The sequence below is a fragment of the Pleurodeles waltl genome, chromosome 4_1 (genome assembly GCF_031143425.1).
Source record: "Pleurodeles waltl isolate 20211129_DDA chromosome 4_1, aPleWal1.hap1.20221129, whole genome shotgun sequence".
NCBI classification, from domain to species: Eukaryota; Metazoa; Chordata; class Amphibia; order Caudata; family Salamandridae; genus Pleurodeles; species Pleurodeles waltl.
Genome location: NC_090442.1, coordinates 367,582,832 through 367,727,010, shown reverse-complemented (window position 1 = coordinate 367,727,010; position 144,179 = coordinate 367,582,832).

Genomic DNA, 144,179 nt, shown 5'->3' with positions numbered 1-144,179 from the left:
CCACCTTCCTAGTTGCCATTCCATCACCAACAAGTGCTCTGCTGCAAATATTCAATGGCACCAATGCTGATGGAGCGGTGGAAGAAAGTGATGTACTAACCCATCTATCTATCTATCTATGTGTACTGCCGTTTTTTGCTCAGAAACTAGTGAGGAAAAATGGAACAACCTAACACAGGTGATTAATCACAATATCACTGCCGGTGATGTCTGCAACAACCTAACATGCAACACTTACACAATTGGAAAGTGCGCGGAAATGCACCTTGAAGCAACAACGGGTTCTCCTCAAGAGATTTCATGGAAACAACTAGTACTACGTCAATGAAGAAGTGATAAAATGAGTAAAAATGTCAATAATAGCAAGTCTTGCCAAAATATAGTGTCTTCTGCCAGTCATATTAAGTACGTTAAATTACCGTTGAATGGTTATTTTCTTGTGGGAACATCACATATACTTATATCCTTGCAAATATAAGTGGAGGACTGTGTTCTTTTACGTGGCTAGGACTCATGATGTTTCCAGTAGATGCTGTATTACATACTCAAAACACAAGGGTAACAGTTCAACTAAGTGAAGACAATGACTCTGAAGTTCAGTTATTATCTAGATCAGCATGTGTTAGTTTAGGTCTTACTGTGGTAGGAGTTCCAGGATTAGCTGTTTATAATAAAAGAGTTATCAACATACTAGCATGTTTGATGGTTAAGAATATTAATCATACATCTATTGCTTTGGCAGAATAGTTACTAGATATACAAGGTGCTAAAAAAGCTACTTTGTACAACAGAGCAGCTATTGACTACTTGCTTCTGAAGCACGTCCATGGCTGCACAGGATTTTGAGGAATGTGTTGTTTTAACCTATCAGATTTTGGTCAACTTCATCCTATTTTAGGTGGAATACTTATAGTAATCTGTATTATAATAATACTATGTTGCTGTGTACAATGCATCCCCAATCGAATGATGATGTTTAGACCACAAAGGGTTACTTTCAGACCAGTATGCTAATATTCTAAGAGAGTCACTGGTTAAAGGGTGGAGTGTAATGCTATGCTTATTTCACTACCGATATCATCTTGACCATTGACTCTATTTTGTGCTCTGCTTCAGTTGCCGTCATGGCAGTGCAGGGTTTTTCCACACAAAACTTGTTTTCCACACAGAATATGTTTTTTCTCTTCTCATCTTAACAGGGTTATACTGTGCTGGAACATATTATGGAGGATGCAGATGAGATATGAGTGCAGAAGGCTGAGAATGTTTTCATTAGAGGAAAGTACAGCTCTGTCTCAGGAATGCGTAATGGATCCTGGCCATTTCTTTTTCGTGTTTTTGAAACAGACCAAGTACAGCCAGCGTTTGATTTTATAACAGAGGGGAGGGTGTTCTAGAATGCTCTCCTAGTTTGTTTAAGGTATAAAAGATGGGGAGACTAGGTGCTAAGACAGTAACTCACCTGTGGAGTGGACGCGCTACTCGGATATTTTGAGTCCATTCGGGGGTTCTCCTGCCTTGGCCATTTGAGGGTTCCTTGGTCGGTGGCGCTGGCAAGGATGATGGGTTTTTTAACCCCCATGATGATGCATTTAAACCTTTGAGTATTTAGCATATATATATATATATGTATATATATATATATATATATATATATATATATATATATATATATATATATATATTCAATATTGATGCATTGCACATTTCTATCTGTGATTTTTTAACTGCTATGATTATTCTTGTATATACACATGTTTTACTTCATTTGAGCTAAATGCTTATTTTTATATATTTGTGTGCTTTTATTTGATATATAAATTAATTACTAAGACTAAGGGGGTCATTATGACCCTGGCGGAAGGCGGAGAAGCGGCGGTAAGACCGCCAACAGGCTGGCGTTTTTTTTTTGTTTTGCATTATGACCATGGCGGTTACCGCCATGGTCATCCGCCGGTTCTCTGTTCCGCCCGCCAGGGTGGAGACGACCGCCAGGCTGGAGACCAGGGTCTCCAGCCCAGCGGACATCACTATTTCGACCCGGCTGACCGCCATGGATTTCATGGGGTTTGAAACCGCCATGAAATCCATGGCGGTAAGCACTATCAGTGCCAGGGAATTCCTATCCCTGGCACTGATAGGGGTCTCCCCCACCCCCCACCCCGACACCCTCCCCTACCCCACCACCACCCCTGCCACCCCCCAAAGGTGGCAGGACTCCCCTCCCCACGCGACCCTCAACATAACATCACTCATGCACACACGACACGCATGCACGCAGGCACCACCAACACACATACACGCACCGGCATACATGCAAACATCTAACATACACAGTCAGACACGCACATCCACATTCAAACATACACGCACACATCCATGCAGACATACCTACAGACATACACACACTCATTACCAAACACACAACACCCCCAGCAAGCATACACGCACTCACACACCCCCTCTACATACACACACGCACACCCCCATGCATGCACACAACACACAACACCCCCCCATCCCCCTCCCCTCACAGACGATCGACTTACCTGGTCCGACAATCCTCCAGGAGGGAACGGGAGTCATGGGGGCTGCTCCGCCGACACCACCCCGCCAACAGAACACCGCCACGCCGAATCACAGGACGTGATTCGCTGGGCGGGGTTCTGTTGGCGTGGCGGTGGAGCAACCTCCACTTTCCCGCCGCCCGCCAGTATGGCTGTTGGCGGCTCTCTGTCCGTAAAAGGACGGAGAGCTGCCAACGGTCATAATAGGCTGAGCGGCAAACCGCCATTACTGGCGGTCTTCCGCACAGCGGTCCCTCTGCAGTCTTGTTTAAAGACCGCCGAGGTTGTAATGACCACCTAAGGGCCTGATTACAACTTTGGAGGAGGTGTTAATCCGTCCCAAATGGGATGGAAATACCACCAGCCGTATTACGAGTTCCATCGGATATAATGGACTCGTATTACGGCTGGTGGTATATCCGTCACTTTACCGTCACTTTTGGGACGGATTAACACCTCCTCCAAAGTTGTAATCAGGCCCTAAGAGTGCTGCATTATTTGGCATTGTTTCCTCTTAGTTCAGGCAAAAGCAATAATCTAATTAATTAGTACTTTACCTGAGTGTAAGAATGTAATGTGATGTAATTCCTGTGACAGTATGAGGCACTGTAGTTGTCAGGATGTGTGGAGTAGGATGTTTTTCCAAAATGCTGGGGATCTAATGCTTTGCAGTATACAGCCAAAGGTTGCTTGCTAAGTCAGACATGAACATTGCACCACCTTGATTATTTGCTTTTTTTGTGTCAGTCTGATTGCACTGTAAGCTATAAGGTTATGGTCATAGGTATCATTCTCAAGTCTAAACTCCTTTTACTGTTTTTATCCAGGTACCTTGACCCTGACAGCCTCATGTGGGCATTTCCGAGTTGTGAAATTGGCTAGTGTCTGATGCTATTCTGACACAAAGTGACTTGGATGGATCCAGGTAATATTGGTCACAGATTTGGGGTGTATGAGCACTGTGCCAAAGCAACTTGGACAGTGTGTGGATGGAAGACTGAAGTGCACAATATTCTTGTCTGATGTGGTGTGTTGGACCTATTGTCTCATGTGTGTGCTCATGTGGCCTTGACATATGTTGTCATCAAGTGCAATCCATGTATTCACCCTTCACATTCTGTTGACAATGAACTTGTTTTACCTGTTTGTAGCTGTAGATGTCTTTCCTCATTGTAGGCCACAGGGCATGTGCTGCAACACTGACACAGGTTTGTGTCATACCACCAGATGCTTGTTCATTGTAATAGGATGGAACTGTGATCAGGGACTGTTGCACTGCCATTTGTCTGTGCCATGGGTTTTGTGATGTTGGCAAACCTGGTTTAGGTATGTGATAAGGCTCAAGCTGGTGACAATATCCACTATTCTGTTATCCTATTCTATGGGACGAGGCCCGACAAAGCCCTTTCTTCTGTGGTCTAGGGGACTGCACCTTGGTATATCTTCCCTAAGTCAATATCGATTAGCAATTCCTGGCTATGACAGTCCAGACGTTTTGACAGCGTATGTGCTGTACAGTGCAAGAAAATGTTTGATGTGACCAGACACTTGCAACAGTGAGTTGCTAGCTATCCTCAGCATGAAAGTACCTGTGACATATCCCTACTTCCATTACCATCTTGTGTCTTCCTCATGTGCATCGGATGTGCTTACATCTCAACATTTCAATATGTGGAACAGAAGCAAGCAGGTAATGATTTTCTGATAGTTGAGTTTATTGACATTCGTGCAGGAATTGAAAATGAGATGCAACACAAAAGGAAAGTGAAGGGATTAGTCCTGGTGGATGTAATCATTTTAGTAGATGCCACAACATTTGAAGTCCTAAGTCTAATGTCCTACTACCATAGAAAATTGAAGTTGGTTGTAAAACAGTCAACAGAGTGAATAAGTGGCACACAAAGGAGTTCCTCCAGGAAGAGGACACTTGCTGGCAGTGGTTGGTGTCTTACAATCTGATGCCCCTGGATTCTTGGCTGGACATCCCCGCTTGCGGGGGGTTCTGCTGCTACAAAGGCACATGTGTCTGAGGCGGGTCCTTCCCCTAAAATGGCTTCCCTTCCAGTGGCTGTCACCAATGTTGAAGTGAATGGTGTTGCTTGGCCAAAGGAAGTGGTTTGATTTTGCTTGTGAGCAAACGTACTACTTATCTCCCTGAACAACCCAGATAGGGAGGCCAGGATGATGTTAGAGGCCTCCCACTTTTCCAGTGACACACAATGGAAGTCCCTATGCAGCTGCTTAATTTCCCTGAGTTTGGCAAGTACCTGGCCCATCACACCTCAGGAGTCTGGATAGGCTCCCTAGACTTGGCTGATGGTGTCCTCATCAGGACCATCCCCAGTGGCCTCATGCCGCTGGCCCATAGCATCCCTCCCATGCACCCTACCCCCACGTGCCTGTGCCCTTGCCACAGATTGGCCTAGCCACTGGTTCCAGGACCATCATTGTCAGAGGCGGGTTGCTTGGACTCCAGATCCTGGAGTGGGGGCACAAGATGGTTGTCACTGTCCTAGGGTCACAGGTTGGGGGTGAATGACTGCTGGTGATGTTGATGCAATGGGCTGGGAGGACTTGATGTGGTCACGGTAAGGCTCACTGGTGTAGTCTGACCAAGTTGCCGTGATAAGCCAATACCGTCCTCAGTGTCCAGACACCCCAGAGTGTTGTCATCATTGAGGGTTTCATCCAGGGGGGTTGTGACAGTCTCTTCAGTGGGCTCGGTGTTCCCAGTGGCAGCTCGAACTGTTGATGTTAGAAATACAGTGTTACAGGTTGTGTTGTGAGATCTCCCTTCAATAGTTTACAGTGACATTTAGCAAAGGCCGTGTACACAGTGGATTTGCAGGTTTTCCTTATGTGACAGGTACACATGCTATCAATTGTATTGGCCTGACATCTGTGAAACATACCATTTCCATTTCAGTCAACCAGCTGCATAATTTAAGAGTTCATTAGCACTTTGGAGGATGGGCATAGACTTGCATCATCCCACCAGTGCATGCACAACATTGGCTGGGCGGGAGGTGGCTTTGATCATTTTCAGATCAAATTGAATGTTATGCAAGTAAATCCAGAACTTTGATGTATATGTGGTTGCAGTCATCATGTGGTCAATGCATTGTGAATGCTGCCAATACCATCCAGGTGATGCATCTTAGGGTCTTGGGTACTCTTTTTCTGTTTTTGGTGCACACAGGTTGAGCTGCTCTTCCTCTCCACAATATTTTCATCTTGGCTTAGCTGCTCGAGATGGATCTACATGTTTAGCCATATCACAGAGTGTACTATGATCTGTATCTTGGTCCCTCCCAGGTGAGTAAACTTAATTTGTGAGTTCACAGGCAGAAGCATTATGGCAAATGGACACAGGCCTGGTGATTGGAGTTACAAGGACTGGCCCTCCTGGGATTTACAGTCTTGTTACTACATGTACTACACAAAGTATACATAAGTTATCCTCCAAGGTGAGTACATTGTGAGTTACTAATAGGGGTATTTGGACAGATGCACACTGGGCTTGTGTTTGGAGTTGAAGATAGAGAGCCTAATGGCCTTAGCAACTATATCACTCCCTGCACTTCATGCCCCTGTTGCATGTCATCCCTCCAGGTGAGTACACGTCATGTGTAAATTCCCAAAGAACGGTGTTTTGTCAAGTGTACACTGGACTAGGGTTTGGGGTGACAGTAAGGGTGCCTCCTATGAGTTGTCATATGAATCCCTGTATTACACTCACTAAAGTGATGACTTCCTCCCAGGTGAGTACACGTCAATGATGTTTTGGTACACAGGGGTGTTTTGAGCGGAGAACACTGTTTTGGTGTTTGGAGTTGGGGGAACAGTGCCTACTGTGAGTTGCAGTCCTGTCACTCTCACTGCTCCCTAATACCTGACAGCTGCCAACTTCCACAGAGAGTACACATCATATGAGATTTAAAATGCTCTGGTCTTCAGAGAAGAGGACACTATTCTGGTGTTTGGAGTGACAGTTCCAGTGCCTACTGACCTTAGCAGTCCTCTCAGTGCCTGTACAACACATACTATACAAATGTCATCCTCCCAGGTGAGTACACTTCAATGGGGCGTTCAGGGGCAAAGGTCATTGAAGCAGAGAACAATGTGGTGGCTGAGTGGAGTGACAGTTTCAGTGCCTCCCGGCCTTAGCAATCCTGTCAATGCCTGTACTACACACTCCATACAAATGTCATCCTTCCAAGTGAGTACACTTCACAGGGGAGTTCAGGGACAAGGTTCATTGGATCAGAAAACTCTGTGGTGGCTGAGTGGAGTGACAGTACCAGTGCCTCCTGGCCTTAGCAGTCCAGTCAATGCCTGTACTACAAAACTATACAAATGTCATCTATCCAGGTGAGTACACTTTACTGTGGGGTGACAGTGAAGCTGGAAAATGCTGAACAGCGAGCATGCATGCCAATACATTTTGGTGTCATATTTTTGTTTTGTGACTTACCAGACTCTACTCCCCCAGATATCCATGTCAGGCCCTCAGGATGCAGGATGGCCAAGACCTTCTCCTCCCAGATGTGAGTTGTAAGGGAGAGGGGGGCACTGCCAATTTTCTGGGCCTGCAGCTTGTGCCTGAATACCATGGAATTGATTTCCCTCTGAGGTTGTTTCACCTCTTCCTGATGTCAACCCTTGTGCACAGTGTGGGGTCTAAAGAATTCAGAATAAATGTGGTTCTACTCTTATGATTTCATCCACCATGACTCTTAACTCATCTTCAGTGAAACGGGGATTCTCCGGGGGGACATGGTGGTGATAATAAAATAGTAGCAAGTTAACAGATGACAGTGACTTTCTGAACTTGTGAAGTGCAAATCAATGTTATTGAAAAATAAAGTTTGTTGACGGTGTGGGATATGTGGTTAGGGAAAGTTGGAGGGGTGTCTAGTCTATAGTTTTATTTTTTTGATGATGCACTCTGGCTTACTTTTCTTGGGGATGGAGATGCAAAGGATTGTGGTGTGTGAAGGGGTTGTGTTTTATAATGTGCTTTGCACTATATCGGGTGAGGCAATGTGTTTCAGCTGTGTTGTTTTCAAATCCATCCAATGTGCAGTAGTGTTTTACCGTGGTGACTGCAAACTGCTGTGGTTTGGACTGCCATTGCCATTAGCGGACCACCATGGCTGCCCGCCACAGCAACTTTGAACTTGTAATATGGTCGGTGGTTGGTCAACGGGCTGTCAGTGTTAGGGGTCAGACTGCCAATTTCCTGCCCTCTGTGATACTGGCGGCCTGACTTTTTTGGCTGGTAGTCGGAGGTCCTGCCTGTGTAACTTGAAATATGGCGCTCTGTAAGAGCGCCAATATGACGGTCTTTTGGGGACCACCACTATGGTGGTCTGGCGGTCTGACCACCAAATTCGCAATTAGGCCCATAGTCTATCAAACCTATACCTTGACTGTGCTTCTGTCTCACTCATCTTCTTGCTCTCGTGGTCTATGGCCTTGTTTTTCACCTCTTGGACTATCTATCCCCTTTCAGTTGTTTTATCATCCTGTCTTTCCTTCCTTCTTTCTTTCCCTTCTTTTTTCCTCTCCTCTCTATGTTTTGCTTGCCTTTCTTTCTTTATCTCTCCATTTCATACCAATTCACTTTCCAGACATGGACCCCTTGCTCACTTTGCCACTAAAAGCAAGCTACACCAGACTGAAAAGCCCCAATCAGGGCAAAACAGGTCTTGAGTCACATATAAACCAGGTAATGTAGTACTTGGCCTGAAGGTTTAGACAGAAGGGCTCCTGCACTGTTCTTATGGGAGCAGCCTTAAGACTGCTTTGCATATGGATGGGTCCACACTAATGTTGCATGGTGGACAAAAGGGCAATGGATTCGAGTGCTAGCCAGAACTGTTTCCAGTGGTTAAGGCTACTGCTAATATTCCTCCCTTCACTTTTTGTTTCTCTGATGTTAAATACACTGCAGCCAGTGCAGAGAAGGCTGGGCCCCTGGCATCTCTGGGCTGCAAAGCCTTTGCACTGGCTGCAGTAAAAATGGCCACATCTTGACTAAAATCACATGTTGACATCATAGGTGCCACTCACTATCTCCTCTGCCCGACTTATCTAACCTCTTTTAGATTCTTCACAAGGTTATGGAGTGGTGGCCTTCGATAGGATAGGTACCACCACCTTTGCTAGCACTAAGCGGCCTGGATCTATGCCTCATCACTTGTGATGGCTTTAGAGCAGGAACACTTATGTGGTTGTTTGGCCCTCTTGTATTTACATAGTAGTAATACCCCGGACAAAACTGTGATGAATTCTGATTTAAATTGTGATCCTGGGTACCCTTTTGGACTGCATGGTTGATAAGGATGTTGAAGGTAGTGTGGCCTATATAAGTGATGTTGGGTGAGGAGGATGAAGTTCAAAGACATGATGGATTAAAACATGTTTGTGTGAATATTGTTGCAGATAAGTATAAGGTGCCACAGAGACAATGAAAATTGACCTACGATTTTGATAAAAACACTAATGAGCAGTTAAGTGAATTGGCACAGTTACATTTTTATTCACCACTGAACGTTTAGGTTGTAAATTGTATGATTTAGCACTCTTAAAGAACCATAATTAAATGATAGCTGTTGGAGCAAGTTTAGACTTTTTTTTACAGTCCGGAATATATCTACAGAAATCTGGCATGCTCAATGTTAGGGTCAAATCATTCTTTTCTCATGCTTCAGTGGCCTCATCTCTTTGGCTTCTTCATTGCCTTCTGATTTTACACAGTAAAGAATCATTTCCTCTGCATTGTCATCTACTAACCACATATTAGCTTGCAGTACGAACACAAATCATCCTCATAATTTTAACAAGTACCTGTTTAGAGATTCTGATCTAGGTTTATAAACACCTTGCTTTGAGTTTGCATCACAAAAGTGACACAAACCCAGCACACAGTGTTGTGGTGGGATTTGTTTCCAATGCAAATCATGATTTGCATCAATAGGTTGTCCATAATAATCCAAAGTAGCACTCTGCCCTACACTGTGCTACTTTGCATCAAGGGGTACTATGGGTAGTACATAGGTGTTCCCATGCACCCACCTATGACTTTTGAGGAAAATCCCTGTCTAATAACATTTGTAGACAGGCATTTGAGCCCTACAATTATATCTCCTTAAGGATGATGTAACAGTGCAACAACTTTTAAAAGTCTCAATATTTTTCAAACTTTGCAAGTGTTTTCCACTATACAGCACACATAAAGTGGAAAGTCTTAAAGGATATTTTTTTATACAGGAAGGATCCTCTTCTAGTACAAAATGTATGCTTGATAAAACACTCACACCCATGCAGTAAGGTCAGGGCCACTGGAATTATACGTTTTTGCAGCTGTGGCCTTTTCCGCTTGACAGTGGATTTGCCACATCTACCATATTATCCATCAGCTTCTATATAGTCTGCAGATTGTAAGCCAAAAAAGTTCTTTCTAGCTTCAATGGATAAAAAGTTACTAATACCAGGACTGGCGGTATTGCTGCAAAGTGGAAGACCCTTCACAAAGGTTGACTGGTCAGCTTTTGGTTGTTAATTGTTGTACTTGTGTTTTAAATTGGTACTAATGTGGTGAGATATTTGTCCAGACAGTGTTAGCATGTGTGAAAATGACAAAATAATAAAGTAATACTAGCAGAAAATGTGCAGCATTATGGCACATACTTTGCCTTTTCTTTCTGAATAATTGAACCCTGCCACACAATGTGGTTGTTCCTGCTGCATAATTCCAGTGGTCTTGACTATGGTGCAAAGTGGAGGTGGGCAAGCCAACAAATGATCATGGACAGATGAGCCAAGGGTCGGCTTGGGCTCTTAATAGCCTATACATCCCCCCAGCCTTGAAAATATATGGCATATCAATCATGAAGCACAGATCACATTAGAATATTGGAAGGTGTCTTCAAATTTCAAAAAATTAAAACACAGAAACACAGAAACATCTCTTCTTGGTACATCCAATTATGTGCAAGATATTTATTAAAAGTGAGAGTGTCTAATGTCAACCATTTTAGTGAACTAAAAGGCTCTGGACAAGGAACAAGTGTCCTCTGTGTCCTCTCTAAACAGATGAATGGTGAAAGTCTCCTAGTTTCAGAATTCTAGTCACCCACTCCCTAATAAACAAATAAGCTCTTTGGCATCTACTTTTTCAGCATAACCATGAAAAAGGACACTACAGCACAAACTATATTTGGCATCCTGCAACCCCTTGTTAACATTTGAGTGACCATCACCATTTATTTTTCTTCTTCTCTGAGCTGCTTGATTTCCCCTTCATATTATTATCCCCTTTTTTATTCTCTCCCACTCTCATACATATTTTCAAAAATCATCTAATAATAACAATCACTGTATCATTTTTTTCCAAGACGTTTTTACTGATTTTAAGACCAGCCAGAGAAGGTTTTCTATCTGTAGTGTGCCCACAGCCTCTCCAGCATGTTCTCCTGTGACACTGCTATCTGTGTATCTTCAGGGGGTTTTCAGAAATACATATTGCTTAGAGACGATCCTTGATAAAATATTCGACCCCTACCTTGCCCATCATTATGGCAGTATGCATTCCAAAGGGATGCACCAGTTAGTCTAGAAAATCACTGCAGTTGCTTGCTGTGATTAGCAACCACTCATAATCTAAAAGACAGCTCAGTGGGGTGGACACCTGCCTCTGTACCAGCTCTAATACTGGCCAATGATCAGGTAGCAAATAAATCTTTCCTTTGCACCATCATCCAGAGACTTCCCCACTTTAAAGCTTGCAGAGTCAGACAGCAAACAAGGGAGGACACCCCAGGCAATGAGCCACCAGAGGTTAAAGGTTATTCTCCTTCTTCCTTCTGGTTGTTACAGAGCATGGCCCTATAGGCACTCCACAGCAAATTAGAACAAAACACGTTTGAAGATATCCAACACTTGCTGTGCCAACAATGTGAGGCAACCACTTAATTGACCACGAGTATAAACAATGAAAAATTCATCTACCAAAATGTATTGGGAGAACTGGTACAGGCAGGTATTGTGCTTCCCTCACTTGTTGTTTAAATTTCCTAAAATTCCCAATTTCCTAAAGGATATTGAATTGAGAAACCCTGGGGATTATCCTGCATCTTTGGAGTGTTACAGAGTCTTATGGGCATATTTCTACTCCGTCTGCGCCGATTGTGCGTCAAAAATTTTGACACACAATCAGCGCAAACGTTGCCCCGTATTTAAACTTTGACGCCCGAGCCTGCGGATGACAAAATTCCACCATGTGCGTAATTTTTTGGATGCGGCAACCCGCCGTGCGTTAATTATATGCAAGGTAGGCGTTCCCGTCCAAAAAATGGCTTAAACGGCCGTGCGTCGTATTTATGCTTTCTGGCAAAAATGACGCCCGGCCGGGAGGCGGAGCCAGAAAATGACGCACAGCCCGGTTAGCGTAAACAATTAACGCCTGGGTCAGGGCAGGCGTTAAAATGGGGCAAACACACCTGTATTTAATCAGAACACACAGAACAAACAGCAGAGCAGCAGAGCAGCAACAGGGAGCAATGGAGGTGATACTAATCCAGCGTGCACGCAGACGCAGAGGCCAGCAGCAACAACAGCAGCTACAACAACACCAGCAGGGACCCCAAAGGCAGCGCAGAAGGCAGGAGAGGATATTCCGCCCTAGAACCACCCTGCAGGGCCTCAGGGAACACAACATCATACAGAGGTACCGGTTGAACTTGCAGGCCATTCACCAGCTGCTGCGCAACATTGAACAGCTTTTGGCTACCCACCTTGATGACACCCCGCACCATCCCAACAGAAACAAAGCTGCTTGCCGTACTTCATATGCTGCAAGTGGCTCTTTCCAAACAACTGGTGCCCTGGTTGGCGGAATATCACAACCATCATTCTCTGCCTTTTTGCCCAAAGTACTGGATGCCATCATTCGACTGACACCCCGCCACATCTGCTTCCCTAACACACTGCAGAAGCAGCAGGAAACAAAACAGGGGTTCTACCTCATCAGTGGCTTCCCACACGTCCTTGGTGCAATTGACTGCACACATGTACACCTTGTGCCACCTGCTGCAACTGAACACCTCTACCGCAACAGGAAGCACACACATTCCATCAACCTGCAGGCCATAGTCGATCACCAGGGATTGATAACCAACATCGTGGCTAAATATCCTGGGAGTGTACATGACTCATACATCTTCCGTCACTGCACCATCAATGAACACTTCCAGGATGGATGGTATGGCAATGGACTACTTGTTGGTAAGTACACAAACCCACTTATATACACACTGCACAGCAACCCTCTAGGACACACAACACATACACCACAACAGCTACATGTCAACAGGAACACACTGAGGTTGTGACATCACTAGCCATGTTTCTTAAGTCACAATTGAACCTGTCACACATCGGAAATTACTGTACAGACGTTAATGAGTGTGGTTGCCTAAATGTCACCTTGCAAATTGTAAGTGTCCCAATGACCTTTACATTAATACATTGCATAGGTTTCAAGGTATGGGATGTCCAGGGTACTTTGATATGAACGTGTTAACAACATTTTCAATTTTAACTGTGCATGGAACTATCATCTCATACCCAGTGAAGACACACGGACACCTGTATCACAAGTCACAATGCTAGGGAGGGCACACTGTACTGCAAATCCCAAAACATACTGCTGACAAACGGTTAGCAGACAAACACTCGTTCTGCCAAGGAAACAACACAATGCAGATGGTACAGCCTACAAGCATAGGATGCCACATTAGTACACAAAAGAGTCACAGACAACACAAGACAACTACTGCCATGAAAGGTCTTTCCAATAGTGCCAGCTACATCAACATGATCCCATTAATTTTCTCTTGCAGCTGATCAGGGGTATGGCATCCAGCCATGGATTATGACACCATTTGGCAACCCAAGTACTGCTGCAGAGCATGCATACAACGATGCCCATAGGAGGACACTCAGCATTGTCGAGCGGACCTTCGGCATCCTCAAGTCAAGGTTCCGCTGCCTCGACATCACTGGTTGTAGCCTCCTATATTCCCCGAGATGGTCTGTAGGATCATCCTCACATGTGCAATATTGCACAACATTTGTTTCAAAAGAAACATTCCCCTCCTGGAACCAGAGCCACACATGCCTGAAGAGGAGGAAGAGGAGGATGCTGGCCTGCAACAGGAGGGGGAACTACAGAACACGGCCGCTGGTATACGCAGGCGGCAACAGATTGTAAATAATTTCTTCTGAATATGATCACCTTCACCACTTTAGTTAACTAATTTAAATAAACACCTATTCTAATCACCATATCATGGTCTGTCTATTCCTTTTTGCACACCTTCATCTCTACTTATCAGAATAAGAGTGTTGACTCATGGAGCATTGCTGAGATACTGAGTGGGACATGGAACATCCCAGAGCTAATGTGATGCCTAACATACAATGGTCACATACACACACACTCTTAATGACATATATCATGTACATATCTCCTTTGAAGGCCAATAGCAGAGGACCACAACTATTTCACACATACATGTTGAAAGCAAGGTCCAACGCAGCATATGGCACACAACTATGACACCATCACTCAATAAGGGGAAAACAAGCCTCATACATGAGGCAGGCAATGTGCTTTGGCATCAGTAACAGAAATGCCTGACCAGACCCTTGACAGCAGTTAGTCCAACTGCATCCAATATTTGCAAGGACTATCTGTGACCAGAGTTCCATAGAAGCAGAACATAGACAGCACAAGTGCCACACATTTGACATGCATTGCGCACATGACATTCCATGTACATGTCAGGCCATTTCCTAACTCATTACACACCCATGCACCTGGTCACAACCCACCTGTTGGAAGACGTCCCTGGAATACTAAGATGTGTACCCTGATAATACCTCCTCTACACACACAGACCAAAATTAGCAAACCAGTGTGCTACACCCTTTCCTATGGTATGCCATTGTCATAGAACATCTGACTGCAAGGACGTGAGGTCAATTTATACACTGTCTTCTAGTTTCAAAGCCCTGTTAGCACATGTAGATTGCTTCCCCTGTGAAAATGTCTGTTGGCCCTTAGAATGCAAGTCTCACCTACAGGACTGGTGAGAAACAGATGCAGCCCACACCTCTGATCACCTCCATGCGCACCACACATTTAAAAAAGCACTGCCCCTGATGATGCCTGGAACAGCATAGGAGTTGCCATTATGTCAAATACACCATCAACCATTGATACTAATTAAGCTGTGTAACACAGCCACTGGGTTCATTTGTCACCTTCAAAAACACAGGACGTACATAGTTTGACATGCCAACTGTCTACTTTGTCCTCAAAACAGTCTCAGTCAGACCACTGATTACGTAACTTGTCAAGTAACTGGATCCTGAATCACCTTGCATTCTGTCAGCCTGATTGGCAACTGTCTGTGCGTCACACTAAAGTATCCCTGTGTCTACATATGTACCACACTTGCATTAGCAAACCTGCCATTCATCAGGGGGCATTGGGCATGGGCTTCTTCCATGCATACCTAAATACATTGTATAGCATCATCTGCCTTTTAACTGTACCATTTAAGTTACATCCTCTTAGAAAAGCAAGATTCATGGCCCATCCCTTGTCTGGGTTGCATTTATGCATGAATGACAAAGTGTGACAGTGTCCCAGGGCCGTAGGCAGGGATTGGGTACGGGGCTTTCAGCACAACCAGCAACCTTTGATAATGTCCATGAATAATACACAAATGTCAGGACCATGAGAGTTCACACACAGCATCACAGTGGCAACAACATAGTGATGGGCCTTGTGTGGTGAATAGCTGCGAGAATAATCATCACAGAGGCTATGATGTTCCCAGATGCAGTGGGTAGTGCAGAGGCCAACCTGTGTACAAATGTTGTAATGACACCTGCCGGAACATGACACCTGAGACATTGGGGGTCATTCTGACCCTGGCGGCCGGTGACCGCCAGGGTCACCGACCACGGGAGCACCGCCAACAGGCTGGCGGTGCTCCCGAGGGCATTCTGACCGCGGCGGTTCAGCCGCGGTCAGAAAGGGTAAACCGGCGGTCTCCCGCCGGTTTACGCTGCCCCATTGAATCCTCCATGGCGGCGGAGCACGCTCCGCCGCCATGGGGATTCAGACACCCCCTACCGCCATCCTGTTCATGGCGGGAATCCCGCCATGAACAGGATGGCGGTAGGGGGTGCCGCGGGGCCCCTGGGGGCCCCTGCAGTGCCCATGCCAATGGCATGGGCACTGCAGGGGCCCCCGTAAGAGGGCCCCGCAAAGTATTTCAGTGTCTGCTTTGCAGACACTGAAATACGCGACGGGTGCAACTGCACCCGTCGCACCTTCCCACTCCGCCGGCTCCATTCGGAGCCGGCATCCTAGTGGGAAGGTTGATTTGCCCTGGGCTGGCGGGCGGCCTTTTGGCGGCCGCCCGCCATCCCAGGGCAAATCTCAGAATCACCGCAGCGGTCTTTCGACCGCGGTGCGGTGTTCTGACGGGGTTACTTTGGCGGGCGGCCTCCGCCGCCCGCCATAGTAAGAATCACCCCCATTATCTCACTCAGCACACCAAGGTTGCTCTGTTGACTGTCTCATTACACATGTTTAGTGACAGGGTGGGACCATCCACATGTTGGTTCACATGTCCACATCTACTTTACTCACATTGATCAACCAAGGATACTCAGTAGTTACAGGAATAGCTGCCACTGACTCATGATGAGTCCTGGACTGAACTGTGACAAATTACACCCCAAACAATCTACAGGATCATCATTGGACCACACACATGAACAAGACACATATGTGCAATTGATCACTGGAAATATGTGGACACGTGCTGTCCTGTATGCTGGTCCACCACAGCCACTTGATAGTTGGGGCTCACTTCTATGGCCTCAACTGTGGTGTCATCATACATATGAGATTCACCCTTGTCTGTCTGTGCAAACAACATGGTACCCACTTCCTCAATGCATGTGTATGACTCACTGTGGGATTCACCAACTAGTGCCTAGGAAGCTCTTACCAATACTCTAGGACATAGGATGTAGAAAATGTGGACCATTGACATGAACAAGCGTCTGACATCCATCTGGTGCATGCTATGTCACATGGGTGTCTACGTCACCCTAAAACTTGGAAGTACACTTTACGGGTGTTATAACATGTATGACTAACACATGCCCTTGCTCATTTTCAATTTGACTTGCATCTAAGGATTGGACACATGGACGTCACATTCATACAATCATATGTACAATTATGCTTCATGTGATACACACACACTTGGTCAACCAACACATTAGTTGTCAAAGCACACACTTTGAGCCAAAGGCATTTAGGTATTGTACATATGTGCGTCACATTGCAATCCTCTCCTTATGCCAAACATGCACAATTTGTGCAATACATATATGTAGGCCACACTTATGACCATCTATTGCGTCAACCAACTGTAAACATACTGTAAAGGGTGTAGTGGATGATGTTCTGCTGCAGTATGATGTCACACATGTGAACATACACCATCAACACCATACTGTCTTCAGTTAGCCAATCTCTGATGTGGTCCAAAAGTAAAATAACCAAAAAACAAGTAAAAATGCCCCAAACCAGTTAATGCACTGTAATTTTCACATCCCTAGCGGTGTGCGTAATTTTTTGTTTACCAAAACTGTATTTGCATCATTGTTTTTGATGCACAGGAGTGAAATTTAGCCCGCATCCAGATATTTGTACAGTCCATGTATAATTATGTGGATGCGGGTTAAAATTCACGTCTGTGCGTCAAAAAAAATGACGCAAATACAGTTTTGGTAAACGAAAAATTACGCATAACGTGAAAAAGGCGGGACTTTTCATACAGGAAGTGATGTAATAGGATATCCTGTTTACAGATCATGTACAGTGGGTGTACTTTCACTTTGCAGTCTATGATCCTTCTAGACTGTGTGGCTGTGTAGAGAGTGTTGTCCAGAGATTTTGTGCTGTTTTTGTCCTGTGTGCTATCTGTAAAGTCCTTTTGTGAAATAAATATTGTTTGTGTATATTGTAGTACTGTGTTTTGTCTACATTTGTCCATTTATCTTGTGTTTTTCTTGTTTGTGGGAGTCTGTTGTGGGTAGTGTTAGTTTGGGGATAGTTGGGCTCTTTTAGTGATTATGTTTAATTTTTTCTGTCTTTGTACCCCTACTTTCACCCTTTTCTCATTTCTATTTCTTTTACCCCTATTCCTTATCGTCACTTATAAGTATGTCTGGTAGGCCACGTCTTGGCAGGATGGGGGAAGAGGAGTTGGGGGGCTTCATCTGGCTGGTGACGCATTTCTTGCCGCTCATGATCCAGGCAGGGGGCAGGGTCATACAGGGGTATCCGACAGAGGCGCGCAGAATCCGGTGGGGAAAGGTGCTGCATCACCTGCAGCGTGTTTATGCCAGCCAGAGGAGTGACCACCAGCTGAAGCACCGATGGGCTGACCTCATCACCAGGAGCAGGATCTCTTGGACCACCTGGGAATCATGATTAGTGGCACTGTTGGTGAGTACGACTTATTTTTATGTGCACGATTAAATGCTCTGTAGTGACATCAGGGGATTAGTGCAATGTCTGCCAGCTAACATGATGACTGTGTGTAATGCTGGGGAAATATAAGGGGATCATTGATGGCAAGGATCACAATTGCTAGCTGTCAGGTAGCACGTGCTCAGCAAACTTACAGGTTACTTTTCCATGAAGGAAATTGGTGCGGCCTTTTTGTCAGAACAGCTAACAAAATAGGAGCCAATCATGTCTATATAGGGTAGTATTGACAGAGAAGTACAGATGTACCAACATTTAGGCCAACTATGTTGACGCAATTGCTAGACTGACTTTAGAATCACTACATGATGCAGAAAATGAGTGCTGCCTTCACGTCAATTGATAATAGCAAAGTGGCTCAGACATATGTCTCATGTGAGGCTGGTGAGTGTGGAAGGAAAGCGTTCACAGAAGTACTATGAATGTGTGGGATTATTGTGTTCCTTGATCTTTTTGGATACATGTCAGTTCTTTATTTGAAAACATCGTGAAAAGGTCCAAGGTACCCTCAGCTAACATCTTAAGTGGTTTGTTGGAATTAGTTGAGCCACAATCCAAATATGGATGGCATTCCAAGTGTATGCACATGGCTTCACATCTCCATGGTTGGTGCAAATCACCATAGCTGGGACACATCAATGGACTATACTGTAACAACAGGATGGCTTACAAAAGTCCCTGCCCCTCCCTCTGTACATTGGGCCTATGTGCAACAAATGTGTCATGGCCACAAGGCATGTTTGACTGGTAATGCAGTCCTCAAGTAACCAGGCTTTGGATGTCTCTCTTGGATGCACATGATGAGACGATTACACTCCATATTTCTTAGTGCTCACCAATTATGGGGCATGTTTGCAACCACATGATAGTTAGGGCCAATGTATGTGTGCAGATATGTGTGTAACTGTCACAGGAGACCCATGCTATGTACAAGTTGGCCGTGATATATCAGATCCAGTACCATCATGTCTGAACGGCTGCCATTTCATAATTAAGCCTACACATTGAAATTGTTTATGAAATTGTTGCACTGTGCACAGATTTTGAGCACATTTCTTCCTTCCATACCTTACAGGTGGACCGGCACCCTACACTGTGGGAGAGGTGGCAACATTTGAGGACCCCAACCACTCCAGTAAGTGTTGATATGTCTGTTATGTGTTGTGTTTGCTGGTTATGGACTCGTGTGAGTTGGACGCAGAGCAAGGTGTGATGCGTTGGGCAAGCTTTTCACTTGTTCCATGAGTGGGAATGCAGTTCTCACATGTTTTGAGTTTTCCAATGCGTATCCAATGGTATCATGTAGGGATTGTAGGACATCCCTGTGGGCCCCACTGTGAGTACAGGGGATAGTCATGTGTATGACACTTGTATCACCAAGAGTCGCAATGGAAGTCAGCCCCAATTTAGTCAGCCTGTCAGACCCACATTCTCTAAGATTGGTAGAGCTAATAGCTTTCCAATAGACATCTGCTTCCCTATTTACCTACGTAAGTTTGAAACAGTAGGTAGAACCTCCTAGCAGCATGTACTTCCACATGTAGTGCTAAAAGTATGTGGAACTTGAGTGCAATGGCCTAGGTGTGCATGCAATTCATGATCATGGGTGTTCTAGCAACTCTGTGTCTGATGTAAGTCAGGCCTCCCTGGAAGAATATGTTGTGTACTAAGTTCTGCATTTCCTGACATGTCTGACCCTATGAGTGCTCTAGGGTTTGCTGACTCCTAATTGTAGATAGACCTTACCTGTGGCGTGTCTGTAGAGACAAACATGTGTGGAGTTTCCTATACACTCCTCGGTGTACATGTTGTTGGCAAATTATAGTTGTGTATCCACCGCCCCCCCTCAAACACGGCCATGGGTTTGTGAATGGGGTACCTAGTACTGATGCTACCAGTATGTTACACATACATGTGAATAAGTGACGGTTTGGTTGCATACTTGTATACACACTCAGGTTTGGTACTTGGTACTATACTGGAAAGTCCAGTTACAACTTGCAGACCATATGGCTTTAGTTTTGCTTTCCGTACACTGACATTTGTAGCTCAGCTCTTGGCGGAGGATATGCAGCATTATTCTTAGATGATAACTGTCAGAACTCAGATTGCAAGTCAAAGCCAGTTATTACCCATCTTGTAGGTTATGGATGTGCTTTGTGTGATGTGACATTTGTAGTCTGGCCTGCCATATACTTCCTCAGGGACATTCAATGCTCTGTATTGTGATATGAGCTGTTACAAGTACAGTAGATGTAATGTCTGATTAACTTGCTGTGCCGTTTCACACCATGCAGTTACTAATGTAGCATATCTGCATTTGTCTTCACAGCTGCTAACATGACTCCAGACCAGGTCCGTGAATTTCAGCACCGGGCCATGCGATACCAGCACATCCTGCTGGTGAAGTCGGGGTTCCGGAGAATGGCCCGGTGATATCGCCATGAACGGGCCTCCGAGGCATGGCGAGCCTTCCCACAGGGTGGGCCTACTTTGCCCACCACAGCCACCAGCACAACCACCAATCAGAGCCAGGTGGCCCCACCCACAGCTGCCACTGTTGGTCCAACATCTGCTGGACTTCCTGGCCCCAGCATTGCCACTGGTGCAGGACAGCCCACACAGACCTCCTCCACCGGTACCCAGACTGCCACTGCTCCATCTGTTGACCCTGCATCCTTCAACAGAATAGAACATAAGATGGACAAAGTGCTGCAAAAGTTGAGCCACCTGAGCCAGGACGTGCAGCACATTAAACGGCGGGTCAAGGACATTAAGAGGACCCTCCGGAGGGCCAACCTCTAGACACTTTTTTTGATGGACATGATTCCCTCCCCTCCCTCCTCTTTCCTTGTTCTTATAGTTAGTGGTTTTAGGGTGCTTAGTGTTAGGTTAGTATAGGCTGTTAGTTTAGTTAGTGTTAGTGGGTGTGAGGTGGGGGGGCCTGCTTGCTTCTTTTTTTACTTATTACATTTGTGGGTGGGTGGGGGGCTATGTTGGGGTTCTTGTGTGTAAAAAAGAAAATACCAAAAAAACAAAAAAAAAATACAAAAAAATATATATTTGTTTAGGATAGTATAGTATGTGTTTAGGTTAGTATGTTTTGTCCTCGATGTGTCCCGTCTCATAAGGGGGTTGGGGGTAGATGTTTAGAACGTTTTGTTACATGTGATCAGTAAGTGTAGCTCAGGTTAGTTAGGGACAGTTGTGGGTAATGAGTAGTCAGGGTAGATTAGGGTAGGTAAGATTTTTCCTTCAGTTTCCTCATCTATGGTTAGCATTTAATAAATATTTGGTTACCCCTTAATAGTATGTGTTGAATGGTACTTGATCGTGGGTTTGGATTCAGTGTACATCAATTTCGTACTATAACATCTGTGTCCTATGCTACAAACAAATCCCAACTGAGCGGTACAATTGCCAGCTTGCCCAGAGCTACCTTGCAAAGTGTCGACAATTTGTTGGAACCACCAATCACAGTTAATATGGTTCCCAATGTGTTTCTGTTGATAAGTGTGTTTTGAAAGTCACAAACAGTGCTTCCAGACTTGATATTGGGGAAACAGTTTTAGGTCTGACTGCAGTGTGATGATCATGCACACCCTTATAAGATGAGTTCCCATTGGCAATATTGTATTCTTGTCTTCATGACCCTCATACATCATTTGTGACACAGTTCGGCATGATTACCTATTTGTATGTTAACTCAGACACCTTCATTTATGCAGTTTTTTTAAGTGTTTACTTAGATTAGTGTGTCATGTTTATTGTGTTATTTTTGCATGTTGACAACATTTTGCTAAGACTATTTGATGACTTAGATATCACTTGAGGAAGCATTCTTCTGTCCAACACAGTATGATGGTGTATGGTTTCTCACTTCATGAGATTTGTCCCTCAGGATGGGCAGAGTATGATGCAATAATGGGCACTGTGCAGAATTCTCTGACTACATATTATCAGGACAGTTGTATTGACAAGCTACGTAATTTGACAGTAGGCACATTTCAGTTATCTACTGCACAGTTGATATGTCACATTACCCAGAGACAGATTTGTTGTGTAAGTGTTATTTATTGAAAAGTGCTGTAGTGCTATCTATACATTCTCCATGATTGTGAGTCCATTATAGTGACATCTTACATTGTGATCCAACACAAAAGTGTGTTGCCTGCTTTGTCCTTGTTGTTGTTGGTTGTGAAGGGGCAACACACACCTCAGTGTTAGAAGACGTGGAGTCAGACATCCGGGTCGCTGCTCCCTGTGAAGGTCTTAAGGGCAGTACTGCAGCAAGGAGGATCTGCTGGTTCTTGAGAATAGCAGCCACATCACGATGGTAGGCAACCAGGTCGGCTCTGAGGGGTTCAATGTTGTATTCATGCACGCGTTGACAGGATTGCTGTTGTAGGTGTTGGGTCAACTGTATTACAGCTGTGCTGATTTCCTTCTGGGTTTTCTGCAGTTTCTGCAAGATAGAGGTTAGGGCTTGCATAGCTGCTGCCTGATCTGCAGATGACATCATGCAGGAACGCATCCCCTCAAGGCTGGCTGCCATATTTTGCACCCCCACCCTCACATCCTTGACCAGCTCCCGCTGTACTCCAACTACAGTTCTCTCAAAGTTGGTGCCAGTGTCGTCTGAGTCCTCAGCTGTATTGGAGCTGGCAGGTCTTACAATTGGGGTGGTGGGTGGTCCCTCTGCGATGGCTGCTTGTTCTGTGCTCCTCCTTGTGACAGATGGTGGGGTCTGGAGGGTTTCAAGGACCTTTCGGATGGTCTCCTGGGGAATGTTTATCGGCTCGTCATCTATGTCATCAGGGAAATCTGGGACAGGCATATCGGCAGGAGATCCATATTCCTCTGAAATGAAACAGGGTACAATTAGTGTGTCTGTGTTGTGGCAATTTTGATGTGACGTGCCTGCCTTTTGATGAATTCACTCTTGTTTTGTGTTAATTTCTCCAGTCCTTCAGATGGGCATTCTTCCAGGCCTATGGCCCACCTGTGTGTAACATGTATGTTATTGAGTTATCAGACTTGTCAGCCTCATCGCCTCTAGGTGTTGATTTATGCCAAATAGAGAATTGCCACCTTCTTTTCCTACTCGACCCTCCGTGTACATCCATTCTCATGGTGAAACCTTTCACTGGCTGTGGGTGTACTGATGGCCCTGGCAGCACACTTAACAATCTGGACCTGCCCCAATCTCTGATCTTTCACATCCACTTAAATGTCATTGACATGTGGCATATCCTATGCATGGCAATGTTATGATCTGATATGGATGTTGACATTGTTAATGTGTCCTGCTGATGTTGGGGAATGTGTGTTACATTGGATTGCCCTGATAGTCGTATCAGTGTCCTATTTCCTCCTCTGACTGTGCAGGTGTATTTCAGTGACCAGTTACATGTGTCCCCTCCTCAATGCTGTTGTCTGAGCAGTATGACATTTGGGATGTTGCCTTGTTACCCAGGCACAGGAAGGACCCTGACACATGCAGCATGGGTGTGTCCTTAGTGCTGTGTAGCTCCTATTGTTGTTTACATTGGCTGATGTTTGCGACAACTATGGGCATTGACATCTGAGAGTACTGGGGCCTTTGTCTTGTTTCTGGGGATTGTAGCAGTTGTCATCCTCACCCCCTAATTTAGGTGTGTATGATCTATGGGGAGGTTACTGCCATTGGCTACTTGAGCTGCACACAGAGCAGAGGTGGTAGTGGCAACTGTTGTCGCAGTTACATTGCAGTTGTCGGTATGGCGAGAGGATTGCTAATAGGGCCCTAGTTAATGTAGGGGGTATGTTGGCTGACATGTGCCAGGATGTCAGTTTGACGTAGTGGCCTTCCCTCCTGTCGTGGCTTTCCCTTTGCTCCATCGTTGGCATGACAGCATGCCCCCATGGGACTGTTGTTGGTGTTGTGTAATGGTGGGCCCCAGGTCTTCTCAGATTAGGCCATGCCCGCTTGCCGTGCCCCTTTACCCATGCCACTCCATGTATTAGATGACTTCCATGCATTTAGTGGTCGGTATCCCCCCCGGCTGTAGATGACATTATTGCATTTTAATTCCCCATGCTACTTACCCTGCATGTGCGTTGTCTCGTGGTAGTCTGCGCTGTCCTATCCTTGAATCCCTGTGACGATCTCCTCAGGGATGACGGCTGTGACCATCTCCTCCATGTGGTCCAGGGCCTCCTGGTGTGCTGGACTCCCACCTCCAGACTGTAGTGCTGCCTTCCTGTTCCTGGCCATCTTTTCCTTGGTTCTGCGCTTGCAGTCATGCCAGCGTTTCTTGCACTCGATGACTGTTCTGTGTACTTCAGCCAGACTGTTAATCTTGTCGACAATTTGTTGCCATATGGCCTCTCGTCTACTGATTGGCAACTTTGATGTGACAAACAGTTGGTGCTGGTGTTCCGTCACCTCTTTAACCAGAATTTCCTGCTCCTCTGCACTAAAGCGACACTTTCTTTTCTTCTTAAATGTGTCCTGGTTCTTGTGTGGGTCCTCCTGGCTAGTTCCTGGTCTGCTGTGATCTTCCTGGGGTCTGTACTGGCATCTGGGATCCATTTTGTCTCTCCTCTGGTGAAATGGCTGTGTTTGCTGTTTTTTTTAATGCTATTGAGTAAAACAAAACGGCGCATATCCGGTTTGCGGTGTCGTAAATTGACCCACAGTCATTTCCGCCGCGTTAACGTTGTTTTCCTTTACGACTTGACACTGCGGTGTGCGTAAAAAATAATGACTCCCACCTGTTGTTTGCACCCCCGTGCGTCAAAGTATAAATATGACGCCCGCACAGCGCACCAAAATGGTGTTAGCCGGTGCAGTTTTGCATCAAAAAGTATAAATATCGGCCTTAGAGCGGCTTCTCAAGCCACTCTTCTAAACCACAGGATTGCTCCTTGATAATGAGTGTCAATTAGGACAAATAATGTGTCAAAGAATGTTGGCCATTTGTTGTAGAGAACTTGGGAGAACTGGAGTAACCCGGCAGTGTAATCCCTTCACCATATGTTTACATTTCCTAAAGAACATTGCGTTGACAAACCCTGGAGATGTACCGGTACGCCTGTAGTGGTATCAACCTGCTATGTTGAAAACAACTTGTGAAGCACCCCATACCAAAGGATTGCTCTTTGGTGATGAGTGCCAATTTGAACAAAAGATAACTAGCATTTGCTGTGACAACACTGGGTGGGAATCACTTGATTGGTTGTGAGTATGGATACTGCTGAGAACTGCATCTAACAGAATTAATTGGGAGCACTAGTGTAGACAAGGAGTGTGTACCCCTCCCCTATTACATAAATTGGGATGACAGACCCTGGTGAGACACCTGAATGCTTGAAGGGATACAGAATGTGATTTAACAACAGAGACTTGCCAAAGAATGCCAAAGCGAAGGATTGCTACTAGCCAATTGGTACCTATTAGCACAAAGCACATGTCCAAGGATATCCAGCATTTGCCCTGCTAAAACATAGGGGGTCATTACAACATTGGCGGTAAAAGCCGCTTACCACCGTGCAGAAGACCGCCAACACACCGCTGCGGCCGCGGAATTCTGCCACAGCTATTACGACCCACATCTCGAAATCCGACAAAATTCAGACACCCACACAAGTCCGCCACAACAAAGGTCAGTGATAAACTGGCGAAAACAAAACCTCCACCGTCACGCCAACAGAAATACGCCCATGCTATCACGACCCACGAATCCACGCAGCAGTCTTTCAACCGCGGTATTCTGTTGGCGGTACACAGCCGCGCTCAAAATACACACACACATACAAAACACCACCACATTGGACAATTCCAAATACACACACCTGATACACATACACACACCACACCCACACACTCAATACAATATAAAACACACACCCACATCACCCACAAACCCCTACTACCAAACATTTCTGAAAGAAGGCCAGAGAGAGACACCACCATCCACAAACTAGCAGCCACAGGCACTCAACACCATCACCCACACAACTTCCACGCACAAAACACCACACACCACTACATATCACCACACTTATCACCACACACACCACCCCTGACATCACCCACACCACCCCTTGGCACGGCAAAGACACCCCAGTTTCTCAGAGGAGGAGCTCAGGGTCATGGTGGAGGAAATCGTCCAGGTAGAGCCACAGCTATTCGGATCACAGGTGCAGCACACCTCCATAGCTAGGAAGATGGAGCTATGGCGAAGAATAGTCGACAGGGTCAACACAGTGGGACAGCACCCAAGAAATCGTGAGGACATCAGGAAGAGGTGGAACGACCTACGGGGAAGGTGCGTTCCGTGGTCTCAAGACACCACCTGGCGGTACAGCGGACTGGCGGCGGATCCCCACCTCCTCACCCACAACTAACAACATGGGAGGAGCAGGTCTTGCCGATTCTGCATCCTGAGGGCCTTGCAGGAGTCGGTGGAGGAATGGACTCTGGTAAGTCAAACCTTTAACTATCATATCCCCCACCCTACCTGCATACTATCACAGACCCCCACCCTCACCCCCTCCCCTATCACTCCAACTCCTCACAAATGTACTAATAACACAAACCACACATCCCAACACCAAGCCCTGCATGACACAACAAAGCATGGACACTCATCACTAAAGCATGCCCACTGCAAATACCCATAACACCCCCCTCAACCATCATCACACAAGCCCCAACACAGGAATGCTAGCACTGGGGTACCGGTCACACACCCATTGCACACCATGACACAAACAGATTCAATAATCATGCTTTTACACCCCTGCAGGGCCACTACCCAACGTCACCAGACAGGAGGGTCCATACATCTCCACCCCACCCACAGAGGAGGCCAACAGAGATGACAGCAGCTCTGTCCAACTGGATCCAGATGACCAGCCCGGACCATTGTGGGCCTCGGGACAGTTGGTTCCCCTCACACAGGCACAGCCCACCACAGACCTTCCACCCTCTGGTAACACCAGCACAGCACCCACTCAGCGGGCCCATACCTTCATCCCCAGGACACGTCAATCAGCTGTGTGTCCACCACTACAGGGAACCCAGGATAACCCACCACCCCAACAACAACAGGGACCTGGGGGCAGTGGGCACACGGTCCAGGGGACGGAGGCACAGGAACACAGGGGAACTGGGAGGGCTGCCATGCGACAGGGGGCGGACAGGCCAAGGGAACCCACTCTCCACGAGGCCCTCTCCTCCATCATGGGAGCATACCACTACTCCCAGGAGACGATGGCAACGGTCCTGGCCAAGTTTCAGGAGACCCAGCGCCTGCAGGAGGAACAGTATTTGGGATTCAGGGAGGAACTCAGAACCATCAGCTCCACCCTGGGCACATTTGTAGGGGTGCTGAAGGAAATACTTAACACCAGGAGGGACACTGTGGCACTACAAGGGGCCCCTGACACTAACATGGACAATGAACTGCCCACCACCTCCGCCGACGCTAGTGGACAGGAGGCACTACCACAGGACCACCACACCAGCACCCCCCCCACTGCAGACGGAGAAACACCCCGCAAGCGGTCCCTGAAATCCAGGAACAAGACAGAGCACGATGCCAAGACCCCCGCCAAGAAATGAGACCACCCTGATTGTCAAACCACTGTCCCACTTTGTAACCCTGTCCATATTGGAACTGCCCCAGCTCCACTTCCTATGCCCATATGGGCAATGCATCTGTGAGACTAATAGACTGGACTCTGCCATGGACATTCCTCCACCATCACCCCTCACCATTTTACAACCCCCTCCAATATTGAGCACTTCAATAAACACCCTTGAAGCACAAAACAATCTGGAGTCAGTCTGTGATTTTGAAATTGTGTATTAGCAATGACAGTGACAAAATGCTTTTTCTAATTTAATGTCAACATACCTATGTCACACATCTCAAGTCCATGAGGAATCTAAGCAGATGACACACGTTGGAAACCACACCTGTGAAACCGTAAGGGAAATGTACAACTCAGTGACCATATACTGGTTGAAATTGACAGATAGGATAGAGGTAGAAGTGTTAAAGTACTTGTAGTAGGCAGGAATGTTTTCTCACCTGTGTGTCACTGGAAATATTGCTGGATGACTGAGTCCCTGTTGTCAATGTCTTCTCATCACTGTCCACAGGCTCAACAGCTGCCACAACACCGCCATCTGGACCATCCTCCTGCAGAAACGGCACCTGTCGTCGCAAAGCCAAGTTGTGAAGCATACAGCAGGCCACGATGATCTGGCACACCTTCTTTGGTGAGTAGAATAGGGAACCACTTGTCATATGGAGGCACCTGAACCTGGCCTTCAGGAGGCTGAAGGTGCGTTTGATCACCCTGCTAGTCCGCCCATGGGCCTCATTGTAGCGTTCCTCTGCCCTGGTCCTGGGATTCCTGACTGGGGTCAGTAGCCATGACAGGTTGGGGTAACCAGAGTCCCCTAATAGCCACACCCGGTGCCTCTGGAGTTGACCCATCACATAAGGGATGCTGCTATTCCGCAGGATGTAGGCGTCATGCACAGAGCCTGGGAACATAGCATTTACCTGGGAGATGTACTGGTCTGCCAAACATTCCATCTGTACATTCATGGAATGATAACTCTTCCGGTTCCTGTACACCTGTTCACTCCTGGGGGGGGTGACCAGAGCTACATGGGTTCCATCAATGGCACCTATGATGTTGGGGATATGTCCAAGGGCATAGAAGTCACCTTTCACTGTAGGCAAGTCCTCCACCTGAGGGAAAACGATATAGCTCTGCATGTGTTTCAACAGGGCAGACAACACTCTGGACAATACGTTGGAAAACATAGGCTGGGATATCCCTGATGCTATGGCCACTGTTGTTTGAAAAGACCCACATGCAAGGAAATGGAGCACTGATAGCACCTGCCCTTGAGGGGGGAGTCCTGTGGGATGGCGGATAGCTGACATCAGGTCTGGCTCCAACTGGGCACACAGTTCCTGGATTGTGGCACGGTCAAGCCTGTATGTGATGATCACATGTCTTTCCTCGATTGTCGACAGGTCCACCAACGGTCGGTACACTGGACTATGCCGCCATCTCCTCACATGTCCCAGCGGATGGTGCCTATGAAGCACAACAGCGAGCACAGAGTCAAACTACTCAGAGGTACGTACCCCCAGCTTACACAGATCACCAATCATAATCTAAAAAGTGGCCTGTATGTGTGTTGAGTCTAGGCCTAGGTATGTGTGACGCAGTTGAAAATGAAGCCATGTGGGCCCCTGGAATGGCGGCTGCCTGACCTGTGAAGTGGGACAATGGGATGTGAGGTAACTGCGCTGGCGTTGTACACCGTCGCGGTAGGCGGTCGAAGACCGCGGCGCAATGCTGCATTGGTTAACATTGGACCCTATGGGTCCCAGGAGCCAATGACGATGTACGCCGGCGGTGATGGTACACACCACCATGGACATCACTGCCGCGGACGTGACCGCCATTTTCTATCTGTTGAATCACTCGATACCTGATCTTCGACAGGAGAGGACCTACATTGCAAGTGCTGCTTTGACCTCGGTCTGGAAGAGACAATGGCTCGTGCGTCTGGGGAAAGGGCCCCTGCCTTCACTGCAGAGGAGTTGGAGAAGGTCGTCGACGGGGTCCTCCCCCAGTACACGCTTCTCTACGGTCCTCCAGACCAACAGGTAAGTACACAGGGAGCATGTTGTATGGGCTATGCCTGTGTGGAGAGGGCTGGTTGTAAGAAGGAAGGGGGCACAGTTCTGCGTGCATGAATGAATGTGAATGCATGTGCCACATGGCAATGGTAGGGATGTGGGCCACTCACTTTGATGGTGCAGTTGGTAATGACTTCTCTTCTTCACCTGTACATGTCATGTAGGTCAGCTCCCACCAGAAGAAGCATATTTGGCGTGCCATCGCCAAGGACGTCCGGACCCTGGGGGTCCACCACAGACGGAGCACCCACTGCCAGAAAAGATGGGAGGACATTCGTCGCTGGAGCAAGAAGATGGCGGAGGCTCAGCTGGGGATGGCCCCGCAAACGTGGGAGGGGTGCCCGTCGAACCATGACCCCCACTGATGTTCCGGATCCTGGCGGTGGCCTACCCTGAGTTGGATGGGCACTTGAGGGCATCACAGCAGACACAAGGGGGTGAGTACACTATCATTCAGCTGACTTTGCGCGCAGTGATGGTGTCTGGGTGGGGAGGAGGGCTGTGGGTTTCCCTAGGCCAGGGCGAGTTCCGTAGGCTAGGCCCCTCCGTAATGCAGGCCATGTGGCACCCCACCCCACCTCTGTAGAGTGCCAAGTACAGGTATTCAAGCCCCTGTGTCATCTATGTGTGCAGATGTCGGCCATAGCCATGTAGGCCATTTCCCAGGAATTGCATCTGTAGAGCCCAACAGCACGACGTAGTGCAGGGGGCTGCTGTGTCTGTATTGTCCACCAACGGTAGCAGAAAGCCATGCACTCAACCTGTCTTTCTTTTGTCGTCCCCCCCCTTTTTGTGGTCTCCCTGTTCTTGTGTGCATTAGCATCATCAGGCGGAGGTACAGTGGCACCGGAGCACGAGGGAGCTGCATCCCACAAGGCCATGGAGGGCCACACCACAGACTCAGAATACACCAGTGGGACGGAGGTGGAGGGGAGCACCACGGCGGTCACAGGATCTGCAACCAGCGACGCGGACTCATCCTCCGATGGGAACTCCCTTGTGGTGGCGGCAACATCTGTGCCCCCCAATTCTACAGGTAGAGCTGCCACCCCCCTACCAGCACCGCCCTCCCAGCAGCCTCTCAGCATTCGCCGGTGCCAGCTCACCCAGGAGGGTGGGCATCACGTTCGCCCCAGGCACCTCAGCCCCTGCCCCTGTCACCTCTGCTGCCCTAAGTGAGGAGGCCATTGACCTCCTCAGGTCCCTCACTGTTGGACAGTCTACCATTTTGAATGCCATCCAGGGTGTAGAAAGGGAGTTGCAACACACAAATGCATTCCTGGAGGGCATTCATTCTGGTCAGGCTGCCCTTCATCGAACCCTGCAAACTCTGGCTTCAGCACTGATGGCAGCCATTGCCCCTGTGTCTAGCCTCCCCCCTCCAACTTTCTCCACCCAGACCCAATCCCCTGTACCCCAGCCTATCCCAAGCACACCATCAGACCAGCCTGCACACACCTCACCACACAAGGGAAGCTCAGGCAAACATAAGCACCACACATCCCACAGGCACTCATGCAAGCAACACACACATACAGACACACCAACATCCACTGCCTCCACTGTGTCCCCCTCCTCCTCGTCTCCCTCCTTCCTCCCAGTCTCGTCTACACTCACACCTGCATGCACTACCACTACAGCCACTACGTCCCGCACCAGTACACCCACCACCACACCCCTCTCATGTGCAGTCACCACCCCCACTACCATTTCCACGTCCCCTGTGTCCTCTCCCAGTGTGTCTGTGACGCCCCCTCCGAAGATACACAAACGCAGGCACACACCCACCCAACAGCCATCCACCTCACGACAGCCTCCAGCCCATGCACCTGCACCCAAATCCACAAAAGTTCCACCTCTTCCTCCACTCCCAAACCCCCTCCAGGAACCCGTCCCAGTGTCTCCCAAAAACTTTTCCTGTCCACCCTTAACCTATTTCCACCCACCCCCCCGTCCAGCTCATAGGTCACCTCAGCCAATAAATCTCCGGGACCTGTGGTGCCTGTTGTTACAGGTATGTGGAGTGCACCGGCCACCAGGCCAGCCAGTGTGGCACGGAGCCACAGCACAGCCAGTCCCCCCCCCTGTGAAGCACCAGAAGTTGGACAGTGCCCTGCGGGAGAGGGGGAAGACTCCAGCCAGCAAAGCTGCTCACAGGGGTCCCCGGGGGAGTGTCGACTCAGCTGTGACTCCTCCCACGGTGAGGAAGGGGCATAAGAAATCTCCAAAGTCTGGGAGGAGCAGCACGGCGGAGAAGACCGCCATCATCAACGCTGCCCAGGAGGCCACCGCCAGCCCCATCGTCACTGGCCAGGAGGCCTCCGCCAGCACCATTGTCACTTGCCAGGAGGCCACCGCCAGCCCCAGAGTCACTGGCCAGGAGGCCACAGCCAGCCCCATCGTCACTGGTCAGAAGGCCACTGCCAGCCTCATCGTCACTGCCCAGGAGGCCACCGCCAGCCCCATCGTCACTGGCTAGGAGGCCACCGCCAGCCTCATCGTCACTGCCCAGGAGGCCACCATCAGCCCCAGAGTCACTGGCCAGGAGGCCACCGCCAGAGTCACTGCCCAGGAGGCCACTGCCAGAGTCACTGGCCAGGAGGCCACCGCCAGCCCCATCGTCACTGGCCAGGAGGCCACCTCCAGAGTCACTGCCCTGGAGGCCACCGCCAGAGTCACTGCCCAGGAGGCCACCGCCAGCCACAGTCCAGCTGGCCAGGAAGGCCCTGCAAGCCACAGCCCAGCTGACCCATGAAGGACCGCCAGCCACAGCCCAGATGGGCAGGAGGGCCCCGCAAGCCACAGCCCAGCTGACCCATGAAGGACCGCAAGCCACAGCCCTGCTGGGCAATGAAGGACCGTTGTGGCAGGGCCGCTGAACAGGGCATAGAGCGCCATGGAAAGCACCGCTGAACAGGCCAAGGACCGCTGAAGAGGGCAAAGACCGCCATGGAAAGCACCGCTGAACAGGTCTGACACTGGAAACTCAATCACCGCAGAACAGGCCAAGGACCGCTGAACAGGGCAAAGACCGCCATGGAAAGCACCGCTAGCCCATTAGCGGCAGGGGCAGTGACGCAACTGGTACCGCCACGGGGTGTGTGCTGCACTCTGGGCACCAGTCCCCCTCCAGAACCAGTGGAGAACAGCATCTACTCTGTCTGTCCTTGGCAGGATGAAGCACTCTGGGCACCGGTCCCCCTCCAGAACCAGTGGAGAACAGCATCCACTCCGTCTGTCTTTGGCAGGATGAAGCACTCTGGGCACCAGTCCCCCTCCAGAACCAGTGGAGAACAGCATCCACTCTGTCTGTCCTTTGCAGGATGAAGCACTCTGGGCACCAGTCCCCCTCCAGAACCAGTGGAGAACAGCATCCACTCCGTCTGTCCTTGGCAGGAAGAAGCACTCTGGGCACCAGTCCCCCTCCAGAACCAGTGGAGAACAGCATCCACTTGAGAGACTGTGGCTTTGCACTCCCCAGGATGTTACAGTGGGCAAACCACCCACTGTATAGACGTGAGAGACTGTGGCTTTGTACTCCCCAGGATTGAACAGTGGGCAACCCACTCACTGTGGAGACTTGAGAGACTGTGGCTTTGCACTCCCCAGGATATGGCAGTGGGCAAGCCACCCACTGTAGAGACTTGAGAGACTGTGGCTTTGCACTCCTCAGGATTGAACAGTGGGCAACCCACCCACTGTAGAGACTTGAGAGACTGTGGCTTTGCACTCCCCAGGATATGGCAGTGGGCAACCCACCCACTTGTGAGACTTGAGAGACTGTGGCTTTGCACTCCCCAGGATATGGCAGTGGGCAACCCACCCACTTGTGAGACTTGAGAGACTGTGGCTTTGCACTCCCCAGGATACATCTATGGGCATGGAGCCCCCTCGTGGATCTGGCGTGGTGCACTCATCCGGCTGAGGTGTCCCCCCTTCCATTCCCCCTGAGGTGCCTGTTGTATTTCGATCTGATGCCCCTGCAGTGTTCTCTCAGTTTGGATCGGGCATCTTGTGTGGGCCTCGCCCATGCATTTTGGGCCCAGTGGGCCACGGACTATGAATGGTGCAATACCTGCACTACTAATCGTGGTGTATATTTTGTTTATCGTGTATATATATATATGTATATATTTGCTTACTGTATTTTGAGATATTACAATGGTTCCACTCATTTCCTTTTGTCTTTGCATTCTTCCGGGGGGAGGTTGTGGGGTGTTACTGTAATGTATAGATATGCATTGGTGTGTGTGTTGTAGTGGGTGAGGGTCGGCGTGGGGGTTGGGATGTTGGTTGTGTGTGTCCCTGTGTTTTTGCCTCCCCCCCTATGTTGTAGGTGCAGTACTCACCGTGGTCTTCGCCGCCGGTGTCGATGATCCTCGTAGAGGAGCAGGAAGACTAGTGCTGGCAGAATTTGGAGTTCCGGCTCCATGGTGCCCTCCTTCCTCGTGAAGTGTGTAGAGGTGAGCGTTTTCCCTTTGAAATGGCTGTTTCCGTCGTGTTTTTATCCGCGGTGAATCTGCCCCGGAAAAGGTGGCGGATTGGTAGGTTGTGATACTGTGGGTGGTATATTGTCTTCCGCCTGTCTGTTGGCGGTGACTGCCACGCTGTTTGTTTGTACCGATGTGGCTGTCAGAGTGTTAAAGTGGCTGTCTTTGTTGGAGGTTTCCGCCACGGTCATAATTCCAATTTTTTTACCGCCGGCCTGTTGGCGGTCTTACCGCCGCTTTAACAACGTCCGCCAGGGTTGTAATGACCACCATAATGACAGACGATTGATTGTGAATGATTACACTGTTGAGGACTGCATTTACTAGCATGCTTTGGAAGAACAGCTGATTCCTGCCCCCTTTCCCCACTGTTAATATTTTAAAGGATGTTGTTTGACAAACCCTGGGCTTTATCTGTGTATTGGAGTGGCATCAAACCTGTTATACTGAAAGAACTGGTGCAGGCTGTCCTTCCGCTGCAACCAGCGACGCGGACTCATCCTCCGATGGGAACTCCCTTGTGGTGGCGGCAACATCTGTGCCCCCCAATTCTACAGGTAGAGCTGCCACCCCCCTACCAGCACCGCCCTCCCAGCAGCCTCTCAGCATTCGCCCGTGCCAGCTCACCCAGGAGGGTGGGCATCACGTTCGCCCCAGGCACCTCAGCCCCTGCCCCTGTCACCTCTGCTGCCCTAAGTGAGGAGGCCATTGACCTCCTCAGGTCCCTCACTGTTGGACAGTCTACCATTTTGAATGCCATCCAGGGTGTAGAAAGGGAGTTGCAACACACAAATGCATTCCTGGAGGGCATTCATTCTGGTCAGGCTGCCCTTCATCGAACCCTGCAAACTCTGGCTTCAGCACTGATGGCAGCCATTGCCCCTGTGTCTAGCCTCCCCCCTCCAACTTCCTCCACCCAGACCCAATCCCCTGTACCCCAGCCTATCCCAAGCACACCATCAGACCAGCCTGCACACACCTCACCACACAAGGGAAGCTCAGGCAAACATAAGCACCACACATCCCACAGGCACTCACGCAAGCAACACACACATACAGACACACCAACATCCACTGCCTCCACTGTGTCCCCCTCCTCCTCGTCTCCCTCCTTCCTCCCAGTCTCGTCTACACTCACACCTGCATGCACTACCACTACAGCCACTACGTCCCGCACCAGTACACCCACCACCACACCCCTCTCATGTGCAGTCACCACCCCCACTACCATTTCCACGTCCCCTGTGTCCTCTCCCAGTGTGTCTGTGACGCCCCCTCCGAAGATACACAAACGCAGGCACACACCCACCCAACAGCCATCCACCTCACGACAGCCTCCAGCCCATGCACCTGCACCCAAATCCACAAAAGTTCCACCTCTTCCTCCACTCCCAAACCCCCTCCAGGAACCCGTCCCAGTGTCTCCCAAAAACTTTTCCTGTCCACCCTTAACCTATTTCCACCCACCCCCCCGTCCAGCTCATAGGTCACCTCAGCCAATAAATCTCCGGGACCTGTGGTGCCTGTTGTTACAGGTATGTGGAGTGCACCGGCCACCAGGCCAGCCAGTGTGGCACGAGCCACAGCACAGCCAGTCCCCCCCCCTGTGAAGCACCAGAAGTTGGACAGTGCCCTGCGGGAGAGGGGGAAGACTCCAGCCAGCAAAGCTGCTCACAGGGGTCCCCGGGGGAGTGTCGACTCAGCTGTGACTCCTCCCACGGTGAGGAAGGGGCATAAGAAATCTCCAAAGTCTGGGAGGAGCAGCACGGCGGAGAAGACCGCCATCATCAACGCTGCCCAGGAGGCCACCGCCAGCCCCATCGTCACTGGCCAGGAGGCCTCCGCCAGCACCATTGTCACTTGCCAGGAGACCACCGCCAGCCACAGAGTCACTGGCCAGGAGGCCACAGCCAGCCCCATCGTCACTGGTCAGAAGGTCACTGCCAGCCTCATCGTCACTGCCCAGGAGGCCTCCGCCAGCCCCATCGTCACTGGCTAGGAGGCCACCGCCAGCCTCATCGTCACTGCCCAGGAGGCCACCATCAGCCCCAGAGTCACTGGCCAGGAGGCCACCGCCAGAGTCACTGCCCAGGAGGCCACCGCCAGAGTCACTGGCCAGGAGGCCACCGCCAGCCCCATCGTCACTGGCCAGGAGGCCACCTCCAGAGTCACTGCCCTGGAGGCCACCGCCAGAGTCACTGCCCAGGAGGCCACCGCCAGCCACAGTCCAGCTGGCCAGGAAGGCCCTGCAAGCCACAGCCCAGCTGACCCATGAAGGACCGCCAGCCACAGCCCAGATGGCCAGGAGGGCCCCGCAAGCCACAGCCCAGCTGACCCATGAAGGACCGCAAGCCACAGCCCTGCTGGGCAATGAAGGACCGTTGTGGCAGGGCCGCTGAACAGGGCATAGAGCGCCATGGAAAGCACCGCTGAACAGGCCAAGGACCGCTGAAGAGGGCAAAGACCGCCATGGAAAGCACCGCTGAACAGGTCTGACACTGGAAACTCAATCACCGCAGAACAGGCCAAGGACCGCTGAACAGGGCAAAGACCGCCATGGAAAGCACCGCTAGCCCATTAGCGGCAGGGGCAGTGACGCAACTGGTACCGCCACGGGGTGTGTGCTGCACTCTGGGCACCAGTCCCCCTCCAGAACCAGTGGAGAACAGCATCTACTCCGTCTGTCCTTGGCAGGATGAAGCACTCTGGGCACCAGTCCCCCTCCAGAACCAGTGGAGAACAGCATCCACTCCGTCTGTCTTTGGCAGGATGAAGCACTCTGGGCACCAGTCCCCCTCCAGAACCAGTGGAGAACAGCATCCACTCTGTCTGTCCTTTGCAGGATGAAGCACTCTGGGCACCAGTCCCCCTCCAGAACCAGTGGAGAACAGCATCCACTCCGTCTGTCCTTGGCAGGAAGAAGCACTCTGGGCACCAGTCCCCCTCCAGAACCAGTGGAGAACAGCATCCACTTGAGAGACTGTGGCTTTGCACTCCCCAGGATGTTACAGTGGGCAAACCACCCACTGTATAGACGTGAGAGACTGTGGCTTTGTACTCCCCAGGATTGAACAGTGTGGCAACCCACTCACTGTGGAGACTTGAGAGACTGTGGCTTTGCACTCCCCAGGATATGGCAGTGGGCAAGCCACCCACTGTAGAGACTTGAGAGACTGTGGCTTTGCACTCCTCAGGATTGAACAGTGGGCAACCCACCCACTGTAGAGACTTGAGAGACTGTGGCTTTGCACTCCCCAGGATATGGAAGTGGGCAACCCACCCACTTGTGAGACTTGAGAGACTGTGGCTTTGCACTCCCCAGGATACATCTATGGGCATGGAGCCCCCTCGTGGATCTGGCGTGGTGCACTCATCCGGCTGAGGTGTCCCCCCTTCCATTCCCCCTGATGTGCCTGTTGTATTTCGATCTGATGCCCCTGCAGTGTTCTCTCAGTTTGGATCGGGCATCTTGTGTGGGCCTCGCCCATGCATTTTGGGCCCAGTGGGCCACGGACTATGAATGGTGCAATACCTGCACTACTAATCGTGGTGTATATTTTGTTTATCGTGTATATATATATATGTATATATTTGCTTACTGTATTTTGAGATATTACAATGGTTCCACTCATTTCCTTTTGTCTTTGCATTCTTCCGGGGGGAGGTTGTGGGGTGTTACTGTAATGTATAGATATGCATTGGTGTGTGTATTGTAGTGGGTGAGGGTCGGCGTGGGGGTTGGGATGTTGGTTGTGTGTGTCCCTGTGTTTTTGCCTCCCCCCCTATGTTGTAGGTGCAGTACTCACCGTGGTCTTCGCCGCCGGTGTCGATGATCCTCGTAGAGGAGCAGGAAGACTAGTGCTGGCAGAATTTGGAGTTCTGGCTCCATGGTGCCCTCCTTCCTCGTGAAGTGTGTAGAGGTGAGCGTTTTCCCTTTGAAATGGATGTTTCCGTCGTGTTTTTATCCGCGGTGAATCTGCCCCGGAAAAGGTGGCGGATTGGTAGGTTGTGATACTGTGGGTGGTATATTGTCTTCCGCCTGTCTGTTGGCGGTGACCGCCACGCTGTTTGTTTGTACCGCTGTGGCAGTCGGAGTGTTAAAGTGGCTGTCTTTGTTGGAGGTTTCCGCCACGGTCATAATTCCAATTTTTTTACCGCCGGCCTGTTGGCGGTCTTACCGCCGCTTTAACAACGTCCGCCAGGGTTGTAATGACCACCATAATGACAGACGATTGATTGTGAATGATTACACTGTTGAGGACTGCATTTACTAGCATGCTTTGGAAGAACAGCTGATTCCTGCCCCCCTTCCCCACTGTTAATATTTTAAAGGATGTTGTTTGACAAACCCTGGGCTTTATCTGTGTATTGGAGTGGCATCAAACCTGTTATACTGAAAGAACTGGTGCAGGCTGTCCTTCCTCTGAGATGTTCACTACATAAATAGATACCCACTCATGAAGTTCACTCTTACCTTAGCCATATATATTTTCTGGGAGAACTACAACCAGTAGTTTAAACATATTTACTCACCCACGTTATAGGCCCACGTGTTCTGGGTTATGTGACAACTTTGCCTGTTATAGTGATTGTCCTGTGTTATGGTTTTTTCCATGGCAGGTCAGTCATTCTAATACCTTTTTTCACAAACGGAGCATAGTGAACATAGAAGTTAGCAACAATGAATATATTTAATTACCAAGATTAGCCTAGGCCATCATTTATTTGTGAGGTAAGTACTGAAACATGGCTCATAGAATACTTGGAATATGTGTTTGCAGGTTACCAATCTATATGCTAAAGATTTGCTTCTCCAAGAAGTAAAGAGCTGCAGCTTTGGTCGGAGAGTTCAGGGAATGTCTGGGTTCAAGTTATACCATGCGTTCATTCTATATTGTAGATCAAGGTGTCACTTAATGGTACTTCTACATGTACACTCCTTGTGGAAATTGGTGGCATGCTATCTTTTTTCCAATCTCTGTAACATGACAAGGACATGCCCACACTTTTATTAGTGCCTGTTATACAGCTATATAGGCAATGTCTAAATCCTTAGATTTTACTTATCTGTCTCTCTGTTTTATTTGATCACTTAACCTGGCCAGCCGATTTTTAAGTTTTAAAAGATATGCCTTAAATGTTTTCCCCGAGCCCTTAGAACTGTGATGTAGACATCTATCCCTTGTCATGAAAATAAACCACAAATTCAATGTGCCATTTTGATTATTTTCTAGTATCTCTTCAGGTTGATGGTCTATTTTATGAAAACAAAAAACATGGGTATCATCAATGGCTATTGTCCATTTTCAGGTGTGTGTATGTGTGTATGGAGGTGTGTGTGTCCATCTGTGTGTGCATGTGTATGTGTGTCAAATGATTTGCATGTGTCCATTACCCTGGGTTGGTAAGACAAAAGTTCTGTAGATAATCATCTGCCAAAGACAGCAGTGAAATATGGATGAAAAGGAAAAGTACCACTCTGAGCAGAAGAAATGCCTTTGACAATCCTGCTACAATGAGGATAATCTCAGACATCAACATATGAATGCATATGTGAATAGCTGATCATAAGAGACTCAGAAATGTCATAATTTATCAGTCTCACAAGATCTCTGAAATGGAACTGCTGGACCAGAAGATTAGTTCATGAAATTCAAGAAATTAAGAAATTAGTAATCAACTGAATCACAATCAAGGGATCTGAGAAGTATTCACTTACCAACATGAACCAAAAAGGAGTAACAGAACAAGCTGTTCTAGCTCATTGTGAACTGCAGGTATTTTTTATAAGTCATGCCACTCACAATGTTGCCAAGCTAAGAGCAAATCACATGTCCAGATTTAATGCTGACTCTGTACTCGATGTAGAGTTTGCAGGGGAGGGTACTCCATTGCCATGACAGTGAATTGGCATCTCCTCCAAATTGAAGGTCCACCTGCCTCACTTAGATTCGGGAAGACCTTCATTATGTTGATGGAGTAGTGTCCACCACCAACATAAACCTCTGTCAGCCTGTCAAAATTAGGGCAATTTGAGGGTTGGCCGTGTGACCCCCCCACCCAGTTTAGGGAGGGTGAACACATGGGCATTTTTCACTGTTTTTCACTGCCAGGTAAAACTGATGATAAAAGGCAGTGAAAACTGCAAAATGCCCCCCTCGCCATGGGAGAGAAGCTCCCATTGTGAGCAGAACATTGTGTCTTTTGAGTTTTTGCGCAAGGTTAAGGCCAAGATCACGGTGCAACCAACTGCACACCCTTCCAATGCCTTTGAGAGGCTGAGACTGATCATTGATGGGTTGTTATAAAGGGCCTGGAATATTGCTATTGGCTGACATTTGTTACAATTTGTTTCTTTGACTCATGGGAAATGTAGTCCTTGTTATAATGGATATAGTAGTCTTGTTGTGCTGCTGAGTTAAATAAAGGTGAAAGTGAATGCATAATCCTTGAATCAGTTTCCTTAATAGAACTGACACATTCCTTCAAAGTAGCTAAGACATTTTACATTCTACATGTAGAGAATAGTGTTGGAACCTTTCTGAGAAAAATATATATGCCATTTGATTTTTTCTTTTGTTTTGCTGCCACTGAAGAGCCAAGAGCTATTAAGTAAACAACAATTTGTGTAAAATCATCAGGATGCTTTTTTGAAATGGCAATTGTGCCTTTATTGTGCTAACAATAATTCTGTAGCAATTTAGATAGCTCTCTGTTGTTTTACTGATTTCTTTATGTGTTTGTTTTTTAGGTTCATGTGTAAGGAGGGAAAAATATCGTACTCTTCTGCTTCTTCCTATATTTTTACTATTCTGAACTTCAGAAAGCAGGCCAGGCTGGTAAAAAAATGGTGAGGTAGCAATCCAATTTTGCAGTAATTTGTAGAAACTGTTTTTCTATGTATAAACGTACTTGGTTCAAAGTTAGCACAAGCTTTTTCATGTGCTAACAGAAATTGTTTTCTTGTTCTGCATGGATGACAACAGTTCAGATTTTTTAAGACAAATACCTAATACTCCATTTCATTGTAAGTCAATGAAGAACTTAATTTTCCCCAGATTTTTTGTAAATCTCCCCTTCTCTTACTCAAATATATTCACATGTATCTTTGTTGCAACATGACTTGCCTCATATTTGCTGCTTGGTGATATCACATTACTTCAGAACATTGTTATGCTGTCTTGTTGTGAATTCTCCTTAGTGTCTGGGTTGGACACCCTTATTTTAGCATTAGGCCCTTAGCCTGTGCCTTTTACACGTAGACACGGTTTTATTAATTTTCATATTTTCATATTTCAGCTCGTTGTTTCTATATTTTAATCAGCAGCTTCCTTTTGAGAAGACATTGGCCTTCATTATGACCATGGCGGTGAGTGATAAAATAGTGGTAATACAGCCAACAGGCTGGCGGTAAGTACAGCCAAGTTCTGACAGCCAATGTACCATACCAACCGCCACGGTGGAAACAACAGTCACCACGGCGTTAGCCGTCAACAGCCAGGCGGGAGACAAAGTACCACCCATCATATCAAGATACTGCAAACTGCCACCTTTTCCGAGGAGGTACCAATGCCAGCAAAAGCCTGGTGGAAACAGAGCTCAGAAGTGAAAGGACTTACCATTGGAGACACAGGGAGGAACCACACCGCCATGGATCCCGCATTGCAAGTCTTCCTAATGATCTTTATGTCATGCTCCACCTGGAACACCAAAGCAGGCGAAGAAGACGACGGTGAGTACATCCGCCTAGCACACATAGGAGGGTGAGAGGAAAACAAGAGTGACACACACACGCACAACACACACCCGACAGACACACACCATACACACAATCAGCTTCACATGTAAACCAATGGCACACAACACACTGCATAATAAAACACGGACCATAATGCTGGAATAACAACAATGTTTTAGCATAGTAGAATCCACCACACAAACCAAATATATACAAATGTCCATAAAGGGCCAATGAGGGCACACAAGGCCACAGGACACAGTCCAAGGCCCAACCTGTTTCCTGACACAGCAGGAGAGAACACTGCAGGAGCATCTTTTTATAAGTGGGAAGGCACCTCAGGGGGATGGGGGGTATTGCAGCACGAATACAGGAACATCCCCACTGGTTCTGGATGGGGCAACATGCCCATTGCTTTGTCCTGGGGAGTGCAAGGCCACAGCCTCTGGAATGGGTGACTTGCCCACTGGTTCTGGAGGGTGCAACATGCCCATTGCTTTGTCCTGGGGAGTGCAAGGCCACAGCCTCTAGAGTGGGTGACTTGCCCACTGGTTCTGGAGGGGGCAACATGCCGATTCCTTTGTCCTGGGGAGTGCAAGGCCATAGTCTCTCATGTGGGTGACTTTCCCACTGGTCCTTGAGGGGGAAGCCCACACAGCTGCCCCTGGAGGGTGGCCTACATGGTGTCCACCGGCGGTGATTGCAGCACTGTGGTGGTGTTTGGTGGAGCCTCCAGGGCAGCCCCTGCACTGTCCGATGTATGCACTGTGGTGGTGGTTGGAGGAGCCTCCTGGGCAGCCCCTGCACTGTCTGATATCTGCACTATGGTGGTGGTTGGAGGAGCCTCCTGGGCAGCCCCTGCACTGTCCGATATCTGCATTGAGGTGGTGGTTGGAGGAGCCTCCAGGGCAGCCCCTGCACTCTCTGATGGCTGCATTTCCACAGCTGTCGCTGGGGGTCCTGTGACAGCTGGTGGTGGTGTTAGCCTGAGAGCTTCCGCTGGAATAGAGTGCCTCGTCTCCTCCTGTCCATGGGTTGTCGATCCCTTACCCTTCCTGGCAGGGGTAGATGGGCTTTTCCCCTCTATGCTTGGTGGCGCAGGCTCCTTCCCCTTCTTCACACCTGGTTCAGCTCCTTCCCCTTCTTTACAGCTGGTGCAGGCTCCTTCACCTTCTTCACAGCTGGTGAAAGATTCTTCACACTCTTCCCTGGTGGTGCAGTACTCTTCCCCTTCTTCCCTGGTGGTGTTGGCTCCTTCCCCTTTTGTGTTGTAGGTCGGGTATCCTTACCACCACGAGTAGGTGGTGCTACCACTGTCCCCGTGGACTGTTGGGCTGAGATGCTGGGCTGTGGCCTTGGTACCCTGCACATAGGTGCAGGACAGGGTAAGGGGTAAGAAAGAGGTCAATTTGGGAAAGAAAATGCTTTTTAGGGATGTTGGGGTAAGAGCCTAGCGCCACATTTTTTAGAAAAATGTGCACAGCTGCAACCTCCAAATACGATTAAGAAACTCCAATCATTGTTGGGCTTTCTCAATTTTAAAAGAACATACATTCCTGATTATGCTGCACCCATAAAACCTTTATATGAATTAATACGTCCTGATTTTTTGAGCAAATCCTGGACAATTGAACATACACATACTCTTCGGGAGTTGCAAGCAGATATGCTGGCAGCAAAACATCTACATACACGGGACAATAAGACGCATTTGGTCAACAGGGTGATAGCTGGGGCAGTTGGATGAGACAGTCCCGATTGGGTACAAGTCACACTTGTATTCTACTGCTGAACAACGATTTGCTCCCACGAAGAAAATGCTAACTGCTGTACAGATGGCTGTTATTAAAGAAAGACCTCTTGCCCAGGGAAAACGCATTATTGTTGTTTCTCCTATTCAGGCCCTAGAGGCTGTTACAAAAGCTAGCATCCTGAACGCGAAAGCACAACATCCAAGATGGATACAATGGGCTACGTCTTTGACAGCCACTGATGTAGACTACATTTTTGACCCAAAGTTACAAACTCAGGAATTTCTGCAATATGAAGTTGAATATCCAGTCCCCGCTGACACATTGCCTATTGATCAATATCGAGTAGTCATGTATACTGATGGCTCTGCGCAACCGGCGATTGGGACGAAACACCAATATTCGGCTGCATGTGCAGTAGCGAGCGGCTATATGGAGGGGGAGAAGGTCTGCCCCCAACATACTTATACACAGTCCTTAGGGGATTGTACAGCACAATTAGCTGAGGTCAAGGCTCTGCTGCTGGCTCTAGAACATACGGATCCGACGCAGTTCACGCTGATTGCTTGTGATTCGTATTATTGCATCCAGTCTTTTAATGAATACCTACATTACTGGCGCTTAAATGGGTTCAGAGATTCAAAATGCAACACCATAAAACACAGACTACTGTGGGGGAAGGTAGCAGCCCTGAAAGGGATGCTACCGAAGGTCCATGTTGTACATACACTTGGACACCAGCGCATTGGAATACACGTTGCTGGGAATACCTTGGCTGATGAAGCCGCTAAGTCGGCAGTGACTCGTTCGAGTACCAAACCAGACACAGACATTATGGCTGCCATAAAAGCTACGGTTGATGGCACGCCTTATCCTAAAGGATTTTCTAACAAATACCAATATTTCATGGGGAATATGCTGAACACTGAAGCTAAAATTCCTGGCGTGGGCGTACGTGACATCCCAAATAAAGCTGTTAGACCACAATTGATTAAAGCAGCGCATGAGGGAGTAGCATCTGCACGTGTGGGTGTGGCGGCTACAATTTTGCTATTAGAGGCCCGTTACTGGTGGCCTGGTCTCTATAAAGAGACTAAGCAGTATGTCCTTTGTTGTGACATCTGTCCACAAATTCAAGTTTCAACAGCTAAGCACCCGCCACAGACACCCATCTTAATATCTAACATACCATTACAATGTGTGTACTTGGATCATTGTGGTCCGCTAACGTCGTATAGTGCATATAGATATACTAGTCGCTGTTGATTCTTGCTCAAGATTTGTGTGGGTGTGGCCACAGCGCTCGGCTGACGCTCGGACTGTTATTAAAGATTTGCGTGTCTTTGTCGGTATATATGCAGTTGCGGTGTTCCATTCAGACCAGGGCCCTGCATCCGCCTCAAGGGCGTTCAGGGACACCATGGCTTCATCGGGGGTCGAGCTTCAGTACTCGTCTCCATTTCATCCCGAGGGAAATTCTGTCATGGAGCGATTAAACCACGATTTAAAGCAATCCTTAACAGCCAGAGTCATAGGTACGGGTCGTAGTTGGCTAACCCACCTGTATGGAGTTCAGAGAGCACTAAATAACCTGCCTAGAAGGTCCCTGGGGGGGGGGGTCGTACTTCATATGAGTGCCTGTTCGGAACACGTATGTTTGTTCCGGATCTTGATGGTCCTGGTGTGGAGGCGGCGGAAACGCCTTTTGACATAAATGATTGTGTCACTGTTTTGCAGGAATTACAGCAGTTCTGTGAAGATAATTCTTCTAAAAAAGCTGCCTCCCTAGGAATTAAGTGTGTGCCAGTAACACCTAACGGCTGGATTCCCAGGGTTAGTGATCTTGTACGTGAAAAGGTCACAGTGAAGAAAGAATTTGGCCCTTCTTATCGAGCACCAGTCCCTGTGTTGGGGATACACGGATCGAGAACTGTTATTCTACCACCGTTGCCGGGTGACAAAGAAAATCACTTTGTTTCCATTGACAATGTCAAGTTACACCATGTGGCCAATTCTACACAGCAGACCAGGAGGAACGTCCAGTAGTTCCCGAATCCCTCTCACTACTGGGGAAGATGTTCCGCTTCAAGTTATCTATACCAACACTGTCGCTGTCCGAGCTTGGGGAGGGTGGATGATGATCTCGCATTAGTTCCACTGACAACACATAACTTAGAAATTTTTGATCGTCACCATGACTACTGATGTGATGGATGGTGCTATCTACAGTGTACCATCGCGAGAATCACCAACTCCTCCATTGAATACGGCAACACCTTTTGCACGAAATGCCTCTGGTTACTTTGCCAACACCGATGATGGTATTTCGGACTCGTTTGCCTCTTCGCCTTCTGACCTATCAGGTCCACGTAAGCTGATGTGTTGGCTTAAGGATATGTATTTTGTTTTTCCATGGAACTATCTGTGGCTCTTGTTGACTATGCTAGCATTTTTTCTTTGGTTAGGGTTTGTCATTACCTTTTTTCTGTTGATACATGGTCATTTTCTTCCTGAGAGATCAGCGGTTGAACAGGTGGAGGAGGTGTTGAAGCCACATTTTTCATCACATAGGGTTCGAAGAGACTTGTCCTTTGTGAACATTTCGGCAGTGCCGATTCTGGATGGGATAGTGTGTGATAAAGTAATGTTTGATATATGTGGTCCCACTGAGATAATTCAAATACCGTATGTGCTGAAATTATCTATGAATGATATAGTAATACCAGGAATTGTATCTGATGATTGGGATGTGAAGACAGTTGATTCCATGATGACTGAATTACAATATTATACTGTTTATGAAAATAAAGATGTTTACCGGTTTAAGGACAATTATTGTGACATGTTTTGTTATAATTATTATGGGTGCCATTTTATACATACAGCCAGTAGTCCAAAAACAATATTTGACTATACGCAATGGGAACATTGCCCAACTCCCCCGCACAGGAGTTCCAAAACGTATTCTGACAAATTTACTTACTTTTCTGGGCATCATCAAATGAATGCTAAGTCATATTATTTTAAGTTAACTCAGTTTAAAGATAAACAAATGCTTTTGCCTAATACGAAATTCATATACTCCGATTCTTTTGTTTCCCGGCTGTCAACTGAAGGTTTTGAATATTGGTCAAATAATGTTGATTTGAAAAGTGTTTGGGGAACAAAACATTGGCAGACAAGGGGTAGAGAAATGTTGTTTAGGGCATGTCTCATTCCAGTCCAAATGATTTTTTTTAATGACACGGTACAACAGACTAGCTGTTTAGGCTTAGCAACAATCAGAGAATTGAATGTGCCTAGTATACCTGTCCCTGCAAAAATTAATAACTGGCAGAAATACATAAATGCCACTTTTAGTGAGCTTACAGACTGGGGTCAGAATGGTACATATAACACTTCGTTGACACGTCCTGGCCGGTGGTTATTGTGGCCCATTGACACCAACGGGTGTCATCAACGTTTTGTCACCTCCTCTGGGGGTTTCCGGATGGATAGATCTGACCCTCGCTATTTAACGCCAGAACATGCTGAAATAATAACTACATATAGTGTGGGAAAATTGTGCCAACAATGGTTGAAATCCTCCTCGATAGATGCAGTTAAGACACATCTCACTTTCCTGTCTAATAACACTGACTTACATGATTTTTTGTCAGGCCCAAAGACACCACGTAGGAAGCGTTTCTTGTATGAAGTGTACAATGAAATATGGAAACTTTCCCAGCAGGAAGCTGCAGCCCGGTTAAGGCAGATAAATCAGGATAATATGGAAAAATCATTAGCTGTTGTGGATAATGGAATTCACACCTTGTCCGACCGCATATATACAATTAACAACATTGTTTCTTCTGCGATAGACATAATACGATCTGATATGTCTTCTTTATCTCATGGACAAAGTCAGACCAGGTCAATTATGCAGTTGGGTTGGACACTTCAGACTTTGAAGGCGGGTCGCGTTCCGTGGCAGCACATCAGTGCCAGGGAGATATTTTTTTCCTTTAATTTAACGCGACAACAACAACTAATGGCTAAAAAAGAGGCGACCTATGTCATGCTCAACATTAAAAAGTTAGAAAGATTGCCTTTTACCGTGGCCGAGATCCCCTCTGCAGATTGGTTGATGCACGGGGTTATTAATCGGCCCATTTCTACGTTACAATTCACTTCTTGTTTGAAACATGTTCCAGTAGGCAGATTTGAGAAGTTGGGAGATAGTTATATCCATGAGGTGTGGGAGCTTCCCTTCTTGTGCAAATGCCTCAATGGCGTGAAAGAGGTCTTTCTTAACGGTAGTGAATGCAAGCCTTCAGTCAGCCATTCAATGATTTTTAAGCAGCTGTCATTGCATGGGGCATGTAATGCCTCGGTTGCAAACGTGGCTTGTTATTTGAAGGGAGTTCCGGTCCCCTTGATTAAACGCACATTCCATGTGCTTTCAAACGGCAGCTACGTCCTCCTCAATAGTGAAGACTGTTGTGGCATGCGGGCCGGAATAGTTTACGTTGTTTCGGTCGCTAAGGTCGTTACTTGCTGCAGGAGTGTGTTGTTTCCCCCCACTAAAATTAGGGAGGTAGCGGATATTTGGCCTCACATTGCTACTTCCAAGGTGAATTTCGACAAGTTAAGTAGACTGAAGGCTTTATTGTTTCAGAAGCATGTGGCCCTTACATCTGAACGCGAGACCTACGCACTTCAGGTGGCAAGGTCATCAGCAGAAATACAGTCCCTGTTAAATACCAACTTTCCGAGCCACTTTGGTGAACTCGTGGGATGTATATTTAATGCGTCCAGCATGGCTGGATTAGCACATTTTTTCAAAGCCATTGGTGTTGGTTTCGTTCACACCTTCTCTTCCATATTCGGTTTAATACCTTTGGCTATTCATTCAATTTTCGGAAGCATTTTTGGGGGATTTCCGATAACTTTGGCCTTATTAGCCGACATTTTGCTGTTGCAGTTGTTTTTCCGCAATGGCTGTCCCTCCACAACAAGGACGGATGTGGGCGCTCCCATCAGCGCAGCTGTGTCGTGAACGCATGATGCAGCACTTTGGAGCACTACCCCTGGACCATTTGGGGTGTGACTGGTCTCTGTCATTCAGACCGGAGTTGGATTGTGTACAGTCCGTGTTTCGGTGCCATTGGTGCTCTTTTGAACATGCACTGGACGTCTGTCTCTCACAGCAACGCCCCCCAGTGGTTGATGCTGATCTGTTGATGTTCCCGATGAGGGCTCATTACCAGACATGCGCGCTGCAGCTGCGTTTACTTCGGGAATCTAATTATGCGATACCCTTCCTGGAGGAAGTTGATATTAACTCGTTTACAGGCTCTGAATGTGATGCCTCCTTGGTTGACACTGGGGCTTTGGAACACACCTGCTCCTTAATAGTCTTTGGCCTGGTTTTTCCGGTTTTGTTATCTGCTGAAGTGGAGTATCTCCTGCTTTCCATGACCAATGTTGGAATTGATTCTAATCTAAATTGACACTGGTATATGAATTCGGCATTCAGCCACATGCTTATTTTTAAATTGAGGATTCGTGTGCTTTGTTGTCCTCTTGACTTGTTGAAATTCTGTAGGGCTTGAGTTATGTTTTATTTTAGGGCACTTTTAGCTTTGACTTAAATCACTTTCAACCGACAAGGGGAAGGTGTAGTGTAGCCATTTTTAATGTAGTTTTATGCGCGTTTGCTTAACGCATTAGGCCTCTGTGCACTTTGCCCTAGATGCATTTTATTTAGCCTCGCACTGTTATTTTACAATAACCAGTTTCACGGTCTTGTTTTATTTTCTTCTATCACACTATTTAGCTTACTTCAGCGCTGTGTTCGCAAACAATACATTCTTGCTCACTCAGCCAAGGATACAGTCTGGTACATTGCCGATAGACGTGGTAGAAGTTTAGTCTTTATGGTTCGTAGAGAGTACACATTCTTACGCAGGAACATCAGGGTGTTAGTTCACATCAATAGTATAAAAACACTTTCTAGTCCCGGTACACGGAGGAAGGAGATTCCGACCAGGAACCCACAACTAGATGCTGACTGCCCTGTTGCAGGTGCTAATCCAGGTCACAGGCCTTTGCTCAGGTATGAGGGTTGATGTCCTCCCGGGCAAACCAGAAAGGCAGGCTTAGAGCTTCACATGCTGTGCTCCAAATATAACTTAGAGAGAACACATTTTAGTTACAATATGATAGCCTTATTTTTATGTTTCACTCTCCTCGTTACTATTTCCATCTTACTGTGTTGTATGGTTCTGGTTATTGCGGCCCATGCCTTGTTATCTAAAATGCAGTTGTTTTATTAAACTAATCTTTAAAACTCAAACTGCCTTTGTCATTTATATATGAGACCGCACTTTGTATGAGAGAGCTGGTTGTGACCTGAGTGACCACGACTTCCCTGGGAAGTACTAAGATGTCATGCGCTCGGCTGCCCAATTGTTTCTTCCCTTTGGGAGAGATGAGGCACTGCTAGTTAGCCAGAGCATAGCCCGGATTTGGGGCAACAATGGTCCTTCATCATGGGTTAGACTTAGTCCCCCACACCTTGAATGATCTTGCTGCCCAAAAATCCAGTAGACAACGCATTGTACCTTTTCTGCAGGAAGAGGCGACTGGAGATGCCCCTGTGGCAGCAGTGGACCCTGAGGACAGTGGGGATGAGAAGGCAAAGGATGAGGATGTAGACAACAGAACATCAGTTATCCATCAGTACTTCCAATGACACACAGGTGAGACAGAGCAAGTTCACATTTCTATGACTATTGGTGTATTCTGTGTGCAGTGGCATGCTGCTATTACTCACTTGTTACCTCCACTTACTATCACCTATGGGTTATCATTTTACAGATGTTGGTGATATGACAACAATGTCCTGATGTGATCACTACAGCAGCTACAGGCCATTATTTCTATGCTCTCACTATCTACAGTTCATTTGTAATTGATATAGCTGTTTCCATCATTACAAATGTTCAATACATGAAAGACTAGTAGTCAGGTTTTTTCCAAATTAGTTTATTGTAGTGCTAAGAAATAGAGGGGAAAGTGCAATGGGGTGGGGTGATGATGGAGGAAAATCCAGGGTATTGTTCCAGTCTGTTTGTAGCACTGTTGCCGTGTCCAAGGGGCCATAGGAATGGGAGAAATGGCAGATCAAGGTGGACAAGCTGACTGAGTGAGACACAAGGGGGTCAATCAGGTGTAGGAAAGTATCATCTTTTTTACCTGTATCTCAGTATGTTTTTGCCTGTCTCACTGGGATCCTGCTGGTCAGGACCCCAGTGCTTATAGTTTATGGCCTAATGCGTGTGTCTGTAAAGTGCTTAACTGTGTCAGGGAGGCTCTGCTAATTAGAACCTCAGTGCTTTTGCCCTGTCTGCTTTTAAATTTGTCACTGTAGGCTAGTGACTTCATTTACCAATTTCAATTGGCACACTGGACCCCCCTTATAAGTCCCTAGTATATGGTACCTAGATACCCAGGGCTTTGGGGTTCCAGGAGATCCATATAGGCTGCAGCATTTCTTTTGCCACCCATAGGGAACTCAGACAAACCCTTTCACAGGACTGCCACTGCAGCCTGCGTGAAATAACACACACGTTATTTCACAGCCATTTTTACTGCACTTAAGTAACTTATAAGTCATCTAAATGTCTAATCATCACTTGCTGAAGGTTAGGTGCAAAGTTACTAAGTGTGAGGGCATCCTTGCACTAGCAAAGGTGCCCCCACATAGTTCAGGGCTGTTTCTCAGGACTTTATGAGTGTGGGGACACCACTACACACATGCACTACATATAGGTCAATACCTATATGTAACTTCACAATGGAAACTTTGAATATAGCCATGTAACATGTCTAAGATCATGGAATTGTCCCCCCCTTCCAAATTTGTTATTGGGGAGCCAATTCCATGCATCCTGGGGGCTCCACCATGGACGCCCAGTACTGCCAAACCAGCTCCCTGAGGCTTGCACTACAGCTACAGCTGCTGCCACCTCACAGACAGGGTTTAGCCCTCCTGGGGCCTGAGCAGCTCGGTCCCATGAAGTCAGAACAAAGCATTTCCTCTGAGAGCAGGGTGTTACACTCTCTACCTTTGGAAATAGGTGTTACAGGCTAGGGAGGTGAAGCCTCGTCCAACCTCTGGAAATGCTTGAAGGGCACATATGGTGCCCTCCTTGCATAAGCCAGTCTACACCGGTTCAGGGATCCCTTCTCCCCTGCTCTGGTGCGAAAGTGGACAAAGTAAAGGGGAGTGACCACTCCCCTTTCCATCTCCACCCCAGAGGTGGTGCCCAGAGCTCCTCCATTATGTCCCAGACTTCAGCCATCTTGCTTTGCAAGGTGTAGGGGCACTCTGGAGGGCTCTGAGTGTCCAGTGCCAGCAGGTGACCTCAGAGACCCCTCATGGTAGGTCCTTACCTGATAAGGTAGCCAATCCCCCTCTCAGGGCTATTTAGGGTGTCTCGTTTGGGTTCTCTTCAGATTCTGCCTGCAAGTTTCCTTCGGGAATCCTCTGCAACTACTACTTCATCCTCTGACCTCAGATCAACCGCAGCCTGCTCCAGGAACCACTGTAACAGCAACAAAGTATCCACAAGGGATACTTTTCCTCTAAAACTTCAGCTCTAGCCAGCAACTGCAACAGTTTCCACAGTGTGCACACTCTGGGGACTCCCTGTCTTCATCCTGCACCAGAAGGACCGAAGAAATCTCCTGTGGGGTGACGGAGTCACTCCCCTGCTCTCGCAGGCACCCTCTAAGATGACGACCTGTACACTTAGACTCCTCTCACAGAGACGAGCGTTCTCCTAAGAACTCAGAGCATGGACCCCATCAACATAGACTGTCCTGAGGTTCTGCTGATGTAATTTGGAGGAGGTAAGACCTTGCCTTCCCTGAAAGTGATGGTAGCCCTGTGTACTGCGTCTTCTTCATCTCCTGAGGCCTCTGTGCACTAATTGCAAAATTCCTTTATGCACAGCCTGGCCCAGGTCCCCAGCACTCCATCCTGCGATGCTCAACTCGCTGAGTTGTTCTCCGCCGGTGTGGGACTTTCCTTTGTTGTGCTGCACCAAACTGCGTTTTGCACCTTCTTTGTCCCTGTGTCTTGGGACTCCCATGAGTGCTGTCTGGCATCCTGAGGGCTTTCTAAAGTGCTGAGAGTCCCTTCTTCCTCCTCACAAAGAGTTGAGGCCCCCAGGTCCCTCCTGGGTCCAGCCAGTGCCATTTTGACTCAAAACGCATGTTTGTCGTAACCAAGGCTTGTTGGTGACTCCCAACATGAAATCATGTCTGCATCCATCTTCACATCGTGGGACATCTTCTAAATCATTGTTAGAGGACGGTTCTGACCATCAGGTCTGCCCTGATTTTTCGATTTTTGACCACTTGTTTTTTGACTTTTTACTGTGAGGAAGCCTCCTATGAGGTGACTCACGCAAGGTAAACGCATGGTAAAATGGACTGCGCATGTTTACCGCCGGTGCTGCTGTGCCAAGGAAAGGCTGCTGTGGTGCAGCAAGGGCAGGAGGCCCTCGGACAGGTTACATGTGATTATGGGTGCGTCTGGATGTGCCCCCATGTGAGGGCTGTGGGAGGAGGTTTCCTGGTGTGCGCAACCCAAGAACTGCGCTTAGGTAGTCCTGGTGCAGGAGGAACTATGCAGAGTGGATGGTGACCAGGAGTAGGTCTCATGAGAGAGGTGTACACATGCGAGGGAGAGACAGTGTGCTTACTGTTTTGTACTGTAGGGACACTCAGTTCAATGCCAATGTCAGTGTGCTTAAGGTATTTGCATTGTAGGGATACACCATCAAATGTCAATGGGAAAGGAGGGCCTAGGGTGCAACTCCAGCTCTCTGGGGTCCACCGAGACCAGAGTCACACCAAAGTACACTGCAACCTGTAAGAGAAGAATGATGCAGTAGGTTACAAGAGCATAGGAGTACAACTTATGGGTCATCCATGGATGTCATCTTTCTCTGACTCAGCTCAGGATTAGGGCCAATTACTGCTCTGTCCAGTTGCTTGAGCAGGGCCTTGCATCAATCAGCCAGCTGTGATTCCGTGCCAGGAGCAGGCTGGAGAGGCCCTGCGAGGAATGCCAGTGAGGAGGGGCTGAGACTTTCAGAGCACATGTGGCAACTAACTCCTGGAGAATGCCATTTTGAGCTATCCCAGAAGACTGTGCAAGAAGGAGGGGACGAGGGCAAGGAAGTGATGTGGCACACAGAGGAGAGCTCTCTCTCTTGGCTGTGCTTCACTGCTGGACACTGGGACTGCAGACAGGCGTCTTGGATAACTGGAAGGAAGAACCTCCTGACTACCATTGGGGCAGGGACTCTGCCCCTGAAAGATTCCAGGCCAGCAAGGCGAATGCAGGGCCAGGCAAGCTGGGCCCCTTACCTCCCCCAGAGGACTAGTTGGGGGAAGGACTGGCATGGCGCAAGGAAAGCGCGCTGCCCAGAAGGAAAAGAGGGAACCCAGAGGAAAGGTTGGCGCAGGGAGTCAGTGGGACTGGCTCCCTATGATCTGGGACCCTTCGAGGCCAGAAGGCCTAAAGAGAGTGCTCCTAGTGGCAAGGGCTTGTCACCTGGAACAAAACAACACAAGAATTATGAAAATCGACCCTTGGGGGCCCGAGATATCACAGGAAAAAGGATGACCACCTTTGACCTTTGGAAAAGCAGCTACGAAGCACATGGAGCTCCGCAGCTGATCGAGACTGTGCCCCCGGGGTGGGCCAGGGCCCGGGGGCTACCCCAAGAGGAAGAGGAGTGAGGGGAGTGCTGACGCACTCTCCCTCTCAGAAGAGGAAGGGGCCCGGACCCCATCCCGGGGCCCGTGAAGCCTGGCCTTTTCGTATCTGATGGGGGGCGCAGTCGTGCACCCCCCTGCCGTGGTGGGAAGGGACCACAAACCCCATCCCGGGTCCCCCTGCGGCAAAGCCGGGGAGAGCCGTCGTGCTCCTCGTGAAGACCAAGGAGTGGGGGGGGTGCCGTCGCGCACCCCCACCAGGTGGCCGCCGGCTGGAACAGAGCCGGCGGCGAAGCAAAAGTCGGGGAGCGCTGTCGCTCTCCCAGTGAAGGAATGCCAGGGGAGGGGCCCAAGACCCCATCCTCGGGCCACCAGCAGAAGTGAAGTCGGGGGCGCGTGACGGCGCCCCCCATGAAGAATGCCCAGAGGGGCCCCGGACCACATCCCTGGGCCCCAAAGCTGCGGGGAAGAGGAGGGGAGTGCCGCTGCACTCCCCCGAGCGGCTATCCAGCTGTGAGCCTTCCTGGGTCTGCCCGCTGGAGCGGGAAGACCTCACATAGCAGGCCGGCACCAACAGCAGCACCCGGAGGTGCTGGCCGTGTGGTGGGGCTGGCGGGGGTGGCCAGGGGTGGGCTCCCTGGGCCGTCCTCCAACGAGGGAGCAATTGAAGGTGAGGGGGTCCGGGTGGGACCGGGCAATCCTCTGAAAACGAAATGTCAGCTCTGAAGGCACAGCAGGGGCCGCAGTTTGAACACACAAAACAGGGTGTGGTGGTCCCAGGAAGATGGGGCCACCACCAAATGCATGCCCAGAGACAGGGGGAGCTGCAGGAGCAGCGCAGCCTCCCCTCAACATTGTTTGGTGTCCCCACCTTAGGTAGGGTGGGACAAATGAAGGATAACACCCCAAAGGTCCAACTGGTGTTTGGAGTACAATCCACTGTGAACTTTTGTTCCAGCTTGTGGGATGGTGCCTATTAGTGGTGTAGGCTGGTATTACCCAATGCATTGAACTGTTATTCTATGGTCAATTAGGAGTTATATTTCTTGAATATGGTCCTATATGTTCCCTGATAATGCTAATTTGAATAATGATACTGACATCCACCTTTTGGCATGATGAAAGTATTTAATTGCAAATGTAGGTGTATTCATTTCATTGTACTGTAAAATGTTAAATATTGTCAAATGTTCAAATGTTGCAAGGGGGACACCGGGGATTGTTTTGCCATGTGGATTGTTGGATTATATTCTCTCTTGAGGGGACATGAGAGGTTACACAATGTTTTCCCAGAGTGAGTCCATCACTTTGTATATATTAGTAGATTGTTGCATAGTATTGAGAAGTGTGTGTGAATAATAAATGAACTTTTACTTTATCAAAAGAAAAAGCACAGACTGGACAATCATTTATTGAGAGTCATGCTTGTGTGCTTGTGAATGGGGATTACTAGCCCACACCACCTCCCTTGAGTAAGCCTTGGACTACTCTGCGACGCTACCCTATAAGAGTCAAGCGCTACAATGGGGTGCTTGGTTCCCAGTGGCGGTCGTGTGCAGACTCATTACTTGTGCAGGCCACACAACTAATGACCCACCTTCGAACAATCATGCAGGAACCTGCTGGCATCTTCCTAGGGTGCATTCCTGCAGTCTTCGCCTAACTGGGGACTCTTCTTTTTCACCCTATTTGGGTTGACAGGGGCTCCTGCCCTTCCTGTAACTTCTTTCAAGTTCTGGACTTGGTCCCCTTCTTTTGCAAGCCATCAGGTCCAGGAATCTATCAGTTGTTGTTTGCAGACTTGGTTGGTTATTGCAAAATCCCAATCAAGAGGTGTAGTGTGTCCTAAGGAAACTTGGAGTACTTTACTCCTGCTTTTCTGGGCTCTGGGGTGGGGTAATTTACTTACCCTTACTGTACTTTTACTCTCCCTGTGATTCTGCACACACTACACTTGTCTAGGGGGGAATTTGTGATTCGCATTCCAGTTTCTTAGTATATGGTTTGTGTTGCCCCTAGACCTATTTTCTCCCTTTGCATTCTATACCATTTCCTATTGTTTGCACTATCCTGTGCCTAATTACTTACCTTATTTTGGTGTCTAGTGGATATATTGTGTATAATAGTTACCTCCAGAAGGAGTATTGCCTCTAAGATAGTTTTGGTACTGTGTCACCCAAAGAAACTACCTTTATTTTTGGTAACATTGAGTATTGCCTTTACTTGTGTATAACTGCTGTGTAACTAAAAGTAGTATTGCATGAAATTTGCATGTCTCCTAGTTCCGCCTATGCTGCTCTGCTATAGCTACCTCTATCAGCATAAGCAGCTAGAACACTACTACCTCACTAATAAGGACTAACTGGACCTTGTTTAAGGTGTATGTACCCAAGATACCCTCTACAAACCAGGCCAGCCTCCTACATTGGTGGTGCAGCGCTGGGATAAGTACTTGCAATTGCTTTACCACTTTGTTACCTGTGCTTTTCACAAGAAAAGTTTGCTCCAATACTTAGAGCATATAAAATATGTACCTAGAAGTACTTTTCGAACGTTTTAAAAGTTCTGTTTAACTTTGAAAACGTTTTTACAAAGTTCTGAAAAGTTTTCTTCTTTTCTCTAAAAAGTTAGCTCTGTTATTCTACTAACTTTTTACTCATTGTCACAAACTTTTTTTTCTGTTTCGATATGTTTTCTATAGATGCTACCCCTAGAGTTATGAAAACAACATATGAAAACCTTAACTTTAAAAGTTTAAGGGGTCTCTGAATTAAAAGAAGTTTGGGGATTGGAAGGAACCCCAATAAGGATTTCCTCTTAACTCTGTTCCGCAAAAGATGACCAGAGACTCAGCACTGGTCCAGATCAGACAGGGGAAGAGGTAGAGGATGATTCCAACCAGGAAGGCTCAGAGGAGAAAACTGACAGTCCTGGGGAGGTTACTTCCACAGATCTATCTATCAATAAGCCACTTAGTACAACTGAAAGTGGGAAGGGTTCACACACAAGTAGGGCTCCCTTCACCCCTAGAGGCCACGTCACTAGAGTGGTCCCTGTTAGAGATAGATCTACCTCTGCACACTCTCATGTTACCTCTGTTTCGGAGGCTTCCCACAATTCTAACCCTGAGGACCAGTCCCTAGATAGGGAATTCAGAAAGCTGAGGTTAGAGGAGGCCAGACTGAGGCTAATGCAGCAACAGTTGGCCTTAGACAAGGAATCCCTGGCTGTGGAGAAAGAGAGACAGGGTTTGGCATTAGTTCCCCATGGTGGCAGCAGCAGTTTTAGAAGTTCAAATGTTAGGGAACCTTCATTTGACTAGAAATCTGCACAAAGTTGTCCCTCCTTACAAGGATGGTGATGACATCTACAAGTGGTTTGCTGCTCTTGAGAGGGCCTGTAAAATTCAGAGTGCCCCTCATGTACAGTGGGCTGCTATCCTTTCGTTATCCTTCTCTGGCACAGGGAGAGACAGACTCCGTATTGTCAGAGAGGATGATGCAGATAACTATCAAGTTCTGAAAAATGCACTCTTGGATGGTCTAGGCTTAACCACTGAACAGTACATACTTAAGTTCAGAGAGACCAGAAAAGAGTCATCACAGGACTGGACAGACTTTGTAGACTGTTCTGTGAAGGCCCTAGAAGGCTGGTTAAATGGCAGTAAGGTGACTGACTATGAAAGCCTATATAACTTGATTCTGAGAGAGCATATTTTGAATAATTGTGTGTCTGACTTGTTACATCAGTATCTTGTAGACTCAGATCTGACCTCTCCCCAAGAATTGGGAAATAAGGCAGACAAACGGGTCAGAACAAGGGTGAACAGAAAAGTTCATACAGGGGGTGATAAGGATTGCAAGAAGAAGGATGGTAATTCACATGACAAGGGTGGGGACAAAGATAAAAAATCATCAGAGGCTTCATCAGGCCCACAAAATGTCTCTGGGGGTGGTGGGTCCAAATTCTCTTCTCACAAAGATAAGAAACCTTGGTGTTATTTGTGTAGAGCCAAAGGCCATTGGGCAACTTACAGCCATTATCCAAAAAGAAACACCAAACCTCCCACCACCACAACCCCAACTGCAACCACTACTGCTCCTAGTAACAGCAGTGGTGGTGGGAAAAGCACTACTAATAGCCAATCAAAGGGTGTAGCAGGGATCACCATTAGTAATGTAGTTGGGGGTGGTCTAGTTAGGGAGATCACTGAGGCTGTTTTAGTCTCTGATGGTGGCATTGACCTAGCCACTCTAGTTGCTTGTCCCCTTAATATGGAAAAGTACAAGCAGCTATCCCTGATTAATGGTGTTCAGGTTGAGGCCTACAGGGACACAGGTGCCAGTGTCACCATGGTGATGGAGAAACTGGTTGCCCCTGAGCAACACCTACAGTGTCACCTGTTCCAAGTGACAGATACCCACAGCAACACTGTAAGTCACCCCATGGCTGTTGTGAATCTCAACTGGGGGGGGGTACTGGTCCAAAGAAAGTTGTGGTAGCCACTCATTTACCTGTAGAATGTCTGCTAGGCAATGATTTGGAGACTTCAGCTTGGGCTGAAGTGGAGTTGGAGGCCCATGATGCCATGCTGGGCATTCCTGGGCATATCTTTGCTCTTACCAGGGCTCAGGTGAAGAAGCAAAGAGGACAGGGAAACTTGGATCCTGGAATAATGGACCACCTGCTCCCAAAACCTAGGGGTAAGAAGGGCAAACCCTTGTCTATTCTCCCTCCTTCCACAGATGATTCCCCTTTTGAGGAAGAGGAATTCTCTCCCTAAGCAGAACGTACACCAGAGGAGCTAGAAGCTAATACAGCTGAGCTTTTGGGTGCGGGGGGCCTGCCACGGAAGAGCTGAGTGTGGTACAGCAAACCTGTCCCACATGGGAAGGCCTCAGACAGCAAGCTGTCAAACAGCAAAATTGTGATGTCACTGACACACACAGAGTTTATTGGGAGAATAATCTTTATACTGAAGCAAGGGACCATAAACCTGGTGCTACCAGGAGATTGGTCATCCCCCCCTCAGTACAGGGAATTCCGCCTAACTCTGGCTCATGACATCCCTTTAGCTGGGCATTTAGGCCAGAGTAGTACATGGGACAGACTTGTTCCACATTTTCACTGGCCCCATATGTCAGAAGACACAAATGAGTTTTGTCACTCCTGTGTCACCTGCCAAGGCAGTGGCAAGACTGATGGCACCCCAAAGGCCCCCTTGATCCCACTGCCAGTGGTTGGGGTACCCTTTGAAAGGGTAGGGGTTGATATTGTTGGCCCCCTCGACCCTCCAACATCTTCTGGCAATAGATTTATCCTTGTGGTGGTGGACCATGGCACAAGGTACCCAGAAGCTATCCCCTTAAGGACCACTACAGCTCCTGCAGTGGCAAAGGCCATCCTGGGAATATTTTTCCAGGGTGGGCTTCCCTAAGGATGTGGTGTCAGACAGAGGTAGTAACTTCATGTCTCCATACCTAAAAGCAATGTGGCAGGAGTGTGGTGCTACCTACAAGTTCACCACCCCTTATCATCCACAAACCAATGGATTGTTTGAGAGATTTAATAAAACTCTCAAAGGTATGATTATGGGACTCTCTGAAAAACTCAGAAGGAGATGGGATGTCCTAGTACCATGTCTCCTTTTCGCCTACAGGGAGGTACCCCAAAAAGGAGTGGGCTACAGCCCCTTTGAACTCCTATTTGGTCACCCTGTTAGGGGTCTTCTTGCTCTTGTTAAGGAGGGTTGGGAACAACCTCTAAAAGCTCCAAAACAAGACATTATGGAATATGTACTTGGCCTGAGAAGTAGAATGGCTGAGTACAGGAAAAAGGCCACTAAAATCCTTCAGGCCAGCCAAGAGCTTCAAAAGCAATGGCTTGACCAGAAGGCTGTCCTGACAGAGTACCAACCAGGACAGAAGGTGTGGATATTGGAGCCTTTATCCCCAAGAGCAGTCCAGGACACATGGAGTGGGCCCCATCTAATTGTAGAAAAGAAAGGTGAGGTCACCTACCTGGTGGACCTGGGTACTGGAAGAAGCCCTCTTAGGGTGTTTCATGTCAATCGCCTAAAGCCTTACTATGACAGGGCTGACTTAACACTGCTCATGGCTACAGATGAGGGACAGGAAGAAGAGAGTGACCCTCTCCCTGATCTCACTCTATACCCGGGGCAGATGAGCTAATAGATACACTGGCATCTTCCAAGTATCTAAGCACCATTGACTTGACTGCAGAGTGTTTGCAGATCAAGATGTTATAAGATGCTAAAGCAAAAACTGCATTTTCTACCACAGGAGGGCATTATCAATTCACAGTTATGCCCTTTTGTTTGAAAAATGCACCTGCCACTTTTCAGAGGCTGGTGAATACAGTCCTCCAATGTTTGGAAGCTTTTAGTGCAGCAAATCTAGATGATATGCCTGTATTTAGCTCCACCTAGGAGGATCACCTGGTCCACCTCTGGAAAGTTTTGGAGGCCCTGCAAAAGGCAGGCCTAACTGTCAAGGCTTGAAAGGGCCAGATAGGGCAGGGGAAAGTGGTTTATCTGGGCCACCTGGTAGGTGGAGAACAGATTGCACCACTGCAGGGGAAGATTCAGACCATTATGGACTGGACTCCCCCTACATCTTAGACCCAGGTCAGAGCCTTCTTAGGTCTCACTGGGTATGACAGGTGGTTTATTAAGAACTATGGCTCCATTGCAGTACCTCCTAATGACCTCACCGGTAAGAAAATGCCTAAGAAGGTATTGTGGACAGCTAGCTGTCAGAAGGCTTTTGAGGAGCTTTACCAGGCAATGCGCCCTGCACCTGTCTTGAAGAGCCCAAACGACTCCAAACAATTAATTGTTCAAACATATGCTTCTGAATTAGGGGTAGGGGCTGTGCTATCACAACTGAACTTAGAGGGCAAGGTTCAATCTGTTGCTTTCATTAGCAGGAGGTTGACCCCTAGAGAAAAGTGTTGGTCTGCCATAGAGAGGGAGGCCTTTGCTGAGGTCTGGATACTGAAAAAGCTGCCTCCCATAGGGAGCTGAGACAAACCCTTTCACAGGACTGCCACTGCAGACTGCATGAAATAACGCACATGTTATTTCACTGCACTTAAGTAACTTTTAAGTCACCTATATGTCTTACCTTCACTTGCTGAAGGTTAGGTGGAAAGTTACTAAGTGTGAGGGCTCCCTTGTGTAGGAGGCTGGCCTGGCTCATAGTGGGATTCTTGTGGTACTTACACCTTGTGTCAGGTCCAGTTATCCCTTATTAGTAGATTAGTAGTGTTCTAGCATCTTAGGCTGATAGAGGTAGCTATAGCAGAGCAGCTTAGGCTGAACTAGAAGACATGAAAAGCTCCTACTACACCACTTATATCACTTAGCACTATCTCATAAGAAACACAATACTTGGAGTTATTAAAAATAAAGGTACTTTATTTTAGTGACAATATGCCAAAAGTATCTCAGAGGATATACTCCCTTAGAAGGTAAGTAATATACACAAAATATACATACACAAACCAAAATCAGGTAAGTAAAACACTTAGAACAGTAGTGCAAACACTGTAGAACACAATAGAATGCAATAGGAGACAATAGGCCTGGGGGCAACACAAACCATATACTCCAGAAGTGGAATGCGAACCACAAATGGACCCCAGGCCTAGTGTAGTGTGTAGAGGGTCACTGGGAGTGTAAGAAAACAGTAAGGGTGTCCAAGATACCCCACCCAAAGACCCTGAAAAGTAGGTAAAGTTACCCTACTACCCCAGAAAGACAGTACAGTCGAAATAGGGAATTCTGCAAAGACAACAACTGACTGCAAAGCACTGAAGATGGATTCCTGGACCTGAGGACCTGCAAAGGAAGGGGACCAAGTCCAAGAGTCACGCATGTGTCCAGGAGCCGACTAAACCAAGGATGAAGGTGCAAAGGGGCTGCCTCTGGGTGGAAGAAGCTGAAGATTCTGCAACAACGGAAGGTGCCAGGAAGTTCTCCTTTGGTCACAAGATGTCCCACGGTTTGCTGGAGGATGCAGAGTTGTTTCCACGCAGAAAGACCACAAACAAGCCTTCCTAGCTGCAAGAGTCACGGTTGAAGGTTTTGGGTGCTGCCAGGGCCCAGGAAAGACCAGGGGGTCGTCCCTTGGAGGAGGAGACAGAGGGGGTGCTCAGCAACAGAGAGAGCGCATGCAGAAGCAGGCAGCACCCGCATACGCACCTGAAAAGGTGTTCAGGAAATCTGAGCATGGCGGTCATCTCAGCACAACAAAAGAGGGTCCCACGGAGTCGGAGGTCAACTCAGCGAGTTGGGCAATGCAGGACGGAGTGCTGGGGACCTGGGCTGTGCTGTGCACAAAGGAAGTCTTGCAAAAGTGCACAGAAGTCCGAGCAGCTGCAATTCATGCAGTACAGAGGATTACTGTCTGGCGTGGGAGACAAGGACTTACCTCCACCAAATTTGGACAGAAGGGCCACTGGACTGTCGGCAACACTTGGACCCAGCTCCTGTGTTCCAGGGACCACACTCATCAGGATGAGAGGGGACCCAGAGGACCGATGATGCAGAAGTTTGGTGCCTGCATTGGCAGGGGGAAGATTCTGTCGACCCATGGGAGATTTCTTCTTGGCTTCCAGTGCAGGGTGAAGGCAGGCAGCCCTCAGAGCATGCACCACCAGGAAACAGTCGAGAAAGCCAGCAGGATGAGACTCCACAATGTTGCTGGTAGTCTTCTTGCTACTTTGTTGCGGTTTTGCAGGCATCCTGGAGCAGTCAGTGGTCGATCCTTGGCAGAAGTCAAAGAGGGAAGTGCAGAGGAACTCTGGTGAGCTCTTGCATTCGTTATCTGGTGAGATACTCACAGGAGAGACCCTAAATAGCCCTCAGAGGAGGATTGGCTACAGAGAAAGGTAAGCACCTATCAGGAGGGGCCTCTGACGTCACCTGCTGGCACTGGCTGCTCAGAGCTGTCGATTGTGCCTTCACACATCTGCATCCAAGATGGCAGAGGTCTGGAACACACTGGAGGAGCTCTGGGCACCTCCCCCGGGAGGTGCTGGTCAGGGGAGTGGTCATTCCCCTTTCCTTTGTCCAGTTGTGCACCAGAGCAGGGCTGGGGTGATCCCTGAACTGGTGTAGACTGGCTTATGCAAGGAGGGCACCACCCGTGCCCTTCAAAGCATTTTCAGAGGCCAGGAGAGGCTACTTCTCTCAGGCCCTTTGCACCTATTTCCAAAGGGAGAGGGTGTAACACCCTCTCTCAGAAGAAATCCTTTGTTCTGCCTTCCTGGGACTGAGCTGCCCAGGCCCCAGTGGGACAGAAACCTGTCTGAGGGTTGGCAGCAGCAGTAGCTGCAGAGAAAACCCCGGGAAGTTAGTTTGGCAGTACCCGGGCTCTATGCTGGAGACCCGGGGATGCATGGAATTGTATTCTGGCATTGGGGTGCCAATTCCATGATCCTAGACATGTTACATGGCCATGTTCGGAGTTACCATTGTGACGCCACATATAGGCATTGACCTATATGTAGTGCATGCATTTAATGGTGTCCCCGCACTCAAAAAGTCAGGGGAATTTGCCCTGAACAATGTGGGGGCACCTTGGCTGGTGCCAGGGTGCCCACACACTAAGTAACTTTGCACCTAACCTTCACTAAGTGAGGGTTAGACATATAGGTGACTTATAAGTTACTTAAGTGCAGTGTAAAATGGCTGTGAAACAACATAGACGTTATTTCACTCAGGCTGCAGTGGAAGTCCTGTGTAAGAATTGTCTGAGCTCCCTATGGGTGGCAAAAGAAATGCTGCAGCCCATAGGCATCTCCTGGAACCCCAATACCCTGGGTACCAAGGTACCATATACTAGGGAATTATAAGGGTGTTCCAGTGTGCCAATCAGAATTGGTAAAATTAGTCACTAGCCTGCAGTGACAATTTTAAAAACAAAGAGAGCATAAACACTGAGTTTCTGGTTAGCAGAGCCTCAGTGATACAATTAGGCACCACACAGGGAACACATATAGGCCACAAACATATGACACTGGGGTCCTGGCTAGCAGGATCCCAGTGACACATATCAAACACACTGACAACATAGGGTTTCCACTATGAGCACTGGGGCCCTGGCTAGCAGGATCCCAGTGAGTCAGTAAAAACACCCTGACATATGCTCACCAACATTCCATTAGTGGGGGTAACAAGGCTAGAAAGAGGCTGCCTTCCTACAGTAACCTCACCCTTTTTCTCAACAATTAGATGGGGTCCACTCCATTTGTCCTGGCGTGATCTTGGGGAAACAGGCTCCAATACCCACACCTTCTGTTCTGGGTGGTACTGGGTCAGGACAGCCTTCTTGTCATGCCATTCCTTTTGCAGCTTGCGGCTGGCCTGAAGGTTTTTACTGGCCTTTTTCATGTACTCAGCCATTCTTGATCTTAGGCCAAGTACATAATCCACAATGTCCTGTTTGGGAGATTTTAAAGGTTGTTCCCAACCCTCCTTAACAAGTGCAAGGGGACCTCTGGCAGGGTCCCCAAAGAAGAGTTCAAAGGGGCTGAAGCCCACTCCTTTCTGGAGTACCTCCCTGTAAGCAAAAAGGAGGCAAGGTAACAGGACATCCCATCTCCTTCTGAGTTTTTCAGGGAGTCCCATTAATATACCTTTGAGAGTTTTATTAAACCTTTCAACCACACCATTTGTTTGTGGATGATAAGGAGTAGTGAACTTGTATGTTACACCACACTCCTTCCACATTGCTTTGAGGTATGCAGACATAAAGTTACTACCTCGGTCTGACACCACTTCCTTAGGGAAGCCCACCCTGGAAAAGATTCACAGGAGTGCCTTTGCCACTGCAGGAGCTGTAGTGGTCCTTAAGGGGATAGCTTCAGGATACCTAGTGGCATGGTCCACTACCACAAGGATAAACCTATTGCCTGAAGCTGTTGGAGGGTCAAGGGGGCCATCTATGTCAACCCCTACCCTTTCAAAGGGCACCCCAACCACTGGAAGTGGAATTAAGGGGGCCTTTGAAGTGCCACTAGTCTTTCCACTGGCTTGGCAGGTCACACAAGAGCGACAAAACTCTTTGGTGTCCTCTGACATTTGAGGCCAGTGAAACAGGGGAACAAGCCTGTCCCAAGTTTTACTTTGGCCCAGATGCCCAGCCAAAGGAATGTCATGTGCCAAGGTAAGAAGGAACTCCCTGTACTGCAAAGGGATGACCAATCTCCTGGCAGCTCCAGGTTTAGGATCCCTTGATTCAGTATACAGGAGGTTGTCTTCCCACTACACCTTCTGGCTATCACTGACATCCCCATTCTGCTGTTTGACAGCTTGCTGTGTCAAATCCTCTAGTGTGGGACAGGTCTGCTGTGCCACTCTCAGCTCTTCCCTAGCAGGCCCCCCCTGCACCCAAAAGCTCAGCAGTGTCTGCTGCCAGCTCATCTGGTGTAGGTTCTGAACAGGGAGAGGATTCCTCTTCCTCAAAAGGGGAATCTTCTGGTGAGGGAAGGATAGTGAGCAAGGACTTACCCTTCTTACCCCTAACTTTTGGGAGCACTTGGTCCATTGTTCCAGGATCCAGGTTTCCCTGTCCTTTTTGCTTTTTGGCCTGAGCCCTTGGCAAAGCAAAAATATGCCCTGGAATGCCGAGCATTGCTGCATGAGCCTCCAACTCCACTTCAGCCCAAGCAGATGTCTCCAAATCATTGCCTAGTGAGCAATCTACAGGTAATTCAGTGGCTACCACAACTTTCTTTTGACCAGTAATACCACCCCCCAGTTGAGATCACAACAGCCATGGGGTGGCTAAGTGTGTTATTGTGAGCATCAGTCACTTGGCACTGCTGACCCAGTAGGTGTTGATCAGGGTGAACCAGTTTCTCTATAACGATAGTTAAACTGGCTCCTGTGTCCCTTGAGGCCTCAACCTCAACACCATTAATAAGGGGTAGTTGCTTGTAGTTACCCATATTAAGGGGACAATCAACCAAGGTGGCAAGGTCAATGCCACCATCAGAGGCTAAAACAGCGTCTGTGGTCTCCCTAATGAGACCCACCCCAACTACACTGCCAATAGTGAGCTCAGCTACACCCTTGGATTGGCTGTTTGTAGTAGACTTCCCACCACCACTGCTATTACTAGAGGTAATAGAGGTTGCAGTTGGGGTTGTGGTAGTGGGAGCCTTGGTGTTTTTCTTTGGACAAGTGGCATCACTTGCTCAATGGTCTTTTACTTTACATAAATAACACCATGGCTTTTTCTGATTGTGAGAAGAGGATTTGGACCCACCACCCCCAGAGGATTTTTGTGGGCCTGATGAAGACTCAGAATGTTTTTTATCTTTGTCCCCACCCTTGACAGAAGACTTCCCATCCTTCGTCTTGCCATCCTTGTCACCCCCTGTATGAACTATTCTTTTCACCCTTGTTCTGACCCATCTGTCTACCTTCTTTCCCAATTCATGGGGAGAGGTCAGATCTGAGTCTACCAAGTACTGGTGCAACAAATCAGACACACAATTGTTCAAAATATGCTCTCTCAGGATTAGATTATACAGGCTCTCATAGTTAGTCACCTTACTGCCATATAACCAACCCTCCAAGGCCTTCACTGAACAGTCTACAAAGTCTGTCCAGTCTTGAGAGGACTCTTTTCTGGTGTCTCTGAACTTAATCCTGTATTATTCAGTGGTTAAGCCAAATCCATCCAAGAGTGCATCCTTCAAAACGTTGTTATTGTTAGCATCACTTTCTCTGAGAGTAAAGAGCCTATCCCTACCCTTACCAGTGAAAGATAGCCACAAGATAGCAGCCCACTGCCTTTGAGGGACCAACTGTACCATACATGCCCTCTCAAGTGCAGCAAACCCCTTGTTAATGTCATCCCCCTCCTTGTAAGGGGGGACTTTCTTATGCAGGTTTCTGGAATCTTGCTCTCTAACAGGATTACTATCAAAAACACTGCTGCTGCCACCATGGGGAACTAACCCCAACCTCTGCCTTTCCCTTTCCACATCCAGAGATTCCCTGTCTAAGGCCAGCTGCTGCTGTTTAAGCTTCAGCCTGGCCTCTTCCAACCTCAGCTTTCTGAGTTCCCTTTCCGTTAAGTTATCAATAGGGTGGGAGGCTTGGGAATTGTGAGACACAGAAAAAATGTGGGAATTGGCAGCGGGACCTGTCCCTAACTGGTTGGACTCTAGTAACCTGGCCTTTAGGAGTGAAAGGTGCCCTACTAGTGTGTGACCCCTCCCACTACCAGTGTCACTAGGTGGCCTGTCAGCTGGCAGGTTGTAGGAGGCTGGCCTGGCTTATAGTAGGTACCTTGTGGCACTTACACCTTGTGCCAGGTCCAATTATCCCTTATTAGTAGATTAGAAGTGTTCTAGCAGCTTAGGCTGATAGAGGTAGCTATAGCAGAGCAGCTTAGGCTGAACTAGGAGACATGCCAAGCTCCTACTATACCACTAGCATCACTTAGCACTAATAAGAAACACAATAGTCAGAGTTACTAAAAATAAAGGTACTTTATTTTAGTGACAATATACCAAAAGTATCTCAGAGGATATACTCCCTTAGGAGGTAAGTAAAATACACAAAATATACACACAAACCAAAATCAGGAAAGTAAAACACTTAGAACAGTAGTGCAAACACTGGATAACACAATAGAATGCAATAGGAGACAATAGGCCTAGGGGCAACACAAACCATATACTCCTAAAGTGGAATGCGAACCACAAATGGACCCCAAGCCTAGTGTAGTGTGTAGAGGGTCGCTGGGAGTGTAAGAAAACACTAAGGGTGTCCACGATACCCCACCCCAATACCCTGAAAAGTAGGAGTAAAGTTACCCTACTACCCCAGAAAGACAGTAAAGTCGAGATAGGGGATTCTGCAAAGGCAACAACTGACTGCAAAGCACTGAAGATGGATTCCTGGACCGGAGGACCTGCAAAGGAAGGGGACCAAGTCCAAGAGTCACGCAAGTGTCCAGGGGGGGCAGGAGCCCACTAAACCCAAGGATGAAGGTGCAAAAGTGCTGCCCAGATCCCAGGAGGGCAGAAACCTGTCTGAGGGTTGGCAGCAGCGGTAGCTGCAGAGAAAACCCCAAAGAACTAGTTTGGCAGTAGCCAGGGTCCATGCTGGAGCCCCGGGGATGCATGGAATGGTCCCCCCAATGACAATTCCATGATCCTAGACATGTTACATGGCCATGTTCAGAGTTACCATTGTGAAGCTACACACAGGTATTGATATATATGTAGTACACACGTGTAATGGTGTCCCCGCACTCACAAAGTCTGGGGAATTTGCCCTGAACAATGTGGGGGTACCTTGGCTTGTGCCAGGATGCCCTCACACTAAGTAACTTTGCACCCAATCTTCACTCAGTAAGGGTTAGACATATAGGTGAGTTATAAGTTACTTAAGTGCAGTGTAAAATGGCTGTGAAATAACGTGTACATTATTTCACTCAGACTGCAGTGGCAGTCTTTTGTAAGAATTGTCTGAGCCCCATATGGGTGGCAAAAGAAATGCTGCAGCCCAGAGGGATCTCCTGGAACCCCAGTATCCTGGGTACCTGTCAGTATCAAGGTTGCGCGCGGTCCAGGTTCCACCCGAAGGTCAACTGCGTGGATTTGCGGCGTGTTATGTGCACCACTTGTCATCCCCGCTTGTTCCAAGAATGGCCAGCAGTGTTGTTTGCCCTGTGGTAAAGCTCACATAGCTGCTGGTTCAGGCCATTGGTGGTCAAGATGCACTTATCAGTGCTATTCTATGAAGGGACTACATTTCCCATGTTTTTAGAGGCAGCAGCCATCTAGGGGTGTGGCTGGCCTATAAAGCTCAGCCACACCCAACTTCGTGGCTCACTATTTTGATGACTTCAATGCAGTCAGACCTCAAGGGATATTCCTGTTATTCCATTTGGGAATTCAGACACAAGTAGGTTGTGCTCGTGGGCGGTAAGGTCGTGAAGAGCCCAAGTCAGAAGGGAGTTGATTTTTCCTAACTTTCAGCATTCCCCTAGCCTAACGAGCATGGCGTTTAAGGCCACTTCTGTAAAGCGCTTCAGTTCACAGCAGCAAACATGCTCAGTAAAGCGCTTCAGTTCACGGCAGCCAACGCGCTCAGTAAATCGCTTCAGTTCACGGAAGCAAAAGCTCTCCGTAAAGCGCTTCAGTTCACGACAGCCAACGCGCTCAGTAAATCGCTTCAGTTCACGGCAGCAAACGCGCTCCGTAAATCGCTTCAGTTCACGGCAGCAAACGCGCTCAGTAAAGCGCTTCAGTTCATGGCAGCAAACGCACTCAGTAAAGCGCTTCAATTCCCGGCAGCAACGCGCTATCGATCAAGCGCTTCAGTTCACAATAATAATGCACATTGACTTAGCGCTTCAATCAAAAGGAATAAACGCGCATTGCCATAGCGCTTCAGTTCCAGAGGAGAAAAAGGCGCTTTGGTCACAATATTTGAAAGCACTTCAGTTCACAGAAAGTAAAGCGCCCTCGGCTCAATACTTAAAGCGCTTTTCATGTACAGGAGAACATTTATCCAAAAAGGGTTTCAAAGATAAAGAAATCACAGTTTCATTGTTTTAGGATGCATGATATGTGAGATACATATTAAGATGCTTTATATTGTTTGAAAAGACCTCTTCAAGTGTTTTCAAAGTCTTCTAAACTGAGAGCTAATGTGTAGAGTTTTATCAATGCATAAGTGGTTCTATGATTGATATTTAAGAGAGTGTCATGGTCTAAAACTCTGGTCTTCTTGGGACTCTGAGGTTCATTCTGGTGTTGTGATTTACAGAAGGGGCTTTTGCCCAAGCACAAGGAGTATTAAACTGGTATTTTTGGAGATGCATGTACGCAAAGGCTCTAATGGTGAATTAGTTTGTCATTAATGAGTATATGCATGCTTGTTCCAACCTTTTCCTTTTCAGATCTCTCTCCCAGCTGTTCCCTACCTTAATTCCCTTCCCCCGCCTGGCTTCATCATAACTCTGTGCTATGAAAGCTTTCTGAGTCGATGATGCCGGGAGGTGGGCCTTCTTGTTTAGCAGCATACAGATCCCGAGGAAAAGACTCTGTGACAGTACCTAGGTACCATATACTAGGGAATTATAAGGGTGTTCCAGTGTGCCAATCAGAATTGGTAAAATTAGTCACTAGCCTCCAGTGACAAATTTAAAAGCAGAGAGAGCATAGACACTGAGATTCTGGTTAGCAGACCCTCAGTGATACAGGTAGCACCACACAGGGAACACATATAGGCCACAAACGTATGAGAACTGGGGTCCTGGCTAGCAGGATTCCAGTGACACATACCAAACATACTGACAACATAGGGTTTTCACCATGAGCACTGGACCCTGGCTAGCAGGATCCTAGTGAGACAGTAAAAACACCCTGACATATACTCACAAACAGGTCAAAAGTCGGGGTATCAAGGCTAGAAAGAGGCTACCTTCCTACAATTGTTTGCACTACCTTTCTAACTGTTACTTACCTGATTTTGGTTTGTGTGTGTATATTTTTTGTCCTTGCCCCACTCCAGACAATAATCCTGTGTACTGCGTGAACTGCAGCTGCTCTGGCTTCTGTACCCTTTTCCAAGACTTCCTTTGTGCACAGCCTAGCCCAGGTCCCCAGCTTTCCGTCCTGCTTTGCCCAACTCGCTGAGTTGGACTCCGACATCATGGGACCCTCCTTTGTGACTCTGAGTCGACCGCTGTCCTCAGATTTTCTAAGTACCGGTTCAGGTACGCCTGCGGGTGCTGCCTGCTTCTGTGGGGGCTCTCTGAGTTGCTGAGCGCCCCCTCTGTCTCCTCCTCCAAGGGGCGACCTCCTGGTCCTTCCTGGGCCCTAGCAGCACCCAAAATCCTTAACCGCGACTCTTGCAGCTAGCAAAGCTTGTTTGCAGTCTTTCTGTGTGGAAATAACTCTGCATCCTCTAGCACGCCATGGGACATCTTCTGACGAAAGGAAAAGTTCCTGGCACCTTCTGTTGTTGCAGAATCTTTGGCTTCTTCCACACGGAGGCAGTACTTTTGCACCTTCATCTGGGGTTTAGTGGGCTCCTGCCCCCCCTGAACACTTTAGTGACTCTTGGACTTGGTCCCCTTCCTTTACAGGTCCTCAGGTCCAGGAATCCGTCTTCAGTGTTTTGGTGGCAGTTGTTGCCCTTGCAGAATCCCCTATCTCGACTTTACTGTCTTTATGGGGTAGTAGGGTAACTTTACTCCTACTTTTCAGGGTCTTGGGATTGGGTATCTTGGACATCCTTAGTGTTTTCTAACAGTCTCAGTGACCCTCTACAACCTACCGTAGGCCTGGGGTCCATTCGTGATTCGTATTCCACTTTTGGAGTATATGGTATGGATGCCCAGACCCCAGGAGGGCAGAAGCCTGTCTGTGGGTTGGCAGCAGCAGTAGCTGCAGTGAAAACCCCGGAAAGTTAGTTTGGGAGTACCCGGGCTCTATGCTGGAGCCCCGGGGATGCATGGAATTGTCCCCCCAATACCAGAATGGTATTGGGGGGACAATTCCATGAACTTCGACATGTTGCATGGCCATATTCGGAGTTACCATTGTGAAGCTACCTATAGGTATTGACCTATATGTAGTGCACACATGTAATGGTGTCCCTGCACTCACAAAGTCCGGGGAAATTGCCCTGAACTATGTGGTGGCACCTTGGCTAGTGCCAGGGTGCCCTCACACTTAGTTACTTTGCACCTAACCTTCATCAAGTGAGGGTTAGACATATAGGTGACTTATGAGTTACTTAAGTGCAGTGTAAAATGGCTGTGAAATAACGTGGACGTTATGTCAGTCAGGCTGCAGTGGCAGTCCTGTGTAAGAATTGTCTGAGCTCCCTATGGTTGGCAAAAGAAATGCTGCAGCCCATAGGTAGCTCCTGGTACCCCAATATCCTGGGTACATAGGTACCATATACTAGGGAATTATAAGGGTCTTCCAGTGTGCCAATTAGAATTGGTAAAAATGGTCACTAGCCTGCAGTGAGAATTTTAAAGGCAGAGAGAGCATAAGCACTGAGGTTCTGATTAGGAGGCACTACACAGGGAACACATTCAGGCCACAACTATGAGCACTGGGGTCCTAGCTAGCAGGATCCCAGTGAGACAGGCAAAAACAAACTGAAACACAAGTAAAAAATGGGGGTAACATGCCAGGCAAAATGTTACTTTCCTACAAGCTACAGCTGCTGCCACCTCACAGACAGGGTTCTGCCCTCCTGTGGTCTGAGCAGCTCAGTCCCATGAAGGCAGAACAAAGCTTTTCCTCTGAGACCAGGGTGTTACACCCTCTCCCTTTGGAAATAGGTGTAACAGGCTGGGGAGGGGTAGTCTCCCCCAGCTGCTGGAAATGCTTTGAAGGGCACAGATGGTACCCTCCTTGCATAAGTCAGTCTACACCGGTTCAGGGACCCCTTGTCCCCTGCTCTGATATGAAACTGGACAAGGAAAGGGGAGTGACCACTCCCCTGTCCATCATCACCCCAGGGGTGGTGCCCAGAGCTCCTCCAGTGTACCCCAGACTTCAGCCATCTTGCTTTGCAAGGTGTGGGGGCACTCTGGAGGACTCTGAGTGACCAGTGCCAGCAGGTGACATCAGAGACTCCTCCTGATAGGTCCTTACCTGATAAGGTAGCCAATCCCCCTCCCAGGTCTATTTAGGGTCTCTCTTGTGGGTTCTCTTAGGATTCTGCTTGCAAGCTTCCTTCAGGAGTCCTCTACAACTACTACTTCATCCTCTGACCTCAGATCAACCGCAGCCTGCTCCAGGAACTGCTTTAACAGCAACAAAGTATCCACAAGGGATACTTTTCCTCTGCAACTTCAGCTCCAACCAGAAACTGCAACAGTTTCCACAGTGTGCACGCTCTGGGGACCCCCTGTCTTCATCCTGCACCAGAAGGACCGAAGAAATCTCCTGTGGGGTGACAGAGTCACTCCCCTGCTCACGCAGGCACCTTCTAAGATGAGGACCGGAACCCTTGGACTCCACTCACAGCGACGAGCGTGCTCCTAAGGACACAGAGGGTGGACCCCATCGACATAAAATGTCCTGAGGTCCTGCTGATGCAATTTGGTGGAGGTAAGACCTTGCCTTTCCTGACAGCGATGGTACCCCTGTGTACTACATCTTCTTCACCTCCTGAGGCCTCTGTTCACTGTTTGCATAATTCCTTTGTGCACAGCCAGGCTCAGGTCCCCACCAATTCCATCCTGTGACTTTCAACTTGCTGAGTTGTTCTCAGGCGGCGTGGGACCTTCCTTTTTTGTGCTGCTCTGACTACATTTTGCACCTCCTGTGTCCCCGTGTCTTGGGACTCCCATGGGAGCTGTCTGGCATCCTGAGGGCTTTCTAAAGTTCTGAGAGACCCCTCTTCCTTTTCACACAGAGTTGAGACCCCCAGGTCCCTCCTGGGTCTAGCCAGCGCCATTTTGATGCAAAATGTATATTGGACGTAACCAAAGCTTGTTGGTGACTTCCAACACAAAATCACGTCTGCATCCATCTTCACGCCGTGGGACATCTTCTATATTATGCAGGAACCTGCTGGCATCTCCCTAAGGTACATTCCTAAAGTCTCCGTCCAACCGGGGACTCTTCTTTTGCACCCTCTTTTGGGTTGGCAGGGGCTCTTGCCCTTCCTTGAACTTCTTTTGACTTCTGGATTTGGTCCCCTTCTTTTGCAGGTCTTCAGGTCCAGGAATCCTGCAGTTGTTGTTTGCAGACTTGGTTGGTTACTGCAAAATCCCAATCATGAGGTGTAGTGTGTCCTAAGGAAATTTGCTGTCCTTTACTCCAGCTTTTCTGGGCTCTGGGGTGGAATAATTTACTTACCTTTACTGTATTCTTACTTTCCCAGTGATTCTGCACACACTACACTTGTCTAGGGAGGAATTTGCGATTCGCATTTCACTTTCTTAGTATATGGTTTGTGTTGCCCATAGACCTATTTTCTCCCATTGCATTCTATAGTATTTCCTATTGTTTGCTCTATTCTATGTCTAATTACTTACCTTATTTTGGTGTCTCGGGTATATATTGTATATAATACTTACCTCCAGAAGGAGTGTTGCCTCTAAGATAGTTTTGGTACTGTGTGAACCAAATAAACTACCTTTATTTTTGGTAACACTGAGTATTGTCTTTACTTGTGTATGAGTACTGTGTAACTATAAGTGGTATTGCATGAGCTGTGCATGTCTCCTAGTTCAGCCTAAGCTGCTCTGCTATAGCTAACGCTATCAGTCTAAGCTACTAGAACACTGGTACTTCACTAATAAGGGATAACTGGACCTGGCATGAGGTGTAAGTACACAAGTTACCCACTACAAACCAGGCCAGACTCCTACATCAGGAGAGTCTCATTTCCTGGTGGTAGTTTTGGCAAGTGTCTCTGTCATCCATCCAGGTCACAGGGAATGTTTGCGGGGTGGTTTGTCTTCTGCAGGGGAGGGGTGATGGTGGCCTGTGGGTCCTGTGGCAGGGGCTGCTACCCACTAGCGGCAGCGGAAGTGGAGGGCTGTTCGGTTGACTGGCTTGTGGTAGGGGCCCGCTGATGTGCGGATGCCTCCCACATGATGTTGGCCATGTCTGCTAGCACCCCTGCTATGGAAATCAGGGTGTGGTTAATGGCCAGCAAGTCCTCCCTGATACCCTGATACTGTCCCTCCTGCAGCCGCCTGTTCTCCTGCACATTGTCTAGGATCTGGCCCATCATATCCTGGGAATGTTGGTAGGCTCCCAGATTCTCAGAGAGTGCCTCCTGGAGAGCCGGTTCCCTGGTCCTGTCCTCCTCCAGCGCACAGCAGTCCTCCCAGGTTCCTTGTTAGCCTGTGCCCCTCTCCCCTGAATTGTGTGCCCACTGCCACTGACCCCAGGTCCCTTATTGTCTTGGGTATGAGGTGCGGCCTAGCATCCCTGTACAGGAGGGCACACTGCTGATTGACGTGTCCTTGGGACACAGGTTTGGGTACTCTGGGTGGGTGCTGTGGTGTTGGTTCCTGATGGGGGAGACTCTGTGGTGGTCTATGAGTGAGCTTGGGTGACTGGCTGGCCAGTGGTCCCTGATGGGCCAGGTAGGTCATCAAGAAGTCCAGAGTTACTGTCATCACTGGGGTCCTCTTCTGTTGGGGGACTGGATAGTGGTGGCACCTCCTCTCCACTGACATTGGCTGGGGTACCTGTAGGGATATAAGTGATATATTATGCTCAAGTGTATGACATTTGTACGTCCCTAGCTTCCCCTCCATGGTTGATGTTGCCCTGCCAGCTTTTGCTTGGGTATGGTGATGTATTGTGGGATTGTTAGTTTCCCTATGCTGTGCATGCTTTAGTGATGGGTGTCTGTTGGACCTGGCCCTTTTACAGGGTCACTCCCCAGACTTTTTGGCTTTTGCCTCCTTATTTGTCTGACCTTTGTTGGCTGACGTTATGACTCTGAGCACTTTTTCACTGCTAACCAGTGATAAAGTGCATGTTCTCTCCCTTGTAAATTTGGTATGATTGGCTTATACCTAATTGGCATATTTAATTTACCTATAAGTCCCTTGTAAAGTGCTATCCCTATACCCAGGGCCTGTAAATTAAATGCTACTAGTCGGCCTGCAGCGCTGTTTGCACCACCCACTGAAGTAGCCTTTCAAACCGTTTTCAGGCCTGCAAGCACAGGGCCTGTGTGCACAATTGTCTGCCACAGGGACCTGGCATCTAAATTTACTTGCCAGGCCCAGAACTCCCCTTTACTACATGTAAGTCACCCCTAAGGTGTGCCCTAGCTAGTCCTTTGTTCAGGGTGCCATGTATGTAGAAGGCAGGACATGTGCGTGGCCTGTCCTGGTAGTGACAAACAGCCTAACTTGGCGTCTCACTGCTGTGAGTGCTGCCTTCTCATAGGAATGCATTAGAAATGCCCTGCCTTATGTGTAAGGGGTATTGTCTGATTTATGAGAGGTAGCGTAGGCATGTTTGGTATGGTTGTAATGTTGATAAGAAATGCTGCTTACTGGTGTACGTGTATTTTTTATTACTATTACAGAAATGCCACTTCTAGAAAGGGAGCATTTCTCTGTGCTTATGACTCTGGTGTTTTGCAGCTTGACTCCAATCCACGTCTGGGCCGACTAACAGTTGAAGCTTTGTGCATACTTTTCAGACAGCCTGTACACAGGGAGAGTGGAGGTGTCACAGAGGTGCATCTACATATTGTAAGGTCTTCCTGGGCTAAGAGAAAGGAGAGGCGGGGTACACCTGCATTTGTAAAGGCTGTGCCCTGCTATAGATATCTGCTGTACTTGTGCTCCAAAGAGCTGTGGCTCTACCCTGACAATTTCCTCAACCATGACCCTTAACTCTTCCTCAGTGAAATGGGGGTGTCTTTGTGGTGCCATGGGTGTTGTGTGATGTGTGTTGGTGAGGGTATGTTGGGTAATGTGATGGGGTGTGTGATGTGGAGTGCCTGAAGGGTGTATGGGTGTAGGTGGTGTGTATGTCTAGTTGTCTCTGTGCTCTTCTTCTCAGTCTCCTGGTGGCAATTGGTGTTCGTAAGGGGTTGTGGGTAATGTGGGTGTGTGTTTTATAGTGGTGTGGGTGTGTGGGTGTGGTGTGTGTATGGGTGTCAGGTGTGTGCATTTGGTATAGGCCAATGTTGTGTTGTTTTGTATGTGGATGTCCATTCTGTGCACGGCGGTATGTACTGCCAATGGTTTACCACAGTTGAATGTCCGCCATGGTGAGTCGTGGGTCATAATGAGATGGCCGTTGTTTTGTTGGCGTAAAGGTATGGGTTTTGGGACTGCCACTTTATCACTGATCTTTGGGCTGGTGGATTTGTGTATGTGGCTGTATTCTGACGGAGTGGTGTGTGTGTGTCATAATATGGTGAATGGATATCCGCCACCTCAGCGGTATGTTGGCGGCCGTCAGCGTGGCGGTAAGTGGGATTTATCGCCAATGTCATAATGAGGGCCAAAGTTGTTTGTGTTGCACAGTTTATCAGCCCTTTGCACGCATTGCACTTTGTGTTCAAGGCTGTCATGTTCTGCACATGATATTCATACTTGTATAGCCACTCCAGGGGCTCAGGAGCCAGTCGCCCATTCTATAGACATATTACCCCATCAGACCTGTTCTTGGAACACTGCAAGATTTATTATATAAGTACCACATAGGCCTAGGGGGTGAGAGGGCATTCCAGTCATGGCCATCCTGTGATGTACACCATTCCATTATCAGCTTTACTGATCCTGGCGCTTACGCATCAGCCAACTGAGTGCAGTGCCTCAGTCACCCTCACCTGGTGGTGCTCCTATACTAAAACACAAAGGTGGTCATTACAACCCTGGTGGTCGGTGTTAAAGCGACAGTAAAACCGCCAACAGGCCGGCGGAAAAAAAAATTAAATCACGACCGTGGCGGAAACCCCCAACATAGACAGCCACTTTAACACTCCGACCGCCAAGGCGGCACAAACAAACACCGCGGCGGTAACCGCCAACAGACAGGCGGAAGACAATGTACCGCCCACAGAATTACAACAGTGCTATCTGCCACCTTTTCCGGGGCGGCTTCACTGTGAACAAAAACACGGTGGAAACATGACTTGGAAGGGAAAACGCTCACCTCTACACACCCCATGAGGAATCAGGACGCCATGGAACCCGAGCTCCAGATAATGCCAGCCTTTATCTTCCTGCTCCTCGACCAGGAACAACAAAGACGGTGGCGAAGACCACGGTGAGTACTGCACCTACGACACAGGGGAGGGAAAAGAGAGTGACACACACATGCAACACCCCCACCCTCACCCACGACAACACACACACTACTACATCATGATACATTACAGTTACAACCCTCAACCCCCCTGGAAGAATGCAAGGACAAAAGGAAATGAGTCGAATGATTGTAATATATTGAAATACATGAATTAAAAATATATACATATATAAAGATATTCACACTATAAACAAATATATCCACCAAGAATACAAGTCCAAGGGATTCCACCATCATAGTCCGTGGACCACTGGGCCCAAAATGCATGGACGAGGCCCACACTCAATACCCTAACAAGACGGAGAGAACACTGCTGGGGCATCAGATATAAATAAAACAGGCACCTCAAGGGGAAGGGGGGGCACCTCAGCCGGATGAGTGCACGACGCCAGATCCACGAGGGGGCTCCATGTCCATTGATGTATCCTGGGGAGTGCAAATCCACAGTCTCTCAAGTCTCTCCAGTGGGTGGGTTGCCCAAAGCTTTATCCTTAGGAGTGCAAAGCCACAGTCTCTCAAGTCTCTACAGTGGGTGGTTTGCCCACTGCTGCATCCTGGGGAGTGCAAAGCCACAGTCTCTCAAGTCTCTACAGTGGGTGGTTTGCCCACTGCTGCATCCTGGGGAGTGCAAAGCCACAGTCTCTCAAGTGGATGACAGTCTCCACTGGTTCTGGAGGGGGCTTTGTGTCCAGAGTGCTTCATCCTGTCAAGGACTGAGGTAGTGGATGGATCTCTCCACTAGTTCTGGACGGGGCTTTGTGCCCAGAGTGCTTCATCCTGCCAAGGACTGAGGTAGTGGATGCCTTTCTCTACTGGTTCTGGAGGGGGCTTTGTGCTCGGAGTGCTTCATCCTGCCAAGGACTGAGGTAGTGGATGGATCTCTCCACTAGTTCTGGAGGGGGCTTTGTGTCCAGAGTGCTTCATCCTGCCAAGGACTGAGGTAGTGGATTCCTTTCTCCACTGGTTCTGGAGGGGGCTTTATGCCAAGAGTGCTTCATCCTGCTCGTGGCTGCCTCAGTAGCATCGGAATCTTTGGCGCTCACTGGCCTGCGGTGCTTGTTGCGGCAGTGTCCTGTTCAGTGGTGCTGGTGGCGGCGATGTCCTGTTCAGCAGTGCTGGTGGTGGTGGTGTCCTTGGCAGCGATGCTGGTGGCGGCGGTGTCCTTGACAGCGATGCTGGTGGCGGCGGTGTCCTTGGCAGCAGTGCTGGTGGCGGCAGTGTCCTGTTCAGCGGTGCTGGTGGTGGCGGTGTCCTTGGCAGCGGTGCTTATTGTGGTCTTTTCCATCATGCAGGTTTTCCCAGACTTGCCAGTTTTACTGTGCCCCTTCCCCACCTTGGATGGTGGCGCAGCTGTCTCCTGACTCCCAAGTGTACCCCTGGGAGCGGCTTTGGTGGCAGATTTTTTTCTCTCTCCCGCCGGGCGCTGGCCAACTTTTTATGCTTTTGAGGTGGGGGACTGTCCGTGCTCTGGCTCCTTGCCACACTGGCTGCCCTGCTGCCTGGCGCACTCCAGAAGCCGGTTACTACTGGCACCACTGTTCCCGCAGATGTTGTGGCTGGGGCACTGGGTTGGGACCTGGAGAGGCGGGTCTAGGAGACTGAAGGGGTGGGGGAGGTGAGGGAAAGAGGTCAAGGTTGGACAGGAAAAGTTTTTTGGGCACACTGGGATGGGTAGATGGAGGGAGTTTGGGAGTGGAGGAAGAGGTAGTGGTTGTAGGAGGTGTATGTTTGCTGACTTTGGGTGAAGGTGCATGTGCTGGAGGCTGTCGTGAGGTAGATGGCTGTTGGGTGGGTGTGTGGCTGCATTTGTGTACCTTGGGAGGTGGGCTCACAGACACACTGGGAGAGGACACAGGGGATGTATGAATGGTAGTGGGGGTGGTGAGTGCACATGAGCAGGGTGTGGTGGTGGGTGTGCTGGTGATGGAGGTAGTGGCTGATGATATAGTGCATTCAGGTGTGAGTGGAGACAAGACAGGGAGGGAGGAGACAGACAAGGAGGAGGGGGACACAGTGGAGGCAGTGGATGTTGGTATGTCTGCATGTGTATGATGCTTGCATGAGTGCCTGTGGGATGTGTGGTGTTCATGTTTGCCTGAGCTTCCTTTGTGTGTTGACGTGTATGCATGCTGGTCTGATGGTGTGCTTGGGATAGGTTGAGGTACAGGCGTTTGGGTCTTTCTGGAGAAAGTTGGAGGGGGGAGGCTAGAGACAGGGACAATGGCTGCCATCAGTGCTGAGGCCAGAGTCTGAAAAGCTCGCTGTTGGGCTGCCTGACCAGAATGAATGCCCTCCAGGAGTGCATTGGTTTGTTGCAACTGCCTCTCTACACCCTGGATGGCATTCAAAATGGTTGACTGCCCAACAGTGAGGGACCTGAGGAGGTCAATGGCCTCCTCACTGAGGGCAGCAGGGGTGACAGGGGCAGGGGCTGAGGTGTCTGGGGCGAAGGAGATGCCCACCCTCCTGGGTGTGCGGCCACGGGGCAAACGCTGAGTGGCTGCTGGGAGGGCGGTGCTGGTAGGGGTGGTGGCGGCTGTACCTGTAGATGCGGGGGGCACAGATGGGCCCGCCACCACAAAGGAGCTCCCATCAGAGGAGGAGTCCGTATCGCTGGTCTCAGCTCCTGTCCTTGCCGTGGAGCGCCCCTCGCCCTCCGTCCCACTGGTGAATTCAGACTCCGTTGTGTCCCCCTCCAGGGCCATGTGGAATGCAGCTCCCTCCTGCTCCGGTGCCACTGCTCCTCCGCCTGATGATGCTAATGCACAAAAGAACAGGGAGACCACAAAAAGGGGGGGGAAGAAAGAAGAAAGACATGTAGAGTGCATGCAATACCACTACCGTTGGCGGACACTACAGACACAGAAGCCCCCTGCACTACACCCTGCAATTGGAGTTCCCTAATCAACCACAGGGACATGGGTGACAAGGCTATGCCTGATTGCTGCACACATGGATGTCACAAGAGCCTGACTAGGTGTAGTTGGCTCTGTACACAGGTGGGGGGGGTGACACAGGGCCTACCTTCAGAAGGGACCTTGCCTACTAAACTCGCCCTGGCCTAGGGGAACCCACAGCCCACCTCCCCCACCCAGACACCTACAATGTGCGCTGAATCAGCTGAATGAGAGTATACTCACCCCCTTGTGGCTGCTGTGATACCCTCAAGCGCCCATCCAACTCCGGGTACGCCACCGCCAGAATCCGGAACATCAGGGCAGTCATGGTGCAACGGGCACCCCTCCCACGTTGGGAGGCCATCCCCAGCTGGGCCTCCGCCATCTTCTTGCTTCAGCAGCGAATGTCCTCCCATCTTTTCCGGCAGTGGGTGTCTGTGGTAGACCCCCAGGGTCCGGACTTTCTTAGCGATGGCATGCCAAATATCCTTCTTCTGGTGGGCGCTGACCTACAGGAATAGTACAGGGGAAAAGGAGAAGATATAACCGTCCGCACCGTCACAGTCATTGGCCCCCATCCCTACCCTTGCCATGACGCACATCCACTCACTGTCGTTTCATGCATGCCTCATTCTCCCCCCCCTATCTTTCATCCACACCGCTCCAAACAGCCATTGCCCATACAGCATGCTCACAGTTTACTCACCTGTTTGTCTGGAGGACCGTAGAGTAGCGTGTACTGGGGGAGGACCCCATCCACTAGTTTCTCCAACTCCTCCGTGCTGAAGGCAGGGGCCCTTTCCCCAGACACACAAGCCATTGTCTCTTCCAGACTGAGGTCACAGCAGCACTTGCAGTGTAGGTCCTCTCCTGTTGAAGATCAGGTATCAAGTGATTGAACAGAGACAAAAGGGCAGTCACGTCCGCTGACGTACATCGTCATTGGCTCCTGGGACCCATAGGGTCCAATGTTAACCAATGCAGGATTGCGCCGCGGTCTTCGACCGCCTACGGCGACGATGTACAACGCCAGCGCAGTTACCTCATATCCCCTTGTCCCACTTTACAGGTCAGGCAGCCGCCATTTTAGGGGCCCACATGGCATTATTTTGGACTGCGTAACACATATCTAGGCCTTCCTTAAACACTAATACAGCCATATGTCGATTTGCAAACATTTTCTGATTAAGTTGTGTTTACGTACCTCAGAGTTGGTTGACTCTCTGCTCGCTGTTCTCCTCCATAGGCAACATCCGCTGTGGAAGGTGAGGAGATGGCGGCATCCTCCGGTGTACAGACTGCTGGTGGACCTGTCGACAATGTAGGAGCGACATGTGATCATCACCTACAGACGCGATCTTACCACAATCCTGGAACTGTGTGCCCAGGAGCCAGACCTGATGTCTGCTATCCGCCATCCCACAGGAATCCCCCCTCTAGTGCAGGTGCTATCAGTACTCCATTTCGTAGCAAGTGGGTCTTTTCAAACAACAGTGGTCATAGCATCAGGGATGTCCCAGCCTATGTTTTCCAAAGTGTTGTCCAGAGTGTTGTCTGCCCTGCTGAAACACATGCGGAGCTCCATTGTTTTCCCTCAAGTGGAGGATTTGCCTGCAGTGAAAGGTGACTTCTATGCCCTGGGACATATCCCCAACATCATAGGTGCCATTGATGGGACACATGTGGCCTTGGTCCCCCACACAGGAGTGAACAGGTGTACAGAAACCGGAAGAGTTACCATTCGATGAATGTGCAGATGGTGTGTTTGGCTGACCAGTAGATCTCCCATGTGAATGCCAAATTTCCTGGCTCAGTGCATGACGCTTACATTCTGAGGAATAGCAGCATCCCTTATGTGATGGGGCAACTCCAGAGGCACCGTGTGTGGCTATTAGGTGAGGACATGGACCCTCTACAGTGTGCATTGGTGTCTGGGGATGTCCCTATGAGTTAGTGTATGTCTAATAGTTGTCCCTCGCCATTTGCAGGTGACTCTGGTTACCCCAACCTGTCATGGCTACTGACCCCTGTGAGGAATCCCAGGACAAGGGCAGAGGAACGCTACAATGAGGCCCATGTGCGAACTAGGAGGATTATAAAGAGGACCTTTGGCCTCCTGAAGGCCAGGTTGCGGTGCCTCCATATGACAGGTGGTTCCCTATTCTACTCACCAAAGAAGATGTGCCAGATCATCGTGGCCTGCTGTATGCTTCACAACTTGGCTTTGCGACGACAGGTGCCTTTTCTGCAGGAGGATGGTCCAGATGGAGGTGTTGTGGCAGCTGTAGAGCCTGTGGACAGTGAAGAAGACATAGACTACAGGAACACGGTGATCCACCAATACTTCCAGTGAGACACAGGTAAGAAGACAACACTGCCTGCTACATCTGATTTAATTCTACTACCTCTCATCTGTCTGTCATTTTCACCCAGTGTATGGTCACTGAGTTGTCACTTTCCCTTACGATTTCACAGATGTGGGTCCCACTGAGTGACATCTGCTTTGTTTCCGCATGGACTAGAGCTGTGTGACATAGGTATGTTGACAATACAATGGACATTCCTATTTCCCTCAGTTATTGCAAATACACAATTGTGAAAGCACAGACTGGCTCCAAATTGTTTTGTGATTTAAGGGTGTTTATTTAAGTGCAAAATAGTGGAGGGGGTTGTAAAATGGTCAGGGGTGATGGTGGAGGAATGTCCATGGCAGATTCCAGTCTATTAGTCTCACAGGTGCATTGTCCAAAGGGGCATAGGAAGTGGAGCTGGGGCAGTTTAAGTATGGACAGGGTGACAAAGTGGGACAGAAGGATGACATTCAGGGTGGTCTCATTTCTTGGCGGGGGTCTTGACATTGTTCTCTGTCTTTGTCCTGGATCTCAGGGACCGCTTGCGGGGTGGTTCTCCATCTGCAGGGGGTAGGGTGCTGCTGTTGTGGTCCTGTGGCTGTGCCTCCTGCCCACTAGTGCCGGAGGAGGTGGTAGGCAGTTCATCGTCCATGCTAGTGTCAGGGGCCCCTTGTTGTACCACAGTGTCCCTCTTGGTGTTGACGAGTTCCTTCAGCACCCCTACAATGGTGCCCAGGGTGGAATTGATGGATTTTAGTACCTCCCTGAAGCCCAGATACTGTTCCTCCTGCAGCCGCTGGGTCTACTGAAACTTGGCCAGTACCATTGCCATCGTCTCCTGGGAATGGTGGTAGGCTCCCATGATGTTGGAGATGGCCACGTGGAGAGTGGGTTCCCTGGGCCTGTCCTCCCCCTGTCGCACAGCAGCCCTCCCAGTTCCCCTGTGTTACTGGGCCTCTGTCCCCTGAACCATGTGCCCACTGCCCCCAGGTGTTGTTGGGGTGGTGGGTTAGCCTGGGTTCCCTGTAGTGGTGGACACACTGCTGATTGATGTGTCCTGGGGACAGAGCGATGGGCCCGCTGGGTGGGTGCTGTGCTGGTGTTTCCAGAGGGGGTAGCTCTGTAGTGGCCTGTGCCAGTGTGAGGGGAAACGACTGTCCCGAGGTCCCAGATGGGCCGGGCTGGTCATCTTGATCCAGTTGGACAGAGCTGCTGTCATCACTGAGGGCCTTTTCTGTGGGTGGAATGGACATGTCTGGACCCTCCTGTCCGGTGACGTTGGGTAGGGGACCTGCAGGGGTGTAAAGGCATGAGTATTGCACCAGTGTGTGCCATGGTGTGCAATGGGTGGGTGACCCTGTACCCCAGTGCTTGCATTCCTGTGTAGGACCTTGTGTGATAATGGTTTAGGGGGGTATATGGGTATGTGGAGTGGACATGCTTTGGTGATGGGTGTCCATGCTTTGGTGTTACATGCAGGGCTTGGGTTTGGGATGTGTGGGTTGTGATATTGGGACATACGTGAGGAGTTGGAGTGATGGGGTGAGGGCGAGGTTGGGGGCATGTGATAGCAGAAGGTGGGTGGGGGATGAAGTAGTAAAAGATTTGCTTTACCAGAGTCCATTCCTCCAGCTACTCCTGTGAGGCCCTCAGGATGCAGTATAGCCAAGACCTGCTCCTCCCATGTAGTGAGCTCTGGGGGAGGAGGTGGGGGTCACCCGCCAGTCCTCTGAACCTCAAGGTGGTGTCTTGAGACCACGGAATGCACCTTCCCCCGTAGGTCGTTCCACCTCTTCCTGATGTCATCCTGTGTTCTTGGGTGCTGTCTCACTGCGTTGACCCTGTCCACGATTCTTCGTCATAGCTCCATCTTCCTAGCTATGGTGGTGTGCTGTACCTGTGATCCGAATAGCTGTGGCTCTACCTGGATGATTTCCTCCACCATGACCCTGAGCTTCTCCTCAGAGAACCTTTTTTGCAGGGCCATGGGGTGGTGTGGGTGATGTGTGGGGTGGGGTGTTTTGTGATGTGTGGGGTAAAATTTAGAGGTGTGTTGTGTGAGGTGCTTGGATGTTGTGTGAGTGATGGTGTAGGGTGCCTGTGGATGCTATTGTTCTTTCTGGTGGTGTCTCTCTCTGGCCTTCTGTCACAATTGTTGACGTAAGGGTTTGTGGGTGATGTGGGTGTGTGTTTTATATTGTATTAGATGTGTGGGAGTGGTGTGTGTATGTGTATCAGGTGTGTGTATTTCGAATTGTCCAATGTGGATGTGTTTTGTAAATGTGTGTGTATTTTGAGCGCAGCAGTGTGTACCGCCAATGGAATACCGCGGTTGAAAGACCGCTGCATGGATTTGTGCGTCGTGATAGCGTGGCCGTATTCCTGTTGGCGTGGCGGTGGAGGTTATGGTATCGCCAGTTTATCACTGACATTTGGTGTGGCGGACTTGTGTGGGTGTCTGGATTTTGGCAGATTCCGAGCTGTGAGTCATAATGATCGTGGTGGAATTCCGCGGCCGCGGCGGTGTGTTGGTGGTCTTCTGCACGGCGGTAAGCGGCTTTTACCGCCAATGTTGTAATGACCCCCATAGTCTTTACCTTAATAGGAACCGCACGGCAGACCCACTTAAGCAATATTGAGAGAAAAGTCAAAAGATATGCAGTTATTTGAACCGAGATGTACCTTTAGAAACCTACTGCAATGAAAACAAAACTGAAAGATTGCATGGGAACTTCTATATCTTATCTCAATCTCGAAAGTAAGAAATATCTCCTTTGAATTCCTAGGGCCATATTATACATTGTGCCGCGGGAGTGCAACGGATGTGTGTGCCTACTTTCTGCGCCTCCTGGGCACAATGGAATTGCAGAAGAGGCTGCAGATGCTTGTGTATCCTCTTCAATAATTCTGATAGTACTGGTGCACATGAAGTGCCAGAGGTATCATGAGAGGGCGTGCTCTCATTTGCATGGACATAGTCCCATGCAAATGAGAAAGTCATTTTGCCTTTGTGCCCACCCTATGTTACCCACGTGGGTGCTGTGAGAAAGTAGCCTCTTTCTAGCCTTGTTACCCCCACTTTTGGCCTGTTTGTGAGTATATGTCAGGGTGTTTTCACTGTCTCACTGGGATCCTGCTTGCCAGGGCCCAGTGCTCATAGTGAAAACCCTATGTTGTCAGTATGTTTCTTATGTGTCACTGGGACCCTGCTAGCCAGGACCCCAGTGCTCATAAGTTTGTGGCCTCTATGTATGTGTTCCCTGTGCGATGCCTAACTGTCTCACTGAGGCTCTGCTAACCAGAACCTCAGTGGTTATGCTCTCTCTGCTTTCCAAATTTGTCACTAACAGGCTAGTGACTAAATGTACCTATTCACATTGGCATACTGGTACACCCATATAATTCCCTAGTATATGGTACTGAGGTACCCAAGGTATTGGGTTCCAAGAGATCCCTATGGGCTGCAGCATTTCTTTTGCCACCTATAGGGATCTCTGACAATTCTTATACAGGCCTGCCACTGCAGCCTGCGTGAAATAGCGTCCACGTTATTTCACAGCCATTTACCACTGCACTTAAGTAACTTATAAGTCACCTATATGTCTAACCTTCACCTGGTGAAGGTTGGGTGCAAAGTTACTTAGTGTGTGGGCACCCTGGCACTAGCCATGGTGCCCCCACATCATTCAGGGCAAATTCCCCGGACTTTGTGAGTGCGGGGACACCATTACACGCGTGCACTGTACATAGGTCACTACCTATGTACAGTGTCACAACGGTAACTCCGAACATGGCCATGTAACATGTCTAAGATCATGGAATTGTCACCCCAATGCCATTATGGACAATTCCATGATCTCCCGGGTCTCTAGCACAGAACCCGGGTACTGCCAAACTGCGTTTTCAGGGTCTGCACTGAAGCTGCTGCTGCTGCCAACCGCTCAGACAGGTTTCTGCCCCCCTGGGGTCCAGGCAGCCCTGGCCCAGGAAGGCAGAAGAAAGGATTTCCTCTGAGAGAGGGTGTTACACCCTCTCCCTTTGGAAATAGGTGTGAAGGCTGGGGAGGAGTAGCCTCCCGCAGCCTCTGGAAATGCTTTGATGGGCACAGATGCTGCCCATCTCTGCATAAGCCAGTCTACACCGGTTTAGGGATCCCCTAGCCCTGCTCTGGTGCAAAACTGGACAAAGGAAAGGGGAGTGACCACTCCCCTGACCTGCACCTCCCAGGGGAGGTTCCCAGAGCTCCTCCAGTGTGTCACAGACCTCTGCCATCTTGGAAACAGAGGTGTCTGTGGGACACTGGACTGCTCTGAGTGGCCAGTGCCAGCAGGTGATGTCAGAGGCTCCTTCTGATAGACTCTTACCTCTCTTGGTAGCCAATCCTCCTTCCTAGGTAGCCAAACCTCCTTTTCTGGCTATTTAGGGTCTCTGCTTTGGGGATCTCTCCAGATAACGAATGCAAGAGCTCATCAGAGTTCCCCTGCATCTCCCTCTTCACCTTCTGCAAAGGATCGACCGCTGACTGCTCAGGACGCCTGCAAAACCGCAACAAATTAGCAAGACGACTACTAGCAACCTTGTATCGCATCATCCTGCCGGCTTTCTCGACTGTTTCCAGGTTGTGCATGCTCTGGGGGTAGCCTGCCTCCTCTCTGCACCAGGAGCTCTGAAGAAATCTCCCAGGGGTCGACGGAATCTTCCCCCTGCAACTGCAGGCAACAAAAGACTGCATCACCGGTCCTCTGGGTCCTCTCTCAGCATGACAAGCGTGGTCCCTGGAACTCAGCAACTCTGTCCAAGTGACTCCCACAGTCCAGTGACTCTTCAGTCCAAGTTTGGTGGAGGTAAGTACTTGCTTCCCCACGCTAGACTGCATTGCTGGGTACCGCGTGATTTGCAGCTGCTCCTGTGCACTCTTCCAGGATTTCCTTCGTGCACAGCCAAGCCTGGGTCCCCAACACTCTAACCTGCAGTTCACAACCTTCTGAGTTGTTCTCCGGCGTCGTATGACTCCCTTTTGTGACTTTGGGTGGTCTCCGGTTCACTTTTCTTCTAAGTGCCTGTTCAGGTACTTCTGCGGGTGCTGCCTGCTTCTGTGAGGGCCCCCTACGTTGCTGGGTGCCCCCTCTGTGTCCTCATCCAAGTGGCGACATCCTGGTCCCTCCTGGGCCACAGCAGCATCCAAAAACCCTAACCGCAACCCTTGCAGCTAGCAAGGCTTGTTTGCGGTCTTTCTGCATGGTCACACCTCTGCAAGCTTCTTCACGATGTGGGACATCCATCCTCTGAAGGGGAAGTTCCTAGTCCTCTTCGTTCTTGTGACCACCAAGCTTCTTCCAACAGGTGGCACCTTCCTTGCACCATCAGCTGGCATTTCTTGGGCTCCTGCCCACTCTTGACACTGTTGTGACTCTTGGACTTGGTCCCCTTGTCTTACAGGTACTCAGGTCCGGAAATCCACTGTTGTTGCATTGCTGGTGTTTTTTCTTCCTGCAGAATCCCCCTATCATGACTTCTGTGCTCTCTGGGGGTAGTAGGTGCACTTTACGCCTACCTTTCAGTGTCTTGGGGTGGGCTATTTTTCTAACCCTCACTGTTTTCTTACAGTCCCAGCGACCCTCTACAAGCTCACATAGGTTTGGGGTCCATTCGTGGTTCACATTCCACTTTTGGAGTATATGGTTTGTGTTGCCCCTATACCTATGTGCTCCTATTGCAATGCACTGTAATTTTACATTGCTTGCATTACTTCCTTTTGCTATTATCTGCATAATTTTGGTTTGTGTACATATATCCTGTGTATATAACTTATCCTCATACTGAGGGTACTCACCGAGATACTTTTGGCATATTGTCATAAAAATAAAGTACCTTTATTTTTAGTACTTCTGTGTATTGTTTTTTCTTATGATATTGTGCATATGACACCAGTGGTATAGTAGGAGCTTTACATGTCACCTAGTTCAGCCTAAGCTGCTTTGCCATAGATACCTTCTATCAGCCTAAGCTGCTAGAAACACCTCTTCTACACTAATAAGGTATAACTGGACCTGGCACAAGGTGTAAGTACCTCTGGTACCCACTACAAGCCAGGCCAGCCTCCTACAGGTGCAGAGGCCAACATGACAAGAAAGTGCACACTTTCAGTGCACCTCCTAAAGGTAGCCCTCTGGGGAGCAGGCACTCTTTGGACCTTCCCGCAAAGAGCTCGCTCTCCCCTCTTGAAAGTGCAGCTGGCATGCTACTTGCACGTGAAATTGAGTGATCCAGAAGCAGCTGCTTTGTGTTTCACTTGAATGGTCCACCCCAAGGGCAGCACGGGTACATGGCAGCCCTGTGAGCAGAGCATTCTCTGTAATAGGGTACATTAGAGGATGCATTTTCCCTCTCTTCACCCAGTGCACCTTTTGAAAGATATGCTGGGATGCGAACAGGGAAAGTGTGCCATATATGTAATGTATATGCAATGCAGGCCCTAGATCCTCCCATGAGTAGAAGCACTGTATCTTGATTTTTGACCACTGACGTGATGTGGTGTACTTGCACTTGGATGCAGTATTGCTGCAGTATAAGCATTTTTCAAGCACCCGACATGCCAGGCTGTTCATCTTCTCTACACCTTGAGTTGGCCTCTGAGGAAGACTTTCCATCACTACAGCTGCAGCAGGAGGGTACGTTTGCAGCTGAATGACATGCATGGGGCACAGAGATAAGGGATGACATAACATCATTGAAATTAAACATCACACACAATGGTAGTCCTTGGTGAACAATTAAATGACTACCTTTTTTTATTTCAGTGGCTACAATATAATAGCAACCAAAAATTAAATTCATCCTTGTGTTCGATAAATTGTTGAATGAAGAAAAACAAAGTAAATATGGTGAATGTGAAACAAAACCAAGTCATCCCACTGAGTGGCTAGGGAGTCATTTCCGACGGCCCTTTGGTTGGGTGCTTTGTCAGCAGACCTGGGTCATGGGATTGGCAGTGAGTCTGTGCCAGTCAGATTGTTTGAAGAACACCTGGTAGTGGATGACTTGGAGGTGGATAATCCACTGAGGCTGGAGCCCTCGCACTCTCAGGTGGGTCAGGGATGTTGGAGATGCACAGGTTGTAGGTCTGGATGTTCTCCAAAGGATTGGTAACCTGTACTAGCACATGTGTGACATACTGGCAGCAGTGTGCTATGTCTGTCTCGATATTGATAGTCCATATTGCCAGGGTAGATGTTGCAGCTGCCAGCCGGTTGATGGGGTAAGTGAATATTTCAAACCGGGCCAGGTACTGCCTATATCTCTGAAGCAGCACATGGTGCTCCCTTTCCATTGCTGTGAGCCACTTTTCCTGCTATTTCTCAATGTTATGCAGAAACTTTGCCATGCATTGATGCTGCCTACCCACTGTTCCAATTTTCTTTGTCTGCAGATGCTGTGTGTGGAGGATCGACCTCTCCAGGCCACCATATATGGGCTGTGCATCTGGCAGGTCTGATACTGTCACTAGACAGCCTACTGGGGTTTGGTCTTTGCACCTTTGTAGTGCCCTGGGCTCAGATGTCGTGGGGTCCCTGCTTACTGACATTCCCCATCGTTGTCCTTAAACTCAGGCAGTGAGGAGATGGTGGTTCTCCTGTCACTTTGATTTGGGGTGATGGGCTGAGGGGATGATAGTGTTGTGAGCTCAAAGACAACCTCACAGCCAGTAGCACCTTCTGCTGCTACAGGTCACAGGTCAGGACTGTAATCTGTGGAAATGTATGCATATAGTCAGAGTAATTAAATGGTTAATTGTTTTAAACAAAATTATTATGATTGCACTGCATGTGTTTGTGACCTACACATATGTTTGTGGTGGTCATCAACATATGTTTGTGGTGGTCATTGGCAATCAGTACTCCATGATAAACCTGTCTACTAATCCCATGATGCACTTCCTGGGTGGGCAAAGCACTTCATTTGAGTAATTCATACTGTGATGTATCATATGTGGATTGCCTAAAACTGTGTTATATATGGTACATAAATGAAAAATTACTTACTCTGCTGGGTAAGTTCTGAAATGTAAGTGTCAATATCAGCAACTCCCACAATACTCTCAGGTTCAAGGGTCCCCTCAATGAGCATCTTCATGGGGGCTGGAGGGAGGTTTGTGAGTGTCCTCCCCCGTCCGATGTCCCTCTGCCATCCAGCTGGACAGGTTCTCTTTGGGACGGGATCACGGGTCATACCATCTCTTGTGGATCTCCAGGATGGTCTTCTGTGTTACTTCTAGAGAATTCACCTTCTCTAGAATTCCATTTGCCTCAGGTACTGAGAAAAAGGCCTTCCCAAACAGTTGGTCCATGTTTGAAGAACATTCCTCAGTTAGGACTTCAAGCTCCCTCTCGGAGAACTTCACCTTTCACCTCCTGCTGCTCCCAGTGTCCTTGTTCCCTTCTACAGCAGACATGATGTTCACTGGAGACAGTGTGTTGTACTGGCAGTAGTGTATCAGGAGCACTCATTGCTTTCAGTTTCTGTTTATACCTATAGCTTGGGGTCACACCCTGTAATCATCCTCCACATGGGCTCTAACAACACCCTACTGGTGCCAGAAAGCTCTATTTCAAAAGTTGCAGTTTGCTATTCTGCTATTCGGAAATATGAACTTTGTGATTTCATATTAGAGACTGTGAACCCGCAGGAATCGCTATTAGGCAATCACAGGTTACATGCATTACAATTTGCAATTCCCAAATAGCGATTTCAACAGATTCACTAATTGGGAATAGTAAATTGGGATTTTTTTACATATGGGCCTATGTGTGACTCACTGACATGTGCCATATATCATTATCAACACACATTTGTCAGTTGTTCTGGGATCCCGTCATCTTCCCTGACTTCCATGAAGTTACATACCAAGTCAACTGAGTGAAGTAACTGACTTTATTTGCATGCATTGTGAGTACATTAGTGTATCCACTGTTGTCTCAGTACAATTTATAATTGTAATATGATTTATATTTTATATTCCTTTCGTAGAGTTGCACAAATACTTTACTCATTGCCTCTAAGTTAAGCCTGTCTCCTCTGTGCTGATCTACCAGGGGGTTGGGCAGAGGTTAAATTGTGGTTTGCTTGTGCCTTGCCCTTACAAGGATTGTGACTGCTGCTTGACCAGGACTCACACCCCAGTCAACCATAAGCCCAATTTCTTGCACAGGTTTATTGGTTGTTCAATTGCGTCTTTTTGGACCTGGCCCATTTTGCAGGATCATCCCCAAACTTTTTGCTTTCTTCCTCCTATTTTTCTGACCTGTTTCTGTTGGCTTTTGAACTCTGAGCACTTTACCACTGCTAACCAGTGCTGAAGTGCATATGCTCTCTGTGTAAATTGTACTATTAATTGGTTTATCGTTGATTGGCATCATTGATTTACTAGTAAGTCCCTAGTTAAGTGCACTAGAGGTGCCCAGGTCCTGTAAATCCAATGCTACTAGTGGGCCTGCAGCACTGGTTGTACCACCCACATTAGTAGCCCTGTAATCATGTCTCAGACCTGCCACTGCAGTCTGTGTATGCAGTTCTAAACTGTAAATTCAACTTGGCAAGTGTACCCACTTGCCAGGCCTAACCCTTCCCTTTTCCTACATGTAATACAGCCTAAGGTAGGCCCTATGTAGCCCCATGGGCAGGGTGCAGTGTATGGTTAAGGTAGGACATATAGGTGGTCATTCTGACCTCGGCGGTAAAAGGCGCCTACCGCCGGTCAGAAATCCTCCATAATCCCACCGCGGTCGCGGAAACCCGCCACGGTCATTCTGACCCGCAGAAGGCAAACCTCCGAAAATCCGACCGCCACAACAGACCGCCAGACCAGCGGTCGGCGGAAAGGTGGAGGTGACCAAACCTCCACCGTCACGCCAACAGAAATACGCCCATGCCATTACGACCCACGAATCCACGCGGCGGTCATTCAAACGCGGTATTCCATTGGCGGGACACACCGGCGCGGTCAGAATACACACAAACTAACAAAACTCAGCCACATTGGACGATTTGAATCCCACACACCTGATACACATACACACACCACTCCCACACACAATACAATATAAAACACACACCCACATCACCCACAAACCCCTACGCTTAAAAATTCGTAAAGAAGACAAGAGCGAGACACCAGCATCCAAAACATAACAGCCACAGCCACTCAACACCATCACCCACACACTATCCACACACAAAACAACACACACCACCACACTCAACTCACTTAAATACACATACTCCACCCCACACATCATACACACCACCCCATGGCACCCCAAAGACAACCCCGCTTCACAGACGAAGAACTCAGGGTTATGGTGGAGGAAATCGTTCGGGTAGAGCCCCAGCTGTTCGGCACACAGATACAATACACCAGCATTGCCCGGAGGACGGAGCTATGGCAGAGGATTGTCGACAGGGTGAACGCAGTGGGACAACACCCCAGAAATCGGGAAGACATCAGGAAGCGATGGAACGACCTACGGGGGAAGGTGCGTTCCATGGTATCCAGGCACAACATCGCCGTGCAGAAGACTGGCGGAGGACCCCCACCTCAACCCCCACAATTCACATCATGGGAGGAGGAAGTCTTGAACATCCTGCATCCTGACGGCCTCGCAGGAGTCGGCGGAGGAATGGATACTGGTAAGTTGAAGCTTCAATACTGCTTCCCCCCCACCTGCATGCCAAATCAGACCCCAACCCTCACCCCCATCCTCGAACCCCACCCTCACCCCCACCCCCATCCTCACCCCCACCCTCACCCCCACCACCATCCTCACCCCCACCATCATCCTCACCCCCACCACCATCCTCACCCCCACCCCCAGCACACCTATTCCCCGCCAATGTCTCACCATCACAACCCACACATCCCAAAACCTAGGCCTGCATGCGTCCACTAAGCATGGACACCCATCACCAAAGCATGCCCAATGCATATACACATCCCCCCCACAAGCCACCCTCACCAAAGCCCCCACACACGAATGCCAGCACTTGGGGACACGAGAACCCACAGATACACCCATATGCCACACATTGAAACTATAACCATACCTCTATACCCCTGCAGGACCCGACCGTCAACACACCGCGGCGGAGGGGCCAGAATTATCCACACCCCCCACCCAAGAGGCCGTCAGCGATGACAGCAGCTCTGTCGATCTGGACACCGATGACCAGCCCGGACCATCGGGGACCTCTGGACAGTCGGTTCCCCTCACACAGGCACAGGCCACTACAGACCCTAACCCCTCTGGGAACACCAGCACAGCTCCCACCCAGCGGGCCCATGCCTCTGTCTCCAGGGCGCGTCAATCTGCGGTGTGTCTACCACTACAGGGCACCCAGGATAACCCACCACCCCAACAACAACAGGGACCTGGGGGCAGTGGTAGTGGGCACACCGGCCAGGGGGCAGAGGCCCAGGGAAACAGGGCAACTCGGCGGGCAGCTGTGCGACAGGGGGGGGAGGAGAGGCCCAGGGAACCCACTCTCCACGAGGTCCTCACCACCATCATGGGAGCATACAACCGCTCCCAGGAGACGATGGCGACGGTACTGGCCCGGTTCCAGGAGATCCAGGTGCTGCAGGAGGAACACTATCGGGGGTACAGGGAGGACATCAGAGCCATCAACACCACCCTGGTTACCATGGTAGGGCTGCTGCAGGACCTTGTAAACAGCAGGGCGGACACTGAACAACACCCAAGGGCCCCTGCCACTAGCCTGGACCAAGAACAGCCATCCACCTCCGCCGGCGCTAGTGGACAGGAGGCCCCCGCACAGCAGCAGCCCACCAGACCCCCACCTCCTGCAGGAGAAGAACCACCCCGCAAGAGGGACCTGAGATCTCGCAAGAAGACAGAGTAGGATGTCAAGACCCCGCCAGCAAAGGATACCACCTGATGTCATCCCACTGTCCCACATTGTCACCCTGTCCATCCTTGAACTGCCCATGCTCCATCTCTCCACAGGCCTCTGGACAATGCACCTGTGTGACTGTTACTCTGGACTCTGCCATGGACATTCCTTCACCATAGCCCCCACCCACTTGAAACCACCCATCCCATTTTGAGCACTTCAATAAACACCTATTTTGCACCAAAATATCAGGAGTCTGGCTGTGATTTCAATACTGTAGATTGTAATTGACATGACAGTGCAAATATGTCCTTGTACATGGTGAAGTCAACAAACAGCTGGCACAAAGCTGTAGACCATGGGGAAACGAAGCACAGGACTCGTAGTGGGGACCCCAGATCTGAAATAGGGAGGGAAAAGCCAAAACTCAGTCATCATACACTGGGGAAAATAGACAGGCAGCAGAGATGCTGCAGAGTAGTTAACATTTACTAAATTATCTTTGAAATGTTACCTGTGTCCTATTGGAAGTACTGTTCAATGATTCTGTCCCTGTTGTCTGTTTCAGTCCCGTCGTCTTCCTCCTCGTCACTCTCCTCAGGTTCCACCGCTGCCACAACACCACCGTCTCGACCATCCTCCTGCAGGAAAGGCACCTGGCGGCGCAAAGCCAGGTTGTGAAGCATGCAGCAGGCCACGATGATGTGACACACCTTCTTAGGTGAGTACATTAGGGATCCACCGGTCATATGCAGGCACCTAAACCTGGCCTTTAGGAGGCCAAAGGTGCGTTCGATCACCCTCCTAGTACGCCCATGGGCCTCATTGTACCGTTCCTCTGCCCTGGTCCGGGGATTCCTTACTGGGGTCAGTAGCCACGACAGGTTGGGGTACCCAGAGTCCCCCACTAGCCATACACGGTGTCTCTGTAGCTGTTCCATCACGTAAGGGATGCTGCTATTCCTGAGGATGTAGGCGTCATGCACTGACCCTGGGAATTTGGCATTTACATGCGAGATGTACTGGTCAGCCAAACACACCACCTGGATGTTCATTGAATGGTAATTTTTTCTGTTCCTGTACACCTGCTCCCTGTCTCTTGGGGGAACCAAAGCCACATGGGTCCCATCAATGGCACCAATTACGTTGGGAATATGTCCAAGGGCGTAGAAATCACCCTTCACTGTAGCCAATTCGCCCACCTCAGGGAAAATGATGTATTTCCTCACGGATTTCATCAGGGCAGACAACACTCTGGATAACACCTTCGAAAACATGGGCTGAGACATTCCGGAAGCAATTCCCACGGTTGTCTGAAATGACCCACTTGCCAAGAAATGTAGTACTGACATGACCTGCACCAGAGGGGGAATCCCTGTGGGTTGGCGGATGGGGGACATCAGGTCGGGCTCCAGCTGGGCACACAGTTCATGAATAGTGGCACGGTTAAGACGGTAGGTCAGGATAATGTGGCATTCTTCCATTGTCGACAGGTCCACCAGCGGTCGGTACACGGGAGGATTCATCCGTCTCCTCGCCCAACCCAGCGGACGGTGCCTAGGAAGGACAACATGGAGCACACAGTCAAGCAACCCACAGGTACGTACTCACAGCTAGCACAGTATACGATTCTCTATGCAGTGAATGGCGTGTCTGAGTGGCTATGCAAGGCCTAGGCCTGTGTGACGCAGTTGAAATTGAGCCATGTGGGCCCTGGAAATGGCGGCTGCCTGACCTGTGAAGTGTGACAATGGGATGTGAGGTCAATGCGCTGGCGTGGCACACCGCGGCGGGGGGCGGCCGAAGACCGCGGCGCGAAGCCGCATTGGTTAACATTGAAGCCTATGGGTTTCAGGAGCCAATGGCGAAGGGCGCCGGCGGTGGCGGGACGCACCGCCGCGGTACGCACCGCCGCGGACGTGACCGCCATTTTCTATCTACTTATCCACTTGCGACTTGAACTTTCACAGGAGAGGACCTATACTGCAAGTGTTGCTGTGACCTCGGTCTGGAAGGGACAATGGCTGCTGCGACTGGGGAAAGGGCCCCTGCCTTCACTGGAGAGGAGTTGGAGAAACTTGTGGATGGGGTCCTCCCCCAGTATGCGCTACTCTACGGTCCTCCAGACCAACAAGTGAGTTTAATTCAATATGGATTTGGGGCCACTGGCTGGCTTGGGGGCCTGGCGGGGATGGGGGGCATGTTGGGGCTGGCGGGGGGCCTGGCGGGGATGGGGGGCATGTTGGGCATGGCGGGGGGCATGGCGGGGGGCCTGGCGGGGATGGGGGGCATGTTGGGCATGGCGGGGGGCATGGCGGGGGGCCTGGCGGGGATGGGGGGCATGTTGGGCATGGCGGGGGGCCTGGCGGGGATGGGGGGCATGTTGGGCATGGCGGGGGGCATGGCGGGGGGCCTGGCGGGGATGGGGGGCATGTTGGGCATGGCGGGGGGCCTGGCGGGGATGGGGGGCATGTTGGGCATGGCGGGGGCATGGCGGGGGGCCTGGCGGGGATGGGGGGCATGTTGGGCATGGCGGGGGGCCTGGCGGGGATGGGGGGCATGTTGGGCATGGCGGGGGGCATGGCGGGGGGCCTGGCGGGGATGGGGGGCATGTTGGGCATGGCGGGGGGCATGGCGGGGATGGGGGGCGTTGGGCCACTGGAAAGGAAAATGCTGAGAAACTTGAACGTGGTATTTCTCCCTCCCTGTACGTGTCACATAGGTCCGCGCCCATGAGAAGATCGGGATTTGGCGTGCCATCGCCAAGGAAGTCCGGGCCCTGGGGGTCCACCATCGACGGGGCACCCACTGCCGCAAGAGGTGGGAGGACATCCGCCGCGGGACCAAGAAGACCGCCGAGTCTCTGCTGGGGATGGCCTCCCAACGTAGGCGGGGTGCCTGCCGTCAACTGAGCCCCCTGATGTTCCGGATCCTGGCGGTGGCCTACCCTGAATTGGATGGGCGCGTGAGGGCAGCACAGCAGACACAAGGGGGTGAGTACAAGCATTATGTACTCTGTTGTCGCGCAGTGGAGGTGTCTGGGTGGGGGAGGAGGGCTGGGGGTCCCCCTAGGCCAGGGCGATATCTGTAGGCTGGGCACCCCCGTAAGCCCCTGTGTCCCCAGCCACCACCCTCAGTAGTTTGTCAGTACAGCCATCCCTGGGCCGTGTCATCCATGGGTGCAGTTGTCAACTCTAGGCGTGTAGGCCATGTTCCACGGAATGCGTAGCGTACCCCAAGTGCGCAACTTAGTGCAGGGGGCATCTGTGTCTGTCATGTCCGCTAACTGTACCGGAGATCCATGTACTCAATATCCCTTTATTTCTCTCTCCCCCCCCTTTTTGTTTGTCTTTCTGTGCTTGTGTGCATCAGCATCATCAGGCGGAGGAGAAGTGGCATCGGGGCAGGAGGGAGCTGCATCTCACATGGCCCAGGAGGGCCATGCCACAGAGTCAGACTGGACCAGTGAGACGGAGGGCGAGGGGAGCTCCACGACGGGGACGACTGGAGCCTGCAGCGACACGGACACGTCCTCGGAAGGGGGCTCCCTTGCGGGGGTGGCACCATCCGTGCCCCCCGCCATTACAGGTACAGCCGCCACCCAGCGCACCATCTCCGCCCTCCCAGCAGCCCCTCCGCATTCGCCCCGTGCCCGCTCTGCCAGGAAGCCGGGCATCTCCTTCGCCCCAGGCACCTCAGGCCCTGCCCCTGTTACCCCCGCTGCCCTCAGTGAGGAGGTCATTGACCTCCTCCGAACGCTCATTGTTGGGCAGACTACCCTTTTGAATGCCATCCAGGGGGTGGAGAGGGAGGTTCATCGCAGCAATGCGTACCTGGAGGGCATTCATTCGGGTCAGGCTGCCCATCAGCGATCGTTCCAGGCTCTGGCCTCAGCACTGACGGCAGCCATTGTCCCTGTCTCCTGCCTGCCTCTACTAACTCCCTCCTCCCAGTCTCCTGTTCCTCTGCCTGTCCCACCCACACCATCAGACCAGCCTGCACACACCTCAACACCCAAGAGAAGCTCCTCCAAACATAAGCACCACAGATCACGCAGACATTCACACACGCAACATTCCGATGCAGACATGCCAACAGTCACTACCACCTCTGTGACCCCCACCTCCTCGTCTCCCTCCTCCCTCCCTGTGACGTCTACACTCACACCTCCATTCACCTCACCATCAGCCAGTGTTTCCATCACCAGCACACCCTCCACTCCAGTCCGCACACGTGCAGTCACCACCCCCACTGCCATTTACACGTCCCCTGTGTCCTCTCCCACTGTGTCTGTCACCCCCTCTTCCACACCACACAAACGCAGCCACCCACCCACCCAACAGCCATCCACCTCACGACAGCCTATCCCTCCTGCACTTGCACCCAAAGACAGCAAACGTGACTCACCTACAACCACATCCTCTCCCTCCACTCCCATTCCCACTGTACCTACCACTCTCCATTGTCCCAAGAAGCTCTTCCTCGCCACTACTAACTTCTTTCCTGACCCTGAGCCCCCCCCTCCTTCTCGTCGGGGTAAGAAGAGCACCTCAGCCACCACCAGCCCTGCAGCCCCCTTGACAAGGGTGCAGGGGTATTGGAGCCCGCCAGCCCGCATGTCTGGATCTTCGCCCAGCAGCAAGGGGACAGCCAGCCCACCCCCTGGGAAGAGGAGCAGAAGGCGGAAGGGGCGCCGCAGGAGCCCGCCTTCTACATCCCCCCCGGACACCACCCAGAGACAGTCACCAGCCACAGCTCCAAAGGGAGGAAAGGGCCACAGGCCGACGACTAAGGAGGGCAAGGGCAGCAAGTTGGAGAGGTCAGGCAGCAGGCCTGCTGCCCAGGAGGAGCCCACAACCCCCATAGCCGCTGCCCCGGGAGGAACCGGCACAGCTGCCCCGGGAGAGCCCACCACCCCCATAGCCGCTGCCCAGGGAGGACCCAGCCCAGCTGGCCAGGAGGGCCCCACCACCCACAGCCCAGGTGGGCAGTGAAGGAGCACCATCCCCGCTGCCCAGGAGGGCACCACCAGGCAATTAGCAGTTGGCCATAGACCGTCCGCCGTCTCAAGAACCGCTGAACTGGGCCCCGCCGTCTCAAGAACCGCTGAACTGGGCCCTTCAAGGCAAGAACCGCTGAACTGGGCCCCGCCGTCTCAAGAACCGCTGAACTGGGCCCCGCCGTCTCAAGAACCGCTGAACTGGGCCCCGCCGTCTCAAGAACCGCTGAACTGGGCCCCGCCGTCTCAAGAACCGCTGAACTGAGCCCCGCCGTCTCAAGAACCGCTGAACTGGGCCCCGCCGTCTCAAGAACCGCTGAACTGGGCCCCGCCGTCTCAAGAACCGCTGAACTGGGCCCTTCAAGGCAAGAAGCGCTGAACTGGGCCCGCCGTCTCAAGAACCGCTGAACTGGGCCCCGCCGTCTCAAGAACCGCTGAACTGGGCCCTTCAGGGCAAGAACCGCTGGCCCTTTGGCAGACGTGGCAGGGCAGGATCTATCTCGGGCAGGGCTGCAGGATGTCCTCTGGCCAACTTGCCTCCTCCAGTGGCAGTGGGGTCTGTTATGGACTGTATGGACTGTGGCTTTGCTCTCCCCAGGATGGCCCAGTGGGCAGGCCACCCACTGTATGGACTGTATGGACTGTGGCTTTGCTCTCCCCAGGATGGCCCAGTGGGCAGGCCACCCACTGTATGGACTGTATGGACTGTGGCTTTGCTCTCCCCAGGATGGCCCAGTAGGCAGGCCACCCACTTTATGGACTGTATGGACTGTGGCTTTGCTCTCCCCAGGATGGCCCAGTGGGCAGGCCACCCACTGTATGGACTGTATGGACTGTGGCTTTGCTCTCCCCAGGATGGCCCAGTGGGCAGGCCACCCACTGTATGGACTGTATGGACTGTGGCTTTGCTCTCCCCAGGATGGCCCAGTGGGCAGGCCACCCACTGTATGGACTGTTTGGACTGTGGCTTTGCTCTCCCCAGGATGGCCCAGTGGGCAGGCCACCCACTGTATGGACTGTGGCTTTGCTCTCCCCAGGATGGCCCAGTGGGCAGGCCACCCACTGTATGGACTGTATGGACTGTGGCTTTGCTCTCCCCAGGATGGCCCAGTGGGCAGGCCACCCACTGTATGGACTGTATGGACTGTGGCTTTGCTCTCCCCAGGATGGCCCAGTGGGCAGGCCACCCACTGTATGGACTGTTTGGACTGTGGCTTTGCTCTCCCCAGGATGGGCCAGTGGTCATGGAGTCCCCTCGTGGATCTGGCGTCGTGTACTCAAGTGGCTGAGGTGCCCCCCCTTCCCTTCCCCCTGAGGTGCCTGTCCTATTTTCTTTCTGATGCCCCTGCAGTGTTCTCTCCGTGGAGTTCTTGTCGTGGGACTGGGCCTTGCCCCTTTGCACAGGACCCCTGTGATCCACGGACAGTGGTTGGACTACATTTAGTAGCTGTATATATTTTGTACATAGTTTATTTATTTATTGGGATTAATGGTGTACATATTTCAATATATCTGCCTGTTTATGATCTCTTCTTTTGGTCTTTGCATTATTTCGGAGGGGGGTGGTTTGTGGGTTGTGACAGTGATCTGTGGGAATGCATTGATGTGTGTGTTGTTGTGGGTGTGGGTGGGTGGGTGTGTGCCGGTAATCTTTTCCCTCCCCTGTGTCGTAGGTGCCGTACTCACCGATGTCTTCCGCGCCGCCGGGCGTACTCCTGGTATATCAGCAGGAATAGGAGTGCGGGGATGACCTGCAACTCTGGCTCCATACTGCCGGAATCTCGCGTGTAGTGCGTAGAGGTGAGCGTTTTCCCGTTCGTAGTCTGTTTCCGCCGTGTTCTTATCGGCGGTGCTCCCGCCCCGGAAAAGGTGGCAGATTGGTGGGTCGTAATCGGGTGGGCGGTACTTTGTCTGCCGCCGGGCTGTTTGCGGGAACCGCCGCGCTGTTTGTTTGTACCGCTGTGGCGGTCGGAGTGTTAAGTTGGCGGGCTGTGTTGGCGGTTCCCGCCAGGGTCAGAATTGCATATTTTAGACCGCCGGCCTGTTGGCGGCTTGGCCGCCGCTTTATCACCGACCGCCAGGGTCAGAATGAGGGCCATAATAATGTGTTTTAGATGTCCTGACAGTGAAATACTGCCAAATTCAGTTTTCACTGTGCAAGGCCTATTTCTCTCATAGGTTAACCCGGGGGCTGCCTTTAAACATGATTAAAGCGTAGCTTCCCATTGGGAGCAGATAGACATTTGGAGTTGGGACCTCTGAACTCACAATTTAAAAATATGTATTTTAGTAAAGATGATTTTTAGATTGTGTGTTTGAAAATGCCACTTTTACAAACGTGCATTTTGTGACTCTGCATGTATGTGACCCCATGTCCAGTCTCAGAGGAGAGGGAATGGGAATGGGCTGAGGCCCAGGGTGCTTGCGATCTGGTCCCAGGACCTGGAGGGTTCCATGAGGGAATGCCAGGAGGGGAGCCTAGCCTGTACCATAGGGCCACCTGTTGAGGGAGACCCTGCAGTGTCAGAAGAACTTGGGGGGGAGGCTGTAGCTAGCATCCCACCAGTTCTGGTGTCTGGCAGTACCACTCCTAGTGAGGGGGTGCAGAAGTCCAGACAGAGGGTTGAGAGGGGGCTGCCTGTGGATCCCAGTGGAGGACCTGGAGGGTCAGGGGTCTGCTCTGAGAGCAGAATCCCCTAGGTGAAACCATTTCTGGTTTGGGGGGGATCCAGACTCTGCCAGATGGGCAGATGTCAGGAGACCTGCACCAGCCAGACTCTTGTGTGGCCCTTGGGGACGGTGTGTCCCTTGTGGGGGGTGAGTGTGCCCCCCAGGAAGTCCTGGCGTGCCAGGTAAAGGTTCAACCTTAGGGTGGTGACTCTGGGTTGGATGACCAGGTTCAAGGGTTACACTCTGGCCTGGTGGGGGATCAGTGTGCCCCCCAATAAGTCCTGGTGTGCCAGGCAGTGGTTTAACCTCAGGGTGGTGACTCTGGGTTGATGGACCAGGTTCAAAGGGTAAACTCTGACCAGGTGGGGGGTAAGTGTGCAAACCAGAAAGTCCTGGTTTACCAGGCAGTGGTCCAGTCTGAGGGTACAGACCCTGGACTGGAAGGCCAGGTTCAGGGTGCCCCCCCTGCACTGGTGGAAAACTTGTGCAGGACTGTTTCTATAAGCACCCTGACAATTTTGGACTCTGGGGGTGCCGCTCCAGGAGGGAGGGTACAGAGCCCCAGAGGGGAAGACCAATTGCAGGTCAACACCCCTGCACTGTTGGAAGAAATGTGCAGGACTTCTTCAATGAGCACCCTGACAATTTTGGACTTTGGGGGTGCCGCTCCAGGAGGGAGGGCACAGAGCCCCAGAGGGGAAGACCAGTTGCAGGTTAACACCCCTGCACTGGTGGAAGAATTATGTAGGGCTGCTTCTATAAGCAACCTGACAATGTTGGACTCTGGTGGTGCTGCTCCAGGAGGGAGGGTACAGAGTCCCACAGGGGAGGACCAGGGTCAGGCTGTCAACCTGACGTGGTGGAAGGGAGAGTGGTCAAAGGGTGCCCAGCACCTGGGGCTACCGCCACCCACTCTCCACATTCACAGTGGTTAGAGAGCCTTGAGAGGCCTAGGACCAGGCTCTCATCCCTGACAGCTGTCAGTGGCCGCTGTGCCTTGCTGTCCTGGTGGACAGAGTTGCCCCTAGAGGGGGACAAGAGTCACACCCCGGGGTGGAGTGGGCAACACCACTGTGTTGACCCTGGTTGTTCTATCCGGCCCCTGGGATACATCTGTGGGCAAAGTAAGGTTAGGTGCTGCACAGATGGTATCCGCAGGAGAGGAGAAAGGTTCCCTATAGGTTGGATTAGTGGGCCCTGAGAGTATGGACAGAGGGATCCAACTGGAGTCAGGAAGGCGTAGAACTGGAACATGCCCCTGTTGTTGTGGGCAGGGGTCCTTGTTCTATCGCCTCAATCAGGGATGTACATCAGGATAGTGATTGTTCTCCCCAGGCTTTGGGCTGGTGGTGGGTCATGTTGCACCTGGCCCTTTTTGCAGGGTCATCCCCAAACTTTTTGCCTCCTTCCTCCTATTTTTTCCGACCTGCTTTTGAACTCTGAGCACTTTCCCACTGCTAACCAGTGCTAAAGTGCATACGCTGTCTGTGTAAATTGTACTATTAATTGGTTTATCCTTGATTGGCATAGTTGATTTACTAGTAAAGTGCACTAGAGGTGCCCAGGCCCTGTAAATCAAATGCTACTAGTGGGTCTGCAGCACTGGTTGTGCCACCCACATAAGTAGCCCTGTAATCATGTCTCACATCTGCCCCTGAAGTGTCTGTGTGTGCAGTTTTAAACTGTAAATTCAACTTGGCAAGTGTACCCACTTGCCAGGCCTAACCCGTCCCTTTTTCTACATGTAAGACACCCTTAAGGTAGGCCCTAGGTAGACCCATGGGCAGGGTGCAGTGTATGGTTAAGGTAGGACACATACTAAATGTGTTTTATATGTCCTGACAGTGAAATACTGCCAAATTCGTTTTTCAGTGTGCAAGGCCTATCCCTCTCATAGGTTAACCTGGGGGCTGCCTTTAAACATGATTAAAGCATAGCTTCCCTTTGGGAGCAGATAGACATGTGGAGTTTCGGACCTCTGAGCTCACAATTTAAAAATACATCTTTTAGTAAAGTTAATTTTAAGTTTGTGTTTTTGAAAATGCCACTTTTAGAAAGTGGGCATTTTTTTGCTTGAAACATTTTGTGACTCTGTCTGTTTGTGGATTCCCTGTCTGGGTCAGTTTGACAGTTGGGCTGTTCGCACCTCTCTCCAGACAGTGACACAAAGAGGGCTGGGGTGTAGCCTGCATATTCCAATAAGCATCTGTGCTAGGTGGGAGGGAGGAGTGGTCAGCCGCACCTGAAAGGGCTGTGCCTGCCCTCACACAATGCTGACTCCAATCCCCTGGTGTGCGTCTAAGGCCTTGCCTGGGCAAGGCAGGATTTCACAATCAAGTGAGACTTTCCTTTGACGTAAGCCTACTTCAAAAGCCAAAATGGGTATAAGAAGAGGACCCAAAACCACAGGCATTAAACGCTTCTTGGGGTAGAGACTCTACCTCTCAGACACTTCCTGTAGAAGAAAACTGGAACCAGAACCTGCATCCTGCCAAGAAGAACTGCATGGCTGCCCAAAGGACTCCCCTGACTGCTTTCTGTGAAGGACTGCTCTCTGGCTGGGGTGAAGAATTGCTCTCCAAGGGCTTGGATAGAGCTTGCCTCCTGTTCCCTGAAGTCTCAGGACTAAAAAGACTTCACTCTTGCAACTTGACTCCTTGTGTGGCGAAAGTTCAATGCACAGCTTGCTAAAACTGAAGCACAGCCTTCCCTCGATCAGAAATTCACCGCACGCCGAACTGGAACAACACAGCGCGACTTCGCAAGGGGAAGATCGAAGTGGCTCCTGCATTGTAATTGGAACTTCGACGCACGGCCCATCGGATCGACACACAGCCAACCTCGGACAATGCAGCCCGACTTCCAGAGGGGAAATCGATGCAGCACCTGCTGTGTGGGAGAAATTTCCATGCAACACCCACTGGATCGACGCAGCTCTTGTGACTTTGCTCCGCAAGCCCAGGATTCCACCCACAGACCCTGGGGTGCCTGAAAAACCCTGCAATCCGAAGAGGATCCATGACCAACCGCTGGAAATTGGTGCACAGCTGTCCCTGTGTGGAAACTAAATGATGCATCACTGTGTGCGGCCCGAGAAATCGATTCACACCCTTTTGTTTCCACGCTTCTCCTCCTCTGCGGCCCTTTGCGGAGATTTTTCACGTGAACCAGGTACCTTGTGCTTAAAAGAGACTTAGTTTGCTTTAAAAAGACTTAAGATACTTCATATCACTTTCAGTGATATCTCTACATGTACTTATTGCATCTTTGACTGTTTTGACCTGAAGGACAGTTAACAGTAACCCAGTCATTAATAAAAATCGGATGCTCACATGACCAAGTTTTGACTCTGCATCCCATTGCACTACAAATTAAAACAGAGACCAACTGATTTGCCATATTCTAATGGCATGGCATCTCTGTGAGGTCTGCCATGTGCTCAGCCTCATCAGCACCTTTTTTAAGAGCTACACGCAAACACAATGTTTGTGAGGAAACAAGCACTAGATGTCCCCTCATGACTTAACAATCCGTGATTATGTGTTCACCTACAATGTGACCATTCAAAGGATGCCAGGACCCCTTAATATGCATTATTGCTCTTAAAAGGGGAAAAGCTTTCTGAAAAGAAGACCTCTCTAGATCCATGCTCCTTTTAAGAAGCTTATGTTTTTTGTACTTTCTGGATTCATTCCAGAGACTTAAGTTCTCTTGAAATCAATTGCTGTCCCTAAAACTGGAGCAATTGTCCCTGAAGCATAGCAGTTCTCCTGAATCTCTGTCCTTGATACTAGAGCCACTTCCAAAATAGTTGCCTGTTCTTTATGAACTCACATCTCTTAATAAACAAACCTCTAACACCCAGTAGACTAAGGGCCTCATTACAAGTTAGGTGGTCGGACCGTCAGATCACAATGTTGGTGATTCCAAAAAGACTGCCATGTTCGTGGTCTTTCAGACTGCCGTATTACGAGTTATACAGGCAAAACTTCTGACCGCCAAGCAAAAAAGGCAAACTGCCAGTGCGAAGGTGACCTGGAACTAGGTGGTCTGACCTTCAGCACCAAGAGCACCAAGACCAACCACTGAGCTTATGAGAAGCGCACAGTCACAATGGCGGTCCCACAGTCGCTGTGGCAGCCCCCATGGTGGTCAGCCAGTGGCAATTCGAACCATGGTGGGTTGTGGTCAGCAAAGCAAAACACAATTACACATTGTATGAATTTGAAAACAGCACAGTTGACACACATTCCCACAGTGGACACATCTGCAAAGGCCGCTATAAAACACACCCTTTCACAGACCACAACCCTCTGCATTTTCAACATCAAATATAGGAGTTAGAACCACATTTTTGCATAAACACTCCTTAGATCAGGTACACTTTTTTCACCATCCCATAGAACACACTGCATGCACTTTTATCCATTCACACCCTTTTGCATTTCCCCTGTTTAGTAAGTCACTGTCACCCGTATTTTCTTTCCACATGGAACATTTTAAAAAATTCTTGTTTTTCAGAAGATGAATTGAGATTCATGGTGGATGAAATCATAAGAGTAAAGCCACAATTCTTTGGAGCACAAATCCAGCACACTTGTCTCAGTAGGAAAACTCGAAATATAGGACAGGGTAGTCGACAGAGTCAATGCTGTAGGCACCACCCTACGCACAAAGGAAGACATCAGGAAGAGGTGGAAAGATCTCATGGCAAGGTCCATTCCCTCGCCTCCAGGCACCAGTTGCAGGCCAAGAAGAAAAGCGGTGCCCCTCCCAGTGCCCCATTACATCTCTTTCTCTGAGAGGAGAAGGTCTTAGCCATCCTGCATCCTGAGGGCCTGACAGGAATACCTGGGGGAGTGGAGCCTGGTAAGTCACATCACATAAAATGGCACCAAAATACTGTGTCATGCATGCTCACAGCTGACCTTTTGCCACTGTCTCGTTCATGTACCCCACTAACATTCAATACCCATGGTATCTGAGATAAAGCACTGTCAGTCTGTATTGTTGAACACAACATCACAGTTACTAAGGTCCATCACATGACATATGTCCAAATGGGGCCTATAAGTCATTCAATATACAATATAAATCTCAGGACACACGGTATGTCTCAACAGGTAAATGTATGCTCAAACGTAAGTGTAGTCTGGATATAGATATGTAATCTTCAACATTTCTATAGTGTTTGTAGTAGAAGGAATTACCTGACTGCAACTCCTAGGAGGCACTGTTTCTCTAACTCCAAACACCAGCCCAGTGTTCACTTGTCCGAGTTCCCCTGTTTCTTACCTCTCAATTGCAGCGTACTCACCTGGGACGATACCATGTATATAGTGTCAGGACCAAACAACTCTGTCTAATTTGTCAACATCCTCAGGGGCGTTGTTTTAATCATGTGCGTGTAGCACCACTGGGTTGCTTGTAACGTCATTGTACTGTATGCATTTCAGGATAGATATTGCCAATGTTTGATATGTACTTGATGTTACCAATGCTTGTTGCACTATATAGTTGTTTTCACCAATGCTTGTTGAACACATGTGACTGTGTCAAGTCCTCCTTCTTCTAAATGTGTCAGGGTCACTTGCTTATTGGTTGCCAGGCAACCACCATGCCCACAAGGTCTCCAGGGAGCAGGTGTTTTCAAAAGCATGAGTCATGCTGGCTATAAATATTCTTGCTGTGCACATGACTCTGCTTGCCTTTCTTCCTGTCTGGCAAGGAAAGACCTCTGCATTCTGGAATTCCCTCCAGGCCCCACCCGCTGCCCTCTGGCAGGCAGCAAAGAGCCTCAGCAGAGAACCTCTGGAACGAACACACTACTATCAACTAAGTGGAGCATGCGGTCTGGAATCTGTTTGCTTAGAATTTTATTATGATCGCTTTGTTTTTTAGTGAAAGCTGAAAACTGAAACTGATTGTACTCTAGTCTTCTTGAGACTTTGAAAGGCCTCTTCTGAGGACACAGACATGTTTATGAGTGGGGGCCTTGATGAGGGTTGAATAACAGATTTAGCGCAGAGACCTTGACAACTTTCGTTTTGCCACCGAGAACTGTGACAGAACTTCACTGTCCTCTACTTGTTTATTCTTTGTACTAATAGTGATTATGCAATTCAGTGATAGGATTACTTTATGTGTGAGTTTACTTGCTTTTGGTTTTGCAATTCATGTTATGTTAATAGTGATTATGCAATTCAGTGCTGGGAATACTTCATATGTGTGCTTTCTTGCTTTTGGTATTGCAACTCGTTTTATGTTGTAGTTTACCATAGAAAACCGAATGTGAAAGTGCAGATCCATGAAAGAGACTTGCAGAACTTCCTAATTTGTTCAGAGACATTCAGATTTCGTCACCTTTTGTGTATATTAATCCGTGAGGAGAGAGGGCCGAGTTGATGATATTGCATGCATTCACGATACATACACCCAACCACACAAGAGCACCCTCACCTAGATCCACACAAGACACCATTGATAACACTCACCATGGCACCCTCCAGACACCCACGCTTCACAGAAAGGGAGCTAAGGACCATGGCTGACGAGATCCTAAAGGTCGAGCCACAATTATTCGGGGCACAGGTCCAGCACACATCCATTGCCAGGAAGATGGAGCTATGGCAGACAATAGTGAACAAGGTCAATGCAGTGGGACACCATCCACATCCGCAAGAGATGGAACGACCTGCGAGGGAAGGTCAGGTCCATGGCATCCAGGCACCACATTGCAGTCCAGAAGACTGGGGAGGACCTCCACCAACACCACCCGACTACACTGACTGGGAGGAAAAGGCACTGGCCATCCTGCACCCTGAGGGACTCACTGGACTCACTGGAGGCATGTATTTGGGTAAGTCATCTACAACTACCCCATATCCATCACACTTGGAATGCCTGCACCACCTCACCCCTCCAACTACCACCAGGACCACAACCCCACCCAGGCCACAATCACTACATCCAGTCACCCTGCATGCCTACAAACCCACTAACAGGCCCACATCCCTCCCCTGTGCACTGCCACCTACCCCTGCAAGGAATCACAATGACCTACAGCTCTCACAATGCACCTCCACATCCTAAGAAAAAGCAATGCTAACCTCACAAAAGCAACCTGCATGGCCCCAAAGTGTGAAAACCTGCACAAAACTACCCAGTCCTGTGCACCTCATCCGATCATTCTAATGTAACAGACATGCCCATTCCCCCGAACAGGCACCACCACTCATGCCACCCTGACAGACAGGACAAAGAGTGGCAGTGCCCCACTGGCTTGTAGGGGTACCAGAGGTACTTACACCTTGTGCCAGCTCAAGTTATCCCTTATTAGTTTAGAAGAGGTGTTTCTAGCAGCTTAGGCTGATAGAAGGTAGCTATAGCAGAGCAGCTTAGGGTGAACTAGGAGACATGCAAAGCTCCTACTATACCACTGGTGTCACATGCACACTATCATAAGAAAACACAATACACAGATATACTAAAAATAAAGGTACTTTGTTTTTATGACAATATGCCAAAAGTATCTCAGTGAGTACCCTCAGTATGAGCATGCCAAATATACACAAGATATATGTACACAATACCAAAAATACGCAGTAATAGCAAAAGGAAGTAATGCAAGCAGTGTAAAGTTACAATAGATTGCAATAGGAGCACATAGGTATAGGGGCAACACAAACCATATATTCCAAAAGTGGAATGCGAACCACGAATGGATTCCAAACCTATGTGAGCTTGTAGAGGGTCGCTGGAACTGTAAGAAAACAGAGAGGGTTAGAAAAATAGCCCACCCCAAGACCCTGTGAGGTAAGTGTAAAGTGCACCTACAACCCACACAGAGCACAGAAGTCGTGATGGGGGATTCTGCAAGGAAAACCAACACCAGCAATGCAACAACAGTGTATTTCCGGACTTGAGTACCTGTACGACAAGGGGACCAAGTCCAAGAGTCGCAACAGTGTCGAGAGTGGGCAGGAGCCCAGGAAATGCCAGCTGAGGGTGCAAGGAAGCTGCCACCGGATGGAAGAAGCTTGGTGTTTTGCAAGAACGAAGAGGACTAGGAACTTCCCCTTTGGAGGATGGATGTCCCATATCGTGAAGAAGCTTGCAGAGGTATTCCCACACAGAAAGACCGCAAACAAGCCTTGCTAGCTCCAAGGGTCACGGATAGAGTTTTTGGATGCTGCTGTGGCCCATGAGGGACCAGGATGTCACCACTTGGATGAGGAGACAGAGGGGGCACCCAGCAAGTCAGGGAGCCCTCACAGAAGTAGGCAGCACCCGCAGAAGTACCAGAACAGGCACTTAGAATAGGAGTGAACCGGAGTCCATGCGAAGTCACAAAAGGGAGTCCCACGACGCCGGAGGAAAACTCAGAAGGTTGTGCACTGCAGGTTAGAGTGTTGGGGACCCAGGCTTGGCTGTGCACGAAGGAAATCCTGGAAGAGTGCACAGGAGCCGGAGTAGCTGCAAATCACACAGAACCCAGCAATGCTGTCTAGTGTGGGGAGACGAGGACTTACCTCCACCAAACTTGGACTGAAGAGTCACTGGACTGTGGGAGTCACTTGGACAGAGTTGCTGAGGTCCAGGGACCACGCTCGTCGTGCTGAGAGGGGACCCAGAGGACCGGTGATGCAGTCTTTTGTTGCCTGCGGTTGCAGGGGGAAGATTCCGTTGACCCACGGGAGATTTCTTCAGAGCTCCTGGTGCAGAGAGGAGGCAGGCTACCCCCTGAGCATGCACCACCAGGAAACAGTCGAGAAAGTCAGCAGGATGAAGCGATACAAGGTTTTAGTAGTCATCTTTGCTACTTTGTTGCGGTTTTGCAGGCGTCCTGAGCAGTCAGCGGTCGATCTTTTGGCAGAAGGTAAAAAGGGAGATGCAGAGGAACTCTGGTGAGCTCTTGCATTCGGTATCTAAAGAATTCCCCAAAGCAGAGACCCTAAATAGCCAGAAAAGGAGGTTTGGCTACCTAGGAAGGAGGATAGGTTAGTAAGAAAGGTAAGAGCCTATCAGAAGGAGTCTCTGACGTCACCTGATGGCACTGGCCACTCAGAGCAGTCCAGTGTGCCAGCAACACCTGTGTTTCCGAGATGGCAGAAGTCTGGGGCACACTGGAGGAGCTCTGGGAACCTCCCCTGGGAGGTGCAAGTCAGGGGAGTGGTCACTCCCCTTTCCTTTGTCCAGTTTCGCACCAGAGCAGGGCTGGGGGATCTCTAAACTGGTGTAGACTGGCTTATGCAGAGATGGACAGCATCTGTGCCCATCAAAGCATTTCCAGAGGCTGGGGGAGGCTACTCCTCCCCAGCCATCACACCTATTTCCAAAGGGAGAGGGTGTCACACCCTCTCTCAGAGGAAATCCTTTGTTCTGCCTTCCTGGGCCAGGGCTGCCTGGACACCAGGAGGGCAGAAACCTGTCTGAGGGGTTGGCAGCAGCAGCAGCTGCAGTGGAGACCCCAGAAAGGCAGTTTGGCAGTACCCGGGTTCTGTGCTAGAGACCCGGTGGATCATCGAATTGTCTCCCCAATGCCAGAATGGCATTGGGGGGACAATTCCATGATCTTAGACATGTTACATGGCCATGTTCGGAGTTACCATTGTGACGCTATACATAGGTAGTGACCTATGTATAGTGCATGCGTGTAATGGTGTCCCCGCACTCACAAAGTCTGGGGAATTTGCCCTGAACGATGTGGGGACACCTTGGCTAGTGCCAGGGGGCCCACACACTAAGTAACTTTGCACCCAACCTTCACCAGGTGAAGGTTAGACATATAGGTGACTTATAAGTTACTTAAGTGCAGTGGTAAATGGCTGTGAAATAACGTGGACGTTATTTCACTCAGGCTGCACTGGCAGGCCTGTGTAAGAATAGTCAGATCTCCCTGTGGATGGCAAAAGAAATGCTGCAGCCCATAGGGATCTCCTGGAACCCCAATACCCTGGGTACCTCAGTACCATATACTAGGGAATTATAAGGGTGTTCCAGTATGCCAATGTGAATTGGTGAAATTGGTCACTAGCCTGTTAGTGACAATTTGTAAAGCAGAGAGAGCATAACCACTGAGGTTCTGATTAGCAGAGCCTCAGTGAGACAGTTTGTCATCACACAGGGAACACATACAGGGCACACGTATGAGCACTGGGGCCCTGCCTGGCAGGGTCCCAGTGACACATAGACTAAAATAACATATATACAGTGAAATATGGGGGTAACATGCCAGGCAAGATGGTACTTTCCTACACCCACAGGGAGGGAACCCTGGACACTGACGATCACCATGGCCCCTCACACAGTCCTGGACTGTCACCATTTAGCAGCCCCACCCAGGATACCACTGACACCCCTACCACCCAGCCAACAACATCAGCCCAGGGCAACCATCCCAACACTTGTGTATCCAGGCCACAGACTGGTGGAACACAAGTACAGAGGCCACAGTCACCCCCTACCAACAGGCAGGAAGGCGATGGCCCCAGTACAAGTGGTACCGCCGAGTGGGAGGGCATCAGTGGCCCAGGGGGGAGACCACAGGATGGATGCTGCAGCCCAGGACGTGATCTCTGAGGTCCTGGGAGCACATCACCATACCCAGGACAGATTGGCCCAGATAGTATCCACCCTGGAGGGGAGTCAAAGGATGCAGCTAGCACACCACCAAGAGACCATGGAAACTGCACAATTCCATAATGGCCAGCATAGCAGGTGTGCTGCTGCACCTTGTCCCAACACAGACTGAGGCCCACACAGACCAGGAAGCACCTATTACATGCCAGGATACAGACCGGACAACCACAGCATCAGCAGCAACTGCACATGTACTACCCTCTCAGGACACACAGGGGACATTAATCTCAACCTGTACCGGCCAACTCCAGGCACCCAAACGGACACTCAGGCCAAGATATGGCACAGGAACACCTGCTGAGTCCAAGACCCCCGCTAAAGAAGTGACTCTGGCAAGAACTGTCCTCCAAGCGTCCCACTGAATCAACGGCCAAACCGTGTGAAAACTACAACAAACTCTTGTAAGCATTGATGGACCCACCACTACTGCCAACAATGCTGCTACCAAGTTGCCATATTGTACAGCCACCAGTAGCCCACTCCCATCACTGTAATCTGCACAATTTAATCCCTGCACCAAATAAAACACCTTTTCACCTGTTACAATGTCCCCTGTCATTAGGTTTAAACAAAATGAAGTATGGATGCAACTGGATGATAACTTGTTTATTATTATCTGAGTAGCAGGAAATGCACCACCCACATCACATGTTGTTGTCCCAACAGATGTGTTGAACTATTACACTATATTGTAACCTTTTCTATGCAGACTTGGTCACAGTGGCAGTGAGTATTGACCCAACACCCCCGTAGATGACAAGGCACACTGACCGTATGATGCACAGACAGCAATCTCATCCCATTGTCCCACAAAGGTACTGGAAGTAGAGTTGTATCAGTTGGGTCCTGGTATTTACATCTTCCCCCTCCTCATCATCACCACCACTCTCATCCCTTCTCTGAGGAAGCTGGTCTGGATATACAGCATCCTTCTCCTCCAAGAGGGGGATAGAATTTCTCACAGCCACGTTGTGCAGCATGCAGCAGGCCACCACTACTCTACACACCTTTTCAGGCCCATAGGTCAGGGAACCGCCAGAAATAAGTAGGCAACAAAATCTAGCCTTCAGGAGACCTATTGTGCACTCTGTCACCCTCCTATTATGTCCATGGGTCTCATTGTAATTCCTCTCTGCATCAGTTCCAGGATTCCTCACTGGTGTCATGAGCCAACGCAAGTTGGGATAGCCAGAATCACCTAGAAAAAGGTGCAAAACATGACTATCATTGACAACCCTCAGTTACAGACAGCCTAGCTGTTTGCTACGTGGCAATAAGTGTCTGAAATACCTACTTATGATCCACCCTCTGTCCTCTTGTAGTTGTTCCATCTTGTGTGGCACACTACTGTTCCTCAGCACAAAGGAATCATGGATTGATCCAGGGAACATGGCATTCACATGTGAGATGTACTGGTCTGCAGTACCCACCAATTGAATGTTCATGAAGTAAAAGTTCTTCCTGTTTCTGTACACCTGTTCGCATACTCTTGGGGGGATGAGAGCTATGTGGGTGCCATTGATGGCACCTATCACATGGGGAATGTTGGCAAAGACATAGAGGTCTGACTTGATAGCAAGGAGGTCAGCACTTTGGGGAAACCTCACATAGGACTGTAGGTGTCGTACAAATGCATTCAGGAATCTTGACAGTGTAATGCTAATCATTGGCTGTGAAAAATCTGCACCCATGCCCACTGTCACTTGAAACTAGCATGTGGCCAGGAAATGGAATGCAGAGAGCACCTGCACTTCAGTAGGGATGGCATGCTGATTACGATTTGCCGATGTCAGTGCTGGATCCAATAATGCACAAAGTTCATGAATAGTTGCATGAGTGAGTCTGTAATTGATAATGATGTGATGCTCTACCATGGTCCACAAATCAACAACTGGTCTGTCCACCGATGGGGCCCTTCCTCGCCACAAGGGTCTGTACCTAGGAGGAGTTGAAAACACGTGTGAGCAACACACATACATCTGCACACATTGTTTTTCATTCAGCACTGCTGGCATGATTGTGACAACACAAATGCTTAGTGTGTGTGACATTACAGCAACATGACCACAATGAGATATCAGGACTGGTCAGGTGAGGTAATGTATATTGTTATATGCCTATGGGTGTTTATGGGACAATAGGGCCTGCATTGTGCTGATGTAATAGCGTAAGGCGGTGTTTACCGCCATGCGCAAATTCATTGGTTAACATGGTTGTCAATGGGAATTCTTAGCATATCATGATCGCCGCCGGCAGTGACAGTGCACACCGCCGTGGTGTGTACGCAAACTCGTCACCCCAACTTCACTTGACTCCCTGATCTTGTGCATGCAGGTACTCCACTGAGTGTACTGCTGTGTCCTGCCTCTGGTCATGGAAATGGCACGTGTTGCAGGGGAAAGGGCCCCAGCCTTCACCAACGAGGAATTGGAGAAGCTCGTGGACAGGGTCCTGCCCCTGTATGCCAAGCTCTATGGTCGGCCAAAAGTACAGGTGAGTAGGAGGATTGGGGGGCATGGATGTGTGTGTAGTGGTGGGTGATGGCTGCATACATGTGTGCACTTGTGACACTGTATGCTCCAGGGTTCCTGACATGCTGTGTGCTTGTGTGCTGTTAGGCTGTTTGAAATGTCCGTCCCATAGTGGATGTATAGCCAGCTGTATATGATTGGCTAGTGTCTGACCTCAGTGTTACTTTTCTGTGTGTCCCTTATAGGTAAGCACCCACCGGAAGAGGGGACTTTGGCATGCCATCACCAAGGAAGTGCGGACACTGGGGGTCTACCACCGGCGGAGCACCCACTACAGGAAGAGGTGGGAGGACCTGCGGCACTGGGCGAGGAAGATCTGTGAGGCCCAGCTGGGGAAGTCCTCCCAATGAGGAAGTGGTGCACGTCGGGCATTGACCGCCCTTATGCAACGCATCCTGGCAGTGGCGTACCTAGAGCTGGATGGGCGCTTGAAGGCTGCACAGCAGTCACAAGGGGGTGATTACATATACCATATTTTGGCCCCTTGATGGATGTGTGTGTGCATTCGTATTTCTGCTGTCTAGTGGCAGGGACTATGACTGATGACCATCTACATAATGGCCCCCGTGGGGAGTAGAAGTGTTTGGGTCAAGTCTGCAGTACATCAGGTCCTTAAGTTAGTTGGGGAATGGGTGTAGAGCAGGGTTATGGCCACTAGTCAGGGGCATAACCATGTGTATAGCGGTAGGTGCTGCCTGGTGGAATGATTTTTGGGTGGGTGTATGTGTGAACTACTAATTTACCTCCATTGAGCTATTTACAAGTGTCTCTCCTGTTTTGTCTTCACATCCCTGTTGTCTGTGTACATCAGCATCATCTGGCTAGGGATCTGAGGCACTGGCGAGTGGGGAGGCAGCGGCCCACGGATCCTCAGAGGCAGAGTCGTCCAACATCAAGGGGACCAGTGGGTTGGAGGGTGAGGGGAGTACCACGGGGAAAGCAACTACTACTGGATGTAGTGACTCTGCTAGCTCCTCTGATGGGAGCTCGCTGGCAGTGGCGGACCCTAGTGGGCCCAAACCCTCTGTGTCATCTTCCGCCACCCCATACCATCACCGCCATCCCAGTTGCTCCCCACCGAGTTGCCTGTGCCCGCTCACCCAGAAGGGTGGATGTCTCCTTCGCCCCAGGCACCTCCTCCGCTGTCCCAGTCAGCCCTGCTGCCCTCACAGAGGAGGCTATTGACCTCCTGAGAACCATCTCTGTAGGGCAGACAACCATCGTCAACCCCAATTGCACCTAAGACACTTTTCCTATCCCGTGTTGACCTATGTGAACCCACAGGCCAGCCCCGTCTCCTCCTTAAACGTGCTCACCTCCTTGCCCTGTCCACTCTTCCCATGTCACAGCCCACCCCAGTCTGCCCTTCCCATTCCTGTGCCCCTTCCCCAGAGAGGAAGGAGCCCCGTGCTGCACCAGGTCCATCTACAATCCCACCTTACAAAGGCAAACCCAAACCCCCTCCACCTTCCAAACGGAAATTTAAGCTCCCCCCAGTCGTAAATTCCCACCCCCACCACCCTCTGCTCCTGTTCCCTGATGTGCCTGGATGCCCCATTGTTGCCCCTATGAGGTGGAGTACTGTTGCACTTGTAGGAGTCAAGTTGGGGCCATTGTGGCCCATCGGACTTCTTTAACTATGGACTGGCCACTGGCCTTCTATGCACTTCTGTTGCTCAGTGAGCAGAATAAAGGTTAATGTGTGGCCTGTGTTGTTTGAGGGACACTCTGGATCCGTGGTCTCTTGTTTCATTGTTTGGCGGTGTGGGGCACATGTATGTACTTTGGGCAGGTTGGATTTGCCTTGTGTCGGGTAAGTAATTCTTGCTGTGGGGTGTATGGCTTGTGCTGCTGTGAAGGGTTATGGGAGCGTTGCAGGGTGGGTGGAGTGGGTGGGTATGTAACTGTGCCCTTTCTTCCCTTGTTTAGTAGGTTCCCATACTTACCGTCGTCTTCATCAGCGGTCTCTGTCGTGGAGGTATATGGCAAGGAACAGTACTGGCATGATCTGCAACTCTCTCTCCATGTCTGCTTCGGCGTGTTGTGTGAGCATCCAGTGAATCTTTCCTTATATGTGGTTCGTTTCCGCCTGGCTTTGCGTGGCGGTGGTTCCCACCCCAGAACTGACGACGGTCTATTGCTTCATTATTTGATGGGCGGGTAGGGCCTTTCTGTCGACCTGTGGGCAGGGTCTGCCGTCATTGTCGGCACTCCTCTGTTTGCGGTGAGTGGTTTTCAGGATGCCTGTGTTTCAGTTGGTTCATTATTTGTCAGTTCGGACCACACGTCTGTTGGCGGTTGTTATCGCCACTGCCAGCAGTGTGGTGTTGACCGCGTGTTCATAATGAGGGCCATAGTGTGTGTAGTAGAGAGAGTGACATGACTGCAACTCCCAGGAGACACTGTAAGTCCAAACAGCAGCTCATTGTTCACTTGACCAAATACCCCTGTTCTTCAACTCTCAATTGAAGTGTACTCACCTTGGAGGATACCATGTATAAAGTGTGTGTAGCAGAAAGAGTGGCATGACTGCAACTCCCAGGAGGTACTGTCTCTATAATTCCAAATACCAGCCCAGTGTTCACTTGTCCAAAGCCCTGTTCCTCAACTCTCAATTGAAGTGTTCTCACCTAGGAGGACACCATTTGTCTAGTCTGCATAGTAGGGAGGGTGACATGACTGCAACTCCCAGTAGGCCTTGTGTCTCTAACTCCATACACCAGACAAAAGTATTTGTTAGAAATGGGATCGCTAGTTGGCAGTCAGTTGAAGTTTATTCACCTGGAAATATGCTGTTTATAAAGGGAGTGAAGTAGAGGGAGCGACATGACTGCTAAGGCCAGGAGGCTCTGTTTCTGTAATTCCAACCACTACCCCATTGTACATTTGGCCAAATACCCCTGTTTGGTTACTCCCAGTTGATGTGTACTCACCTGGGAGGATACTATGGGCCTGATTACAACTTTGGCGGAGGGGGTTAATCCGTCCCAAATGTGACGAATATCCCGCCCACCGTATTACGAGTTCCGTAGGTTATAATGGACTCGTAATACGGCGGGCGGGATATCCGTCACATTTGGGACGGATTAGCCCCCTCCGCCAAAGTTGTAATCAGGCCCTATGTGTATAATGTGTGTTGAACAGGGACAGACCTGACTACAACTCCCAGGAGGCACTGTTTCTCTAACTCCAAACATCAGACCATTGGTCACTTGTCACATACCCCTGTTTGGTAACTCTCAATTGAAGTTTAATCACCTGGGAGGATACTATTTGCCAAGTGTGGAAAAGAGGGAATTACATGAGTGCAACTCCCAGGAGGCCATGAATCTGTAATTCCAAACACCAGCCCAGTGTACACTTGTCCAAATACTCCTGTTTGTTATCTCTCAATTGAAGTGTACTCACCTGGGTAGGTAGCATTTGTATAGTATGTGTAGTATAGGGAGTGACATGACTACAACTCCCAGGAGGTACTGTTTCTATAATTACAAGCACCAGCACAATGGTCACTTGGCAAAATACACCTGTTTGGTAACTCTCAAATGAAGTGTACCTGCCAGGGGATATAACATTAGTATAGTGTGTACAGTACAGGGAGTGATATGACTGCTAAGGACAGGAGGCTCTGTTACTGTTACTCCACTCAGCAGCCCTGCGTTCTCTTCTCCAAATACCATTGTTTGGTAACCCGAGGGCGATAACATTTATATAGTGTGTGTAGTACAGGGACTGGCACGACTGCCTAGTGTCTGTAACTCCAAACACCAGACCGGGGTTAATTTGTCCAAATCTATCTGTTAGTAAAATCTCAAATGAAGTTTGCTCGTCTGGGATGATAAAATTTATATAGTGGTGGGAAGTAGCGGGAGTGACCGGAATTTAAAGCCCAATAGGCCCTGTTTCTCCAAATCCAAACACCAGCACAGTGTCCAAATGAAGTTTACTCACTTGGGAGGATAACAATGGTCAAGTGTTGTGAAGTAGAGGGAGTGACCTGAATGCAACTCACAGGAGGCCCTGTTTCAATACCTCCAACCACCAGCACAGAAGGCACTTGCCTAAATACATCTGTTTGTCTGTTTGTCAACTCTCAAATGAAGTGTACTCACCTGATACTGATCAAACACAGAGTATTCCCAAATCACAGATGCGTCTGTCAAAATAGATCCATCTTGACTTGCTAACACAAGATGAAATATTTGAGGACAGAAATGCCAGCTTACCCAGTGTGCAGAACAATTATTCCTACGGCCTCATGAAGCATAACCAGTATAGTATTGACAACAGACACATTCACACTGCATTGACCACATATACAACAAACTCCTATGTCTGCCTGCATCATAATCAGCTAGGACTCAAAACAGCCAAAGGCATATCCTGCGTAGCCACTGTGTTGGCTGCACTTGTGTCAAGATGTAATTCTCAGGCAATCTAATGATCTGCACATTTCAGTAGCTGCTTGAGTCAAAATGAATTGGCATGCTTCACACATGAGATGTCAAATCACCCAATACCATGGTTACTGGCCATAATTGAATTAACTGCAACTCAACTTTGTACAAGGACTCGCTTACTGTAACACTAAACTGTTGGAGTTAGATGTCACAATACAACCAGCAAGATTGTATGTTTTACATCAACAAGTCAAGCTGCCACTGGGCTCACAGAGGCCACAGAAGAGACTTACTCTACCTCCCTGGATAAAGCCCTCAGTGAAAAAAACACTCCTGGAAGTAGGATGTGGAGGATGTTTCTGGCCCACCTGGTCAGCCTGACTAGACACCAACAGTGAGTCTCACTGTGGCCACATCAACACCTCCCAGCCTGGTTGCCTCAACATCACAGGTAAGCATTCGCCCACCAACCTGTGTACCTAGCACAGTGTCTACCACCTCATGCCCCCAGTCCTGGATCCTAAGTTGCAGAACAACACTTCGGACAATGAGGGTCCAGGAACAAGTTGGAGAGGGCACCCTGTGGCAAGAGCACAGGCCAGTGGGGGTTGGGTACATGGGAGGGATGCTATGGGATAGCAGAGTGAGGCCACTAGGGCTGTCCTTGCCTAGAGCACCATTAGCCACTTCTTGTGGGCTTATCAGGAATCCCAAGGTGTGATGGGCCAGGTGTTGTCTGAACTTTGGGAAATTAATGACCTACAGGGGGACATGCACAAAGATATGCAAGAACAGATGGAGTGCTCACAATAGCAGCATGGCCTCCCTAACAGGGGTGATGAGGGACATTCACATCACCCTGAGCAGGTCTTTCCAACAACAGTCTACCCCTTCCTTTCATTCATCAAAACCAGTCACATAATCATCGGTGCTAGCCACTGGAAGGGAGGCCTTGCCAGAGGAAGAACCAGCCCCAGACACCCCTGCCACTGTAGCGCCACATCCCCATCTCCCATGCAAGCAGGGACATCCAGCGAAGAATCCAGGAAATTTTGATGGCGAGACACCCACCACAGCCGGCAAGGACCTGCTTTGTGTGCCACATGTTCATTCTGTTAACTGATCTTCAACCACCTACCAGTTCCAATGGGAGTAGTACTATGGAATGTGGTCTCCCAATGGTGTGGCATCTACTCCAATTATTTCTTTCACCATGACTGACCCCTTCATTTTACAATTTTGTTTCTTCATGTCACAATGTTATTTTTTGCATTAACATTGCAATAAATCACAAACTCATTGTCTGCTTGCTTAATTTTCAACTGTTTGCTATGTAGAGATGTGAGACCATGTGAAACATATGATGAAGACACAAGCTACTTGTGCAAGGAGGGGTATGATACAGATATACAGTGTCCAGCTCAGGATTATAGCCATTACACACTAACACATTAGTGAAAGTGTCTGGTCAAACCAAATATGTTATTCCAGTGCACAGCCAAAAGGCTGTTAATATGTTTGGACTTTTAGAAACAAGAATGTGTGACACTCTAAGTCAATATACATATTTCATGGTACCAACCCCCAGACCACCAAAGAAAGAGATTTCTCATACATTGTCCTGTAGAATAGGCAAACATTAAAGTGGTTAATGTCAGCAACTTGAGCCTTATCACGTAACACCCCAAAGTAATCCAGCATCACATAATTCAAGATGCATACTAATGGCAGCACAACAATCCCTGGTCACAGGCCCATCAAAATCCAATGCTCATGCATCTGGTGGTATGACACAAAACTGTTAGTGTTGTGGCGCAGGAACTGTGGCCTACAATGATTAAACACCTCTACAGCTATATACAGGCTAGAGAAAAAAAAGTTTAGCAAATGTAAAGATAAAATGACTTGGTCAAAAGATAGGACTACATATCTCATCACCAAATGCTGACACAAATAATGCATCAGGCCCACCACAAGTTTAATATGCATGTCTGTAACTCCACCCAAACACTGTGCAAATTCTATTGGTACAGGTCTCATAATCCATTTCTGCAACCTCCATTACCTGGAACAATCCACAACCACTTTGTGTGTCAGAACAGCATCAGATACCTACCAGTGTTACAACTGTGAACACAAAGATGCCATGGTGTAGGTAACTGTACAGAGAACAAAACAAGAAATATAGGCTTGGAACCATACTTACACAAGTCTCATAGCAACCACCTGGCAAACAAAGTTCATTGAGAGAACACTGACACAATAAAAGCAACATCATCAAGGTGGGGATGCGTCAAAAGCTATCTTATCACACACCTTTGGCTGATTATTGCACAGTATCAGCTTCCTAGCTGTTTCTAAAACACTCAACTCCAACCATTCTCATGACCACAGTTCATTGTAAAGTCACAGTCATAATATCACTTACATACTTACACTTATGAGAATTAGCTGTTGATAAGATCTTCCTGTGAGTCAGCTTCTTCCTCTTCACCACTGTCATCCTCACTTGGCATTTCAGGAGTCTCACCCGGTGGCACTGCAGGCCACACTATCATGACTCACGAATCCACGCGGCGGTCTTTCAACCGCGGTATTCCATTGGCGGTACACACCGCCGCACTCAAATTACACACACATATGCAAAACGCTACCACATTGGACAATTCCAAATACACACACCTGATACGCATACACACCCCACTCCCACACACCCAATACAATATAAAACACCCGCCCACATCACCCACAAACCCCTACTACCAGAATTCCGAAAGAAGGCCAGAGACAGACACCACAATCTACAAAAAAGCATCCACAGACACTCAACACCATCACTCACACAACATCCAAGCACCTCACACAACACACCACTAAATATCACCCCACACATCACAACACACACCACCCCACACATCACCCACACCATCCCATGGCATGGCAAAGACACCCCAGGTTCTCTGAGGAGAAGCTCAGGGTCATGGTGGATTAAATCATCCGGGTAGAGCCACAGCTATTCGGATCACAGGTGCAGCACACCTCCACAACTAGGAAGATGGAGCTATGGCAAAGAATAGTGGACAGAGTCAACGCAGTGGGACAACACCCAAGAAATAGAGATGACATTAGGAAGAGGTGGAACGACCTACAGGGGAAGGTGCGTTCCGTGGTCTCAAGACACCACATCGCGGTTCAGAGGACTGGCGGCGGACCCCACCTCCTCCCGCACACCTATCAACATGAGAGGAGCAAGTCTTGGATATTCTTCATCCTGAGGGCCTCGCAGGAGTAGCTGGAGGAATGGACTCTGGTAAGTCAAATCTTAACTATTACATCCCCCACCTTACCTGCATGCTATCACATACCCCCACCCTCGCCCTCACCCCCATCACTCCAACTCCTCACAAATGTCCCAATATCATAAACCACCCATCCCAACACCAAGCCGTGCATGCAACACCAAAGAATGGACAACCATCACCAAAGCATGCTCACTGCACATACCCACACACCCCCCTAAGCCATCTTCACACAAGGTCCCACACAGGAATGGAAGCACTGGGGTACACGGTCACCCACCCATTGCACACCATGGCACACACAAATGCAATAATCATGCTTTTACACCCCTGCAGGACCCCTACCCAACGTCACTGGACAGGAGGGTCCAGACATGTCCACACCACCAACAGAAGAGGCCCACAGCGATGACAGCAGCTCTGTCAAACTGGATCTAGACGACCAGCCCGGCCCATCTGGGACCTCGAGACAGTCGGTTCCCCTCATACAGTCACAGGCCACTGTCATCCTCACTTGGCATTTCAGGAGTCTCACCCAGTGGCACTGCAGACTCCTACTCTTCTGGGATGTATGAGATATGCCTCTGCAGGATGATGTTGTGGAGCATGCAGCATGCCACAGTGATCTGACACACATTCCTGGGCGAGTAGAGGATTGCTTCACCAGTCCTGTCCAGACACGTAAATCTGGCCTTCAGGAGTCCAAAGGCCTGCTCCACTGGCCGCCATATTTTTCCATGGGCTTCACTTTTGCGGACTTCCCCTGGTGTAGTTGGATTCCTCAATGGTGTGACTAGCCAAGGAAGGTTTGGATATGTGGAGACTCCTGTCAAGGAATGGGACGTGCAACAATACGTGCACGTGGGCATATGTGCAACAATGAGTACCTCACTTCATGATTGTAGAATCTGACATTACTTGCACACAATCAGGACAGATGTGACTTACCAAGCAGCCAGGCCCTCTCTTGGTGCAGTTGTGACATCAGCTGTGATATGGTGCTGTTCTGCATAATGAAGGAATCATGTTCTGAACCCGGATAACGGGCACAGACATGTAATATGTAGAGATCTGCCAAACAGACAACTTGCATGTTGGTGGAATCAAAGTTCTTTCTGTCGTCATAGACTTGTTCTTTGGCCTGCGGTGGCACCAATCCAACATGTGTGCCATTAATGACCCCCACCACATGTGGGAGGTGGTCTAAACTATAAAAGTCAGCCTTTGCATTGGCTAAATCCTCACATCCAGGAAACCTGCTACTGGTTGTGAATGTGTTTGAAATTGCTTAGAGGAATTCCTTCAACACCAAACCGAACATAGGTTGGGATATACCGGCAGAGAGGGCCACTGTATTTTGGAAGGACCCTGTGGGTAGGAAATGCAATACTAACATGACTCGTACAATGAGTTGTATGCTGGTTGAATAACTAATAGCTGGCATCAGATCTGGCTCTAACTGACAGCATAAGTCCACTATTGTTTGCATATTTAGACGGTATTACAGGATGATATGTCGTAGTTCCCTGGTCTGAAGGTCTGCCAGTGGACGGTAGACAGGAGGTTGTCGCATCCTCCCTCTCCCAGGTGTGACAAGACATGATTTGTAACAATAGTCAGTGGGTCCTCAGCAACATATCTGATGCATGCCAATGATATCAAGTGACAAATCATTTCTGACTGGATAGACATGACACCCAGAGCACATCACAGCTGCAGACTACACAAGGGTCACATGTGACCCCCATGGTTTCCAACATGTGTCAAAAGCATGGATTTGAACAAAACTTATGGATGTGAAACACAATATCCTCTTGAAATCTGACTGCATATTCAGACCACCAAAATGACTGTTGGAGGTGGTGGACTGTGGACCGCTGTAAAATGCCATCTGGGCCCTGCAACATTCTACAATGGTGGTTGGGTAGAAGGACCTACTTGACAAAACATAATAAGGATGTTTGTGATGCAAAACAACAGGTATTGTGATGCAGTTTAGAAAGCCCAACATAGCATTTTAGGCTGCCAAAACGGCAGATGACTGACTTACTCCACTAGACACTGAGGATTGTTCGTGACTGCCAGCGAAAGTCATCATGACAGTGGCAGTTGCAACCACGGCGACACAGAAATAGGCAGAATTTTTGCCTGTGGTGGTTGTGGCCCAATTGCTGTGTCCGCTGGCTGTGATGATCACGTACGTGGTGAATGTGACTACCATGTTGTGCAGATTCACTCTCTCATGACACTGACTCATTCACTCCTGACACTGCTGCCAGCAACACCTCCATGACCTGACGTGCAGTGTGTGGTCTCTGGGAACAATCATACCATGTCCAGCTGGTGATAAGGCCCCTGCCCTCTCTCCAGACGATCCGGAGAGACTTGTTAATGAGGTCCAACCCCTGTATGAACAGACCTATGGTTCACCAGAGGAGCAGGTAAGCACCTCAGGTGCACAATTTTCTCTGTATTTCACCATCCCTTCCCTCCTCACAGTCTACAAGATGGTCCTGTGTGATAGACTTCTCATGTGCCTGTTGTTGCAGTCTGTGTGGCAACAATTGGATGTACAATGCGCAGGTATTGGTGGGCAGTACTATGGGGGTCATTACAACATTGGCGGTAAAAGCCACTTACCGCCGTGCAGAAGACGGCCAACACACCGCAGCGGCAGTGGAATTCCACCACGGTCATTATGACCCACTGCTCGGAATCCGCCAAAATTGAGACAACCACACAAGTCCGCCACACGAAAGGTCAGGGATAAACTGGCGAAAACAAAACCTCCACCGTCACGCCAACAAGAATAAGCCCACACTATCATGACTCACGAATCCACGCGGCGGTCTTTCAACCGCGGTATTCCATTGGCGGTACACACCACCGCACTCAAATTACACACACATATACAAAACACTACCACATTGGACAATTCCAAATACACACACCTGATACACATACACACACCAGTCCCGCACACCCAATACAATATAAAACACCCGCCCACATTACCCACAAACCCCTACTACCAGAATTCCGAAAGAAGGCCAGAGACAGACACCACAATCTACAAACAAGCATCCACAGGCATTCAACACCATCACTCACACAACATCTACGCACCTCACACAACACACCACTAAATATCACCCCACACATCACAACATACACCACCCCACACATCACCCACACCACCCCATGGCATGGTAAAGACACCCCAGGTTCTCTGAGATGGAGCTCAGGGTCATGGTGGAGGAACTCATCCGGGTAGAGCCACAGCTATTCGGATCACAGGTGCAGCACACCTCCATAGCTAGGAAGATGGAGCTGTGGCAAAGAATAGTGGACAGAGTCAACGCAGTGGGACAACACCCAAGAAATAGAGATGACATCAAGAAGAGGTGGAACGACCTACGGGGGAAGGTGCGTTCTGTGGTCTCAAGACACCACATCGCGGTTCAGAGGACTGGCGGCGGACCCCCACCTCCTCCCGCACAACTATCAACATGGGAGGAGCAAGTATTGGATATTCTTCATCCTGAGGGCCTCGCAGGAGTAGCTGGAGGAATGGACTCTGGTAAGTCAAATCTTAACTATTACATCCCCCACCCTACCTGCATGCTATCACATACCCCCACCCTCGCCCTCAGCCCCATCACTCCAACTCCTCACAAATGTCCCAATATCATAAACCACCCATCCCAACACCAAGCCGTGCATGCAACACCAAAGAATGGACAACCATCCCCAAAGCATGGCCACTCCACATACCCACACACCCCCCTAAGCCATCATCACACAAGGTCCCACACAGTAATGCAAGCACTGGGGTACACGGTCACCCACCCATTGCACACCATGGCACACACAGAATAATCACGCTTTTACACCCCTGCAGGACCCCTACCCAGTGGCACCGAACAGGAGGGTCCAGATATGTCCACACCACCAACAGAAGAGGCCCACAGCGATGACAGCAGCTCTGTCAAACTGGATCTAGACGACCAGCCCGGCCCATCTGGGACCTCGAGACAGTCGGTTCCCCTCACATAGTCACAGGCCAATACAGAGCCTCCCACCTCTGGAAACACCAGCACAGCACCCACCCAGCGGGCCCATACCTCTGTCCCCAGGACACGTCAATCAGCAGTGTGTCCACCACTGCAGGGAACCCAGGCTAACCCACCACCCCAACAACAACAGGGACCTGGGGGCAGTGGCAGTGGGCACACGGTCCAGGGGACAGTGGCCCAGGGAAACAGGGGAACTGGGAGGGCTGCTGTGCGACAGGGGGAGGACAGGCCCAGGGAACCCACTCTCCACGAGGCCCTCTCCAACATCATGGGAGCCTACCATAATTCCCAGGAGATGATGGCAACAGTTCTGGCCAAGTTTCAGGAGACCCAGCGGCTGCAGGAGGAACAGTATTTGGGCTTCAGGGAGGAACTCAGATCCATCAATTCCACCCTGGGCACCATCGTAGGGGTGCTGAAGGAAGTCCTCAACACCAGGAGGGACACTGTTGCACAACAAGGGGCCTCTGACTAGCCTGGATGATGAACTGCCCACCACCTCCGCCGGCGCTAGTGGACAGGAGGCACCCCCACAGGACCACCACACCAGCACCCCACGCCCTACAGATGGAGAACCACCCCGCAAACGGTCCCTGAGAATCAGGACAAAGACAGAGAACAATGCCAAGACCCCGCCAAGAAATGAGACCACCCTGATTGTCATCCTTTTGTCTCACCTTGTCACCCTGTCCATCCTCAAACTGCCCCAGCTCCACTTCCTATGCCCCTTTGGACAAGGCACCTGTGAGACTAATAGCTTGGACTTTGCCATGGACATTCCTACACCATCACCCCTCACCATTTAACAACCCCCTCCAATATTGAGCACTTAAATAAACACCCTTAAAGCACAAAACAATCTGGAGTCTGTCTGTGATTTTGAATTAGTGAATCAGCAATTACAGTGACAAAATGCTCTTTCAATAGTAATGTCAACATACCTATGTCACACAGCTATAGTCCATGAGGAAACAAAGCAGATGTCACACAGTGGGACCCACATCTGTGAAATCGTAAGAGAAAGTGACAACTCAGTGACCATATACTGGGTGAACAGGACAGACAGTAGAGAGGTACTAATGTTAAAGTACATGTAGTAGGCAGGTTTGTCTTCTTACCTGTGTCTCACTGGAAGTATTGCAGGATCACAGAGTTCCTGTTGTCGATGTCCTCTTCTTCTGCTTCATCGTCTTCACTGTCCACAGGCTCCACAGCTGCCACAACACCTCCATCTGGAGAAAAGGCACCTGTCATCGCAAAGCCAAGTTGTGAAGCACACAGCAGGCCACGATGATCTGGCACACCTTCTTTGGTGATTAGAATAGGGAACCACCTGTCATATGGAGGCACCGGAACCTGGCCTTCAGGAGGCCGAATGTCCGCTCTATAACCCTCCTAGTTCGCCCATGGGCCTCATTGTAGCATTCCTCTGCCCTTGTCCTGGGATTCCTCACTGGGGTCAGTAGCCATGACAGGTTGGGGTAACCAGAGTCACCTGCAAATGGCGAGGGACAACTGCTAGACACACACTAACTCTTAGGGATATCCTCAGACCCAGACAACTATTCCCACTGATTTGCTTCCAGGTGCTCACCTAGTAGCCACACATGGAGACTCTGCAGTTGCCCCATCACATAAGGGATGCTGCTATTCCGCCGGATGTAAGCGTCATGCACTGAGCCAGGGAATTTGGCATTAACATGGGAGACGTACTGGTCTGCCAAACACACCATCTGCACATTCATCGAATGGTAACTCTTCCGGTTTCTGTTTCTGTGGGGGGACCAAGGCCACATGTGTCCCATCAATGGCACCTATGATGTTGGGGATATGTCCCAGGGCATAGAAGTCACTTTTCACTGTTGGCAAATCCTCCACCTGAGGGAAAACGATGTAGCTCTGCATCTGTTTCAGCAGGGCAGACAACACTGTACAACACGTTGGAAAACATAGGCTGGGACATCCCTGATGCTTTGGCCACTGTTGTTTGAAATGACCCACTTGCAAGGAAATGGAGTACTGACAGCACCTGCACTTGAGGGGGGATCCCTGTGGGATGGCGGATAACTGACATCAGGTCTGGCTCCAACTGGGCACACAGTTCCAGGATTGTGGCACGATCAAGCCTGTAGGTGATGATTACATGTCTTCCATTGTCGACAGGTCCATCAGCGGTCTGTACACCGGAGGATGGCGCCATCTCCTCACATGTCCCAGCGGACGGTGCCTATGTGGGACAACAGCGAGCACAGAGTCAACCAACTCAGAGGTACGTAAACACAGCTTACTCAGAAAACTATTCATAACCCGAAATTTGCCTGTATGAGTGTTGAGCCAAGGCCTAGGTGTGTGTTACACAGTTAAAAATAAAGCCATGTGGGCCCCTGAAATGGTGGCTGCCTGACCTGTAAAGTGGGACAATGGTATATTAGGTAACTGTGCTGGCGTTGTAGGCCGTCGAAGACCGCGGCACAATTCTGCATTGGTTAACATTGGACCCTATTAGTCCCAGGAGCCAATGACGATGTACGCCGGCAGTGACGGTACGCACCACCGCGGACGTGACCGCCATTTTCTATCAGTTCAATCACTCGTTACCTGATATTTGACAGGAGAGGACCTACACTGCAAGTGCTGCTGTGACCTCAGTCTGGAAGAGACAATGGCTCGTGCGTCTGGGGAAAGGGCCCCTGCCTTCAGCACGGAGGAGTAGGAGAAACTCGTGGATGGGGTCATCCCCCAGTACACGCTGCTCTACGGTCTCCAGACAAACAGGTAAGTACACTGTGAGCATGCTGTATGGGCAATGCCTGTGTGGAGTGGGGTGGATGAAAGATGGGGAGGAGAATGAGGCGTGCATGAAACGACAGTGAGTGCATGTGCCACATGGCAAGGGTAGGGATGCGGACCAATGACTGTGACGGTGCAGTTGGTAATAACTTTTCTTTTTCCCCTGTACAGTCCCTTTAGGTCAGCGCCCACCAGAAGAAGGATGTTTGGTGTGCCATCGCCAAGGACGTTCGGACCCTGGGGGTCTACCACAGACGGAGGACCCACTGCCGTAAAAGATGGGAGGACATTCGCCACTGGAGCAAGAAGACGGCGGAGGCCCAGCTGGGGATGGCCTCCCAACGCGGGAGGGGTGCCCGTCGCACCATGACCCCCCTGATATTGGGGATCCTGGCGGTGGCTTATCTGGAGTTGGATGGGCTCTTGAGGGCATCACAGCAGCAACAAGGGGGTGAGTACACTCTCATTCTGGTGATTCAGCACGCAGCGGAGGTGGCTGGGTGGGGGAGGTGGGCTGTGGGTTCCCCTAGGCCAGGGCAAGTGTGCTAGTTAAGTCCACTTTTTCAGGCAGACCCTGTGGCACCCCACCCCACCTGGGTAAATTGCCAACTACATCTAGCCAGGCTCCTGTGACATCCATGTGTGCAGATATCGGCCATAGCCTTGTAGGCCATGTCCCAGGGATTGAATAGTGGACCCCAAGTGCGCGGCGTAGTGCAGGGGGCTTCTGTGTCTGTCGTGTCCGCCAACAGTAGCGGTAATGCATGCAATCAACATGTCTTTCTTCTGTCTCCCCCCCCTTTTTGTGTCTCCCTGTACTTGTGTGCATTAGCATCATCAGGTGGAGGAGCAGTGGCACCAGAGCAGGAGGGAGCTGCATCCCAAATGTCCCTGGAGGGTGAGACTACGGACTCCGATTTCACCAGTGGGACGGAGGGCGAGGGGAGCTCCACGACGGGGACAGGAGCTGACACCAGTGATACGGACTCGTCCTCTGATGGGAGCTCCCTTGCGGTGGCGGGCCCATCTGTGCCCCCTGCATCTACAGGTACAGCCACCACCCCCCCTCCAGCACCGCCCTCCCAGCAGCACCTCAGCCTTTGCCCCGTGCCCACTCATCTAGGAGGGTGGGCATCACTTTCGCCCCAGCCACCTCAGGCCCTGCCCTAGTCACCCCTGCTGCCCTCAGTGAGGAGGACATTGACCTCCTCAGGTCACTTACTGTTGGGCAGTCTACCATTTTGAATGCCATCCAGGGTGTATAGAGGCAGTTGCAACAAACCAATGCACTCCTGGAGGGCATCCATTCTGGGCAGGCGGCCCTTCAGCGAGCTTTTCAGACTCTGGCCTCAGCACTGATGGCAGCCATAGTCCCTGTCTGTAGCCTCCCCCCTCCAACTTTCACCACCCAGACCCACACCCCTGTACCTCAGCCTATCCCAAGCACACCATCAGACCAGCATGCACACACCTCAACACACAAAGGAAGCTCTGGCAAACATAAGCACCACACATCCAACAGGCACTCACGCAAGCATCACACACATGCAGACATACCAACATCCGCTGTCTCCACTGTGTCCCCCTACTCCTCGTCTCCCTCATCCCTCCCAATCTTGTCTCCACTCACACCTGCATGCACTACATCTTCAGCCACTACGTCCATCACCAGCATACCCACAACCACACCCCGCTCACGTGCAGTCACCACCCCCACTACCATTCACACATCCCCTGTGTCCTCTCCCAGTGTGTCTGTGAGCCCACCTCCGAAGGTACACATATGCAGCCACACACACCCACCAAACAGCCATCCACCTCACGACAGCCTCCAGCCCATGCACCTTCACCCAAACTCAGCAAACGTACACCTCCTACGACCACTACCTCTTCCTCCACTCCCAAACCCCCTCCATCTACCTGTCCCGTTGTTCCTAAGAAACTTTTCCTGGCCAGCCTTGACCTCTTTCCCTCACCTCCCCCACCCCATCAGTCTCTTAGGGCCCGACTCTCCAGGTCCCAACCTAGCACCTCAGCCACAACAGCGGCGGGACCAGTGGTGCCATAGTCACCGGATTATGGAGTGCACCAGGCAGCAGGGCAGCCAGTGTGGCAAGGAGCCACAGCACGGACAGTCCCCCACCTGTCAAGCATCAAAAGTTGGGCAGTGCCCGGCGGGAGAGGGGGAAGACACCAGCCACCAAAGCCGCTCCCAGCGGTACAGGTAGGAGTGTGGAGTCAGCTGCGACACCTTCCAAGGTGGGGAAGGGGCACAAGAAAACCGGCAAGTCTGGGAAGATCAGCATGGCGGAGAAGACCACCATCAGCCCCGCTGCCTAGGAGCTAACCGCCAGCAGCCCCACTGCCCCAGACAGGACTGCCAGCAGCAGCCCCGCTGCCAAGGAGCCAAATGCCAGCAGCCCCACTGCCCCAGACAGAACCGCCAGCAGCAGCCTCGCTGCCTAAGACAGGACCGTCAGCAGCAGCCCCGCCCCGCTGCCAAGAAGCCGACCGCCAGCAGCCCCACTGCCCCCGACAGGACCGCCAGCAGCGGCCCGCTGCCAAGGAGCCGACCGCCAGCAGCCCCACTGCCCCAGACAGGACTGCCAGCAGCAGCCCCGCTGCCAAGGAATCGACTAGCAGCAGCCCCGCTGCCCAAGACAGGACCGCCAGCAGCAGCCCCGCTGCCCCAGACAGGACTGCCAGCAGCAGCCCCGCTGCCAAGGAGCCGGCCAGCAGCAGTCCCGCTACCGAAGATAGGACCGCCAGCAGCAGCCCCGCTGCCCAAGAGAGGACCGCCAGCAGATGAACCGCTGCCAAAGACACTGCCGCCACAAGCACCGCTGCCAAGGACACCGCCGCCACAAGCACCGCTGCCAAAGATACCGCCGCCACAAGCACCGCTGCCAAGAACACAGCTGCCACAAGCACCGCTGCCAAGGACACCGCCGCCACAAGCACCGCAGGCCCATGAGCGCCAAAAGCTCTGACGCTACTGAGGCCGCCACGAGCAGGATGAAGCACTCTGGGCACAAGGCCCCACCCCAGAACCAGTGGAGAGATACATCCACTACCTCAGTCCTTGGCAGGATGAAGCACTCTGGGCACAAGGCCCCCTCCAGAACCAGTGGAGAGATACATCCACTACCTCAGTCCTTGGCAGGATGAATCACTCTGGGCACAAGGCCCCCTCCAGAACCCGTGGAGAGATACATGCACTAGCTCATTCGTTGGCAGGATGAATCACTCTGGGCACAAGGCCCACTCCAGAACCAGTAGAGACTGTTATCCACTTGAGAGACTGTGGCTTTGCACTCCCCAGGATAATGCAGTGGGCAAACCACCCACTGTAGAGAATTGAGAGACTGTGGCTTTGCACTCCCCAGGATTGAACAGTGGGCAAACCACCCACTGTAGAGACTTGAGAGACTGTGGCTTTGCACTCCCCAGGACTGAACAGTGGGCATGGGGCCCCCTCGTGGATTTGGCGTCGTGCACTCAACCGGCTGAGGTGCCCAACCTTTCCCTTCCCCCTGAGGTGCCTGTTTTATTTCTATCTGATGCCCCTGCAGTGTTCTCTCCGTCTTGTTCGGGTATCTTGTGTGGGCCTCGCCCATGCATTTTGGGCCCAGTGGTCCATGGACTTTAATGGTGGAATACCTTGGACTAATATTATTGGTGTATATATTTGTAAATAGTGTATGTATATTTTTTTAATACTGAATCTTAATGTATTACAATTGTTCACCTCATTTCCTTTTGTCTTTGCATTCTTCCAGGGGGATTGGTGGGCGTAACTGTTATGTATCATGCTGTATTAGTGTGTGTGTTGTCATGGGTGAGGGTGGGGGTGGGGGTGTTGCGTGTTCCATGTGGGTGTCACTGTTTTTTCCCTCCCCTGTGTCGTAGGTGCAGTACTCACCGTGGTCTTCGCCGCCGGCGTTTGCGCTCCTGGTAGAGGAGCAAGAAGATAATGGCTGGAAAAATGTGGAGCTCTGGTTCCATGGAGTCCTGGTTCCTCGTGGCGTGTGCAGAGGTGAGTGTTTTCCCTTCGAAGTCCTGTTTCCGCTGTGTTTTTGTTCGTGGTGAATCCGCCCCGGAAAAGGTGGCGGATTGGTAGGTTGTAATTCGGTGGGTGGTACATTGTATTCTGCCTGTCTGTTGGCGGTGACCACTGCTGTGTTTGTTTGTACAGCCGTGGCGGTGGGAGTGTTAAAGTGGCTGTCTATGTTGGTAGTTTCCGCCACGGTCGTAATTCCATTTTTTTTACCGCCGGGCTGTTGACGGTCTTACCGCCGCTTTAACACCGACCGCCAGGGTTGTAATGACCACCTATATATTAAGTTCATTCACATTGTGTTTTGTGAGGTTTTTGGGGTCCTAGATCCTAATTGTGTTTGATGCACATAACTAGATAAAGAGACTGTACTGCCATCCAATGACATCTCTTTCTTCACGATTGTTGTAAATGTTAGACGACATGTATGCATGTGATAGCATGAGCTGTGTATGCACCTTGTATGAGTCATTTGTGAACCTTATAAGCAATGTGTATTAGTTCCACAGACCTTTAAACACACATCTGGCCTTACTAAACTGTAGTCTGGAATCCATACCCTGACTCCCTCTGCCCTCCAGGTTGACACACTCACCGCATGCCAAATTGTTGATGGCCACATGATGTACTGTCATGCATGGAAGAGATGGAAATGGAGTGTTATTTAGGTTATATATGCTCAGCCCTCAGAGACCAGGGCCTATAAAATGTATCTCCCAGTATGGGACCTAGTCCAGGCTGGGGTATAGTCACTGTGGCTATGCAACTGTGGCAATGTGCCCACTACCTGTACACCATCAGATCCTGTCAGATGGCCAGTATGATGCTCTAGTGACAAAACGTGCCCTGAATGTCTCAGTCCATTGACTAGATTAGGAATGGGTACTAAGGTAAATCCCATAACTAGTCCATATGTGCATTTTGGATCATTGTCAATGTGTGTCTTTTACTCATGACGGGTCCCTTACTGACATAGCTCTGTTGTCACCTTCACATTAGTCATATTTGTCCAGAGCAGGCATATTGCCCAAATGACAGTCCCACAGTGCAGACAGTGTGTTGATTCCTTGGAGGCCATGATATGTGAGTCAATAGCATGGTCGCATATCAGTAATTGTACAAAGCATGCCCTTGTATGTTTGATGTCATCGCTGTAGGATTGACACATATGTCCAAAGGAGTGTTCTATGGTACAGGTACATACCACAGAACCCACTCCCTGAAGTGGCATGAGTCTACATTTGTTAGGCCACATGTCTACGCATGGAGAAGGAAAACACTTTCTGTACCCACCATGCCAGCCACTTCATTGTCACTTAAGTGTAATGGTGAAGTCTGTACTTTGGAAGTTGCCTCTGGGACTGCATGAAGTGAATCAATCTCACAGAGTGTGAATGGGTTGGTCCATTCAGACCTAAGGAGTTTACTCCAGAAGTCATATATGTGTGTAGTGTTTCATTGTGGCTCACATCACAGTACATGTTGCTGGAGCATAGGCTACCTGATGTCAGTAAGCTTGCTTTGTCATTGTTGGCCCTGAGCAGGGTAGTGTGTTAGTTTGCAGAAGGAGATAGATATGTCTACAGGCATGTCCCTGTACTATTGAATTGTGTGTTTCACACTTGAGGAGTGTTAACAAATTGAACATTTTTTCGGTGTTTCAAATGTGTGTGACTCAACCAGATGTGCCATAACTTGTTTTTGTAATCTCTTGAGTTGTCTTTTGCATCCATGCAGGTTAACGCCAATCAGAAGAAGGATGTATGGTGAGCCATCGCCTGGAAGGTGCGGACACTGGAGGTCCACAGTCAGCAGCGCACCCACTGTTGGAAGAGGTGGGGGACCTGAAAGGCTGGGCAAGGAAGATCACAGAGGTCTAGCAGGGGATGTCCTCCCAACGTGGATGGGGCGCATATCGCATCATGACTCCCCTAATGGCCCGCACTCTAGCAGTGGCCTACCTAGACCTTGATGGTAGTTTGAGGACAGCACAGCAGCCACAAGAGGGTAAGTACAAAACATATCTCTGCCTGTCACATTGCCAAATGAATGATTTAGTTTCTGACAGCTCCCCCGATGATTAGGGAAGAGTCATGTGTAACACAGTAGATGAGTGATTGGGTAGACATGTCATGCGGTGCATACTGATGTGCCTTGCCTATTGACCAGGGACCTACGACACAACTGTGTACAATGCACAAACATTTTGCTCTCCAGGGACAACACATGGCTGTATACATTGATCACACAAGTACTGTTTGTTGTTGTAGTGGGTGCACATTCTATGCAACAGACCAATACTCCTCAGTGTTACTGGCCAAATGCAGGCTAATGATGGATCACTGTTGTCAGTCATGTGCCTGGTCAAATGAGTACATTGGCATGTGCCACCCATAGGCTACTTGTCTTCAGCATGTGGTGGGTGCTGGTGTCTCACTACTGTCTGTAATGTCAAGAGGTCCATCGTACAAGTGATAGAGCATATCATTTTCTTTGGGGGCAGCTACAGATCAGTGCTTTCCCTTTGTCAGTGGGGAATGTCCATTGACATGATTTATGAGCCATCATCATTGTCATCATTCCTTGTACCTATATATAAGCATGTGTCCCTTTGTAAGCTGTTGTTTCATGCATGGTCTGCCTGTGGTAATGAGATACTTTCTGTATTACCTCATGTATATGTGCATGCTAACCTGTCTGTTGAAAAGGATATTTACAATGGGACTGCATTTCATGTGGTGCCACATACAAGAGTGTATTACCATTGATTTTTGGCTGGCACATACCCTCACCCTTTATAGCATGTCATTTGGCATGTACAACTGCAGTAGCAATGATGGACAAGACGTGTATGACTTGATATTGTAGCCACAATGTGCATTTCCATGCCATTGATGTGGTATCATGTAACAAAGTGCACTGCACATGTGTAATGGGTGAGATTTGTAACCTGACTGTTGGCATGCATCACAAAGTGACTTGCAGTTATGTAAAATCACACGTGTTTGGGTACAACCATTCATCCATGGACATCTGGGTTTGCAGGACCAAAATGGAGACAGTGACGTAGCTTCCCATTAGCCAACATTTTGAGGGCCTTTTACAAGTACTTGCAAATCTCTAGGCTTCGCCAACATACAAGGGACTAATGGCATCTACTGATGTAAGCAGGGTATGTCATTGTAAGGGGTGCCAGACATTAGAGGTGATTTCCCCTGGCCTTGCTGATTCATTGTGTTGTGTATTTTAGGGACATATCTCCCTGACATTTTGCACATGATGTCTACAGTGTACATTTCCGTGCCAAATGTGTAGCATATCTGAGTAACATTAGTACTACCACCATGACTCCATTGGGACAAATTTCACTTGGTGAAGTGTGCATTATTAATATGTTTCCAGTCTGACATGAGTATTTTCATTGCACCTTCTCTATGCTATAGTACTGTTGTCAGCAACATGACATGTTCTGGAAGCACCCTTTCTTATTGCATGACCTTGTGTGGGATCTGTGGTAATGAACTTGGCATTGATCTACTATTATGACAACAGGTAAGTGAGGTTTGCTCCATGACGCAAAGCATTTAAGATGATGTGGGCTCCTACAGATTAAATGGTTACTGTGCTTGCATAACATCAGCCATGCAATTGTAGTTGTCTGAGACCCTCATTTTCCTGTGGGCAACTGCTGACAGTTCATATAGCATGCATGCATATGGCATGGTACATGTAGGGGTCACTTTGGTGGAATTTGCTGGAGCCTACTTGGCATCATGGTAAAGTTTGATAATCAGAACGTTTGTTCAAGTGTAATCATGGACATGTGAGGACCCTATTTCTCTTTATATTTGCAGCATCAGCCCAGGAAAGTGAGGAAGACAAGGACAACTGAGTGGGTAAGTGTAGGAAAGTACCCTCTTTCTTGGCATGGTTACCTCCTTTTCTTCCTGATGTCAGTGTGTTTGACTGTGGTCATGGGGATCCAGCTAACCAGGACCCCAGTGATTATGCTCTCATTCCCAAAACACTGTATTCATCCCACAATTGGCATACTGGTACCCCCATGCAAGTCCCTAGTACATGGTACCTAGGTACCCAGGGCATTGGGGTTCAAGGGTACCCTTATGAGCTGCAGCAGTTATTCTGCAATACATAAGGAGCCATGCAAAGGGTTCTGCAGGCATGCCATTGCAGCCTGCGTGAACCGGGTGCATGCACCCGGTTTCACTGTAAGTCACTGCACCAGGTCACTAAACGTCACCCCTATAGCAGGCCCTCTCAGGCCAGAGGGCAAGGTGCATGTACCTGTGTGTGAGGGCACCCCTGCACTAGCAGAGATGCCCCCACAAACTCCAGACCCACTTTCCTTGAATTGTGAGTGTGGGGATGCCATTTTAGACGTGTACTGGACATGGGTCAGTACCTATGTCCAGCTACATAATTGTAACTTCAAACCTAGGCATGTTTGGTATCAAACATGTTGGAGTCATACCCCAATATTTTTGCAAGTGTTAGTTGTATGATTCCATGCACTCCAGTCCCTGCTCTGGCAAAAAACTGGACAATGGAAAGGGGAGTGACCACTCCCCTGTTCATCACCACCCGAGAACTCCTCTGGAGGGTCCCTGGGTTCTGCCATCTTGAATCCAATGTTGGCAGGGAACTCTGGAAGCAACTGAGTGGCCAGGCCAGGCAGGTGATGTCAGAGCCCCCTCCTGATAAGTGGTCACCCAGCTGGGTGACCCCCCCCCTTTCAGGTCTATTTAGGGTTTCTCCTTTGGGTGGTTCCTCAGATTCGGCTTGCAAGATTCCAGCAAGATTCCTCTGCATCCCTTACTTCGACTTCTGACCAAAGAAACGACATCTGGCCTCTCCAGGCTGCGACAATCTGTGCAGAGACTTCACCTGCAACATTGTTTCTCCGGCTCCTTCCAGCTTTTACAACATTTTCCCGGTCGTGCATCCTCTAAAGAAGAAGGAATCTCCCTTGGAGTGAAGAAGTCACTCCCCTGCATCTGCAAGCACCAAGAGCAACGACGACCTGCTGTGTGGCTCCGCTCTCCTGCTGAGCTGTTTGGATCCTGCCACATAGGTGATGGTCAGAAGTGGTCCAGATGGTGGTTTCTACCAGCTGTCCAACTTGGGTAGAGGTAAGCCCTTGCCTTCCCACGCAGGCAGTTCCCCTCGCACTGCGTCCTTTTCAGTTGCCAAGGATTGTTGGCATTACTTCCAAAGAGGTCCTCAGTCTTTATGTAGCTCCAGCCCCCAGGATTCCTTCCTATGATGCACAGCTCCCTGAGTGACTCTCCTGCGGCGTGGGACTTCTTTTTGTAGTGCTGCATGGGCTCCATTTGCACCTTCTGTGTCCCCATCCTGTGGGACTCCTCCATGTGCTGCCTGTGCTGCTGTGGGCTCTCTCCGACGATGAGGGTTCCCTCTGACTCCATCTCCTGGGTTGAGTCCTCCTGGGACTTGCTGGTCCTCTGCAGCACCACTTTCCATCAACCGCAAGTTTTGCCTGTTCCAAGGCTTGTTGGTGGAATCCAGACACACAAACCTGACTGCAATCTTCCATCAGGTGTGGGCCATCACCTGCATCCTCCAGGAACTTGATTCGGACTGCAGTGCTGACTTTCCTTCTTGTCAGAGTCACCAGATCCTCGGGGTCTGTGCATGTTCCAAACACGTCCACCACTGAATAGCTCCAAGACTCTGATAGATAAATCACAGAGACTGAGTGAGTTCAAGAGGGGAAGAGGGGATTAGGAAGGGAACAGCTGGGAAGGAGACCTGTAGTAAGAAAAAGGTTAGAACACACAATATGAAAATTATATGTCCTGAAATCAATACTAGACTATCATTCTAAGCCTAGTCACCTTGAAAATATGAACAATGCAAGAGTTAAGTTTAAAATGACTAAGTTTCAAGATGGCCGGATACCTGTAAGGGAATCAAGATGAATCAAAGGAAAACTTTCTTATTCAAGTACTTTCCTTTACATGAGAATCAGAAAAAAAAACATTGTGACTAAATTTTAAACCAGTCAAATAAATCCTGTTTTAAGAATGTATACTAGGACCATACAATATTGCATCTAGAAAACTCTGGCCTTCTGTGTGCTCTTAAAATGTTTCAACACAAATTGTGCATATTGCAGATATATATATATATATATATATATATATATATATATATATATATATTAAACACCATAAAAGGATTGTGCACCATAAATAACACAATATGGATTCAGGAAACAAATCACATAACTTGTCAACTCGAATATTACATAATAAATATCTTAGAATAGTGGCATACAATAAACAACATGAAATAAACTCGAGGAGAGAATCGTGCGTCTTGCCGATTCGAGTGTCACCATGTAAAATACCAAGAAATGGTAGCACGCAATGAATATCAAAGTCAAATCATCATTAATCGAATCGCGTGTCTTGCCCATTCGTAAAACACAATGTAAATGTCAAGAAATAACAGCTCACAATAAATAACAAGATCAAAGTACAATGAAATGAATCACGCTTCTTTTGCCGATTCTTAAGCCACCATGTAAATGTCAAGAAATGGTAGCGCGCAATGAACAACAAAGTTAAATCCTCATGAAACGAGTTGCGCGTCTTACCAATTCGTAAAACATCATGTAAATGTCAAGAAATAGTAGCGCGCAATGGACAACAATGTTTAAACACCATAAAACGAATTGCGCATCTTGCCGATTCTTAAGCCACCATGCCAATGTCAAGAAATGGTAGCACGCAATGAATAACAAAGTCAAACCTTTATGAAACAAATCGCGCGTCTTGCCTATTTGTAAACTACCATATAAATGTCAAGAAATGGTAGCGCGCAAGTAATCTGTTACTCATTTAAGAATTAAACCAAGAATATGAGAATTCTCAATAACGGTGTTGAACAGTCCAACCACCGTCTTACTGCCTGGAACAATGATCACCAATGAAGGATGAAGGGCAGAAGACTGGGAGATCCAAATAGGCCGCCGGGACAGGAGCTCAGGAAGAAGCTGCTGCTCTGTACCGGGACCTCTGAATAGTGAGCACTGGGAGTTGGGCTGGCTTTCTTTTATAGAGTCTTGGCCCAGCCCAGAACCACGCCCAGGCATGTTGCAGGGAAAGTCTCTGGAAGGCCCTGGAAAGGGGCCACACCCTAACACACTCTGAAAACCTGCAGCAATACATTGCAAAGGAACAGTATTTGTAAGCATATTAAAAATACGTTTTCAGGATTGAACTCTGCAATGCAAAAGGTTAAACCACAACATATCAGTACAATGCATAAATTACGTTGTTTTGAGAGTGCTGGGTTTTTGCATTTTTGTCACCAATAGAGCACGTACTGCTCTGGTGTTGACACTTATGCACCGTCGACCAACTCCTGCAATCCTCAGCTTGGTGGGTAGGGGCTCCTGCCACCACTCGACTGCTCTGTGTTTTCTGGACTCGGTCCCCTCTTTCCACTGGTCTTCCTCTTCAGGAATCCACTGATGGTTTCTTGCAGTCATCTCTGGGTTTTACAATTCTCTTCTTTTCTTCTAAGTGGGTGTTCTGGGGACATTCTGGGTATTTACTCCTGCTTTCCTGGTTGCCGGGGTGTACTCACCTTTGTGCTTTCCTGGTACCCCTAGTGACCGTCTACAACTCCACTTACCTGGGTGGGGTTGACACTCTTGCTTTCCATTTTTGTAGCATATGGTTTTTGCTCCCCCTAAGTCCTCTATTTTCTATTGTGTTTACACTATTTGCACTGTTTTCTAACTATTCTTATGCCTATTTCTGACAACGAGTATGTATATCTTGTGTATTACTTACCTCCTAAGGGAGTATTGCCTCTCTAGTAATTTTGGTGTTGTGTTACCCTAATAAAGTACCTTTATTTTTGTAACACTAAGTGTATTCGTTCAAGTGTGTAAGTGATGTGTAATTACAGTGGTATTGCATGAGCTTTACATGTCTCCTAGGCATGGAAGCCTTGGCTGCTCATCCACAGCTAACTCTAGAAAGCCTGGCTTCTAGACGCTGCCTACATTTCACTAATAGGGGATACCTGGACCTGGTATAAGGTGTAAGTACCTTAGGTACCCACCACCCAACAGGCCAGCTGGCCATGAGACCTCAAGTCAAAGTCAAGACACCACTAACACAGTGTGACCCAGAGGGTGAGTGCCACGGAGGAGGCAGGATCTACATCCTAATCATCGAAATCTACCTCCAGTGGCTACTCCCTAGTGGTGACGGACCCATCAGGACATTCTCCTGCACCATCTTTGTCCGCTACCCCCAGTTCTATCACCACCCTGCCTGTTACGCCCCACCCAGTTGGTCGTGCCCACTAACCCAAGAGGGTGGGCATCTACTTTGCTGCAGGCACCTCCATCCCAGCCCATGTTACCCCTGCTGCTTTGAGTAAGGAGGCAATTGACCTCCTGAGGAGTACCTCTTTGGGTCAGACTGTGATTGTAAATGCCCTCCAGGGACTGGCCTTCCAACATCAGCAGACCAATGCTTTCCTGGAAGGCATTCATAGTGCCATGTCCGGCCTCCCGAGATCTTTTCAGGCTCTGACATCTTCAATATCAACAGTCAGTCACCCACCACCTTCCGTCCCTCCTGCACCTCCCTCTTCCCAAATCAAATCCCCAATTCACCTACCTATCCCAAACACACAGACAGACCCGCATGCACCCATCTCAACACACAAAAGCAGCATACATAAACACAAGCACTCAACAGATACCCATACACACAACATCAGCCACCATTTCCCCAGAAACCTCCACCATCCCCACTGGCCCACACACCACACCCAGCATACCCATAGACACCACCCCAACAGGCAGGGACACACCCATCACATCCACCATACCCGCAGACACCACCCCAACAGACACACATCTACCCCTACAAGCCTACCTGCAGACACCACTCTCACATCACCCAGCACCTTCACCTTCCAGCCCCTCAAGACAAACGTACCCACACACACTCAACAGACACCACCCAAAGATAAGC